The sequence below is a fragment of the Taudactylus pleione genome, unplaced genomic scaffold (assembly GCF_031769625.1).
Source record: "Taudactylus pleione unplaced genomic scaffold, aTauple2 ptg000201l, whole genome shotgun sequence".
In the NCBI taxonomy this organism is placed as follows: domain Eukaryota; kingdom Metazoa; phylum Chordata; class Amphibia; order Anura; family Myobatrachidae; genus Taudactylus; species Taudactylus pleione.
The window spans coordinates 44,093,878-44,238,056 of record NW_028284603.1 but is presented as its reverse complement, the minus strand read 5'-3'; the positions used below and the strand labels follow the sequence as shown (position 1 = coordinate 44,238,056).

General features: G+C 45.7%; 1 protein-coding gene across 1 annotated transcript; it reads right to left on the bottom strand.

Moving 5' to 3' along the window:
* Positions 1 to 26,142: 26,142 nt before the first annotated feature.
* On the bottom strand, positions 26,143 to 89,525 carry SNX5 (sorting nexin 5). The gene is made up of 13 exons (XM_088477351.1): positions 89,271 to 89,525; positions 50,219 to 50,323; positions 49,933 to 50,043; positions 49,415 to 49,536; positions 37,009 to 37,132; positions 35,253 to 35,348; positions 33,700 to 33,805; positions 33,190 to 33,265; positions 31,068 to 31,107; positions 30,871 to 30,957; positions 30,617 to 30,776; positions 28,978 to 29,063; positions 26,143 to 26,487 (listed from the first exon to the last, which is right to left on the bottom strand). The coding sequence occupies exons 1-13, from the start codon at positions 89,307 to 89,309 to the stop codon at positions 26,437 to 26,439; spliced, it is 1,203 nt and encodes a 400-aa protein (XP_088333477.1). The 5' UTR covers positions 89,310 to 89,525; the 3' UTR covers positions 26,143 to 26,436.
* Positions 89,526 to 144,179: the final 54,654 nt, after the last annotated feature.

The window sequence follows — 144,179 nt, the reverse complement described above, 5'->3', positions numbered from 1 at the left end:
TGTCTTTAAAAATCATAAAAACAGCTAAAATCACATAAATGGGCCTGTTTTTGATCCTACAGTATTATTAACCTCAATAACATTTATTTCCACTCATTTCCAGTCAATTTTGATCACCTCACAGCTCACTATATTGTTTTCATCCAGTTTAGGCCCAAAATTTGCACCAAGCTAGTGGCTGACTAAGCTATGCGGCACAAACACGTGGCATTTCAACTGCCAACATGGAACATCAGGAAACATGTTTTTATTATGCAAGAGAGGCCTGAGGGAGTTGGAGTATGCATGTAGTTGAAGGCAGGGACGGGAAGGGTTGATTGGTAGTAAATTTCTTTTCATTTTTTTATTCCAAAGTAAATTTATGAGGGAGAAGGGGAGGGGAGGATGGGAGGTATTTACAACAAAATATTTTACTCATTCACATTTACATCAGTCCTTCCCCCAGAAAAATCCTTGAGCGCCATGCCTGCTGCCGGGAGTGGATTTTTTTTTTATCCCAGCAGAGGACCAGGAAGACTTCTAGTAGTGCTTTCCAAAACAATTGACTGTTAAATAATCCTTTGCAAATCTTCCGTAAATGCATTTCCCAACCTGTACAAGGACATTAAAAAAAAAAAACATAGCTAGTTAGTGGCCTCCAAACTGCCACTTAACCAGCACAGATATGTGGACAAGCGTAACTAAGACCTATGATTTAAAGCCTTACATTGTGTCTTTCTTGAGAATCCTGTGCCTGCTTCTGCATGCTAGGAGTGGATTTTCATTCCAGATGGGGACCAGGAAGAGTGCTTTCCAAAAACAATTGACTGTTAAATAATCCTTTGCAAATCTTCCGTAAAAGCATTTCCCAACCTGTTCAGGGACATTAAAAAAACATAGTAGCCTCAAAGTGCCACTATCCAGCACCGATACAGTATGTGGACAGGGGTAAGATCTATGATTTAAGGCAGGGGTAGCCAACCCTGGTCCTCGAGAGCTACCAGCAGTGCATGTTTTCCAGGTCTCCTCACAGAATCACAACAAGTGTAATAAATAATTAACTCCACCTGTGGATCTTTCCAAATGTGTTGGTGAGTAATGAATACACCTGTGCACCAGCTAGGTGGTCTGGAAAACACGAAGTGCTTTCCAAAAACAAATGACTTAAATAATCCTTTGCATACCTTCTGTAAATGCATTTCCCAACCTGTACAGGGACATAAAAAAAACATAGTTAATGGCCTTCAAACTGCCCTTGTTCCCACTGTCGACTTAACCATATCAGATATGTGAAAAAGCAGAACAGAGCATTAAATGCAACATTTCAGATGTAAGGTTTAAGTCTTACGTTATGTCTTTCTTGGGCGCCATGCCTGCTTGCTGGGAGTGAATTTTCATCCCAGAAGGGATGAAGACATTGTTTTTCTTCCCAATGGACACAGGGCCTGATTCAGACCCGCTCGCGAGCGCTGAGCGCTCGCAAGCGGGTCGATGGTGCCCTAGTGCGCATGCGCACGACGGAGGGAGCTTCGTCATGCGCATGCGTGAGACCCAGGTCTCGCACCAAAGGGGGCGTGCTGTCGATGTTGATTGACAGCACGCCCCCTTTGGTGGGCGTGCCGGAGGCGTGGCTGTCAGAAGGAGGCATTCCCATGGGAACGCCTACCGTCTGGGTCCGGCCCCACTGACATCACTAGTGATGTCAGTGGGAGTGATTTTGGCTCTGATAGAGCCAAAGTCACTTCTGGGCTTGCAGTCACCGAGACCCTACCGCAGGGTCTCGTCGCAAGCCCGATGGTCGCGATGGTCTTGACCATCGCGACCATCATCATGGACGCTCACATAAGCTGCGGGTGGTAACCCACAGCTATGCGAGCGTCCAAGAGGCCGCTCCAAGTTTAGGTAGGAGGGCCCTGATTCAGAGCGAGCGCTCTGGTCAGAGCGTCTTTCTCTACAGATCTGTGGGCCTGATTCAGAGCCAGAGATACATGTAAATAACTACTGGCAGGAAAAAGAGGCAATTTGGGGATATATTTAAGTTTCTAAAAATGAAAAGTGTTCATGTTTCCCATAGCAACCAATCAGATTGCAGCTTTATTTTCTCTGTTGCATTTTAGAAAATGATTGACAGGATCTGATTGGTTGCTATGGGCAACATGAACACTAATACCCCTTTTACACCGGAGCTAAAACCCGGGTTTGTGAAGGGTTAACCCGGGCAGCTCCCTGGTGTAAAAGGGGAGAGAGTTGGATCGCCAGGTCGAGTGACCCGGAAATCCAACCCAGGCGTAGCCCGTGAAACCCTGCTGTGAGAACAGCGCACTCCGGGTCACGCTGACCTGGTGTGCGCTGCTAGCTGGCCGATTGGTCCGGCTTCAGTGGCGCTTGGAGATGACGTCATCTCCAAGCGACCAATTTCACTCCACAAAAGCCGGGTCTATGCAGACCCGACTGTGGTGTGAGCGGCGCTGACTCGGGAATATCCCGAGTCGGCGCCGGCAAAATTCCGGGTCTGATCCGGATAGGAACTTTGTTCCAACTCCGGGTCAGACCCGGAATTTAGGTGGAAAAGGGGTATAACTGTCTTTGCTTTACCTGAGCTGCCCACCTTCCAGTGTGTACTCACTGAGAAAGAGTTTTCAGCATGGGAACCTTGTCAGTGATCAGCCTGAGACTACTTCCACAAAATGTGGAAAAGATGATGTCCATCAAAATGAACTACAAATTCTACGAGAAAGACCTTTACCGTCAATTACGTGCAAAAATTACAGAGGCATCTGTAATGGTGCATTCCAGCGGGGAAAAATTAATATTGTGTGAAGAAGATGATGTATACATCACCCCAGATTATATCATCACCCAAGCCTATATTGTCATCCCATCCTGTGTTGTGTATAAATTACAGCTGCGCTCCCAGTTAGATTGGGCATTCATTGTCCACTTTAGTGATGTGAGCTCCATTTTAGTCCATATAACCACACCCCCTACACATCTTCTGACCTGGGCTACAGGAGGAGCAGCTGCACTCTGGAATATGGTTGCTAGGAGTTGCCCCTCTGACTCACTGAAATTCAGGTAGAGGGGGCCATGGGTAGGCAGTAGGGACACTATAATCAGAGAACGCAGTTTTAGCTGCTTTATTCCATTTTTTAAACCATATCTTCTATTTTCACCTTTGAAAATGTTTATGCAAATCTCAGCAGAGGCGTTTGTGATACCATGGCTAATGCACAAACACAAACACACACACACACACACACACAGAAAAAAAACACATTGATTGATTAATTATTTTTTAGGGGGCACTTGGGAAGTGGAGAGCACCCGAACAAGGCAGCAGCCTCTTGATAAATGACACAGGCAGCACAGCACCCCTGCGCACCTACATTGCTGATAAATGTGGCTAACATGCACACACAAAAAAAAATTGTTTTTATATTTTCACTGGTGGTGTGGCTAACACGCACACACAAAAAATAGTTTTTTGTTTTTTTATGTTCACACTGGGGGTGGGTGAAGTGTACCCCTGAAAACAGGCAGCAGCCCCTTGATAGACAGCACCCTTGCGCTCCTACATTGATGACAGGTGTGGCACCCCTGAAAGAGGCAGCAGCCCCTTGACAAGTGTGGCTAACACGCACGGAAAAAACATTTTTTGGTTTGTTTTTTTCACACTGGGGGGAAGAGCACCCCTGAAAAATACAGACAGCAGCACAGCACCCCTGCACACCTACGTTGCTGACAAGTGTGGCTAACACACACAAAATGTTTACATTTTTTCACACTGGGGGTGAAGAGCACCCCTGAAAGAGGCAGAAGCCCCTTGACAGACAGCAGCACAGCACCCTTGCGCACCTACATTGATGACAGGTGTGGCTAACACGCACAGAGCACCCCTGAAAGAGGTAGTAGCCCCTTGACAGACAGCAGCACAGCACCCTTGCGCACCTACGTTGATGACAGGTGTGGCTAACACGCACATAAATTATTTTTATTTTTTTCCATACTGGGTGTAAAGAGCACCCCTGAAAGAGGCAGCAGCCCCTTGACAGACAGCAGCACAGCAGCCCTGCAATGACAGGTGTGGCTAATACTAACACGCACAGAATTTTATTTTTTGTTTTTCACACTGGGGGTGAAGAGCACCCCTTAAGGACAGAGCACCCCCTGGACAACACAGCAGAACAGCCAGCCCCTATGGACTACAGCCAGCCCCTATGGACAGGACAAAAGCCAGCCAGCCCCTATGGATGGACAGAACCACCTCAGTCACAACAGCCAGCCAGCCCCTATGGACATTAAGCAACACAACTGTAGCCAGCCCTATGCACAGCTCCCAGCTCCTTCCCTCTTCACTCTCCACAGCCGGAATGAAAAATGGCGGCGATAGCGGGACCTTTATAGAATCCAAAACCCGCGAGAATCCGACAGCGGGATGATGATGTTTTGCCTCGTTTTCAGATCCGAGTCAGGTGGGAAAATCCGAGTCGACTCGGATCTGACTCAGATCCCCAAAGTTCGGTTCTCAGGGATTCGAACCCGCTCATCCCTACTTCTATAATGATACAAATGACAACTCTTTCTTTGGTGATACATAAAACATAAAGATCTTGCTTGGTCTTAAAGTAAATCACAGGCTTAGGACAGATTAATATAGTGTAACAAGTTTCACAAATTTATTGAGAAATAAAAATGATCACAGTCTAAAAGCAATGAGCTTATCCAAGTATTCCAGTACCAGCTGGAGATCAGGTGCTGCATAAAACTTAAACAGAGTTAATGTTTCCCCATGAATAGAATCAGCCTTATCAAGGGTACACAACTACAAAAAGACATCAACACAACACAGATGGCTGATCTACGCGTTTCGGAATTGAGAAGTAATGAGACTGCCTCTGTTTTTCTGTCCCATAGGTAGACGTGGCAACGCTATGCTGGTTATTGTGAAGCTCATACATCAATGTGTCTGAACCTGCAGTTGGACTGCTGTAGTCTGTCGATTATAGATATCATTGCCAAAGCTGCAAAGATGTTGCAAAACGACAGAAGGATAACTTTACATGAACTTTCAGCTTTACTTTGCATCTTATTCGAATGGGTTCAGCATATTGGTTCAAAGGAATTGAAAATGTATCATGTGTGTGCCAGGTGGGTGCCCAGAAATCTGACAGAAGAGCAGATGCGACAGTGATTGAATTGTGCAAGAACCCTGTTCGAATGTCAGAGAGGATAACCAATTTCCCGACATCGATTGTGACGTGTGACGAATCGTGGATTCATCATTATGATCCGGAATCTAAACAACAGTCCAGTGGATGGAAACCTTTCCGCTTTTTCCAAGTTTAACACAAAATTCAATCACACATCTCTGACGTAATCTCACAGACACATCTTCCTCATCCGCCATTATGATTCGTACAAAGATCTTCCATTCGCTGTGACCAAACAAAGAATACGATAGTCCAACTACAGTTTCTGACACATGGATGTATGAGCTTCATAATAACCAGCAAAGCGTTGCCACATCTACCTATTGGACAGAAAAACAAAGGCAGTCTCACAGCCCTTGTGTGTGTGTGTGTGTGTATGTATGTATATATTTATATTTAATCAGTATATTTAGTGGTAATATACATGATGATATTTTTTTTTTCTTTCATTTTGCTTCAAGCTACTATTAACGATTTCCAGTTTGGTAAGTGTCATGTGATTACTATCACAGTCATGACATTGTATGTAGTGAGCGGTGAGGCTTTGGAATGTTTTTTTTCTCAGCATGCTGGTTAATAGTACAATCCCTCCTCCCTTACCCATAATGTACATGGATGGGGAGCTCTGACTCAGAGATCAGCCTGCACACACTTTGGGAATAAGTTTGAATGCTGAAATGCAAATGGATTCCAGATGAGCCATCTAAGTCTCCAGAACAGAGGAGAGGAAGAGAAGCGCATCCTAGAAAAACAAGATAAAAAGATTCATGTTAAAGTCATATAAAAAACAGCTTCAATTACACTTGTAGAAAAATGAACTAAAACAATTTTGCATAAATACAACATAAACATAGCAGGGTCCCGGGCAGGCCCAGCGACATGGGTGTACAAAGGGGACTAAGGTACTGGGCCCCAAGCTTCTGAGGGGCCCCTGCCACTCAGTAGACCACCTCACATATAGTTAGTTATCTGTATCTGCATGGATGACGTTATGATTGTCACTGGGGGGCTAAGCTTGAGACAGAGACAATGGTAGCAGGGTGTTCTATTGGACACTGGCCAGTCAATTAGAGCAGAGTGGGCAGTTTCCCTGACAGGAGAGAACAAGTGTTTGCCAAAGAGGAGCTCTGATTCCCGGAGCTGCCCGGTTACAGTCAAAGGACACTAAGTAGGAGCTGCAGCACCAGCAATGGCATAACCAGGGCAGGGTGAGCGGGGCATGTGCCCTGGGCACCGTGGTAGGCCCAGCAGAGGGGGGGCACCGTAAACCCGCAGCCCCCCCTGCACCTCCTTTGCTCCCGGACTAAAAATAGAACAAACAGGCAAGTGTGCCTGCTGGGGGACTGTAGGGGGAGCTGCAGCAGAAGCGCGCAGCCCCTCCCAGGCAGTCTCCCCATTTTCTCTATACTGAGAGCTGCGGGTGCTGCCGGAGGTGACTGTGAAAGGGTCATTCTCTGTCCCCGGCGCTCTCTCTGCTCCGGACCAGCCAGATAAGAGTTTTGTTTTTTTTTATGCAGGAATGGGAGGGGGGTCGGAATGGCGTGGGGGGGCAGACTTCCACGGGGGTGGGTGGGGAAGGGTGACTTTTACCTGGCTGACTGCATTTGTGGTGAATGGTGTGTGTGTATCTGTGTCAGTGTATGTATGTGTCTGTGTGTGTATGTACGTGTCAGTGTGTGTATGTATATGTATACATGTCAGTGTGTGTCTGATGTTGAGAGACAGCGCAGGGGGGATGTGATGGTTTGTTGAGAGTTGACGCTGGGGGGTTATGGTGTGTTGAGAGTTGATGCAGGGGGGGGCAGTGATGGTGTGTCGGGAGATGAACCGGGAGGGCAGTTATGGTGTGCCAAGAAACGAAGCAGGGGGGCAGTGATGGTGTGCTGAGAGATGACGCAGGGGGGGCAGTTATGGTGTGCCAAGAAATGAAGCAGGGGGGGCAGTGATGGTGTGCTGAGAGATGACGCAGGGGGGTGGTGAAGATGTGCTGAGAGAAGACGCAGGGGGGGGCAGTGATGGTGTGCTGAGAGACGATGCAGGGGGGGCAGTGATGGTGTGCTGGGAGACGAAGCAAGGGGGCAGTGATGGTGTGCTGAGAGATGAAGCAGGGGGGCAGTGATGGTGTGCTGAGAGATGACACAGGAGGGGCAGTGATGGTGTGCCGAGAGACGAAGCAGGGGGGTCAGTGATGGTGTGCTGAGAGATGCAGGGGGGGGCGGTGATAGTGTGCTGAAAGACAATGCAGGGGGGTCGGTGATGGTGTGCTGGGACATCGCGGGGGGAGGCGATGGTGTGGCTAAGAAGAGATGACACAGAGAGGGAGATGATGGTGTGGCTAAGAACTGATGCAGTGAGATGATGGTATGGCTGAGAGACGCAGGGGGCAGGAAGTTCCACAGGGGTACGAGTCTGGTTGATCCGCTATAGTATGATGATGACCTTGTTAATACTCCTACACAAACAGGCATCTTCCAGACGATGTGACTTACATGAATAGTGAATACCGACTGAAGATGCCGTCGTCCCAGGGAGGATGTATTTCTTCAGAGGTTCCACATTGTGAGAAACCACCGTAAAGGTAAGGGGCATATGGAACAGAAAGGAATGTTCCCAGACTAACAAGAAATTGGTGGCGTGTCATGTTGGCCCGCCCCATGTTCAGTAGTCACACTCCTTTCATTGTTTGACCATGCCCATTTTTTTGCCGTAAAACGTATTTTGCTACAGGGAGGGGGGCGCAAATCTTAAATTTGCCCTGGGCTCCAAAGACACTAGTTAAGCCACTGAGCACCAGTAAGGAATAGGTTATGTAGATTATAATTACCAGCTCCATGGGTGTTTGCACCTTGGCCCATTAGGAAATACTTTCCAACCTCTGCGCTGAACATTGCAGTGATTATTACGCTAAGGAAGCTTTCTAAGGCACTCATCTGCACCACAGGTAGGACACAGAGACAGGCAGCTGGGGGGATTGAACCTGCCAGACTCTGCTCTCTGTTAGTGGGAGGTGCAGTTGATTGAGTTTAGCTTATATATTATAGATGAGGATCTGCACACCAGCCTTTGAAAAGGGCCTCCCCCCAAAAAAGTGTACCGGGCCCCAAGATTTCTTTTGCTGGGCCTGGTCCCAGGTCCATAATTATTATCCAGTATCATAGTTTATATATAGTTAGTAATACTATAAACTGTCACTTTTATATACAGATACATTTCAAAGATGGTTTCTCTTACAGCGGCTTATTCAGAGTTGCACACAAGTTGACTGCAGTTACACTTCCATTACGTGCACAGAACTAGGGGGGAGATGTATGAATGGGGTATAGGTGTAATTTCGGTAACTGCGCATGTTATGTGCTGCAGTTACCGCTTCCCTACATGTAAAAATGCAGGCAAGTGATCAGATGATAGTAGAAGGCCAGCACCACAGCCGCCCCGGGAAAACCAGCGCCATCGGACACGTGTCTTGTTAGTGGGCTTGGGAGGGATCTTACGATCACTCTTCTGCAGCCTATGAAGAAAGGAGGGGCACTGTAAAGAGAGTAGAGGGGCACTATGAAGGAATATTCCTCAAGCAATTAAGTATTCACCGCCGTAATTCTTGGTGAGTTGGAAATTGTTGATGCATAGGCCCCTAACCCTTATAAATGATGTATAATAAAAAACCTTTTGCAGCACTTTACCTAGTCTTGATAGTCTTTTTGTAATGAAAACCAAGGCCCTGATTCAGAGCCACTCGTAAGCGGCAGCTCGTTCGCTCTGAGCGATGTTTGCCAAATCGTTATACGCATGCGCGACCCAGTCAGTGTGGCCGAAATTCATGTGCTCGCAAAATAGCGAATGCCTGATAATTTGAGTGACAGGTTGAGGCGTATGTGGGTGGTAACAGGGGAAGGTGCTTGAAAACGGGGAGTGGAGATCCGATCGCAGGCGTGCTTAAAGGTCAAAACGGGCGTTTTATGGGTGTGCATATTTAAAACAGCAGCGTCATTGACCACGTCACTGGGTTTTTTTTTAGCCAGAACTGCTCGCAAAATTGTGGTAGCAAAAACCAACCACAAGAATAGCAAGCAGCTCATACCCTGATCGATGTACTCGATTAATCTAATAAATAGCGGACATGACGTAGGATGCGAGCGGCCAGGGGGCGTATTTATCAAATAAACGAGCACATGTTTTGTTCGCTCGTTCAGACATGGAGGTGGCAACAGACCGCAAGGAGCGTACGGTTAATTTGAATAGCCACCCCCTTTTTCTGAACGAGCGAGCGCTAATTGCGAGCGGCTCTGAATGAGGGCCCAAGTGTAACTAGTCAAGGCATCTGTCAATACTGCTAATGCGTGGTAATCCTCTTTGGGTGCAAAAGTTTGAGGGGCTGTGTCTGTTAACAACACATCTGAGGTAACTGGGGACTGGGCTGACCCAGACGATCTGAAAATGAGAGAAGGCAAAGAGTAACTAGACACAACACCTTAAGTTTGATCACAGTCTGCACAGAAATGTAGGCTAAATCTACATCTACTGTGTTCTTTTCAATAAGCAAATAATTAAGCAATTACACTTTGATATTAGAATATCTTTAAATCAAAGCACATTTCGTGAACATGTATTTAACAATAAAGTGAAAGTAAGCCTCTGGCTCCCTATAAATATGTGTCCTCCTTAAACAGCAAATGTAACACTTTTGACGAAAGCATGGTCGGTTCAGGTGAAAGGAAGAAAATGTCATGCTACCGAAATAATGTCATGCATTGACATTGGCAACTTCCCACAAGGATGGATGAGTCAGTGCTCCTTCATGCTTTACACCCGGCTCCCTGGCACGATTCCTTGTCCAGCACACATTCCCCAGAATAAGCTTGAATTTGTCAAATAATTGGATATGATCCAATAATAACAAGAGTCCGTTGGCAAGCCTGGTAAACATGATTCAGAGCCGGTAAGGATGTGGTGCACACAGATTATGAGGCTGCCTCAGAAAATGAAAGCTGAATTTAGTCTTGAGGGGAAAATACAGAGCATGTCAGGAATGCAAAATGTAATGTGGTGAAAAGACCTTTGTGCCCTGACGTCTAAAGCAATAAAATAATAAATGTAATATTTGGTTAGAAAATAATTATTCATATACAAATATGTATACCAAAATGGTTATAATGCCTTCCAGAGACCACAAATAAAAGATGTTATAGATTCTAGTTGTTTCTAAAGTAAATTATTCTCAATTGAAATGTATGTGCAATAAAATCTAATGGAGCAATGTTTTGACACTGCGCATGCTCAGCAATGGGTTAGCAATGGCGGTCACAAAGGAGATTTATTCGTGGGTGTGCTCCAGTGAGACTCTGTGAATTTATTTGCAGCTGCAGAGACCACGGTGGCTTAGAAGAGCTGCTCTGTCTGAGACAACATCGACTTACTCAGAAGTTCTCAGAAGTGTGACCGATGTTTCCGATGTTCCCGCTTTTTTATTGGAGCAGTGGATGTCAGACCGGAGGTCGGCGTATCAATGTACAAGACGGCGGCTGAGCCATTAGCATATATTCACAAGTCCGCTGTGTACTGAATCGTAGTAGTGATGGGATTTGCGTCCATCTCTGAATCAGACCCTATATGCCATGCACAAGCAAATTCTTTATTTCCTTACTCTGCCTCCAGCATTATTGTCCACATTAATCAGTGCTTATCTCACTGACAGTATGAGGAGACAATTGGCAATCATATTTGTAGTTATGACATTATCCCCATGTAACAGGAATAATACTTGCATAGTATCTTCAGAATTTAAAAGATTATTTTAGCAACACATATAGGACATGTAAAACATATAAAAAGGGAAGGGGAATATAAAACCAGTTTCTTAGACCTCCGTCTCATGGTTAGACTCTGTGTTCCAAGACCTTGGCACAATGGAGATTAAGTTTGTCATTAGCACGTATATATATATATATATATATATATATATATATATATAGAGCTGAATTTCCTGTATGGAAGGATGCACTCACTGGTTTTTTTAAAACGTTTTTTAAAGTTTAATCATTTTGTATCATCACAGTGCCACGAAGTAAATCTTGTGATCGTGGTCAGCATGTCCACTCACGGCCAGCAACGCGGGGCCCGCTGCGCTATGGGGAAACAGCCCAGCAACCGCCCCGGCGTAAGGCCAAGCAAGCGGTGCTGAGTATGGGCTGTGAAGCACCGCTGCCAGCGGGAGCCCTGCAAACCCATGACCCCCGCTGTGCTGCACGCTGAAGGGATTAGCCGGGATTAGACCACGATCACAAGATTTACTTCGCTGCACTGTGATGATACAAAATGAATAAACTTTAAAAAACGTTTTAAAAAAACCAGTGAGTGCATCCTTCCATACAGGAAATTCAGCTTTATTTGTGGGACCAGGTCGTCCTTGGAAGCACCCTGAAGATGTCATGTTAAAAGTTGAGAGTGCAGGATTCTTTGGCGATATTTAGATTATTATTGGTGATCAATATACTTTTCCTGACACCCAGCATGAATTCCTATATGTATGTATATGTCTGTGAAAGTGATTAATATGTGATATTTTGTTGACTATGGGCTAACAGTCCAGTTAACTACATCTTATGTATTTATATATTACCGGACTTGTATTATTATTGCGTAGTGCATTGTTAATCTGATTTTGTACTTTGAACTCCTTTGTGTAATATTGCTGGCCAGTCCTGTATTATTCACATCATGGCCTATGGAGGTACGGGTCTATTGGATGAGGGTCTTCTCTCTCAAGCAGAGAGTGGGGCTTTATCATTTACTGATGAGGACATCAGCAAAGTGCTTTTTGATAAACTAGATTTTAGTGCATTGCCAGCAGAAACATCGGCTGATTTATTTTATAGATTATTAAGACTACAGGGGAGAGAGGTTGATCTATTGTTGCATGGTCAGTTCCTCTCGGAATACCATCGCCGTAAACAAATCCCTAGAGGGTTAGAATACACAATGTCCCTACTCTAGGGAGAAATAACCCTGTATTCTGTAGTAGATGGTGTACAATACTTAATAAATGCTCATTAGACTTGTTGGTTCTCGTTATCGAGGAGGTGGGGTGTGAACTACAGAAGGTTAAATCAGAAATAGAACAGGTGAAAATTGTGACTATACCTTCATTGCGTGACGATAAAAGCACGAATTGGCTAGAGAGACTACAAACACAGATTGAGACATATAAGAGGGACCTAACGTCTTTCAAACGAAAGAAGTTAGACACAGTGACATCTGATTATCAGAAACACACTGTGTATCGTTGGTTGCTAGGTGATAATGTACAATCTAGATCTAGATTATCGAAAAACATCACTAGACGTAGACAACCATCATTTATTCCCCTGGAATCCGGATCGTCATATTCCACGTCCGATACCGAGGCCAATTTTGTCACGCAAAAATCTAGTGGTCATTTTTTAGACGTCGGACCCAATCAGGAACAGATTCCCCCCGAGTTCAACATAGAAAGGGTCGGAGACCACACCCGAGGCGGGGTGGCCATAAGGAGACGCCGACGGGGAAGGCGGATATGAATGTCGTCTTCAATCTCTCCAGCAGTAATCTTGATGAAACACAATTACAAGTACTGGCTAAAGGCCTTTCATTTGTGCCAACTTATAGACACAGTGAATTTAAGAGTTCCATTGATCTATATAAATTTGGTAGAACACTTAGATTGAAAGAATTTTTCTCAAATAAGGGCAATGTAATTGATACTAAGAAATGTAAAAGACCATCTACTTTCGATCCACCTTCTAGTAATGCTAGTCTCAAAACGTTTTGTAGGCTTGTCAATCAAGATATTAAATCTATTTCTGTACCTAGGATGTTTAACAACTTGAGTGCCTTGGAGGATAAGGCATTGCAATCTTTGGTGAAAAACCCTAATTTAGTGATTAGACCTGCCGATAAAGGAGGAGCAGTGGTTATACAGGATTGGGTTGACTATGATGCAGAAATTATGTCACAGTTGGCTGATAGTAACACCTATGTCAATGTATCTTTGAGACCTGTGGAGGTGATTAAAAAACAGGTCGATGTTGTACTTAATAATGCCAAGATTCAGGGATGGATTGATGAAGACGAATTAAAATTTCTGACGGTTGATAACCCACGATGCCCAATTATTTATACACTCCCGAAAATACATAAAACAACGTTCAAACCACCAGGCAGGCCGATTATTTCTGCACAAGGGTCGGTCCTACAACCATTAGCTATCTTCATAGATAGGGAATTACAACCCTTAGTACAACGACAGGATGCTTACCTGAGAGACACTAGACATCTGCTACAATTGTTGAGTGGTATACAAGACCTTAATGATTAAGTTTTTCTAGCTACCTTAGACGTTAAGTCACTGTATACTGTCATCCCCAGCTATGAAGGTCTGGAAGCTTTGAGAACAGCCTTAATGACTAGGGAATCTAAGTGTGTTCCTACCGAGTTCTTGATTGATCTTGCGACACTCGTTCTTTCTAAAAACCACTTCCAATATAAAGATAAATTTTATCTTCAAGTATCAGGGACGGCTATGGGGTCAAATTTAGCACCATCATACGCCAATCTGTACATGGCTGGGTATGAAAGAGAACATATTACCTCGGAGTATGGTAACAAGATTAAGTTCTACTGTCGTTTCATAGACGACATCTTTCTGATATGGCAAGGTACGAAGGAAGAATTTATACAGATGGTTATTAAGTTGAATACACTTGATAGTCCAATACGTTTCACGTATGAGATTGACAGCAGATCCATACACTTCTTAGATGTTTCTATTTCCTTATCTGAAGGCAAATTGGCGACTTCATTATTTAGGAAGCCAACTGATAGGAATTTGGCTTTGTCACCTACGAGCCACCATCCGGTAGCATTAAAAGAAAACCTGCCGGTATCACAGTATTTGAGGGTCATGCGGATTAATTCGACATCTGAAATGACGGAGATCCAATTGAAGGAAATGACAACAAGATTTTTAGAAAGGGGCTATCAGGAATCCACTCTTCTTAGATGCCTCCAAAAGTCGAAAATAATCTTTATGACCCCTCCGGATGATAATAGTAGAAAGAAGGACCAACGTTTGGTCTATATTACCACATATGATGGAAAAGCGAGGTATATTCAGAAATCGATAAAAAAACATTGGTCGATCATACAAAGTGATAAATTGTTACCTTTCCAACATATGGCACCCCCTATGATGGCCTATCGAAGAGGTCCCAATCTGCAACAAATGTTAATGAGGCCAACCCTATACCCGAACCAGAAGCGTGAAATTACGGATGTGTTTCAATCTAGGCCAGGTAGTTACTCATGTGGAGGCTGCATAACTTGCACCTCCATGATAGTGGGTCCCTCTTTCCCTCACCCTCATTCGGGTAACAAGATTGCTATCAAGTATAGGCTACATTGTGGATTAGACCATCTAATTTATATCCTTATCTGTCCTTGTGGCCTGTATTATGTGGGTCTTACGACATGTCGTTTTAGGGATAGGATGGCAAACCATCGAGCCTCTATTAGGGCAGCCCTACAGAATGGTAAAAGCGACAAACCGGTAGCCAGACATTTTTTTGAAAAATCGCATCAAGCGGCAGCCCTCAGATGTAAATTGATTGATTGGATTCCTCCAAAAGCGGGTTGTGATAGACTCCTTAGTCTAAAAAGACGGGAGAGCTTTTGGATCCACAAACTAGATACAGTTACACCAAGAGGTTTAAATGAACATAACCCGTGGAATGTATTTTTGTGAGTTGACATAGGAATAATTGCCTTACATCTATAGGACCATAGAGTCAGTGCTTGCAATATTGGATTTGAGAGATGAGTGGGTAATGTGTTTATCTCTCTAAATAATCTTCCCTATAATTATATACATAATAAGTAGTTAATTGGTGCATCTAGCCTTACGGGGTTTTAAAATGTATTATATTATTGGTATTTGTAAATACATGTGTAAAATGAGTGTATTGTATATGAAACACCTAATTTGTATGTTAAATGAACTGTGTTAAAATGTTGTCCTGTTGATTGATACCCCGTTTTTTAGTCCTATCAGGTCCCTATAACGTCCATCATATATATATATATATATATATATATTGGTGCCCTAATAGAGCTAGCTCTGATTCCCATTTGTTTATATCTTTAATTTTGCGTTTTGATATAATGCCAGAGCTGGCCGTTTACAGACCCTGCGTCCACATGCTGTTGCCTAGATACCATGAGTTTGCTTGCGTGTCCGTGTGACACGCGGAAGCGGATCTGATGAATATCCACTTCCGGTCTAGCGGCTTTTTAGCCGCGACTGAGCGCTAGTTATCTCTACAGCGGGGGTCGATTGGAGCCCTGACACGCCAGGACCGGGCCAGTAGTTTGACTTTATTGCAGACGCATCACTGCAGGTAAGCCTGTGTATATACACGTGGCTATCAGTCCCATCTTACACGATATTGATGTGACATGCGTGGTTATTATATCTACAGATTATAATGACTCTTTAAGTCCGGCTACACCCCGTGAGAATATACAGAGGTAATTGAATATTTCTTGGTACCACTACCAGTATTGATTCACACGAGTGGTGGTCTGTATAGCTAGAGTATTAACTCTATGTATGATTGGGAGTTATAGTGATACATTCTATGTATTTAATTTCTGGAGGTTATATCTGCTTGTCTTTTGCTTCAACTGATCACGGGTATGCAGTCTCTTCATAGGTCTTTAAATGGTGTTAGGCCGCATGTTTAGGGTGCACACATGAATTGGTATCTTCATATATTTTGTTCACATATTGGTGATCAATGGTATGGCTGATTAAGCAGGGCGTTTGGGAACCTGATAGACAGATTATTATATCTTTTTCATGTTTCACAGTTACTTGTTATTTTGGTTTACAGTGTCTGTCTTTTATGAGCTTGTCGAATTGAGGTCTTGAGAAAGGTACAAGAGTGTACCGAAACGTCGACCACGATCACAAGATTTACTTTGTTGCACTGTGATGATACAAAATGAATAAACTTTAAAAAACGTTTGACCACGATCACAAGATTTACTTCGTTGCACTGTGATGATACAAAATGAATAAACTTTAAAAAACGTTTTAAAAAAACCAGTGAGTGCATCCTTCCATACAGGAAATTCAGCTTTATTTGTGGGACCAGGTCGTCCTTGGAAGCACCCTGAAGATGTCATGTTAAAAGTTGAGAGTGCAGGATTCTTTGGCGGTATATATATATATATATATATATATATATATATATAAAGGCTGGTAAACACAAAGCCGGTTTTTCGGGCTCTTTGGCAAATCCACAATACATACTGTATGCATGGCTAGGGTTGCGTCACAACAACATTTAACAGCGATATATAATGCATAACACACATTTTATCTTTTGTACTTTCATGGTTTGTGGTGGAAAGGTAACACTTTTTGGGTTGCAGGGTTGTTCACATGAACATCATACTGAAAATTAACACACCTACTTTAAAGTGATCAGAAGTGCTAATGTGTACCCAGAGGCGCAGCATGGAGTCACGGAGCCCAGAGCAAGTGTATGCTATGGAGCCCTCTCCTCCCTAATCATCAGTAGTGCCCCTTATTCACATTATGCCACAGTAGTGCCCACAATCCACCTTAAGCCACACAGCAGTGCCCACAATTCACATTATGCCACACAGTGCCCCTTATACACATTATTGCCCCTTATACATGGTATGCCACAGTCATGCCCACTGTTGGCATATGGCATCAGAGCAGTCAGATGTGACCTCATCAGACTCACCGCTCAGGCCCCCCCCAGTCATGAACACTGCGACTCAGGCTCTCAGCAGCAGTGGCACCACCAGGCCTTCCCTCTGCAGCAATTCACACAGCCGCCATGTTCTCTTCTCGACCTGGGCCGGCTGACGTCAGGGTCAGGACCCATCTCAGAGAAGGCAAAGAGGAGGAGGCCGCTGCTAGTTCTGCCAAACTCCACAGCATGCACACAGGATGCAGGTACAAAGCAGTGTGGAGGAAGGGGACATGCTCAGTGCAGAAAGGAAAGCACTGAGTACCTCATTCAGAGTCGGTCGTAAGCGGCCACTCGGTCGTACGCATCCAATGTTTCCAAACCACGCATGCGTACGGTTAGTTGTGCGCACGAGGCCTTGTGATCCAAAATGCTGTAGATCGTACGGCTTACGAGCAGGAAGTGGCTTCCGAGAGTTGATTGACATGAAGGGCCGTTTGTGGGTCTTGACGGGGTGGGGATCTAAAAACGCAGGCGTTCCTCACTGTTTTCAGGGTGTCTCAGGGGCGTACATAAATTTACTGTTATGACAGACATAGAAGGCCGGAAGTAGGAAAATTGTCACTCTGCGAGCAGGTTAGAGGCCTGGCTGATCGTACAGCTTGAGGTTGGGTATGTGCTCTCTCAAGCCCCAGAGTACAATGACTGATGTTATGTTTGATTTGATGCTTCTATTTTGTGCCACACAATGCAAGCAGCTAATAATCAATTGTTGAAGCTAATAACACTGCTAATTGGCTTGTAATTGATTCAGTTGCGTTAGCATTAGTGAATAATAAGAATAAATAAATTTCATGGGGATGGCTTATTCTATGCGGTTTTTTGTTAATTTTTGGTGTAATTTACACCCAACACAAGCGGCCGCAACCATAAGAAAATTAACATACAGCGACTGACAACGATTGACTTGATCGTTAACTGCTATCACTCATTAGCTAGAGGAGGTGCTTTGTTCATGTATGGGCGTCACTTTGGTTGCGATCGCCCGGCCGTGCGATTGTTTTTTTTTTCAGATTCTCGATCGTTAGGCGTACGACCAAGCGGCCGCTTACGACGGCCTCTGAATGAGGGCCTGAGTGCTGCTGCTATATCTGCTCAGCTGTGACTCAGACTCACAGCTGAGCAGGAGACTGTGGAGCTCCCAGCAGAGTGGCTGGTGTCTGCAGGACAAGCTCTGGTTGCTCTGCCCTCGTTACGCGCCTGAGTGTACCTGTTAACCTATTCAGAGTGGAGGCATCTTAGTTGCATCTGTCTTGCAATCTGAACATTTATGATTATGTAGCATCAGTTCACTAGGAACTAAAAACTTTAAGTGACTTGGAGCGGCATGCATGACGCATTGCCGACGTTAATTAAGCAGGTAAGCATGAAGAGAAACGCAATGGACAGCTCTCTTGGTAAGAACTGAACTTTGAGAGTGAGGCACTTCTGGGTCTATGACCAAGTAGTCCCTCTGGTGTCAAGCACAGAATGACACAATCCCCAGGGGATGCTGGGAGGGATCCATTTGGATCCCTCTCACTTCACATCTGCGAAGAGAAGCCTATAGACTTCCATAGGGTAACATCATCTGAAGATGGCATAACCCACCTCATCCAAGCCCCAGAATGCATCACATTCCAGGTCTTGGTGCATATGAGAAATGTGGTCAAAACTGCATTTTCGGGGGTTTGACCGAATTTTTTACATTGCTGCATCCCGCACTTCGCCACTTTAACCTGCATAGAAATCTGACTTAAAGAGCAATTAATGATTGACTTCAATTGATCAATAAAGTGGCTTTGATATAATTAGAGTCACAGTTACTGCAAGTAGCATTTATGAAGAGGAGCTAAAGATAACCTTCCATAATTATTATAGATCTAATAAAAAATAAATGTGTGGATATAATCATATAAGTGGTCACATGTGAAGGTGCAGTCGCTGTAACTCAAATTTTGTGTCCACTATGATATTACATGGGAGAAAAAAAAAAGTCAAACAAAAAATAAAGAAGCCCTGTAAAGTGCCCAGTCTTATGTGAGGTACAACCGTCAGATTTAATGATGTAGGAAACAACGCACACCAATAATATTGTGCATACTGTACATATCGACCAATCAGGTGCATGATATGTCTGTTCTAAAGAACCTTTTTAAATATGCCAGCCCAGTTTTGATGACGTTTTCGAAGGTTCCTGCTGCCAACATATCAGGCAGCTGTTTGGTCATCCGTACAGACAACAAGATGTCAACAACATATCTGCACGATATATCACATCTGCTGTGCAGCATTTACAATGCAATATATCGGTGAAAGATGCTGTTCAGAGATGTATAGCGTGTACACTGATGTCTGGGATAATATATAATTCATCTGCTGTACGAACAATATATGCCCTAGAGTATACACAGCATGGGATGTAGTTAAGAAACCTACAGCTGGGATCCCGAAACGCGGCCAGAAGACCGGCGCTGGAATCCCGACATGAGTGGAGATGCCGATGCCAGCATCCCGATCGTAAGTATAGTGGGGCGGGTAGCTGTTAGCCATGTGGAGGGGAAGGGTTAGGTTTAGGCACCATGGGGGTAGGGTTAGGCTGCGGGAGGGGGGAGGTTAGGGTACAGCTGTGGACAGGGTTAGGGTTAGGCATCACCAGGGGGAGGTTAGGGTTAGGCACTAAGGGGGGAGGGTTAGGTTTAGGCACTAACAGGGAGGGTTACTGTTAAGATACAGAAAAGGAGGGTTAGGGGGTGAACAGGGCAGGGTTACAGTACTTATTGTTCCCCTGTCAGGATTTTCAGCATCGGGATTTCGCTGTTGATCTATTGGCAAGCGGCATACCCAACCCCACAGTATTAGTTCTATTCCTCCTATATTCAATCAATCATACTGTATGCTGTAAAAGATCACCCTAAAATGTTTAATTGTTGCCATATATCAAAGAATTTTTATTATATAGCAGTTTGGATATGTAATTATTACCAGCAGCGGCTCCTCATGAGGGGGGACTGCCACTGCTAGTCCGGTCGGCCAGGTCCCCGCACCAGTGCAATAGACATCTCTGAAATCTTGCTGTTTCCGACATCACATAGCTTATTACATTTAGGCCATATGGGCTTCAACGAGCAACAATCAGCGCCTGAGCTGCTAATACTCGGCAAAGACCCAAAGTTATGAGGCAACTAATACATTGAATGATTAACATACCAGACTATGCTGGCATTATATAAGTAACTGCTAATAACTAAATAAAACATATCGTCACTCATTCACGGGTCTATTCATCAACACTATAATGGGCCGTTACACATGCAGACATGCTAGTTTCCGCACATTTAAGGTAACGGACCATTCATCATCAGGGGTCCGATAGGATCACCTCATGGTCAGCAAACTCCGAAAACTTAAAGTTTCCGGAGATTGCCACCTTGTTCAGATGCTGCTTGTTCTCATAGCCCCGCTCCTTCCTATGGGAATGAGTTCCGATGATGTGAAGAGGGATCCAAACAGATCACTCTGCCGCCTCCTCACTACCTCCCCAGTGGCTTTGCGCATGCGTGACCTCAGGTCACACATGCGCAAAAGCCAGCAAAGGGGATAGCAAGCAACCCCCTGCACCGTGCAGCCTTTCCCCCCCACTGTTTATTAAACTCTGCAGCGGCCGTACCAGGGCGGGGAGGGGGGCTTACTCACAGACACTGTGATTCCACCCCCGTCCCCCAATGTGTCCAGGACCGGCCGGCCCGTTACGCCAACTACATAGGCACGTAGAACATCAGCTGGCAGAGGGCGCCGTGATTAGCTGTCAGGCCACAATTCAGTCCCTGCGCGGCCACAGACATTAGAGAGAGGATCCCCAGCTGTTCCTTCACCCTACCTGCCGCCCGACCTGGACCCACCAGTGCTGCACTCTGCTTGGCCTGCTGTCTGACCAGGACCCCCCCCAGGACTGCACTCTGCTTATCCTGCCACCCAGCCAGGACCACTCAGGGGATGGGTATGGCACCTGACAATATAATTTCAGCATATATTGGCAAAACATAGTCACACACCATAATCGGGAAAATTTTTATAATATTTAAACAGCTATGATCTTAACCCATGATTTACTTTGTTTTTGGTCACTAATGTACACACACAAAAAGTGGTTTGATAAAATTGAGCTGGTTCTGGGAAATTGTCTAGTGTTGCAAGATTTATACAAATGTTTTTTCAGCTGGGGCAAACTGTTGTCCCAACTACCCAGCGATATGCTGGACCCACTAGTGACAACAGCACAGGATAAAAAATATAAAACCTTCATGTCTTGTGGTCCGTGGCTGGAGATACTGGTTCTAATGCAGGAATCCAGTGATAAAACTAGTGACCAAGACTGGTGGGTTTTGGCAGATAATACTAGCAATGGCCACTACTGGTATATAACCTGATGCAAGGTGGGCCTGGGAATAGTGTATAATCCCAGCACCTCCTTATATATGACCAGGATAATGCCTCTAAACCACCCTGAACATAGAGCATAAAGGTAACAACAAATAATATACCCCATGTGATTCAGCAATGGAATTTTTTGGATGTTGCTAAATACCAGTTAAGATTTTAATAAATTAATCACCAATTTCAGCCATTGCTACAGATGCCGTAATACATCTCTCTATTCTTCTGATTGGTTGAAATGTGCAACCAATTATAAACATGGGCTAAATGTTAAACACATGCACACCTTGTCACATGCTCAGCTGATAATCTATAATAAAAACGTGTTCCTCATTGTACGTTTGGTGGATGAAGATGTAGGGTCACTCGTATGGTGATTTTCACATGACCACACCATGTGCCATTGCCCCACTTTTTCCTACTGGCTACCGCTTAGAGTTTTGCTGTAATGGAGACTGTGGGAGATTGTCATTGAACTCATGTCCATAGGCGCAAAGGGTGCAGCTGCTATGGGGCCCATCTTCCTTGTCAAATTTATGTGTTACTGTATATACATTTTCACCATTTGGTGGTACATAGGGGCCCTTAAAAACTTTTGCTATGGGGCCTTCAAATAGCTAGTTACGCCCCTGGAAGAGGGAATGTGGTCAATGATTTAAATGCTTTCTGTATGTCCCTCCATATTCCCACCCTTGTTGCATTTTTGCTTTGTGGAGGTCTTTAGGGTCACATGTTCATACAGACTACACAGTCTGCTGCTGCCCCTCCATGTTATTTATAGGATGGGAGCATGGAGCTGTGCAAGACCGTAACTAGGGGGTGCTGCTGCCTAGGGTGCAGGGCCTTGGGAGCGGCATTGTCACAGGCTCGTTGCACTTGTATTTGGCATGCAGGGTGCATGGAATGGCACCCGGCAGCCTAGAGACAGGCATTCAGCCTCTCACTAGTAAAGGTGGCAAGCCAGTGCTCAACTTCTCCCTGGCACAGCAGCCCCACCCCCTCAATGCAATATCATGATGTCACATGCTAGGGGGTGGGGCTGATACGGTTCTGAAGCTGTGCTGTGAGGTCAACACATTGCATTTTACCTTCAGTCACTTACATGAAGGAGCAGGAACAAGCTAACTACCTGTCACTAAGTTTGTGAGTGAATCCTCTATGCAAGTGTAATAGCAATTCAATCGCTGTGTGTGTGCAGTGCGGTTTTCGCATGTGTGTGATGGCTAACAATCCCTCCACCTGCATAAACTTCGACATTTGCGTGCGGATCTGAATCATGCCCAAACGGTCTAGTGCAATTGCCTTTTTTCTATGCATTGGATGCATTTGTCACTATTATTATGCTTTATCAATGCTTATACAGTAAAGATATATAAATATCAAGGTCGTAGTGCATTAAGGGTTTGATAGCACAGACAGTACCACCTATCTCGTACTTAGATGCACCTGCTCAGCAGGATTTGGCACTGTAGGAGTCTCTGGAATTCATTTTAAAATATTCTTAACTGTGCTACCCTGCCACTTCCATGTACTAACATTACCAGTTCTGCTCTCTGGCTTACCCGGCATCAGACATACTCCTGCAGATATTTGTGCTGGAACATTGCATACAGGGAGTGGAAACTTGGCAGATACATCATATATACTTATTTAACATGTTAGCATTCATTACTGATTTGGAAGAGGTCATGCACATTTGGCAACCCACCACCAGTTTATAGCAATGCCCAAAAGACTATTGACTGTGAAATTTGATAGGTAATAAAGAAGCTCATCTCCACTTCATGTTAGAATTCACAACTGATCTATTTAGTGTAGGCAAAGTCAGAAATCAGTTTGACTTGGGTCTTTTTGTTATAATTAATCATGTCCTACTCTTTTGTGTGTCCCCAGTTTTAATGGTTATTACGTCTAAAAGGATAGAACAACCTTTAGCCCATCAGGCAACCAGAATGGTCACAGCAGCACAGGTTGCGAGAGACAGTGACCAGCTCACTAGTGGGCATGGCTGGATCTCATAGGTGTATTGTCATGATGTGATTGAGGAGGGGAAGCCACAAACTGGCAGATATGAGAAGGAGCAGAGTTCCTGCTAGCACTGTACAGTGACGTGCATCTCCTGACACACTGATGTAGGGAGAATGAATGAACAAAGTATACATCAGACTCATTTAATATTTTAATAAATAGTGGATATTACTTATTTTCATGAATCTTATGAAGCATGAATCGGTTAATGCCAGGGATTCCACAGTGCTCATATCTTGCCCCACACAATAACGTTATCTTGCTGTGCGTTTCTGTTTCTGTTGCCAGCGTCAGACACAGAAAAGCAACATTCCATTTCTTCAGACCACCTAGGACGACCCCAATTATGTTTTGTGCGGCTGCCAGCCCATTACATACAGAATTACAAACAGCTTCATTATATATTTTTTATAATGATAATTACAACTTGACAGTAAATTATTTATTTAGACTGTATAAAAGACCAAGGCAAATCTTAGCTACATATGCAATAAAAAGTATGAAAAATAGAATTAGATTCTGTTTCATTTCACAGTATTAATACATTTATTTTATATAATTTCCAAGTACTGAGCTACTCTCAGACTGGTTATTACATTCGGCAGGAATGGGATTATTATGCCAGCGGCTGTTTAGCCGCCGGTTCAAATACCGACAAGGCTAGCCCGGCGGGACGGAATCCTGACAGCGGAGGTAAGTAACCCTAACCCTCCCCTCCCCCAACCCTCCCTTAGGGGTGCCTAACCCTACCCTCCCCCCATTAGTGCCTAAACCTAACCCCCACTCCCTAAACCTAACCCTCCTGGGGGGGGGGGATGCCTAACCCTAACCCCCCCATACCCGGGCTAAGTGAATATTTACCCAGTCTGCGACGATCGGGATGGCGGGGGTTGGGGTACCGGCGTCGGTATCTCGATGCCTGTCATGAATCCCTAGCCGACATTCTGTCGTCGGGATTGTAACATAACTACATCCCCATTCGGCATCATATGAAGTTAGCCACACATGCCTCTATTTGGTCATTCAATCTTTGCATATTGGAAAATGAATTCGGTGTGGATGGTAAGTGATTGGAAAGGATTGAATCTGACTTGCGACAGTATTCTGAAAATTGATTGGTCAGATCAGATTGGTAAGTCTTGTAATAGGCACATTTTGAGATAGATGGAATGTGTAGATCATGCATTTAATTAGAGTCCTGCAAGAGCTGATCTCCTTGAAGATATTTAAGGTTCTGAGGATTTCTATGTAAGGGGCAAATGTGATAAATTTGAAGAGTGATAAACTACCAACCAATCAGCTCCTGTCACTTTTCAATCACAGCCTGTAAATAAGTCTTTGAAGTGTTTAAATAGAGATACAGAAAAGTCTTAGCTTCATATAGCTCACATCTTTGTTGAAAGACCATTAGCAGGACACATAAGTCTACCTCTACAATGCCTTCACCGATCCTAATGCCTTTGTTTCCAAGTAAAAAGAAAAACAAGTTAGTGGGTGTACCGGAACAACATCCAGATTGTTCCAAAGAGGAGAAGAGCAGGAATGCCAAACTAGACAACCTAAAAGTGTAATCTACAATGGTTCTGAACTTACAGCTGTTCTGTAGCAATGGAAAATACGCTTGCATGGGCCACGAAGCACTCCTAGTGGTCTACTGAAGACTTGAAGAAGGTCTTATAGACTGCTTAAGCAAAGTAAGAAATCTTTGCTTCATCACACAGGGTTTATATATGCCAACAAGTTGGCAAAAGGATGGTTCATCAGCGTGTGGAGCTTATTTACTAAGCAGTGGCTTGTACAAGCCATCACTTCCCGATGTGTTTAAAAACAAAATGTAAAAGGCCAAATGATGTTAATAGCAAAACACCACAGACAGCGCCATGCAATACTCTTTGGTCTACACCTCGCACCTAGTTGGTCAAGGGTCAACACAGAACACCCCTCTACAGCATTCCGCTGGACAGTCACTTCCCAATTTAACTCTGCTGGATAGTCTCCCCCAACATTTTCTCTACATCACTCTGCTGCACAGTTACCCCCAACATCCCTCTGCTACACAGTCATCCCAGAACTCCCTCTACATCATTCCTCTGGACAGTCACCCCCCCCAACATACATCTACATCACTCTGCTGCACAGTCTCACCCCAATATCCCTCTACACCACTCTGCTGGGCAGTCACCCCCAACCTCTAAATATGTATATTTCCCTACCAGACTGTCTGTCACCTCCAACATTGGAGAAGGGGGGACAACAATATTACACAATACTACTACAACAATAGTGCACTATTGTGTTTTTATCTGTATTTGTATGTAACGAATTGTATTACTGAACCACTTGAAAATCTGGACCACCACAGATAAGAATATTGCCAGCTGGAACCATAAAAAAAACCCCACAAGACTATTTTACTAAGGGGGAACTATGTATAGTGCGCCCTCTATGTGCTATTCTCGCTCTTGGGCCAGCTTCCTGCAGAGCACATTATGCCATTGAATGAGCACAGTGCAATCTGATAGATGGAAGCAGAAGTTAAATGGGCCACAGGGGATTTTTTTTTTTTTTAACGGAGCACGAAATGTACGAGGCACAAAGTAGTAAAGAAATAAAATGACAGAAAATCCAAGTGACGGGTTCTCTTTAAATCCTACCATTTTATTACAAGGTAAAGCAGTATTTTCAAAACAGAGGAATATATCTTTATATACACAATGAAGAAAATGTGTTTAGCTGAAAAAATTGCTCCAAATGAAAAATACTTTGAAAATATCAGCAAAAAACTTTTTACGAAAAGATTAAAGAAAATAGGTAATCTCTAGAATTTTTTTTTTTCTATCTTTACAAAACATATACGAGTAGACGTATATCACGGTAATCTTCTAAGACACAAAGTTAAGATCACATGTAAATATGCAGCGGCTCTGCTCAGGATGGCGGACTTCCGAAGTGCAATTGGTGCTCCTTGATGTCATTGTCTCCTCAGTTTAACTGTTTTTAAAGAGGTCAATGCAGCTTTGTAATAAGGAGATGTTATTCTGTAAAACAAAAGCAGAACACATAGAAAGTATGTCTATGGAATACTAGTAAGAGATTTTATCAATACAGAATTCGCAAAATAAAAAGTAAAACAAATGTAAAGGAGGGGATGTAATGAATTATTCTTTATTGGTGGCTGATAATTCATTAGATTGAGATATATTGGTCCATTCATCATCCTTTAATGGCCTGTTACATATGCCGAAGAGCTAATTTCCGCATATTTTAGGTAACGGGCCATTCATCATCAGGGGTCCGAAAGGACCACCTGATATTCGTCAAACTCTGAAAACTTAACGTTTTCTGAGTTTGCCTGTGAGAACAAACGAGAACAAACGCCATCTTCAGATGGAGCTTCTTGTTGGAGCCCCACTTCTCCCATGGGGAGGAGTTCTGGGGATGCGTAGAAGGATCAACTCGGAGGGATCCCCGAGTTGATCCCTCAGACGCCTCCTTACTGCGTTACCAGGGGCTCTGCCCGTGTAACCTCAGATCACACATGTGCAGAAGCTGGCGAAAGGAGACTACTAATCGCGGGGATCCTTAAATGAGTTTTATACTTTTGGACAACCCATTTTTAATTCTTTTCTTTAACATGCGGCCAGTGGGGTAAATATTGGGTTAATCTCAGAGCCGCCTGTACCCCATCCCATTAGGAGGAGCTAGGACACAATTGCTTTTAATTTTGTTTACTGCAACAGCAATGGGGCAGCTCATCGCTTACAGACCTATCCGTACCTTTTTTTAATAGATATCATTTAAACAGATTTAACAGTTCTGTGAGATATGGCTTTAGGTAATGAATGGGAAAAAGGGTCAATTTAATTAATGAAGGGGTTTGTCCAAAAGTAGACAACGTTCTTAAACAAAGTCCAAATTTTAATACGTATTTGGAAATGATGTGGTCCCATACTTTGACAGAAGAAGATTTCACCTCGGGAGTAACTTTATTTGCACTGGAGTGTAGTGTAAAACGGAGACCTCCACAATGAAGGTCCCAAAATTCAGAGCTGTGGGCAGCTAAACTGCTGTTGGGCTGCCTATTCACTCCCAAATCCTAATACAATAGGAGAGTATTAATGCTGTAACTAGAACCATTGGGGGCCTTCAAATCTAAGTGCCTTAGGGAAGTGAAGCAGTAAGGGCAACTGTGCGCATTGGGGCTTTCTTTGTGAAGGCACTATTTCTTTAGTGGTACCCAAGGCACACACGAGGGGGTTCCTAGGGGAGTATATATTTAGACACAAGCACCACATAATAATAAGGAGATGTCATAACTTCGGCAACGTTTTTCCCAAAAGTTAGAATAAACAGAGTAACTCTGTTTTTATAGAAGACTGAAAACACAGAAAAAAAAAAAAAGATATTATAATGAGATATATATATATATATATATATATATATATATATACATACATACACAGTCACAAAAGGGAGCAGCGGCACTCATTGAAAAAAACACAATTAAAGCAGGGTTGAATGAACCTCTAATGTCACGTCAACGTTTCAATCACATAGATTTTCGTCAGGAAGTACAAAAAACACATACAACACTTACCTATATACAAAGACAAACACCACGAGTGTGGCCGATCAACGTCCACCGGGATCACCTCTGACGTCATCGCTACGCACTGCACAGCGGGCGCGACGCCTGACGTGTCCGTTACTATGGAGACCAGAATCAACAAAGTGATAAGCATAAGCCTTCACCAACAATACATAGACTAATACAGATATGTACAAACGGAGCTGAGCAAAGAAATGAATATACATACATGCAGTACAAAGTAACGGGAATGCATGACATAATTGCAGCAAATTTATCTGGACAAAACAATCAGACTAGACTTTTGTCCAGATAAATTTGCTGCAATTATGTCATGCATTCCCGTTACTTTCTTTGCTCAGCTCCGTTTGTACATATCTGTATTAGTCTATGTATTGTTGGTGAAGGCTTATGCTTATCACTTTGTTGATTCTGGTCTCCATAGTAACGGACACGTCAGGCGTCGCGCCCGCTGTACAGTGCGTAGCGATGACGTCAGAGGTGATCCCGGTGGACGTTGATCGGCAACACTCGTGGTGTTTGTCTTTGTATATTGACGAAAATCTATGTGATTGAAACGTTGAAGTGACATTAGAGGTTCATTCAACCCTGCTTTAATTGTGTTTTTTTCGACGAGTGCCGCTGCTCCCTTTTGTGACTGCATGTTTGTACTTTATGCAGAAGGCACCGACGTCACGTTTGGACTTTGAGTGCCAGGCCCTCGCTAATATATTATTTATATATATATATATATATATATATATATATATATATATATATATATATATATATATATATTAAAAAATTCAATGCACAAAGTAAAGTCTTGGGGTTTCTGTACATAAACTGTTACCCAGCATTGCTACAGTATGTGGAATCACAAGGACCTCAGAGATAACCTGCAGTAGAGAGCTAATGATCACGGAGGCACGACACATACCTTGGCATGCTTGATTTCTAATTCTGTCATCTCCACAAGGTTTTTCCGAAAGGCGGATACTCTTCTTCGTTTGAAGCTTATCAGCTCTGCAAAACAAAAACTATTAATATAAATTTACTTACAGTATAATTCGTCTTTTGTGTCAATTGTAATAATGGATGAACACAAAAGAGGCACAAAGTTGAAGGCCAGGTGCTTTTATACAGACAGTGAACTCGATTAGGCAACTACAACCACCATACATGGACATAAGTATTACTCATTTGGCTTCCCTATGCACAAAATGCATTTATCATAGGAACCATGCAACAAATCAATGAGAATTTGGGCCCTATTTATCAATATTATTTTTACTAAAATAATGTGAAAATGGGTGTTTTCACCCTGACCTTTTAAGTGTGCAACACAGCGGCGTGACATCATATTTCACGTCTCCGCATGTCTTCCATGCTGGACCATCAGGTAGGTTGCGCTGCGCTGTTGAGGGGATGGTTGCTACTGGGGATAGGTGATGATAGAGGAATAGGGGCTAGGTGCTGGGGGCAGAGGGTGACACTGGCTGGGGGCAGAAGGTGACACTGGCTGGGGCAGAGGGTGGTGATGTGGGCTAGAGGAAGATGAAGGGGCAGAGATAGGTGACAGGGACTGGGGACAGAGGAAGGTGATGGGGGGCTGGGGACAGAGGAAGGTGATGGGGGGGCTGGGGACAGAAGGTGATGGGGGGCTGGGGACAGAAGGTGATGGGGGGGCTGGGGACAGAAGGTGATGGGGGGGCTGGGGACAGAAGGTGATGGGGGGGCTGGGGACAGAAGGTGATGGGGGGGCTGGGGACAGAAGGTGATGGGGGGGCTGGGGACAGAAGGTGATGGGGGGGCTGGGGACAGAAGGTGATGGGGGGGCTGGGGACAGAAGGTGATGGGGGGGCTGGGGACAGAAGGTGATGGAGGGGCTGGGGACAGAAGGTGATAGGGGCTGGGGACAGAAGGTGATAGGGGCTGGGGACAGAAGGTGATAGGGGCTGGGGACAGAGGAAGATGATGGGGGTTTCTGGGCTGAGGATGGTGATGAGACTGAATTTGAGGAAGGTGATGAGGGGCTGAGGACTGAGGATGGCTGGCTGCAGACACCATCCCTCCTACCCCTGAGGAATCCACAGCACTGACATTAAGAAGACCTTGGAAGAGACGGCAGACAAGAACTACAGCCTGCATCATCAGTGACAGAGGGACAGTGAGGTAAGTCAGTGTATTTTTACTTTATATAAATGCTGGCATATCTTTCAGTTAACAATATCGTGATTCACATATCACACATGCAGGGGAGGGATGTGCGAGATCGGGGGGTGGTGGTGAGAAAGTGGGGCCCCCAGAGACATCGGTGTACCGGGCCCCGAGATTTCTGTTGCCGGCCCTGCCTGCATGCATTAATTTGATGTATTCAAATATCGCATTGCAATATTGGGCAAATCCCATCCGCATCTGAGGTGCAGATTGTGATAAATAGGCCCCTTTGTGAGCTAGTAACCTCACCTAGGGCAAACCATCATCTCCTGATCTGGAATACACAGAGACACAGCAGTGGAGAAAAAACACATTTAGTCTGTTTTGTTCCTTTTTCTTGCATTATTTTGTTTGCCAACCTTGTTTCCCAGACTCTGAGAGCTTCTCAAACTTCTGGCAGCACTCTTGCTGGTGCAACTCCGCCTGTTTCACATCTTTGCTTTTCAACCTTGCTTTCTCAAGAGCTTTGTTTGAGTTCTCATATTCACCCAGGCTCTTTGTCCTTCTGTGTAACAGGTCCTGTAACACGGTGACGGGAAAAATAAAGTAGTAAATAAAATTTACTTAAGAAACATTTTTCTGCTTTTGGAACACAGGTAAACAAATAATTTACCTTGGCTGCCTCAATATTAAGCATGTAGTATCTTAACAGTTCCGAAAGTTTTAAGTCTTCATCTGACGCAACTCTGGCTTCTACTTTCTGAAAATTATGCCAAAAACATAGAAGCCAATGATAAATACATTCCAATAAAGCGAAAGAAAAAGTAAAGAAAAGAAAAAAAAGACAAAAAAAAACCAAAACACACTTACCCGGAGTTTTTCAAATAACTCTGCTAGTTTTAGTAAATATCTGAAAAGAAAAGTACAAAAAGTACACAAGGTGTTTTTTTTTTGTTTTTTTTAAAGATAATATTAACAGCACTCATGTAAGTGAAACAGTAATGGCTGTTTTGGAATAGATTAGTATGGAGTGCATTGTTATATATCACAGAATACGGTCATACCAATCAACATGTGAGAAGCTGCTGTATTTTATTTAATTATTTATCTAAAAATACAATAAAGTGTGAGGTTCCGATGAGTAGTGCGGCTGCGCATATTGCGGGTAATTACAGGAGAGATAAACCTCACTCGCACCTCTGTCCTTCCCGGAACACCTTGCAAAATTGAATCTAGCCCTTTGTCTGGTAATAATTTATTTTTAAATAGCTATAGTCAAAAAGTTGGAAGAAATTGATATTAAAGCATCGAACAAAGCTTATTGTTACCATTTTTATGTCTTTGGTATTTAGTATATATATTCTATCGTACATATTTTCAATATGCCTAATTACATTATTACAGGAACTGTGCAGATACAGATAAACGTACTATTTGCTCTGCACTGGACTTTGCATTTTCATGTTGCTGACCAAATAGTACAGAGTAATACACAAATAGGTCTACAACAAATTGGTGATGTTTCCATTATATCTATGCTTACAAAATCATCATGGTAAATGGAATAGACAGAAAATGTTAATATATACACAGAAATATACACATACAACTGTGATGCCCAGTCCTGTTACACATATTGGACACATTGTTACATGCAGGCAGAACATGACCTCTACTGGTCAGTGTGTGGCCCATTTCTGACTACACTAAAACAGGCACCAAAGACGTTACACGTAAAATATTGGTGTGGCCAATTTGGATAATGTGTGGCCAGCTTACCGTTACTGACAAAGGAAAACAATCACTTTGGCTAATGATTCCAAAAAGAAAGGGGATAGTGGCAGTAAGGATTTACTTGCAATGTTTGTTAAAGGCTGACATATAAATGGAGTAAAGACTGATTGGGTAACAGAGCAGGAATGTTTACATGACATGTCAGGTGGGGGATGAGGTGATCTGTAATGTTAAGCCAGTAATTTGACTATGTAAAGGTATTAACTTTGCTGATGTTAAATAAGTCAGGGGATGTATGCAAGACCTGAATCTCCAGTAACCAGGCAGATTCCAGGCACAAAGGTTATATGGGGCAAATGACCCTCAGGGCAAAAGAACAGTCCAGAGATTAGAAAGATAAACACAGGGAAATGATCTGAGCCAGTGACACGTATCCTTCATTGATATATAAAGCGCCAGCATAGTTGGAGAATTAAGGAATACACAAATAATTAATAATAATAATATAATAATCATGCACTAATATAGTGATGTGGACCAACATTTTAGGGCTGTGATTAAGGATTTTGTTCAGCAGGCTTGAAGTTAGAGAAAATATAATTTTATGTAAAGAAAATAATTATTATTAATAATAGTAATAACAGTAGTAGTGACAATTCTAAATTATATATATTATATAAGGTGCATAACCGTCTGCAGTGCTTACATGACTTTTACATAGCTGTTATCCCCCTGAAACATCCCCCGTTAAGGACATCCAGTTTTATTAGCGTAGGATTGGCACAAATGCATCCATCATTAACCCCATTCGGAATTTGTCAACAACAAATATGGTTGCCTCCTAAAAAATGAGGACAATGGTGATCTGAAATAAACTACAATCCTTTCTGACCGAAATGCTTTAAATCTGTTTGATCATGTTTAAAAATCCTTTTTTGACGACTCCGAGGTCCACTGGAAAATGTGCTCGACAGGACTCCAAAGATTCCCAAACACACCCACACAAGACACATAGATAAAGTATGATTTAGAAGGCAAAAAGAAAAACCTAAGCAATGTCGCCCTCCTGTGGTGTATCTCAGATGGCACAAATGCCTTTCAGTTCTCAGCCTAATATATTGCACATGCACATAGCATGGTATTGGGAGAATTTATGGGCCTCTGCTGAATGGAATGTGTTTACTCAACAACAGGGAAGTCATAAAAATGACTTCCTACTCCAAATTCTTTTCTTCCTACTGCTGATAATCACACTTACTTTCTAACCGGAGTGTTCTCCTCATCAGCTAGAGATGTCAGTGCAGCCGAAATGTGAATGTAATCATCAGCAACACCTACAAAGAACACAGAAAGCATTAACTATAATATATGTAGTATTATAAAGGTTTTCAAGTTCATAAGGGCTGGTATAAAATGAAGACTGAAGTCAGGATGTTCTGAATGTGCATACTTATACTTTACCAAACACCTTTTAATGTAGACAGCACAAAATGTAATGAATGTAAATGGACCTGTAAAGACACTTTGGGACAAGCACTGACTATACATAAATGTTACTTGCCGAAGCTTGGTGCACGGTTTCTGTGAGAGCACACTATAATTGAACTGTTAAAGACAAAGGGGGCAATTCAATTTGCCACAAAATATTGAGAAAGGGGTTTATGAACCACCAATTCCAGCCCAGCATAGTGGACATTCAGTCCAACTACTTGCAATCCATAAAGTGAATGAGACGATAAATATCGACCAATGCAGCACAAATACACACCTTTGTGGGATCTTGTCATTTTGTCAGCTTTAACACAGGAGTCCTTGATCCTATTGTGGTAATTGACAAGGAACATTTTTTCTTGCTCGAAGAATTCATCAACTTCCTGTGCAAAGTAAAAAAAAAAAGGTATGAAAATGAATGGGCAATGCAAGTTGGTCACTGGGGGGAAAAAAAAAAGGGAACTAAACTTCTTTTTTTAAAGATTTTGTTGTGTTGTTTGTCAATTGAAAGTTAGATAATGGCTGACCTACCCCCCTCCCTCATTAGCCAGATGGAGTACTGGGAAAACTGCACTCTACACTGTATAATGCTGGCAACTCATCTGAGCAATAGGATCAGTGCCCAGGGGGGGGGGTCGGAACAACTTTATGTTGGGGTGGGCATTATATAATTCCCCCTCCCCAACTTACCTGCTGGTAGGCGGCGGGCACATAGGCACCAGAGCAGCAGGAGGAAAGGACTGGAGCGGCTGCCACGTATGGTTAGGGTCTGTGCATTACAATAACAGGCTGCACTGCAGGGAGGTGTAACTTGCCATATTTTAACTTACAGACTGCACATTACACCTCCTCCGTGCAGTGCAGCCTATTGCTATAATGCACAGCCCCTGGCCGTCTATGGCCACCACCCCCTTGCTCCCTCACCCCCCTCCCCAGTTTTGGCACCTATGTCAGTGCCAATAAGGCCACACAGTAGGCTGCAAGTCTGGATCACTTTATTGAGGTCAGTGTCAGTCATCTTCTGACCACAATTATTAGCATGTCCGATATCCAGGGTACACACTTGTTATATCGTTCATTCGACGAACAATCTATGGAGTGCATGGTTGTGTACATCAGATATGTCTGTGAACCACATCGTTCACAGACATATCAGGTCAACCCTGCAACACAGTCGATACAGATATATCTGAAAAAATATATTGTTGTATATGCATGTGTGTACGGGAGACCTGCAGACCGCCCGCCCGTGAACTTGCTTCAGGGACCGCCGACACTGACATCACAACTGGGAGGGCTAATTGAAATAACCACCCAGTTGTGATGTCGGCCATATTGTGCTGCCAATTGGTAAGTGTGTATTACCTTACTATCGGCCGCTCGGACGGCGGATTGGTCTAATGACTGATCTGTCGTTACAGTGGGCATCCAGCTATAATGACTTATTCTACAGTGGTCATTATCTCATTGTGTGGGGTATATATACCCCACACAGAGAGATATTGTGCCAATTGTCTGATAACACAGCATCACTCAGCTTTAGACAGAAAGCATTTTCCAAGAAAGGACTCGGTAAGCCATAAAAAGTTCATGATTTTGTGAAAAGAAAAGGAAAAAAAATGTCTTAAATGTTAGACAGGGAGCAGAGAAAATAACATAATGAAAAAAAGAATAGTAGTAACACAGCAGAAAAAATGGGTTTTATTTTACCATGTTTACTTTTTTTTTTTATCTTTTTAGCCATAGCTCCCTTTAAAATTACACTTTTCATCGTCTATTATTAAAAAAGTATAAAGGTTGGGAAGGACACATGGACAGAACACATCTCACCTTTACTCCAGAAAGAAGAACTTCATCTGCACTTTTCACCATGCTCCGGAAAAATCCACCAAACATCTCTTTGGTATTTTTCCTCCTCACACTTAACTAAATGAAGAGTATACATAGATTAATGGTAACACTTTAAAACAACCTTCAAAATAGTTTATGCACATTGTTCCTAAAATGTTTTAGATCTGGTAAAATGTATGGATTAGCCTTTTTCCTCTAACTACCGGTTCTGCCTTCAAAATGGCACCTTTACCACTGTGTTAGTAACTGGTGCCCTCTAACAATTCTTATTGGAGACGCTTGTATGTGTCATTGTTACTTGTATAGTGTACGATTAGTTTTTTGTAAAGGTACAAATGAACAGCAACCTTGAAGCATGCAATCGCCTTTAATTGGTCCAAGTTATTAAAGATAGCAAATATTTGGTTGGCTCCCATGGTTTTGTACATTTTCAGTTTGTTAGTAATTACTAGTCCTATGTATCTATAGGATTACAGTTCATGGACTTACAACAATTACAAAAAGCTTAAGATATTTGGGGACATTAACCAGGGAAATGTATTTGCAATTTGCATTAATTTATGCAAATGAATAAAAAATTTAATATTACTCTCTTTTCTTTCAGCAATTTATCTCTGATCAAACATGTAATATAGTGGCAGGGTGTGCCTGCAGATTCAAAATCACCCATTGGGGACGAAAACTATAAGGTTTTCGCTAGTTGGAATAGAGGCCAGAGACCTAGACTCCCAATTATAAGAGAGTAATATTTTAGACATTCCCTTATATATTTTAGAGGTTTTATTACACTATTCTTGTATTATCAGTGAAAGCAGAATTTGAATACATTTTTTTGTCTTATTGTTTATTATATTCGGGTTCCAGCATTGCAAATGTAATGGAAAACTTTCATGAGCCACTAGATGTAATGTGCCAGTCATGCATGTGGGGAGTGAAATAGAACAATTACAAATTTGTGTAGGTTGGACGCAGGTCTGGGTGCCCTGACCACCCAAATGACCAGTCCCCCCTGCCCTACACTCCATTGTGCTCTGTAATGAGGTCAGGGGGCGGCGCTATGGCACAGGAGGAGTGAGGGTCCCATTGGATTGGGGGCCTCTGCCACTGGAATCTATTACCAATAGAGGGGTGGGGAGTGACACGACGGGTGGGATATTTACACCGGGTGGAGGGAACAGTTTACAATTGTATTAAAAAATAATAACAAAAAACTACACTTTCTGACTGTTTTCTGGTAAAACATTGTCAGTTAGGTGGTTAATGGTTGAATTGGGGATATTATTTTTCTTCTCCAAGAACCTTCAGTGGTAGAAACTTTCTCACTTTCTGGATTACTTGTGATCATAGGGGTAATATGGAAGCTACTGTACCAGAAAAACCTAAGAATATTGGTTACAACATGGGAGCCCAGGAAAAATAACAGTCACATCCATCATTAAATATTGGAGAACTGGGGAAACTCCAGAACAAACTAATTTTACATTATGTCAAAACTGCATGAGGATTTTGCAATATAAGTCACACACATGCAAAATTTACAGTATCATGAAAAACTGGATTGAAGGACCAAACAAACCGATGAAAGGTTGATACTAATCCTGATCGCAGAGAAAGAAACAAAATGGTTTGCATGATTTTGCAACTACTGTAAAAGTGTAAATGGATAGGTCAGCAAACAAAACAGCTGCCTCAACATCCCAGGCTGACATTCTACACAGGAAGGAAGGGTGCTTACATCTTGGTCGTATTCCAGGAATATATGGAAGTTGTGGTCCTTGCTCAAGATAGGGTGAGAGGAAAGTCTCTGGAGAAAGACTTCGTGGACCGATACAGTCTTCTTAAACACTGCCAGATATTCACTGTCAGGACAAGGAAAATAAAGTCTGTAGAATAACAATAACATGTGCACAATACATTTCATCTGCCGATTGTACCAGGCAATCTTTGCAGCCCATGTCTGTATTGTTTATATAGCAAATAACTGAATTTACAGAAAGGAAATTAAACCAGCCAAGCTGGCAGCACGGCAATGTCACGCTGCATGCATCTGGTCCAACAGCAGTGAGCTCCACTCTGCGTGCCCAAGAAGACTCAATCCCCAGAGATTAATTGTATGCCAAGAAAACCTGGACATATAGATGACCAGTAATGAAAACTACAAACGAATGTACATCTTCCAAAGAAACGTTCCTTGTTCCTTAACTGCCATTAACTAGCAGTTGCTGATTAATATCTAATCTAATATAAGCAATGTAAACTATTTAGAAACTATCCTGCTACAGCGACATCCTCTCCCAATACAGATAAATGCTGCAGGCAGACAGAGTGGTCTGGGCAGGTAACAAAGGCAGGCGTAACCTCCCCCATAGCAGGGTCTGTTGCTTGCAGCTTGGTAAAATGAACGGAACATGTGCATACAGGCTAACAGGCCAGTTTCACTTTATTATTTTCTGTAATTATACAATTTTTAAATATAATTTATAGTTAAATATTGCCCTTTGTAATTTTATACTTTGGCGGCTTAGTAAATAAACCCCTACGTCGAACGGTCGGGAAGCGTGATGATGGGGATGGCACTTTTGCTGGATCTCGAGCCAGAGAGTTACACAGAGGTACTGGCACCCTGAACCAAAAAAGATACCACAGCATTTTGCAGCGCCATGCAATACCATCTTGTCTATTCTTAATTGGTCAAGGGTTCATCCTATAGCAACCTAATGACCCAAAACATGCCTCCAGGCTATGTCAGTACTACCTTAAGCTGGGTACACACTGAGCGATGTGTACCCAGCCGATATGTCGGCCCGACGGGCTGACATATCGGATCCTGGGCACACATCAGAACGAGGTAATGGACGGAACAATACCTCGTTCCATCCTTCATTACCTGCAACGGGGCCGCTTGTGATATCGTCCGGTTGGACGCGCAGCTTGGCCGACAGGACGATGTCGCAAGTGGCCGCAGGAGCGCACATATTGGCCGTACACACTGAACGATGCGGCTGATATGTTGTTTCCAGCCGAATCAAAATGACATATCGTGCTGACAGTCTCAGTGTGTACCCAGCTTTAGAGGAAAACAATAAGGCAGGCTTCTAATCATGGCACGGCCAGCAAAGTCTCCAGTCTTTAACCCCAACTAGCTGGTTTGAGATGAACTGGACAGAAGAGTATAGGCAAAAGCAACCTACAAGTGCAAAACATTTGTGGGAACTTCAACAACAGTGTTGGGAAAATCAAAACATTAGAAAGTGTCATGAGTGTGTTTGACAGTTATACAGTATCTACAAGAAAAGTGGGAGTCAAAAATTAAGTTTAAGTTTTGTAAAACAGAAGGATTTTACCATTTCTTTTATGCTTTAATTTCAGAGTACACTGCGTAAATATCAATAAAAATTGGAAATATGTGGGTGTTCTAAAACTTGTGACAGGCGCTGTGTGTGTGATATCTAATTCCCTACAGCGTGCACTAAGCGGGCAGACTTCCGGACATAGTCTCATTTCTTGTTAGGACAGGAGTGATCCTTCCTGTCAGCACCTGCAGCCAGTTGCACCATTGTGGTGGTTGTAGGGGGCAGAGCAGGTTATGACAGGAGGGAATAGTCCTGACCTAACAGTGCCCCTCTCTGCCCCATCTGGAGAGAGACTGACTGCAGATGGGATGGAAAGGGGGGGGGGGGGGGCAGGGAAGAGATGAGAGACAGGGAGAGAGGTGAAGTGGACAGAGATGATAGACGGGGGGAGTGAGGGTGACAAAGAGAGACAAAGACACAATGGCAGAACCCAATAATCAAGAGGTTGCATTGATGGTTACAATCACAGTTATCTCTATTGTAGTATTATTAGGGCTAATGTGGACGTAGGGCCTGATTCAGAGATTTACGATTCATGCAATCCCAGCTGCGATCTCACGGACCACAACTGCAAAAATATACCAATGACTCCAGAGCTTACCCGAGCATAGGGACACTGAGAGGGGGGTGGAGCGGGCACTAATTACCTTCCTGGAGGGGCCCAGGTCCAGCACTGCCCCCCTCCCCTCCCTCACAGCAGCCCAGCACATGCTGCTGTGTGCTGGGCTGCAGTAGGAGACCGCTCGCAGCCGCAGCAGTCTCCTATCTATGCCAGTGGGGGGGGGGAGCAATCACACTGATGGCGACCCCTCCAGGCTTTGCGGAGGGCTCAGGAGCTCACAGCGCCCCCCTCCCCGCTGCTAAAATTATTTTTTTTAATTATCCTAAGGGTGCATGGCCACGCCTCCTACAATTATGCCACGCCCATTCCACCCAGTCTTGCCAACTGCTGTCAGCCTCTGGGGACGCCTACTGCTGCCTTCTCAAATCCGTCCGACGACGTGCATCAGCGCAAATATCGGGAATATTGACGCAGATCGGGCAGCCACACAGCTTTTGTGTGAAGTCTGCCCTGTCTCAAACATTGCGTCTCTCCTGACATGCAGAGAGCGCTCATGCTGCGAAGGAGATCGCCAAAGGCTAATTTATGCACGCTCACGAAATGGCGTTTGAGTGGTTTCAATGTGTTTGTATAATCACCTCCCCGTTACCTTCTCCAAACGCTGACAGCCTGTCAATCATTTTGCAAGTGAATCCTCTGTGCGAGCGTAATCGCAATACAATTGCTGCACGTTGCAGTGCGGCAATCGCACATGCACAATGGCAATCGTTCGATCTGTATAAATATCGGCATAGCGTAAATCTCGAAATCGGGCCCATTGTTTAGAAAGTGGTGTATGACGGAAATGAAAATGCACAGCCTATCTTCGATTTTTTGTACAGTATTTACCTTGAAATCAAGAATAGGAATATATAGTTTCACTCTATTGCCTTTAAGTCAATACTAAAAGAAGCTAACTTACTTCATGTTGACGGCATTTGTAGCATAACATTATAGGAAACGTAGCCAAGAGTTTGCAAAAAGGCAATTTACCTTCTCTGGTCCAGTAGATGAATTAGTAGTAGCACTAGATTCCTTCATGAAATTATAATTGTGTCACAACTTAGAAGCAGTGCTTTAGGTTAATGACAGGAGAGGTCATATAAACAATATTATTAATAACGCGGAACTAGATGAAAGAAGGTCATCTCTCCCCAATGACCCAGTTACTGCTCGTGACTATAAAATAGAATGTATTCTATATTGGTTTCATGGTAACTTATTGCCAGTATCTTCAAACAACACATCATGTGCTTGCCAATTTCTTTTGGACAAGATTCTTTGTTTCATAAGAAGGGTGGTATGAGAGTATATTTTCTTAATCCTTTTTTGGAATCATAGGAAATATTTCATATTAAATCAGTCAACTAAGATAGATGGAAAGTGAGTGAGAGTACTGTAGGGAAAAAGAACACATTTTAAACTATATTGCAAGATTTTAATTAAAATGTTGCACTTTTCTGAAATGCTCCGATTTGACGGTAAGAGCGGTCTACAGATGTATCACCTGACAATTTGTCTTCTAATGTCAGGCAATTGTTGATTTTCTGCATGCTGCCTTATGGCAAAACATTGCATCAAGTGCGTTTCCAAAATAATATTATAGAAAATAGGCTTTATGTACCTGCCACTGAATCCTTTTCTTTTACATCCTCTTTGGCGGACACTTCTAACCTTTGGGACGTCCCAAAGCTGTCCCTAGGGGAGGATACACTCAGCAAAGATGTGCTAGACAAAAAGCAGTAACCAAAGCCAACTACTTTGGAGGCAGACACTCATACAGTATAGGGAATCTGCCCAGCTAGGGCTCTACACCACAATGTCCAGGAAGCTCTTTCCAACTTGAAAGATTTGGTCACGCACCCTGAACATTAACCAACATCTGTCGAAACACAACATGAGCCCCCACCTTATGCCTGACCATCTGTGGCCCTCCTAAGAGACCAAAAGAACATGGACAACAGAAAAACAAAGTCCAGCAAGGACTCATATCATGAAGAATAAACTTATACAATACATCTTTGCCAATTGGACCAGAAAAAAAAAATAAAATAAAACATATATAAATCTCCAAGATCCGGCACTCACTGGTACACGTAATAGCTGGACCAGGTGCCCTCCTCACTGTAACCTCTGATGCAAGGGTACACTGTCACATAGCCAAACAAACGGCAGCACTCCGGATAACAAAAAATGCTAAGTACTCATAGCTGAATACGTTTCAGCGCTTTTATCAAGCTTATAATACAAAGTGAATGACAATTGCAAACATTAAATGGCTCACCCCATATAGGCCAAACCTCCAGTGTGCCTCGTGTGCGCTGCCAGCCAGCAGTCGCACAGGAAGACACGTCATGTTCAACCCCGTGTGCAACCATGGTGATCACAATACACAATAACAAAACCACTATACTGAATGTACCAATATAAAGATCACAGCGTGTATACACACACTAAACTAAGAGCAGTTGTATGCATAAAACTAATGGTTACAACAGCATGTGGAAAAAATCTTACTCAAATATTGATTGTTACACCGGCAAAACCGTTGTAGTGATTTAAAAAAAAAAAAAAACATACATATGTACTTACTCAATTTGAGCATAAAAACATACCAGATAACAAAAAAATTCAAGACATAAATAGACAAACAATTGACAATATATGGATAGCAGCATATAAAATGAAACAACATTGAAACAATAATATACAAGGTGCCACATAACCTGTGGCATCAACTTCGTGCAACGATTGACTGTATTAACCATCAGAAATTAGACATAGCATCACAGACGAATTTAAAAATCACTAATACAGATACTAGGAAATGGCATGATCGCCAGCCATCAACTATTGCTTATAGGCATACAGATCCATACAACTACACATACAAAGATATGGCTTAACAAGAATCAAAATTAAACGAAACATTGTAGCCCTAAAGTCTCATATAAACCACGAGGGGACAATGTGTCCAATCTCATGATCCAATTGGCTTCACATTGTAGCAATTTTTTACCACGGTCACTGCCTCAGCTCAAGGGAGGCACATGATCGATAATGCGATAACGTAGAGTCGCTATGTTGTGTTTTGCCTCTGCAAAGTGCCTAGCCACTGGCTGTTCTCTAGTGCCAGTGGCAATGGCTGCCCTAAAAGACATCTCTGCCGATCAGGGCTCTGTTTGTGAAGCTCCGATCATCAGCCACAGCCAGTGGAGAGATGGAGACAAAGCTGTGTCTGTCACAATAGGGAAAAAATAAAAAATATGAGATATGGTAAGAACTTACCCTTGTTATCTCTATTTCTACGAAGTCCATAGGGTTCCACAAGATACCTTGGGGTATAGGTGTGACGTCAGTCATTGGGCACCAAAGAGTTAAGCTTTCAGCCTCCCAGGATGCACTAGGTCCCCCTCCTATACCCCGCCCCCGAGCCAAGGCATCTCAGTTAGTTACCAAGCCATAGGCCGGAGGAGGAGAAGGAAGAGAGAGGACAAAGATCTGGACACATACAAGAATCACATTCTCACCAGAGGGAGACGGAAAACCGGTGACCAGAGCAAAGCCCATCTGCAGCACAGGTGCGACAGGGCGGGAGTCCTGTGGAACCCTATGGACTTCGTAGAAATAGAGATAACAAGGGTAATTTCTTACCATATCTCATATTTTCTACTTCAGGGTCCATAGGGTATCCACAGGATACCTTGGGGATGTCCCAAAGCAGTATCCTTTAAGGGTGGGGACGCTCTTGTGCAGAAAGGAGAATCCGCCGCCCGAAGGAAGCATCCTGAGAGGCGAAGGTGTCAAACCTGTAATACCTCACGAAGGTATGGACAGAGGACCACGTAGCAGCCTTGCATATCTGGACTGCAGAGGCACCACGTCGAGCTGCCCACGAAGGACCCACAGACCTAGTGGAATGAGCCTTCACAGAAGGAGGAACCGGCAGGCCTTCATGAAGATAAGCTTCAGAAATAGCCATACGGATCCAGGCTGCCAAAGTTTGCTTTGAAGCAGGCCAACCCTTTTTACGGAAGCCATAGAGGACAAACAAAGCGTCCGACTTCCTAAACGAAGAAGTGCGGTCAACATAAGTCCTTAAGGCCCGCACAACATCCAAAGAGGCCTCACCCACGGAAAGACCCGGTGAGTTAAAGGCCGGAACAACGATTTCCTCGTTAACATGAAACTGGGAAACAACTTTGGGAAGAAACTCGGGCCGAGTGCGGAGCACTGCCCTGTTTCCATGAAAAACCAAGAAAGGGGGTCTACAAGAAAGAGCCCCTAACTCAGAACCACGTCTGGCCGAAGCAATGGCCAGAAGGAAAGCAGTCTTAGCTGTTAGCCATTTAAGATCCACTGAGCACAGTGGTTCAAACGGCGGTCCTTGGAGAGCCCTCAGGACCACAGCCAAATCCCAAGGCGCCACAGGTGGAACAAAGGGCGGCTGAATGCGGACAACACCTTGCATAAAGGTGCGCACATCCGGGATTGTAGCAATCCTACGGTGAAACCAAACAGACAGGGCCGAAACCTGTACCTTCAAAGAAGCAAGGCGAAGCCCATGATCTAGTCCCGCTTGTAGGAAGGCGAGAATCCGAGAGACGAAACTCCCGCGGTGCATAACCTCTCGGTCGACACCACTGGAAGAACGTATGCCACACGCGATGGTATATCCTCGCGGAAGACGGTTTCCGAGTTCGCAACATGGTACGCACCACAGAGCTGGAAAACCCCCGGGACCTCAGCATGGCCGTCTCAACAGCCACGCCGTCAAAGACAGCCGAGTCAGGTCGGGGTGAAGACAAGGACCCTGAGAGAGAAGGTCCGGTCGTAGCGGCAACCGCAGAGGACTGACCACGGACAGACCCTGAAGGTCTGAGAACCAGTGCCGTCTGGGCCACGCGGGAGCTATCAACAGGAGCGTCCCTCCTTCCTGTTTGAATTTCCGGATTACCCGTGGAAGAAGGGAGACCGGAGGGAACAGGTATGCGAACCGGAACGTCCACAGGACGGACAGAGCATCCACCAGAGACGCCCCTTCGTCTCTTGTGCGAGACCCGTACATCGGCAACTTGTTGTTGTGCCGGGACGCCATGAGGTCGATCTCTGGAAGACCCCACCTGTCCACCAGCAGTTGAAAAACGTCCGGGTGCAGGGACCATTCCCCCGGATGAACGTCCTGGCGACTTAGAAAGTCCGCCTCCCAATTTAGCACTCCCGGGATGAAGACCGCTGATATGGCCGGAAGATTGCGCTCCGCCCAAACCAGGATCCGAGAGACCTCTACGAGAGCCGCCCGACTGCGGGTTCCTCCTTGCCTGTTTATGTAGGCCACGGTGGTAGCGTTGTCCGACTGGACCTGTACCGGGTGACCCTGGGAGAACCCGATGTGCCTGATGGAGAGCATTGAAGACCGCACGGATTTCCAAGATATTTATGGGAAGCTCCGCTTCTGTCGGCGTCCACCTGCCCTGTAACAAGTGTGGACCCAAAACCGCTCCCCAGCCCCGAAGACTGGCGTCCGTTGTCAACAGGACCCAATTTGGAACCCAGAACGGACGTCCCTTGTTGAGGTGGGTCGTCTGTAACCACCAAGCAAGGGACAGGCGAACCTCCGGGGTGAGCACAATCGTCTGGGACTTCAGACACTGAGGCAGCCCGTTCCACTTGGACAGGATCAGGTGCTGCAGAGGTCTGGAGTGAAACTGGGCATATTCCACCATGTCGAACACCGACACCATGGAGCCCAGTAACCTCATCGCCGAGTGTAGGGACACCCGGCGGCTGTGCAAAGAATTGCGCACCCTTGACTGTAAAGCAGAGATCTTGTCCTCCGTCACGAAGATCCTTTGCTGTCCCGAGTCCAATAAGGCTCCAAGATGCAGAATCCTCCGAGACGGGATTAGAGTGGACTTCTGCCAGTTGATTAGCCAGCCGTGCCGTTGCAGCAGTGCAATGGTCAGGTCCAAGTGGTGTAACAGGAGCTCTGGAGATCCTGCCATCAATAACAGGTCGTCAAAGTACGGCAACATGCGGACTCCCTGCAGCCGCAGAGAAGCCGCCATGACCGCCATCACCTTGGTGAAAACCCGTGGTGCTGTCGCCAGGCCAAAAGGTAACGCCCGAAACTGGAAGTGGTCGCTGCGGATTGCAAACCTGAGGAACTGTTGATGGCGCAAAAGAATAGGGACATGCAGGTAAGCGTCCTGTATGTCCAATGACACCATGTAGTCCCCAGGTTCCAGCGCCAGAATGATGGACCGTAGGGTCTCCATCCGAAACTTCGGTACCCGCAAAGACCTGTTGAGTGCTTTGAGGTTGAGAATCGGACGATACGACCCATTTGGTTTCTGTACCAAAAAAAGATTTGAATAGAAACCCTGGCCCCTCTGGGAGAATGGAACAGGCACTATAACTCCAGCCTGGAGTATAGTGTGCAATACCTTCCGCAGCTCCGTAGCCTTGTTCCGGTCTGATGGTAGACCCGTGGTGAAGAATCGAGCCGGGGGTCTGTGCCGGAAGGAGAGGGCGTACCCGTGGGAGACCACCTCCAGAACCCAAGTGTCTGTCGTAGTGGTCGACCAACACTGGGCGAACTGCAGCAGGCGGCCTCCCACCCTGGGATCCCCCAAAGGTAGGCCCGGACCGTCAGGCCGCAGGCTTGTCATCTGGCTTGGGGGCCGGACGTCTGGTACTCCATGCCTGCTTCCGGGGCTTGACCGATTTCTTAGGGCCAGCCTGTCGAGGAAACGACTGTGGTTTGGGCCTGCCCTGGGCCCTAGATGACCGAAAGGACGATGGTCCAGAACCAGAAGGAGCAGCGGCCGACGGGAGACAAGCCGATTTGGCTGCCGCCAGCGTGGCCACAATCTTATCCAGATCCGGACCGAAGAGAACTTCTCCGGTAAACGGCAACGCCTCCAGACCCTTTGTGGAATCTGCGTCCGCCTTCCAGGATCGCAGCCACAAGGTGCGACGAGCAGCTACCGCTGCTGAAGAAATTCTAGACACCAGAGTACTAATGTCAAGAGCCGCCTCGTTGATGTAGGTGGCCGAATCACGGAGATTGCCAATCAACTCCGCCTGTTCGGCCGGACAGTCGGAATCAAAAGAAGCCTCTAATGAATCCGCCCAGCGCTCCATCGCTCTGGCAACCCAGCAAATGGCCATAGCCGGCCGTGCTGCCCCCCCCCCCCCCGCAAGGGAATAAGCGGACTTCAGGCAGATCTCCACCTTGCGGTCCGTAGCATCCTTAAGGGAGGACATGGATGGCATCGGCAATGTGGCACTACGGACAAGACGGGTCACGTGAGAATCCACCTGCGAACGGATAAGCCACTGCCAGGCGTCTCTGCGGCTGGTATCTTTTGCCAGGTTGTTTCCACGCCTCCTCTAAATGGTCCACCAACTGACCCGAAAGAGGAAAGACTGTGGCATCGCCCTTCACATCTTTGAAAAAGGCATACTTAGATTTAGCCGCTGGGGGAACTTCGTCCTCAATCACCAAGGCTGTGCGGACCGCCCGAATAAGTCCAGGAATATATACTTTGGACTTAGCATCAGCGTCCTTAGCATGGAGAGGTTCCTGATCGTAAGGATCCAGAATCTCTCCATCATCAGACGTCCCCTCGTCATCCTCATAAGGAGCCGACAGAGACGCCACCGGCCGTTTATGCGGCCGCATCACAGACTCCCCTTGCAACACATCTGACAAGTGCTGTACAGAACTCGTCAGGGAGTTAACCCACGCTAGCTCCTGAGAAACCGGGAACGGGGAAATAGGGAGACTGTGGGGTACCACCAATTGTCGTGGGAAACCCTGCATGGGTGACGACACCACTGACTGCTGGGACAAACCCATCGGTGTAAACGCGGGCTGCGGAGCTAATTGGCCCAGTAAGCGCTTGAGCGAAACAAGCCCAGGGCGGCTCCTGTACCGGTGCAGTAACCGTAAGAGGCCGCGCCATACGCCATAGACAAACACTGCCAGCAGAGGCCCTCCGCGCTACCCTCCCCCTCCGCTAACGGTACTTTACACGTAGTACACTGTAGCCGGAGGGGAAAATCACTTTCAGACATGATGGCACCACGTATGTGACCCCTCTCACCAATTATATATTTAAGAGGCAAGAGACCACCCTGCAGCACCGCACCGCAAGGGCTTAGCAGAAAAAACAGGGACAGTATAAAGCTGACAGTTTAGAAAAAAAGTTACAGGCAGCAGCGCTAGCACAGTCACATACAATGCAGAGAAATAACAATTCCTGCACTAACAGCGCTGATCACTCAACTACACAGACACAGGGCCTGGTAGGACACAGCGCTGCATACACAGACCTGACCACAGCGGAGGAGAGGTATGCGGGGGGACCCAGACCACGATGCTTCCGTCCAGGCTTCCAGCAGCGTTCACCATGCTTCAGAAAAGATGGCCGCCGAGGAGCAGAGAGAAGGCTGGCCTGGGGGAGGAGCGCTGACACAGGGCCAGTCAGCACAGTGCAGAGAGGGCTGTGTGCAGCGGGGGAGGCGCCGACTGTGAGACAGGGAAGGCGCGCTCCCCTGGCATGCATTTAACCCCTGGGACGCCGCAGCGCTACCGCTCTGCTGCGATCCGCTGTCCCTGGGGGTAGTGGAAGCGCAGGTTGGTCGCCTGGCTCCACGCTGCAGCCAGTCCCCAGGGAGCCCCCTGCCTGGGGACTTAGGACCATGTGATCAGCGGGGACCCTCCGCAGGACCCCGCTGCTTACCTCTGTTCCCCTTGAATCCGGCCATGTCCGGAACATCTGGGGTCACCGCTAGCTGTGACCCCAGATGTCCACCAGCATCCCCGGATCAGTACTGGCGTTCTGGTACCGGCGGGGTGTAGGGAAGACAGCATGGACGTCAGGACTGACTGTCCATGCTGTTCATCCAGATGTGCAGCCACAGCTGCATGAAGAAAAAGCTTCAGGGGCTCTTCTAAGTCCCCCTCTAGCAGGTGCCTCCGACTACGGTCGGGCACCAAACGAAACTGGGATGCCTTGGCTCGGGGGCGGGGTATAGGAGGGGGACCTAGTGCATCCTGGGAGGCTGAAAGCTTAACTCTTTGGTGCCCGATGACTGACGTCACACCTATACCCCAAGGTATCCTGTGGATACCCTATGGACCCTGAAGTAGAAAAGGAGATTTTATAATCTCTTTATAAATAATAAAATGGACCCACTGCTAGTAATCAACGTTTCAGAACCTGTAGTTCTTTCATCAGGATACAGTATCCGGTTAAAACAACTAAAGGTTCTGAAACGTTGATTACTAACATCGGGTCCATTTTATTATTTATAAAGACATCCCGAGTGCTAAAATAATATAATACACACACACACACACACACACACACAATGTGATGAACACGGTTTGGCTTAAATCTCCCTATATGCAAAACCACATGTTGGAACACAGTATTAAGTAAAGTGCTAAAGGTTTTGCTGATAAGACATTAATGTAATAAATGAACATTTAACTGAGAAAAGAACAGGGGTGGAATTTAATCACATGAGAATAAGCCATGGTGTAATCAAAGCAATAAATGGAAGTTTCAATTTCTCGGTCAGCAAAATTAATAAACTGCTCATTTACAAATAACATTCATTGCAAATAGAATTGCCATTAAGCATTACATTTCTGCCATAGATTAACATGTAAGGGAACTTTCAAGGCAATATCAGAAAATTGGATGGTGACACTTATTATACAATCTGTGACTAGCTAGTGAGAAAAAAAAAAAAAAGTCTTTGCTATAGTGTAGAAAGGACGTCTTATGGAGTTTCAGTGGGAATACATAGGACCCACAGAACATCTAGCAATAATCAGTTATTTACTTGTGCTCACTTTAATAGTCAGTAAGAGCCATCTTATACTTTTATAGAAGAACAAATGGCCCATACATAAATAGAGGATACAAATATTAAATATACTAGTTAAGGGATAAAATGGTTTAATTGTAGTCAGTCAATACGGCAGAACACCGCCTGTTAAAGGCATTCTGGGCTGAAAAAAGTGTGACCATATTGTGAGAACTATATAATCTTAGCCAAGACAGTCAATCCGATTAGTAGTAATAAAGAGGATAATGGTGTCAGGTATGATTGGATTAGCCTCTATCGCTCTAAGTAAAGGAAAGAAGGCATTCATCTCAGATACGCACGCTTCTAACTCCTGTTTCATTTTGGCAAATTCATCCTTTGTCATGGAGCCCTCTCCTTCCCCCAGCTTCTGCATTTTGTCTCTGGGTCCATCAAAGTCAGGCTTCGCAGGTGCTGGTGGAATCTACAGTAAAAAGAAAAATGAACCACAAGTAAAGATGAGGACACCCTCACTATACAAGTATGACAGGAGGGAAGCATTCTTAAAGGGACATTCCCAAAAGTGGAAATGGAATATATTGTACTATAATTTCCTCCATTTCCAAGTTGCAAGCAATGCGCTAATAGAGGAAACTGCATAGGGGGAAGCCACAGGAAACAGATGCACACATGATGGAACACAGCCTGTGTGGTCCAAAACTGACCAGTGCTATATCCATACTAGCTATATTCAGCCATATATACCAAACCAAATGTGATATGACATAATAAAATGAAGCCTTGGTGGAATTCGCCTACATATTTGCTCCTGGAAGATACATTTTTGGCCAGATATATAACCTGCTTATGGAGGACTCACAATAAAACCAGCGTACTCCTCAGTCTCGGTAAGAGCATCATGTAACCAGATGAAGTCTTCATGCTGACGTATTACAGAGAACTCTGGGCTCTGAAATGTATTCAGTGTAGTCTGAAAGACAGTTTAGAAACATTCCATAAAGAGCAGACCACTGATATACACAATTTTCAAGATAAAAATTTACAGCTGTGCAATGGGAAGAACTTTCTGCACCTATCGGTTAGACAGAACACACTGATTGGCTAGAAGGAACTAAAGAGAAATTCACAGGTCACTCCCAGCTCACCTTTGTATGAACAGTGAACTTGACTTTGTCTCTCTCACTTAGGGCATCTGGAATATCAATCTGCAGAGATGGGTCAGTGTTCAGGTCCACCGATACAGACCGCACCTGAAATCAGAAATGTACTGAATTAGAACACAGAACCACAGTTTCACCATCAAAGCGTGTAACATGGGCAGCACAGATGGTGGATCAATTCCCACTATGGCCGTAACTGTATACAAAACTGAGTTTGTATATTCTCTCTGTGCTTGCATGGGTTTCCTCCGTGTGCTCAGATTTCCTCCCACTCCAAAAATATACCGGTAGGTTAATTGGCTCCCAACAAAAATGAACCCTAGTGTGTATGTATGTGAGCATGGTGGTAGGGAATATAGAGTATAAGCCCCACTGGGGCAGGGACTGATTTGATTGGCTAAATATTCTCTGTAAAGCACTGCGGAATATGTGTGCGCTACATAAATAACTGGTACTAAATAATAACAACAACATACATGAAGTGTTTATCATCAGAAAACTAGTATTCCACACAACCAATCCCAAATCCATACTCCATTTGATTGAAACTGTTTAATAAAGTAGTTAGTGACCATTATTGAGAATATTATGCTAAAGTGTTTTACTACAGAGGCACAAAATCCAATTTTTAATAAATAAAATGAAATGTTAATGATAAAATAGTGTTCATCATTTTTCCACCTGAAAATTATACCTGTGTACTGCAAACCTGACCGGAATTGCTGGTGCTGTCTAGTTATTTTAAACAAAGACCTTCACAGTAAAATAATATATTAAGGATATTCCTTCCAAAACATATTCAAGTATAAAGGATCCCCCAGATGTACTATAGAGGGATCGCAGCAAATATTCACAAATGCTGGCTGCTGTGCTGCCAGACTTACAAAGCTCTGTAATATGAAGCATTCTGGAGCTTGGCCACGATAAGTAATACCATCTCCAGATGGTATGATCCTATATATCGGCAGCACAGATGGTGTAATGGTTAGCATTACTGCCTCACAGCACTGAGGTCGTGGGTTCGATTCCCACCACGGCCCTACCTGTGCGGAGTTTGTATATTCTCCCTGTGCTTGCGTGGGTTTCCCCCGGGTACTCCGGTTTCCTCCCACACTCCAAAAATATACTGGTAGGTTAATTGGCTCCCAACACAAATTAACCCTAGTGTGTATGTGTGTGCGCAAGTGATAGGGAATATAGATTGTAAGCTCCATCGGGGCAGGGACTGATGTGAATGGCCAGCTATTCTCTGTAAAGCGCTGCGGAATATGTGTGCGCTATATAAATAACTGGTAATAATAATAATAATAATATTAGCCAATGGGCTGCTAGTTTGTACAATTTTCGGGAGAGGGATTGTCCAGATCCCTCTCCGCCGGCCACTGGCGACACATACTTGCATGCAGTGTGCGCCGAGGACCTGAACAGGAAGCCATTTCATAGTGTTACGCTATCACACTGCTTCCAACGCTTTGTCAGGACAGGCTCTTAACGGAGCCAGTCTACTGGCAAGAGACAAAAAGTAAATTTGCGGGAAAATTAAAATCCACCACCAGCAGGCAAATGGTAGAAAAAAGACAATTAAACTAAAGATATTTAAAAAAAAAAAAAAAAAGAGAAAGAAAAAAGCAGTAGCATTATGCTATCATGGATGGTGGCTTACCAACCTGGAAAATAGGCCATTGTACTCACATTGTCATCATCATTTCTCTGACTCTTAGCGTGCTGCTGGTGACTTGGGGTCTATTAAAGCACAACTGCAATTACGCACACAATCCGCCATTTGTTGCGTACTGCGCATGCATCGCAGTGCGCTAACTAGCCATTGCGATCGGGACCTCGATCGCAATGACTACACAGACCCAACGCAGAGTGATTGACAGTAAGTGCAGTTTGTGGGTGGTAATGGGGGGGTTGGCGAAATGCAGGCGTGCCAGTGCATTTGAACGCCGTTGCAGGGGGGTGCATAAATTATCCACAGCAATGCCATACACAGCTTGAGTACTCAAAGCGTGCGACGAGGTTAGCAATTCCCAAGTAAGGTCAGAGCTTATGCATGTGTGCGTGAGGCTACAATGGTACTCAATGTTACCGATGGTTTCCTAGTCTTGCTAAGGATTACGGATGTGTGTAAGGTGGGCGTCCTTATGTTGTGCTGCGACAGCATAGCGATCGCAGTGGATTAGCATACTATCGCAGTGAGACTGCGTGCGTAATCGCTATTGCAATCACAGTTGTGATCCGTAATAAATTAGGCCCTTGGTTTTTTATATATAGCTACGCCCTAGCTTCTAATGCAGTGATCTCCAAAACAGTGTGTCTGTATCAGAATACCAGGCTGGCTGCATCACAAGAATTTAGAGATGATACAGGAAATCCATTAAGCACATTTGACAGATTATAAAGTACATTTTAATAGCAAGATAATTCATTTCAGTATTGAAAACATAGTGTGTGTGTGTGTGTGTGTGTGTGTGTGTGTGTGTGTGTGTGTGTGTGTGTGTGTGTGTGTGTGTGTGTGTGTGTGTGTGTGTGTGTGTGTGTGTGTGTGTGTGTGTGTGTGTGTGTGTGTGTGTGTGTTAAGAACTCCACTCAATTTCAAACCAGCAAATTGCAGCAAAACACTCCATAAACTCATTCCATAGAATGCCCAGGTCTTGAACTTCTAAAATGACTCCACATGCTGCAGACACAATCTTTGCCATTACAGCGCTGAATACAATTCAGGATGTTATGAAGGTAGAATAGAACAGAAGTCACATGGAACAAATCATCTGCTACATAAACTATTAACTGTGTTAGGAATATAACTTGCCAGCATATCCTGCAGACTGGGAGGCAGCTACACAAATTGGGATTCAGCAGACACAGGAGAAATCATATCCCAAGATGCATTTTAGCAGATTGTCTGCACTTCTAACCAGCATGACACAAATAAAATAGGGTAAGTGCTGGAACTCAGCTTTATATAGGAGCACTTGGTTCACAATAACTGGAGTCGAAAGGGAAACTTTATAGCCGGCATATCTGCACTATACTGTTTTAGAGCAATGGGGTATGTGTCCACCTCTGCTATCTCCACAGAATGCCCAGTTCATTTAACCAAGATACAATGACCTCAGATACCATGTGCTACCCAGGTTTCACAAAAAGTTCGACTTTACATTGTGCAAGTGGAAAAAGAATCACATTCATTTATCTTTTCTGCCATTTTATTTATTCAGAATGAAAATTCACACAAAAGGACCCTATTTAATCACAATCTACAATTTTAATGTACAAGGGCTCATTGATAAGTAATGAGACTGCCTCTGTTTTTGTCCCATAGGTAGACGTGGCAACACTGTGTAGTTATTGTGCAGCTCATACATCGATGTACATTGATGTGTCTGAACCTGCGGTTGGACTGCCGTAGTCTTCTTTGTTTGGTCACAGCGAGTGGAAGATCTTTGTATGTTTCGTCATGGCAGATGAGGAAGACGTGTCCGAGATTACATCAGAGATGTGCGATTGAATTGTGTGTTAAACTTGGAAAAAGCGTAAATGAAACTCATGAAATGTGACGGCAAGCATATGGTGGAGAAACAATTAGCCGTGCTGCAGTATTTTGGTGGTGGAAGCACTTTCAAAAAGGGTAATACGCGAGTTACTGATGAAGCGCGTTCTGGGAGACCATCCACCACGGTTACAGATGTCAACATTGCCAAAGCTGTGGAGATGTTGCAACATGACAGAAGGTTAACTTTACACAAACTTTCGACTTCACTTGGCATCTCACTTGAACGGGTTCAGCATATTGTGACAAAGGAACTGAAAATGCATCGCATGTGTGCCAGGTGGGTACCCAGAAATGTCACAGAAGAGCAGATGCGACAACGAGTTGAATGGTGCAAGAATACCCGATTTCCTGACATCGATTGTGACGTATCGTGGATTCGTTATTATGATCCGGAATACAAACAACAGTCCAATGTATAGAAACACGCAAATTCGTCTCCGACAAAAAAATTCTGTGTGATTACTTCGCCATGTAAAATCATGTTTCTGCTGTTCTTTGATGTGCACGGTATAATCTTACAGCATTGGGTTGCCCGTTGACAGACAATTCATGGTAACTACTATGCAAACGACCTGAAAACCCATTTGCGTGGAGCCATGAGGAAGAAAAGACCACATTTGCTAAAGAAACAGTGGTTTGTGCTCCAAGACAATATCCGACCACAGGTTGCTGCTGTTGAATTGGAAGCACTGACTTATAATTAATGGGACAGCACTGGAACACTCTCCATATAGCCCGGACTTAGCGTCCTGTGATTTCTGGACATTCCCAACCCTGAAAATACAACTGCGCGGAAAGAAGTTCTCAACAGATGAAATGAAAAATGCCACAGCTGCAACACTAAAAGTGATGTCACAAAACAGTCTACTGCACGTCTTTGAATCGTTGTTGAACACATTCAATAAATTTTTTGCAGTGTAAGGACGCGAATTTGAAAAAGAAAAAAATGTTCAGATCCCGTGGAGTCATCTGAATCAGAATTAAAAAAAAAATCAGTCTCATTACTTTTCTTTTTTTAAATTGTGTTTATTCATGAATTTTTGAAATTACACCCAAAAAAAAGAAAAAATTACAATATCAGCATTATGTGGAGACATGACCAGTGAGAAATAAAAGAGAAAAAATTGCTTAACAGACAAATTGTGACAGATCAGATATAAACAAAGGCTTACAATATAAAATAATAAAAAGCAGAGCTTTTAGGTAAACTGAGACAGTAGCAAAGTGTTATCTCACTTTGAGTACTGACATAATATAAAAAAAAAAACATAATTTAGTAGTAGTGGTGCGGGAACCCGAAGGCGCCATTCAGGCCCACACAACACAAGAACACGAGAATAACAGCTATCATTGCTCTAGAAAAAGGATCAACCCCAGCGTCCATGACCAGACCACATCACTCTAATATCAGCCTGTCAATTTAGGGCAGGCACTAAACAAGGATCACCCTATATAAACTAGCACAATATATACGCTAGTCATAGACTCCCAATACCATTACCTACCACCCCCCAAATCCACCCACCTTATATGACCATACACCAACTCATGGCATATCTGGATCCCCCAACAACCCCCCTAGACTATTCTAACCCTCTACTCACCCAACCACCCTTCCCAAAGAATTAGGGGCAGCAATTCCAGTGTGCCTCAAGGCCATGGTGTATCCAGCCAAGGATGAACAAGGTCACTAGGAAACTCCTGAGAATAAAACCCTAACCTAATTCTAAACAAACAGAATTAGACCCTACGGGTGTGCAGTACAGAATATCATAGAAATGCAAAAACATGCAAGATAGAAGTTCACAGTACAATTAATAGGATCCCGAAAATATAAATGAAGAGTAACCATATCAAAACAAAATGACAAATACATTTAAATCACAACAAAATACAAAAACATAAGCATATATCAGAAACATAAATCAAGGAGGAAGATGGAAGCAGAGCTCTCTACCACAGCCATTGGAACCCGCACTGTAGACATATTTGGTCGCAAGGAGGATGTAATTTCAGCACCTGATCCTCCAACTTCTTTCCTGAGCTAGCAATAGCCTGAAGGATTCTATCCATGATATGCACAGAATAGAGACAGGATTCCAGTCACAGGAAAATCAGGATGACACAGTAAAGCAAGAACCTCAGGAGTATCCAGGAGAAGAAACCGTCCTAACCACAATTGAAACCTTAGGAGACAGACCTGAACGGACACCAGCCACAGTTTCCCAGGAGAACAACAAGCAGGATAGCTCAGAAGTAGATGAGGGGCACAGAGTCCAGAGCACAAACAGCCACCAGAAGACAGCAAGCACCGAGAAGCAATCCACAAACAGGAGCCACCGGACCCCAAGGGGAGTCTAATAGGGAGAACGCCAAACTGAGGAATAACTTCCAAGATGGCCACATGGCACGGGCAAGGACCGAGGGAGACAGTCACAGGACCACCGGCAGCTGGACAGCGGCAGGACCGACGAGACCACACAGCGGCTGGGAAGCCACGATCCCAGAAGACCCTCACAGGCAGCGGAGGAGATAGTCAGAAGGATGCCAAGATGACGCCCCGGCGACCGCAGCAGGAAGAGGCCCCGAGGCAGGACAACCCAGCACGGAGAGACAAACAGCAACCGAAGCTCCACCAAGTCACCCCCAGAGAGCAGAGGAAGATCCAGCTTCATAAAAAGGTAAGCAAAGAAACCATCTGTGGCCGCAGGATATAAAAGCAGGATTTCTAGGCTGGAGTACAGCAAGACTCGCGTCCTACTTCATGCCTATCCAGGCCACGCCAGTCTCATTACTTTTCAATCAGTCTTCATAGATGGGATAAATAATTTTTGCCTAAATTTACAATGTGAATGAATATTACCTGGAAAGTTAGCAAGAAACTCTTGATGGGAGTCAGGTTCCGATAAGAGCCCATCCCGGTGAAGAATTGGAAGCAGAGTGATAATTTACACTATCGCTCTGCTTCCTGGATTAGATTCTCCATGGCTAGTGCACGTGTGAGCCCATCAGTCAGCGTACGAGTCATGGAGGAGGCAATGGAGAGGAATACAGAGGAGCTCTCTTCAGTAAATTAGGCAATAAATTAGCCCATAGTTTAATATAGGCTAACGCCATCTTCATGTAATGTAAGCTGATGGGGTCAATTTCCAAAATGTATATCCGTCAGCATCTTAAATCCTGCAGATCCTGAAGTCAAACAATCATTTGTATTTTTACTTTTATAAAATCTTAATTGCTTGATGCACAAATCCAGATTCACACAAAGTTCTGTATTGCAAACCTCTCAAACTCAACTAGATTTGGAAACAGTTATATTATATAGATCAGGGGTTCCCAACCACGGTCCTCAAGGAACACTAACAGTCCAGGTTTTAAGGATAAAACAGTCCAGGCAACTTAATTAGTACCTCAGTTATTTTGATTAAACCATCTGTGCTTTAGCATGGATATCACCAAAACCAGGACTCTTAGTGTGCCTTGAGGACCGAGGTTGGGAATCACTGATATACCGTAGATACATAGTCGATAAAACAGAATTTTAAAGGAAATTTCACTTTTGACCAAGGAAGCTTCTGACATGCCGTGAGTTACAGTGGTGTCCATGTCTATGCCTGATAGAGATAGTATTGTTTCACCTAAGGAAGAGGAAGTGACCTAATGGACCTGCTAAAAAAGGGGTGAAGCAGATAAAGAGTTGGTGGTTGAAAATTGAAAATTTTTTCCAACTGACACTTGCATTCATATCAGCATGAGGGTTCGGTATACATGTTCAACATTCATATTGCAGACACTGACCATGTCGACATTGTTAGAATGTTGACATACTGGTCTTCTAGTCATTCTGTCCCTAACCTTCCTGGAAATGTCGATATTATGACAAAGTAGACATTTCTGGTGTCAACACTGTCAATATAGACATATCCGTCCTCTATTAACCATGTCACCACGTAGTCTACCTCTTAACTCCCCTTACACTGGCTCACTCCTTATGTCTTCTGTTTGTCTCCCCCTTCCCTTGAGCCTGTAAGCTCCATGTGCAGGGCCTTCCTCCATCCTGTTCTCATCACCTACTTCTCCTGCACACCTGCCACACATCCTCCTTTGGCTCTCTGCCCCTGAACGCCAATCATCTGCGTTTTTGTTTTTTCAGGCGAACTAGACCTGTCATTTGCACCCACGCTGACAGTTGCACACATTGCATCAGTGTCTAGATTTTTTGGGGGGCGAATACCTTCCACAGCTCTCAAGGTAAAGCTGCCAAATCTTACATAGTTACATAGTTATTTAGTATCAAATAAGTAAGCTATTAGACCACATAGCGACAATAAGACAGAGAGAAATCTTAAATCTAAAAATCATTGCTTTGTTTGTCTGTCTGTCTGTCAGGTTATGCATTCAGACACCCCTTCACCAATTGGGATGAAGCCAACACGAGGTGGTCCAGTTGAATCCTGGCCAGGTTTTAGGAGGGTTAGGGTCTCGGTCAGACCTCCCGTTGGTGTACGCTGGGCAGAACTTTGACCCGGGAGCCTGTTCTGGGCCTTTCACTGGATGGCTATGGATGAAAACTTCATAGAGGGGTGGCAATTGGTCGGGGATGCCTAATGAAGTAGTTGGGGACCCGGTCGTACCTCACCGCGGAGTGTGCCAGGCAGAACTTTGACCCAGGTAGCCACTGGATGGATTTGGACGATAACACATAATAAAACTTAATAACTTGAAGATTTAAACTGGGGCAATGGTGGGTACTTCAGCTAGTATTTTAACAAAGGAAAAACTATCATTTCCAGAACAACAGGATACACATTTGCAGTGCAACTACAACAAACACTAGGAGACCATCAGTTTCAACAAAATGATTAATTCCCTCCTAATATGAGGAAAATTTCACATAGAAAAACTTTATGTAATTACAGTAGGTGTTCATTCCGACTAATGGCTTGCTGCTCTTCAATGCTGTGCCCACTTGTTAGCTCCGGAAAGTGTGCACAAAGGTCCTCCCCGTCGCCCTGAATCACAGCAATCATTATAATGGCAGTTAAAAAGTAACATCAGCAAGACAGAGTGTAGCGTTATGCTGCTCTGATAGGAGAAGGTGAGGGACCAGTATGCAGACGGGAAGCTGGTGGACCTAATCTCGACAGCCGGCTTCCCGACTGCTTTATCCTGGCGAGGGTTAAATGACAGAAGTCTAAATCTAGACGCCTGTCATTTGACCGGCGCCCGGCATCCCGATCGAAGTGATGCCGAGCGCAGACAGCCGCTGGGGGGTTTAAGTGTAGGGCTCCCGGGAGGGGACTTAGGGTTAGGCACCCCCCCCCCGGGGGTTAGGGTTAGGCTAGGAGGGGGGGGGGGGGGGTTAGGGTTAGGCACCCCCGGGGACTTCGGTTTAGGCGGCAGGGAACGGGGGGGGTTAGGTTTAGGCACTGGGAGGAAGGTTAGGCACCCCTAAGGAGGGTTAGGGGGGGGGGGGGATTAGGTTAGTGAATACTTACCTTAGGGACGATCAGGATTTTCATCCATGTCGGGCAGCCGCTGTCGGGATTCCAACCGATTTCGAGGGGCCAGAGGATGAGCATTTACATTCAATAGCTTCCTGCTCTGGTTCAGGGATAACATGACACCATAAAGGTGTTATTAAAATTTGTGGAAACTAGAGAACAGTTACAAATCATTAAACATATGATGCTGCTCATATGCACAATACAAAGGTTGGAAAATCCTAGAAGCCAGGTAAGAATGTGCTGAATAAAAGTACTGCGGGTCTTTTGTGCCTTATGTCCATTGAGGTTGCCGGAAGCTTCCCTGCTGACTTATAGTATATTTTTGCAGAAAATTCTAGAATACTATATTATTTTACCACCCCTGTATTACAAGGTATTTAATATGGAACAAGATTTTCTATGATAACTAGTACTGATTGCTCTGCTATAAAACTTCCCACTAACCCTACCACTGCCACAACCTAAACAAATGAGAAGGGCATTCCTGTTAACAAACCAAAATACTACCACTTCGTCCATTACAGTAACTGCAAGAGGAACATATGAGGGGAAATTGGGGGAAAAACTGTATTTTTTACCAGGTGAAAAGTGTTTTTTGTTGGCATATCAGTTAATTTTCAAATTTGGTATCTTGTTTTGACAATGGCATAACTATGTTGTAACGGGGGGGGATGCATTCTGAATGCTGGTGGACAGGATCCCGACATCAATATACCGGACGTCAGAATCTCAACGCCCGTCAGAATGCCGACACAGATATCTAGAAGAGGATCAAGATACCAACCTTCGGCATCCCGACCGATAAGTATCCGGGTTAGCTTTAGGCACCCACCCGGGAGGGTTAGGCTACGGGGAGGGGGGGTAAGGGTTAGCCACCCCCTCCCCGGAAGGGTTAGGTTTAGGGTGCAGGAAGGGGGGTTAGGGTTAGGCACCACTGGGGGGGGGAGGTTAGGGTTAGGCACCGAGGGAGGGTTAGTATACTTACCGGCACCTGTCGGTATTTTAGACATCGGGATGCTGCGATCGGTCTTCTGACCGCCGGCATCCCGTCTACCGGGATTACATATAGATTCCAACAGGAGGACTATGTTCCCCCACTTAATTTCTGTACATCTTCTCTTTAAAACTCTATATAGTTCAAGACAGGAAATAGTGGCGTTCTATAAAAGATAGGAATGGACGAGTTTATGGTCTTGCGTGAAGAAGTTAAAAGAAAACAAGGAAAAAATACACTCGTGTGCAATAATGGATATAGTAAAAGCTGCTGGACTGATCTGCTCATACAAGGCTCATATATCACTTTCCTATTTCAACAATATCTGGATCTAAGGTAAACAACTAGAAACTGCTGAATATGAGGGAATCATGAAAGAAGTTGAGAGCACCAACATCCTATTAGATAAATGTCAGGAAACAGGCTGAAATGAGAGCAAACCATGGATTTACTTAAAGATACAGGACTCGATTCTGAGTCACAGTAATGTGTATGCAACGCCAGACACATGCAGCCAACGGAAAGCTAATGCTACTATACGCACGCTCAGTGGCGCATGGATCTATGACATTGAATCGCACATATGTTCGCAAAGATGCATATGCAGCGGGAGAAGCATGAACAGCATGAAAAGAAATCACTAGACGCAGCCGCATTTGAACTTTCCTGCGACTCAGAATCAGGCCCACAGTCTGCAAAATAACAGTAACAATATCACAGTATTTAGTGGTCACTAACAAATGAATGTAAGGTGGGTGAACAATGCAGATGTACTACGGAGTGTAGGAGCAGGATATTGTGGTTCGTATTTGGGACCTGATTCAGCATGGATCGCAGCTGCGTAATCACACGCAATGAAGCTGCAAAAATATGCTAATATCTGCCACCGCTCAGCCAGCATAGACAAACCCACTACCGCTTTCTCACATTCCGTAATACATCGCAGTCCTACGTATACATCGGTACCATCGGCCCCTCAGCTTAGTTCAAAAGTAGAGCAACATATTCATTTAAAATTTTTAGTTATATTGAACAAAAGCCCCACAGAATATTTCCATATGCTAAAGCTGGGCACACATGGGCCGACATATTGGGCACATGGTCTAATGTGTACAGTCTATTGCGCACTCCCGTGGGTCATTAATCGCATCTTCTGAGCTGCCTACAGTGGGGACCGATCAGAAGATATCTTGAACACCACCATGCTCCTGGATTTGGCCACTAAATGATATCATGCAAATGCACAGTATATCGTTTAGTGTGTACAGCTGATGGACATATCGTGCATTCGGCCACAATCCAGGATCGTGTAGTGTGTACCCAGCATAACCGAAGCTTACGGGGCACCTGCATGTGTGTTACAAAAGATTTTGTGACGGTCGTGAAAATGTCAAAGATGATGAACGTCCCAGAAGGACTTGCACATCAAAAACAAATTAAAATGTGGAAAAAATTAAGAAAAGTATTAAAATTGACAGTTGACTCTGAATGATAGTTTCTTTGTCGATATTTATTATTTCTGCTGTTAGGCAAGTTTTGCATCAAGATCTTAAAATGACAAATGTTGTGCTAAAATGGTTCCAAGGCTTCTCACTGCTGAGCAGAAAGAAAAGTCAAAAGCGAATTTGTACAGTCATTTTGGAACAAATTCAAGAGGATTCCCATTTTTTAGATAAAGTTATTACCGATGATAAAACATGGATCTTTCAGTACGTTCCTGGGACAAAACACCAGTCCATGCACTGGAAAACACCATCACCACCAAGAATGAAGAATGCAAGTCAAAGCAAATCCAAATTCAAAGCCATGGTAATTGTTTTCATTGATAGCAAGGGTGTTACTTTGGAAGACTGGGTTCCAGAAGGCGCAACAGTGAATCAACATTACTACAAAAATGTTCTAGCAACTTTGCAGAAAAAAAATCAGAAGAAAGAGGCCAGAGATGTGGAAACGTGGTGTTGTCATCCTCCGGCAGGACAATGACCCAGCCCACACAGCTCTCTCTGTTAAGCAATTTTGGCAGAGTAACAGATTGCAGAGCTAGAACACCCTCCATACTCACCAGACCTAGCACCATGTGACTTTTCTTTTCCTTAAATTAAAATCTGTACTCAAGGGAACCCATTTTGCATCAGTTACTGAGGTAAAGAAGAAAATGACAGAGCTGTGGAGACAGCTGACAGATAATGAGCTACAGCACGGCTCTGACCAATGGAAAATAAGAATGGAGCGGTGTGTGCATGCAGAAGAGGAGTACATAGAAGAGGAACAGAGATAAAACTTACTTATTATAATTAAACAAATTATAGCTTCAGTCTCGTTATTTATTGCCACTATTCGTGGCAATAATTAAGTATATATCGCCCGAATGTATCAAATATCACATGCAGGGACGGGTTCCAAAAGCAGCCCGTCTCTGATGTGTTCGTAGTGAAGACACCGCATAAGTGGTCTCTTCACTCCCAAGCGCTACTGCATCTATGGGTGACATTAAGCCCATAGGCTACAGCGGCTAACGCTAATCTTCAGGAGACTGCGGTCGGAAATGGAGGGACTGCAGCAGATAGCGGAGATATTCGCTACGGTCCCTCCTTCATACACTGGGGTGATACTTATTGTTTGCAGGTACCCCCTGAATATGGATGTTTTCGGGGGATAGGCCGCAAATATTAATCGATGAATAGGTCCCATGAGCAGTACAATCAGGTTGCAAAATTAAAATGTGAAAACATTAAAACTAATAGCATGCTGTATCCCATAGTAACACGCTTACTGGTAGGTTTCAACAGCATTTTTAAAATTAAAACAAACATTTAACCTATTCAGTGCTAAGAATAAGTGTGCTTTTGTCCTCATCATACACCTCCAAAGTTCTAAGAACGAGTCACACTCTTCCTCAGCAATGCAGATCGTCAGAGGGTGATTCAAAATAAATAACCTTATTAAAAGTCCTTCAATTCTATGTTTCTGCTGGTGAGAGATGGGGAGAGGATGTATGGGGTACAATGGTGTCATTAGCAACCACAGTACAGACATAAAACAGAGGATAGTGGAGTACACCAAAAATCACCCTATCCCACAAATTCTTGTCATCAGGTGTGAGCGGCTAGAAAATAACCCCTGCACTGCAAATATCAATAAGTTGGCTAGAAAAAAAAATGTTGGTGAAACTATCAGAAGCACAACCATGTCCATCACCACATAACTAAAGTGAAGGATGACAGGAAAGCTCAATTTTCTGATTTTCAGAATTTTTACTGAGTAACTGAACAGGAAAATTCTGGGAGGTAGATTCAATTACGTGCTGCACACATAGGAGGTTATTATGATGAGAACCTTGCTTGTTTTTGCTAGTGTTAAATTAGTGTGAAAGGTTCCAATGGACCAACACTAGTTGAATCTATCCCACTTGGCCTAGTGGTGCCGCAAAAAATGTCTGAGACACTAAGGGTGCCATGAACCGGGAAAGTGTGGGAACCACTGGCATAAACAGATTAATGAAAGTGATGAAGTGTGATCGGCACAAAAAATAAAGAATTCCTCAGCGCCAAAAAGGGTTAACTCACTGCAACTTATATACACATAGGATAACTTGAAAAACAAACAAAAAAAAGTCTTAAAAGTCTAAAATACAGACCAGGTGCTTATACTAAGTGGAAATGGAAATAAAGAAATATTCTGTTTAGCAATCCATTTCAGGGGCAGTATGTGCGGACTCATCATTAATATCACCAACAAGGTAAAATAATACATTTAATCAAGGAAAGACAGCTATCTGTAATAACACATCAGTCAGCATTTTAAACAAGTATTACAAGTTGTAAGGAACAAATTTGGCAATAATGAAGGAAATGGACCTATAGCCAACTTCTGTCCATCACTAGAGCGTGAAAGCTAACCTCTAAAGGGGCATATCCACTACGTCTAGCGTTCAGACCTTCAGGTCACCGAGGTGCGGTGCCCGCATTGAACGGCGTTCACTGTAGGAGCCCGACCTCTTATCTCTGAACATGCCGAACCTGATGAGCGTCATCAGGTTGACGGGCATGTACAGTAGATAGTTGGGATCGGCAAGGACCCAGCGTGCATCGCTGGTCCTTGCCGGCTATCCATTACACGATTTTGTGAACAATGCGACCAAAACCTCCAGGTGTTCAGTGAAGGCACCCTCCCTCATCCCTGAACATGCCCAACATGACCGGCATGTTCAGGTGATTATTGATGACGAAAATGACCAGCAGGAGCTCGCATCGCTGGTCGTGTGACATTTTCATGCCCAATTTGTGCACAATGAGCGATTGAACGATAACGATGTCGTTATCATTCAATCGCTCTGTTTAATCGGCAAGTGGATACGCGGCTTTAGTGTGCCTCGAGGACCGAGGTTGGGAAACAATGCTCTAACTTCTATGAGTTACAGCACATTGGCCAAGATTACACCATCTACTATATAAAAGCTAAAATTTGTCCTTCTGTCTTTCTATACAAATCCACAGTTTACAAGCCAAGAACGTGAAAGTTTACATACGAACGTATTAAAACACGACTGAGGCAAATAAAAAAATTTTTTAATCGAAATTACTGTTAATTTTTAATTAATTAAAAACCAAAATTTTTGCTGGACGCTCATTGTGGGGCTTTGCACTCAGTACTTCTGTCTGATGCCTCCAGTGGTGATATTTAAGAACTTTCTTATCTCTACTAAAAAAAAATTTGTTTCTGATAATTCCTTAAGTGGCTGGCAAAAATCACTATCAAGCTACATCATATAGAGCGAGCGAGAGGTGCACTAGGAGGAGAGTGAGAAGCTCACAGGAATTCAAGGATGGATCTATCATCTGAATAATCATTACATCCTGTAGTCTGTCTGACAATAATTATATTGCATAATGTATACTCCTCACATGGCTAGCAACTCCTATTGAGACAATACTATAAACCTGTACCACAGATCTAACATTTTATCCGAGCTTGCTAAACACTAATGAGTTCTAGTTTCGAAAGATCGTTGGTGGTGCAGATCGCACCATGTGTATGCACCATTATGGTGCGTACACACAGTCAGATAAGCTGTCAGATTTGTACGATAACGATCCTATCGTTAAAATCTGACAGCTTCTGGCCCCTGCAAATGACCAAACGATGGTTATCAACCATCGTCCGGACGATGGTCAATATCGACCAGGTTAGCCTGTTTACTATAGCGTCACGGGTAGTTTTAGTCGTAGGTGCCAAACATGCATGTGTTGGATGTTTGATAACGATCATCCAACACAGGTAGGACAATCAGATAACGATCGTTATCTGATCGTCCCGCAGTATGACCGTGGATACGCACCATTAGCCTCATTCTCAGATTTTTGCAGGCACTGTCAAGTTAGTCATGTGAAGGTATCAACCACTTTTGTGTATTTAAAAATACAGTCATCGTACAACAAAAACATCTTTTCAAAAATAATGTTTTCCCTAGTCTGTAGCATTGCCATTGGAACCCAACCCTACAAGATTTTCCGGTTGATAGACTTTTTAGTTACAAATGTGTCCTCAGCATGCCTACGGAGTAAATTTACACTGCTTTTTGCTTTGAATACTATCGCCATTTTAAATTTCCTGGTTAAACACCCTAAGGGTGTTTCCATTACTTTTAACACGAGGGATTATTTGTGGATCAACACGATTATTCATTTTAAAATTGGGTTCTAGGAACAGTAGGTCATCGAGGAAGCACATAATGACGAAACACAAGGCAAATTACTTTTTGATGGCACCCTGCTCCTTTTGTACAAGTACTCCACAGGACATGGGTTTGCAGAGCCAACTGGCAGCATTTCCCTAGCCAACTACAGGCTTAGGGGAGTCATTAGAGCAGATGCACTGGTTTTCCCACTTCTGTTGACATTACAAAATCAAGGTTTAGCTTTGTGCAGCCAGAGTACTGGAGGAATATTATATATATATATATATATATATATATATATATATATATATATATATATACACACACACATACATATACATACATACTTGCCACATGATCCCTTTAATTTAGGACACATGCAGGGGCGTTTTAAGAGAGGAGGGAGCCCATGTGCAGACTCAGTGTGGGGCCCCTCCTCTCTCTGGCGGTCCCGCAGTGCACTGTAGATTCTGGTTTTGTGCCTGAATCTACTGCACAGGTCTCCGGGAAAATGGCGCCCATGTCGTTTTCCCTGGGACACTAGTACTGTGCATGCGCAGGTCACTGGGAAAATTGGCGCCATTTTCCCAGTAATTTTAACTCGACGCTGCAAAACAGCACTACGGAGAGGTAAGTATTAGACTATGGGTGCAGGGAGTGCGGTGTGGGCCCCCCTGGACCCAGGGGCCCGTGTGCCCCGCACACCCTGCACCCATTATAGATACGCCCTTGGACACATGTGAACTACACAAGTTTAGTGGCTGATTAAAACCAGTTAAAATGTAGACAATGGCTTTCCAAATTCGTACTTTAAGGCATCCTGATGTTGCCCATCCACTAGAAGACAGTCTGTGATGTGCCTACACTGAACGAGCAGTCGTTCAGTGTAGGAACATCAATCATCTGCTAACATGCTCAACCTGACGTGATCATCGTCAGGTTGTCCAGCAGGTTTGCCCGAAGATAGATGTCTAAAACGACCTGCAGGATCGCACATCGCTGGTCGTTTTAGACATTTTAGTGAACGATTTGCAAACGATTAACGATTGAGCTATATAGTTATCGTTAAATCGCTCAATTTAATCGCCTAATGGAAGGGCACCTTAACTTTCCAGGTTTAACTTTCCAGGTTTAAAAGGTATCCATGCTTGTGCACGATGGTATAATCAAACTTAATTGAGGTACTAATTAAGTCACCTGTGCTTAAGCATGAATATCCTTAAAATCTGGACTGTTCTAGTGCTTTGAGGACAGAGGCCCTGATTCAGAGCCGGACGCTCTGACAGAGCGCTCGCTCTGAATCAGGGCTGTCCCTCTGAATTTAAGAGCTGCCTCTTAGCCACTCACATAGCAGTGGGTGACCACCCACAGCTATAGCGAGCGGCCAAAATGATGGTCGCGATGGTCAAGACCATCGCGACCATCGGGCTTGCGACGAGACCCTTGTGGTAGGATCTCGTCTGCCGCAAGCCCTGGAGTGCTTTTGGCTCTATCAGAGCCAAAAGCACTCCCACTGACATCACTAGTGATGTCAGTGGGGCCGGCCCCAGACGGTAGGCGTTCCCATGGGAACGCCTCCGTCTGGACAGCCACGCCCACCAAAGGGGGAGTGCTGTCAATCACCATCGACAGCACGCCCCCTTTGGTGCGAGACCCATAACGACGGCTTGGCCGTCGTTATTCGGGTCTCGCGCATGCGCACAACGGAGCCACCTCCGTTGTGCGCATGCTCACTTGGCCAACATCGACCTGCTCGCGAGTGCTCAGCGCTCGCGAGCGGGTCTGAATCAGGCCCAGAGTTTGGGAACCACTGCCTTATTGAATATAATTGTATTAATAGTGTTCATTTTAGCACCATGCACCTGTCACAACCAGTGCAGTTCCTCTTTCCTGCCGGGAGTGTCGCTCTCAGCTCTGGTGCTTCTAGCACACTCAGCTAATGCAATAAACTCCTGAGATACAGACCAGAGCAGAGAGCGACACCCCAGGCAGGAAAGAGGAACTGGATGGGTTGTGACAGGTGCAGGGTGCTAGAATGAACAGTACATTAACACATTTGCATATTTGTTAAAAAAAAAAAACTTATACTAAATTGGGTTTAAATAGCTATTATGGTTAAAGGGATGGAGACCGTGCATTTTAGTTTTGTTTCTAAGAAGGTTACACAGCCACTTTCACTTAGCAAAAGATGATAACAGTCATGAGGTGCATTTTACATCTTCCAAGTGCATTTCAACAGAAATAAGCATTTAGATTGTTGTATATGACAAGTTAATGAGAATACAACTATCTCTCTCTCTGAAAGATTTATGCACTAGATAATGTCCTTTAAATGGTGATGGTACTGTTTTTTTGGTTTTTTTTACTTCTTATTTAAAAATACAAACTATTTGTTAAAGTCTGATCTCTAAGCAGAAATATATAGAAAAATATATTCAGAATCTAGATACATGTAGCAATTATTTATTTAATTCCATTATTATTACATTATTATTAAAACTACATTAGCCTTTCTCCGATAGGATCATCGACAAGAATGGGCATGTGTTTTGCCCCATTGAACGGTACAGATTTGTATAGAAGAAATTACAATCTATTTACAATACTACAAAGGAGAAGTAACTGCTTGTATGCAGAATAGTAATTGGTTAATATGAAACACTTAATATTTGTATGTAATATGCCTTTTTATCGGTCAATTGGCTAATTGTTCCATATCTATTTCCGACATCTGATTGAATGCTTATACTGGTTTAAATCTACTTAAACCTTAAAGATTCCAACCCTTGCCATTCCCATGATGAAGTCCCACCAAGACTAAGGCCCTCATTCAGAGCCGTACGCTCTGAATGAGGGCCGGCCTCCATGAAAATGGAGCGTCATTCTGGACGCTCGTATAGCTGTGGGTCACCACCCACAGGCTATACGAGCGTGCATTTTGATGGCCGCGATGGTCGAGACCATCGCGACCATCGAAATTGCGAGCCGGAGCCTGCGGTTGAGGTTTTCAACCGCAAGCTCCGGAGTGATTTTGGCTCTATCAGAGCCAAAATCACTCCCACTGACATCACTAGTGATGTCAGTGGGCCGGCTTTTGACGGGAGGCGTTCCCGTGGGAACGCACCCGTCAGGGAGGCACGTCCCCGGCACGCCTACCAAAGGGGGCGTGCTGTCAATCAACATTGACAGCACGCCCCCTTTGATCGGACACAACGAGCGAAGGACTTTCCTTCGCTCGTCGCGTCTGGCGCATGCGCACGACGGAGCTCCCTCCGTCATGCGCATGCTCAGTCCAGAACATCGACCCACTTGCGAGCGGACAGCCGCTCGCGAGTGGGTCTGAATCAGGCCCTAAATGCATTGAAGCCTGGGTTGGCATTCTATCTTAGACTTGTCCACATTACAAGCATATGGAGCAAAGAAGTTCTTAAAAGAACCTCCATATCCATATCCCTGGTTATGATTTCAAACATCATCTTCTAAGTCTTTCTTTAGGTCTTTAAAACTGGAGCAGATATATTAAATAATTCTCGGGCAAGGTAAAAATTGTATATTTTAAATTGTACTATGATCTCCCCATTTTCTTCTAGATCTGTACGCTCTATGAAAAAGAAAGTAATTTCAAAGGAGAGCCGCAGACCGCAAAGTATTATTTTTTGCCATTTATACCCTTTAATATTTTTTTTTATGTGTTCCCAGATTACCATAAAATATATCCAAAAAAAGACAAGTACACTATGAAAAAAATATATTTTTTTTCCTCCCTATATATATGGTGTACAAAAAATTGTTTTGATTCAGTAATTCATAAGAAAGGGGATGCAGTCATCACGTCAACATTTACAATATTGACAATCATATCGACACCACAATGTCAACAGCTATGTCAACACTGTTGTAATGTTGACAGGAAACATGTTGACATCTGCAGATTGTCGACATTTTCACAATGTCAACATCTAAAATGGTGACATTCTGCAGTGAGGGGAGGGTTAGGCTGCAGGGTGGGAGGTTAGGGTTAGCCACTAGTGTGATCATTAGGGTTAGCATTACTCACTGTCCGGAACGGACCATCAACTGAGCGCCGGACCCGGAAAACGCAACATGAGCAACTGGACCCGCCAACAAAGTAAAATCACCACTGGACCACCAGGAACAGTTTATCGACATTATAAATCATGTTGACCTTTCATCCCTGATGAGATGATGAATGTCGATATTGCCAATGCCGACATACCAAGCATGTCAACAATACAAACGTGTCAACATTCTCATGTCAACACCATGAATGTTATCAAAATATACCCAACTCATAAGAAACAAAAATATACATAACTAAAGCTAATTTGGGAAAAACAAAAACAATAAAGCTGGCCATACACCAGAACAACTTACCTCCAACCATTCAACTAGTTGGTTGGTTGGAATGAAAATCCGGTAATACATGGGAGCAAATGACAATCAGCCATTTGCTTCCAAACACCAGAAAACACGAAAAAGGTAGTTGAGGCAAGTTGGTTAAATCTGTTTGATGTAATAAAAACCGTGTCTGAACAACAGCTTTCATCTGTTTTCCGGTGTTTTGGTACAAATGGCTGATTGTCATTTGCTTCCATGCATTATTGTATTTTCATTCCAACCAACCAACTAGTGGGATGGTTGAAGGATAGTTGGTCTGGTGTATGGCCAGCTAAGAATCTACTGGTTTATATTTGATAAAAACAAAAAATATAAATAAACTGTTCAGATTATGCAGAAGTAATGTAATACTTGCTGGTCATCTCTTAAGCTGGCCATACACTGTACGACAGGCACTGTGCGATGCGATGGGGGCTACGACGTCCGACATATCGGGTGGTCCCCACACATGGTGCAATTAGGTGGCCGACCTCCTCATATGCTGGCTCCCCCCTCCTCCTGCATAGCGCTGCATGGTATCGCACATTGCATACCCAAATCAACTGAACCTGCAGTAGGATCAGGGGGAGCATGGACGACCATACGGGTGCGCGCTCGGTCCGACATCGGGCCCATACACTGTGCGATATAGCAGCCAAATCGTACCAATCAGTCGGATCGGCTGCTTTATCGCACCATATGTATCTTGTTACTCTAAACAAGATACATACTCTATCACAAAAATCATAAAGCAGTAGAGTTAGTTTTTTTAACGCATAAAGACAATTTTGATTCCATTCCTCATTAATTTATTAGGCAGGAGCCAACTTCTCTTTCATCCAGTCCTCAAACAGGAAATCTTCCAAGTCATTTACTTCATCTGATGATCACAAGAATGGGATTGTGTTACCCTGAATTACTTATCTCCAAGCTGCCTGGTTCTACTGAATTGTGCAGCCTGAGATCTGCTGTGTCACAGCACTAATGCCTTTGACAGATGATGAGAACATCATAAATTTCCCTCTTCTTCCAAGTAGCATTCTATGTACTATTATTATTATTGCAACTACTTGGCCCATTGATGTATTATTTAAAGGAGAAGGAAGCTTCAGGAGTAATGTTATAAAATCCACTTTCTAACTGGCCACAATATACTTTGTTTTCTAAAATGAAATAGACAGGCCATAGGCTATTTTTAATCTCATTTACACCTAGTGTGAGATAGGGTCAATGACTGCATCCTACACAACAAAAAAACAGACTGCAAACTCATCAGGGCAGAAACATTGTGCATATGTTCTTTGTTTATATAGTGGTGTTTCAAAAATAGGTAAGTATACTAACCCTACCCTCCCCCCCCCCCCAACCCTTCCTTGGTGGTGGGTGGTGCCTACCCTAAAACTCACGGAGTGGTGCCTGACCCTAAATCCCCCCAGGGGTGTCTTAACCTAACCCTTCCTTCCCGCACCCTAAACCTAACCCCCCTGGTGGTGCCTAACCCTAACCCCCCTTCCCCTAGCCTAACCCTTCCCCCGCAACTAACAGCTGACCCTCCCTGCTTACCTTCATTCTGGAAGCAGACTGTCAGGATTCTATCATCGGGCTAAAAATAGGCGTTGGTATTTAGACGCCTATCTTTAGTACTAAGGCCCGTATTCAATTAGTAGCGAAAAGCCATAATCAGCGGAAAAAAGTTTTGCGTATTGCTGCTTTTCGCCTGGTCGGAACTTATCTCCAAACTAAATTCCAGCCTGAATTCACCTAAGCGGAAACTCAATGCAATGTAATAGGCGAAAAAGTTTCTCCTAAGAATAGCAGGTGAAAAGTAGTGCAAAATCTTTATTTTGGGGTGCAAACGTGGGGAAATGACCCAGAACCCTTAGCACAGTCCCCCAAAGACCAAATCTTGAAAAAAAATACAAAAAAACCCCTAAGAACACCCCAAAAAAGTACTTTCATTTTTGGGGTGAAAAAAGAAAAAAAAAGTGGGGGGGACAAGCAAAAAAACTAGCGAAATAGACTTCTTGAGGGTCTGCAAGGTTGGGTCATGTGTTTTGGGGATTGCAGGTGCATGTAGCAGGTGCGTTTTTGACGTTTATTTTTAAAAGTTCACTTTAGAAACATTAAAATTAGGGATGTGCAGGCTCGGTTCTACTCGGTTCCGTTCGGTTCTTTTTACCGGATCTTATTGGCTATCCAAAACTCGTGACAGCTGAAACCCAATAAGATCCGGTAAAAAGAACCGAACGGAACCGAGTAGAACCGAGCCTGCACATCCCTAATTAAAATATACTTGCACCCATTTTCAAGTACCCCAAATTTGACTGGATTTATTTTCACCAAAAAATACTGCTTTATGCCATTCTTCACCACTTTTGCAAAGACGCTAATAAGTAGCAATTTAAACTACTTAAGTACCCCTTTTATTAGGGTTATTAGTACACATGTACATTGATTCCATATTAGCGCATCTTTTTTGGGGTACAGACTGATTTCCCCATTTCTGACAGTACTTTCCGCCTGTTCCGCTTTCGCCGTCATTCGCGTGGTTAGGAATTAAATAGGGCGAAAAGCGGGGATGCGCACGAAAAGTTTTTGCCTCTGAAACAGGAGAAGGAGGCGGACAGTCGGACAGGCGAAACCTTTCCGACTTTTCGCCTCTAGTTGAATACGGGCCTAAGTCGGTATTTCAAAGCAAGGATTCCGTCAGACGACATCCCGTGCGTCAGGATTCTAACTACATCCCCATTCGGACACCCCTGCACAGATTGGGATGAAACCAACGCAAGGTGTTCCAGGTAGATCCTGGCCAGGGGATAGGGTCCCAGTTGGACCTCCCATTGGTGTACGCTGGGTAGAACTTTGACCCAGGGAGCCTGTTCTGAGCTTTACACTGGATGAATGTGTATGAAAACTCTACAGAGGGGTGGCAATTGGTCTGGAATGCCTGATGGAGTGGATGGGGTCCTGGTCAGACCTCACAGCTGCATGCGACGAGCAAAACTTTAACCCAGGACGAAAACTTCACAGACTTGTAACATTGTATCCCAGGTGAAGCAACTGCATCTTTAGGGGAATTAAGTTTATTTTAATATTCTGAGTACAGCATAGTTTGAATTAATGCATTTTAACATTTTGTTTACCTGAATCCTCTGTGAGAGCACTACCAGAAGATAGGACGGTGAATACAGGTAACAGGAAATGGTACAAAAAAAAAACCCTGACTTACTGTATAAAGAGAGGCTATAAGGGTGCAGTCATGGGGGAGTCGTGGGAAATGTATTATGGGTATGTATAATTTAAACTTTCCCAATACCCGCCAGGAGTGTTCACCACATTTTTATTAGGAAGGGATCCTGCATGTAGGACCTTGCAACTAAAGGCTAATTGACCAAACGAAGACCTAAATAACAAATCTGCAGAACTACTGAAGGGAAGCTGAAGCTTTCTGTGCCTAGTTTTACTAATGGATACTTGACGCTTGTAGCATTTGTTACATTCCCTGTAATGCGGAGGTTATTGTCCTTTATCCAATGTTTTGTGGCATATAAATGTAACAGAAAGCATCTATTCACGTGAAGATTCTGTTCTGTTTTGGGGTAAGGACAAATCACACTTTAAGTATTAGGATTCAGTCTCATATGTCCTCCTACTTATAGAGTAAGCATGGGCTGCATTCAGTAATTAACTACTGGAATCAGGCAAATCATAGTAGATGACAGGAAAGAGCATACCATCAGCCCAGGGGATCCACCACAACAGGCTGGGTTCGCAGTTAAGCCTGCAGCTGTCCAGATACCTCCCGGCACCTAATTGAAGTACTGTATTTGTATTTTAACCCATCAATGTGATCTCACAAGTTTGTTCCTGTATTCCCAATGACACAAAGGGGTTTATTTACTAAGTGTCGGGTCTGAAAACTTATGTTTATGCCAAAAATGTAAAAGGGCATGCTTTTACTAGGCGTGTATAGCTAGCAAAAGAAGAGGGCTGGGCGCTTCAGTAATAATCTGGTGTTAAGGATCTAAAGCAGCTCACCAGATAGGAAAAGGAACAAAGGAAACTGGTAGCGCTAAAATAACTAAAATGTAGTTTAATATCTCATTAAGATGATAATTAAAAATGATTTAGAACCAATAAACATATAAGAAACCATGACATCTATTAGGTTACCAGGTACCGCTGCCTCATCTTCCTTTGTTATCTGCAAGTTTCTTGTGTCCATTCTATTTATCAATTTTTCATCCGTCACTCATTCATTCACTAGAATAAGACACAAGCACACCTGGTGCACCCCATTGGATTTGTCACTTTTGTCATCCTCACTTGCTTCATTCTTGGGCGCACCAATTTATCGCCGTTCTTTTGGTCTAAGAGTCTAAATACATCTCACTGACGGAGGTATGCCTCCCACTATCACATCATTACACTTATTCAGTTGTTCATTCTTTCCATCTTTCTTCCTTCTTTTTTTCATCAATCACCCTCATCCACACTTTCATTTTATATATTTTTTCCATTAGGTTGTTTGTCGGCATATCTTTCTGATATCCACATTATTTTCACCTTATCAGATTCACATCAATTTTTAGTCTAGTTATACCCCTTTTTATAGGGATATAGATTTATATATTCGATGTCTGTCGGCCTACTATTCTGATATTTGCATGTTTTTTATTATAAGTTACCCAGTTTCCACTTTATTAGATTCATATCAATTTTTAGTCTTGATATGCCTTTTTTATGAGATATATATATTATACACGTATTAGATGTTTCTTATAAATATTCAGGCTTAACACTATTATTCTTTTTTGTATTTGTCAATCCAGTTTCTATCGTCTTGCTATACTATTCTACATTACATTGGTGAGCTCTATATATTTCTATATAACCTTATATATGTTTTTACTTATTAATTTTTATATACTACTCAATTTAATAATCCAGTGTTCTTTTTTGATGTTACTATGCTCTACATACAATTTTTCTATGGATTAATCAGCAGCTCATAGATTTGTTTATTTGTACTTATCAGTTGTAACTATTCACAGCCAGGCTGCATTTGTATCAAGCTGGCTACAACTATTTCCAATTAATCAATTACTATCGCCTATATGAGACTCAATAGAGAGAGGGGGTTTTACCTCTGAAGAAACAGTCGGGCATTTTAGGTTGAGAAACGCATTAGTGTTTACCTGCACATGCTGATGAACCTAGGACATATATATTCATCTCCACTGCGAAACAGCCGATTCCAACGTTACCGCTACACAGCAGAGTTTTTTTTACATTGTGCAGGCACAATTTGTGCAACAGCTGATTGTAATTCATCGCAGAACAGCGGCTCTCCACTCCACGTGCAAAGCACAGCTATCGGCACACACCAATCATCACGGATTCCCTCGTTTGGAAGTCTAGGAGAGGCCTCTCCCAAGTCAGTGCTGCGTTAGCACGAACACTGGCCGACAGTGTGTCCCACCACGAGGGTCTATCCAGCCACAGACATTGGAAACAAAAGGTATACATCCACAGAAGTGGATTGTAAACCAAGACACCATTTCTTACCTGACTCTGGGCATGATTCATACCCGTTCGCAAGCGGGTTGATGGTGGGCTCTGCGCACGTGTAGCGGCCGCACTGCGCGTGCGCAAGCCCTGGTTAGAGAGAAAAATTCCCTCGCTCTGTGGCTCACTACAAAAGGGACGGCTGTCGATGTTGATCGACAGCTCGCTCGTGTTGTAGGCGTGGCAGGCGGGGTGGCTTCACAAACGGAGGAGTTCCCAAGTGAACGCCTGCCGTTTGTGGGCGACCCCACTGACATCACCAGTGGGAGAGCTTCCGGCTCTATTAGAGCCGGAAGCTCTCTGAGGCTTCCGGCCACGAGACCCTACCACAAGGGTCTCGTCGCAAGTCCCGATGGTCGCGATGGTCTTGACCATCACGACCATCATCCTGGCCGCTCGCAATAGCGTTGTAATTCCTACACCGTTCACCCGATTTGGATGTAATTACCCTCAATTTAAATCTGAAAGTCTGCAGTTAAAGCACATCTTGTTTGTTTCATTGAAAATTCTGTCAATGTCCCAATATTTATGCACCTGACGACTGTATTTTCTAGTTCCTGTCCCAAAGGATGTGTTAGAGGTTTATTGGTTCTAAATAATTTTTAATGATCAACTTAAACTACATTTTAGTAAAAGAACTGCCCCTTTAAATTTTCAGCATAAAAACACAATTGGAAGCACCGGATTTTTTTATAAGCTGCACTTAGTAAATAAACCGCATACAGGACATTAACAAGATTGTACAAACTTATTCTAAATGTAACCAATTTCCAATCAGTTCAAGAATCCTATTTAACAGATAAATAACAAAGTAAAGCACAAAAACAAAAAAACAACCAACACCACCTCCTTATTAGCAGGTCCCTCTATATTCTGTCTATTTGTACTAATGTGGAAAGGGGTCCTAGACTGCGCACCCTGAATAAAAAATTTTATATATATATACACACACACACACACACACACACACACACACATACATACACACACACACACACACACACATACTGTGGAGAATATTGTTGCAAACACAAAAGAAAGATTTACAGACGCACAAATCCAACATTACTCATTGTATATAGTAATACATTTTGCAATAGAATTTTCTATTTTATTATTTGCAAAATTCTATTGCAAAATGTATTACTATATAGAATGAGTAATGTTGGAGTTGTGCATCTGTAATTCTTCCTTTTGTGTTTGATTTGTGCTTAGTAAGCAGTGCAGTGCCAGATGAAAAAACTGTATAAATAATATCGAGTCTGGTTTACAAAATGGATGAAGTTAATATCAGATGTACACCAGCATTTCTATAAAACACTGCACTGAGACCAGTTGCAGACAAGTTGTACTTTTAGAAGAGCTTGGGCAGCAGAGTTTTTGCTGAGACAAGAACAAGGTTGTTTTATAGGGGCTGAGAGTGGTGGTGCATGGCAGTAACACAAGTGAAATAACAGGGTGACTGTATAAGAACGTAGAGTTATGTCTTGCAGATCCAAGACACATCAGCATGGGCTGCAGATTACAGTCTCACCCATTTTACAAGAAATTTAAAAATAAACATATCCACCAGCTTGATCAAAAGACCTTTCACCATTAAATACACAACATATGCATGTGTTACTTATGCTGGCCATACACGCTACAATTATCGGGGCGATCCGCCTGATATCGGAGGATCGCCCCGATAATTGTAGCGTGTGGGGGGGCGACCGAGGGTTAAATATTGCTCGGCCGGGCATGCCAGATTGTCCAGCACGCCCATCCGATGCGATATTTCCCGGTAAACTGTCGGCCGCATCGGGCAGTGTATGGCCGACAGACAGACATTTCCTGTGTTCCTTCCTATGGAAGGAACAGGGAAATGTCTCCTCCCCCGGGGGCTGAGCGCGGATGTCGGGCTGATACACTGTGAGAGAAATCTCAGCGTATGCCGGCGACATCTGCGGCTGGCAGCCGGCCAGATAAAATGTCTGTCGGTCTGACAGGGATTTTATCTGGCCGTGTATACCCAGCTTAAAAGCAATTTTTCTGTGTGAACTTACAAATAAAAAGAAAGAAAATGGAAAGTAAAACTAAACCGAAGTAGCCTATAAGATTTTGTATGTGTGCTGCAGATGGAAGGTGCAGTTATGGGGGTTTTGCATAATTCTAAAGAATATTTCATAATATCCCTTCTAGTTTGTCAGTATGCCCATTACACATTATAACTGATATTTTCTTTGTCCATTGCGAGTCGTATTTTCTTACATACATGACTCAACTGCAGCTTATCAATAGCACAGGAACCCTGGGTGGTTACTTGTACATGTTATATCCACAGCATGCATAGCAGTAAGTGCAGCTAGTGTGTTGGCAGTTGATAGGGAGGGTCCTGCATATGCTCTCTCCACTATAAGCTCTCACGAGCAGTACTTTCTTTTCCCTCTTCAACCTTGTATGTACCGGTTATGTTTTATGCAAGACTATCCCATGGCGTCCACAGTTATCCACTCTAGGCAGCTTCGGGTGCGCTGACTATTGCCAATGTGGTTACTTTTTTTTGTGGCATCTTAGGCCGAGTACACATCAGAACGATGTGTATCTCTGCCGAAGGCACGAACAACGGGACGAGATGTCTGTCGGCCGTACAAGATTGTGCTCTATATAGTTCATGGCCGCATTCAGCTGTATGCTGTCAGCCGCCGGCTGTGCTGCACGGAATATGGGACGACCCCAATGTGGGTGGGCAGGAGCGAGTGGTAGTGTGTGTGTCGCTCCATTCCACAGGATCGGAAGACATATACGCTGATGTGTACCCACCCTTCAAATAAAAAAAATACCAATGACGCGCTGGCAATTAACTGATTATCACAGAGTTTATCTGATCTGCAAAATGTGTACCCAGCTTAAATCCTCCGGAACAGGGGCAAGAATTTACAGGGTCTATTTACATAGGAAGTAAGGCAAAGGAAAAAACATTCTACTGTCCACACTTTTTTATAAAGCATTTAAAACATGTTCTCATAGTGCAGCAAAGAACCATTATTCTAGTATTTTTGACTATTTAAGGTCAAGTTATATCAATATGTCTAGTGTATACCCCGGGATGCTCTCCAGATAAAAACATATAAACAATGTCAAAAAGGTTAAAAGGGAAAAGGAAAGTATTAGTGGGGGGACTCAAAACAGTAAAAAAATAAATAAATAAAACTATAACTTATCCTCTAAATGCATAGGATTTCATGCTTATTCACCAACTGCGATTTTATCATTCAAAGTAATAGTATACAACTAGAAAATAATGATATTGTGAACAATCCTCATCTATATAAAATGTTTCAGAACATAATAGAATTATTTAAATGATTTTTCCAGTCTTCACTTGAGAAAAGTTATCTGAATACTAAACATCTACAGCAATACTCCTTGCTCTCTACCTCTATGTACTGTCCTTTGGCTGCAGGAGTCTTGCAGACAATATTTAATATCCAAATAAACCTTGTATCTTATTTAAATTGAATTGATACATTTAGCTTGATTACTTGCATAGATCAATCCACAAGAGAGAAAAAAAGATATTGCATACATTGTAATACAGATGTACTATGTTGAATGATATTGGATTTTAACTCCTAGACGGGTTTAGCCATTTTACACAGCTAAAGCCGGTCTATTTGGGCGCGGCAAGGCATAGGTACCTAAAAACAATTGAACATCGTACCCCGATCCCCGTCAATTTAGATAGATCGGGCGCGAAAAAACAATTGAATCGACCCCATAATCTGGACAAATTTTAAAAATGCAACCTTATTATAATCCTCTCTTAATTATCATTAACTAGGATTAAACTGAAATACAAAAACAACAGAGAAACAACAAAATAAACCAGAAAGCTTTCTCTTTGAAACCCCCCTCCCCATCTTTTTTTTGTTGGAACGGATACAAGTATGTTCCTGAGTGTTTTCCTCTAATAACCTTAGAAGATAAGTCATAGTTTAGTTCCTTCCTTTCCTTGAATTCTTTGGAGTGCCCCAACTAAGATAATACTTTCCCTTTTCTATTCCTCATTGTCAGAATATCAAAATGATCCAAGCAAAAAGAAAAATGAATACTTGTCATAAAGCATGCGTACAGAAGTGCATTCGCTATCTTTTTTAGGACTCTTTAAGAAAGGTGAGAGTATTACACTAAGGGGTATGTTTACTAACGTGCGGGTTTATAGAAGTGGAGGTGTTGCCCATAGCAACCAGATTTTAGCTATTATCTTCTAGAAGGTGCTAGATAAATGATAAATAGAATCTGAGTGGTTGTTATGGGCAACACCTCCACTTCTATAAACCTGCACTTGACATATTTAAATATATCCCTAAGTGTGTATTTGTCAGAAATGCTTCAACCATTTTGGTGGTTTAATTAGATTATAAATGATAGAGCCAGGGGCGTTTTAAGAGAGGAGGGGGCCCGTGTGCAGACTCAGTGCGAGCCCCCTCGCGACTGTGGGTGCAGTAAATTTTGGCTAAGTGTCAGAATCTACTGTGCAAGCGCGGGTCTCCGGGAAAATGGCACCTGCGCTGTTTTCCCGAGGACAGCAGTGCTGCGCATGCGCAATTCCCTGTAAAATGGCCGCCACCAGCACCGGCCCTTATATGAAATGTCGACATGTTCTGGATGGTCAGCGTATTGACCATGCGGATTTCCGTTGCGAAGGAGAGTATACCTGACCCTAAAATTGTAAACTGTCTGTCATCATTCTATTCTCGACATACACAATGTAGATATTAGGCCATGTCGACTTTGTAAACTTATACTCATGTCTGCTATGGGTTTGTTCACATAATATTATTTATTGTGAAGTAAACTACTGTGCAGTGTATCTTTGTATGACCATCGTATGATTATATAAATGTATATCACTTCGCTCAACAAATGCATGCCGTCTCTCCAGTCAACTGATTACTTCCTCCCACTCACGCCTCCAAGATTTTGCCTGTGCTGCTCCCTACCTTTGGAACTCTCTCCCTCTCCACAAGTCTTCAAACGGGCTCTCAAGACCCACTACTTCATCAAGGCCTATCAGCTCTCATCCTAACCCACTACATGCTCTTTCCTCCCTGTCTACCCAATTTGTGTCACGCCTGTTTGTCTGCCCTTCCCCTTTAGAATGTAAGCTCTCACAAGCAGGGCTCTCTTCCCTCATGTGCTTCTCCTTATACCTTATTCTACTCCTTACACCCCATAAGGGCATTTAACACTTGACTGCTGACACCCTGCTGCTTATTCTGAGTGTTATAATCACTAATGCAGCAATGTGTACAGCCATGGCCAAAAGTTTTGAGAATTACACCAGTATTGGTTTTCACAAAGTTTGCTGCTTCAGTGTTTTTAGACCTTTTAGTCAGATGTTACTATGGTATACTGAGGTAAAATTACAAGCATTTCATAAGTGTTAAAAGCTTTTATTGACAATTACATTAAGTTTATGCAAAGAGTCAATATTGCAGTGTTGACCCTTCTTTTTCAAGACCTCTGCAATTCGCCCTGGCATGCTGTCAATCAAATTCTGGGCCACATACTGACTGATGGCCGCCCGATTCACTGCCTAATCAATGCTTGGAGTTTGTCAGAATTTGTGGGGTTTAGTTTGTCCACCCGCCTCTTGAGGATTGACTACAAGTTCTCAATGGAATTAAGGTCTGGGGAGTTTCCTGGCCATGGACTCAAAATTTCGATGTTTTGTTCCCTGAGCCACTTAGTTATCACTTTTTCCTTATGGCAAGGTGCTCCATCATGCCGGAAAAGGCACTGTTCATCAACCAAACTGTTCTTGGATGGTTGGGAGAAGTTGCTCTTGGAGGATGTTTTGGTAGCATTCTTTATTCATGGCTGTGTTCTTAGGAAAAATTGTGAGTGAACCCACTCCCTTGGATGATAAGCAACCCAACACATGAATGGTCTCAGGATGCTTTACTGTTGGCGTGACACAGGACGAAACTTTTGGAGGATTGCCTGGTGTCAAGAAGGGCAGCAAAGAAGCCACTTCTCTCCAGGAAAAACATCAGGGACATACTGATATTCTGCAAAAGGTACAGGGATTGGACTGCTGAGGACTGAGGTAAAGTTATTTTCCCTGGCGAATCCCATTTCAGATTGTTTGGGGCATCTGGAAAAAACACTTGTGCGGAGAAGGAAAGGTGAGCGCTACCATCAATCCTGTGTCATACCAAGCACCATATATTCATCAATATCTTCAGAAATATGGCTCCATCTTTTTGAAGATATTGTCTGAAAAATAGCATTGTGCCAGCCAGAGTAGCCCTTCTTCTGGGGTGATAAGAGTGTGGTGTGAGCCCACTTAATTCGTGGGCCCATGTACACCACACATCCTGCATCAATTACATACACCCCTGAAGAGCACTCATGAGAACTCTAATGAAAAGGTCAACAGCAAGAATCTACTATTCAGCGAAACTTTGCAAAATGTTTAAACATTCCCACAATTTAACCACATTCAACCTCTCCAACTTATCTAATTTATATCCGATATGCTACAAATAGCAAAGGAAAACAAACAGGGCACTAGTGACAGAACAATTACTCAGTTCCTAAAGATGACCCTTTAAAACTATAGTATTACAGCTACATGTTTCAATTGCTTATGCTGGGCACACACTATTATCTGGGCAGATCGCCGAGATAATTGTACTGTGTATGGGCGCGACCAATCCAAAAATACAGATTGTCCAGCATGTCCGTCTGATGTAAAATTTAGCAGACACAGGATGGCTGTATCGGGCAGCTTATGTACTGCCGTGGCTGGCATTTCCCCTGATCCTTCACAGAGGTGGAATGGGGAAAGGTCTCCTCCCTGAGGATGGAGACAGATATTGTGGCCAATAGACTGTGAAATATCTCACAGTGTATGGCCCTGATATCTGCTGGGTGTCAGGCTGCCAGATAAAAAGGTCTGTAGTACGTCTGACACACATTTTATCTGTCAGTGTACGCTAAGCATTGCAATGGGAGGTTGGGAAAATAGGTTTTAAGGTGCGTACACAAGGTACGATTAAAATGGACAATATGAACGATAACGAACGATAACGATTTTTCGGTGCCCAACGACCTGCGGGCACGTATGGTCGATATCGACAATCGCCCATGCATGCAGGCCAACCTGGTCAATATCGACCATACTATGGAGACTCGCGATAGTTGATTGAGGATCACTATAGTCATTGGTGAGTTATTGGTGTGCTGGATGATCGATATCGATCGTCCAGCACACCCCGGAGATCGAACGATATCGTTATCGATCGTCCAGTCTGTACGCACCATTACAAAGATCTTGGGAAATTGACTTCAGCAATATAGAGCCGATATGCTGTTCCAGAATGGAGCATCGCTACTTGCGATGTCAGCCCTACTGTATATGGCCTATTTGTGCGCAGCAGCGACCCCTACTGTATATGACTGATTTGTGCGCGGCAGCGGCACATCGCATTAAATTGAACTCCCCCTCTTAATTGTAAGAAAAATAGTGAACTTGGGCAGTACACCTGCACTCAAAATTTGTCTCTATTGGATTCTATCATGAGTTTTATCTTTTAATTCTCTATATGAAAGAATTTGTGCAGCTCTTCTCAGAAGATTTATAAAGTGTCATGTTTCTTTGTGTAGAAAAGTCATTGTATCTTTTATCAATAATGAACACTGTCCTGTTAAGGTCGCCGCATGTTCTCACATAACCAGTGAGGAAGGGTTATCAAACCACACCTAGCAATATTTTTCTCTGTTAAATACATCAAAGTTGATAGTACCTGACAGAAGAAATTAACATAAAATAACACTTTCACATTATGATATTAAACAGCCAGAAACGTAGACAGACATCCTAAAATACACTTTGTAATGAGAGCAATTTTTCAATAGTCACCTAATCTAAACCACTTGAATTTAGTTTAACTGTTGGCCAACTGAGAGTTTAGGCTTGTAGTACAATATTTTCTAGTACAAAAAAATGCAAAGGGTAAAAGAAGGTATTCCAGTTATGTTTTACAATTTCAAGACAAATGTAAACTTTCTATTCAAAATACATAGGGACCTATTTATCAATAAATATTTGCGGTATATTCACCGAAAACAGATGTATTCCGTGGGATGCCCGGAAATGTTTAGCATCTCCCAGATGTATTATAGAGGGATACATTTACGACAGCAGTCAATTAGGTCTCTATGGGAGATGCAATGTAATCGAATTTACCAAGTTCCGGAACGCAATGCTAACGCCATCTGAAGATGATGTTGTGCTGCTTTGTAGCCTATAGCCCGCACAGGAGTTAAAGATTGTCTCTTCTCTACCATTACATTGCAGGGACGGGTTCCTTTTGGAGACCCTGTCCCTGCATGTGCAATTTGATACATCCCCGCGCTATCATCGCATCCTGCAATTCAATCATGGGAGCCAATATCACGCCCAGATGGCATTGCAAATGAAATTATTGCTAAATGGGCCCTTACAGGACTTGTTTAAGACTTGTCCAATTTGTAATATGTACAGCCTAATTTTAACTGTAAAATAAACAAAGCTTGAAATAATCATGCAATAACTTACAAAAATATACCTGGAATACAATACCAGCAGATGTGTACACATACACCAATTCTCTAATTGTACCTAATAGCAACCTTCTGGCGCACCAGACATTGGGCACGATTCTATTCTATGCGATGTGAATAGCGCTGGGAGTTAGCTCCCGGAGCTATTCAATTGTGCGCGGTGTTTAGCCTGTTTAAGGCGCGATAACGGGCATTCCCCGACCTAACTTCCTGGCGCGATGCTGTTTTCCCGGCGCTAAGGGCAGAAAACAGCCTCGCGCCGGGACTTTTGTCGGATTTCTGCTCTCATCCCCGGGGGGATGCGAGAAGAAATCCTAGTCGGACTTGACAGCGCGGTGTATTGAATAGCTCCGGGAGCTCACTCCCGGCGCTATTCACATCGCATAGAATAGAATTGTGCCCAATGTGACCAAGCGGTGTCATGCAACTTTTTCTTAATGTAGGCATCTTAATCTACTACTTTATAACAATTCTTTTGCAACAAACCTACTAATCCTAAATACACTATTAGCAAATTAAAATGGAAAATTCAGGGAAAGAAAAAAAATAAGTACCCAAACTGGGTAAAAAGGCAAAAAATAGATGTCCGGTACGAGTGGCTAGCGACGTGGATCAGTGGGGCAGATGTATTATACCAGCACTTTATCGTGCCGCTATAACACTTCCTGCATCGCCTCTTTACTAAGGCGAAGCAGGAAGCACTAAGGGGGGTATCCATTTAGCCTCTGTAAATTACCGCGGCTAATTACCTCGCCTGGGGCTCTCTCGGGGCTATCCAATTAGCCCCAAAGTCGGCCTGATGACAGCACTTATCGGGGGTTTTCTTTCGGGACCTGATGTGTCCCGAAAAATAATCCACGATAATTGCCGTTTTTTTACTAAAAAAAAAAGGCGAGAACACATAGGTCCACAAGCTTATCGCCGCTCCTTCTTGTTTACGGGAGAACTATCCTATTATTTCGCCCAAAATAATAGGATAGGGTGAAAAAAAATATTGGCGAAAATCATGGATAATTGTCGAAAAAACAAAATTTTTAGCCAATTGCAAGGATCAATTAGCCCCCGAACAATGTTCGGGGGCTAATTGGATACCACCCTAAAGATGAGATGTATTAACATCTCATCAATCAAAGCAGGGGAGTGAAAACTCCCCCCTCCGGAATCCACTCTAGAGCCCAGAGCACATCAGCCTAGTGCTGATGCGCTGTCTCTCAATCCGGGCCAGCTCCACTGAGCATGCGCGGGCAGTGTCGGACTGGGACATGAAGGGCCCACCAGGAGAATACAACCACAGAGACCCACTAAGGGGCGTGGCCAATAGGTGTGGACATCCAATCTGAGATGAGTGAACCTACTTGGCAGCAGGAGAGGGGGTTATGGGCATATTCAAATTTTATTGAAGAGAGTCCCCACAACCTAGTTGCCACATGGCCTCCACATAAGATTTAATCCGGCTCGATCTATGCTCATTGACACAAAATATTGAATTGAATTGCTGTATTGTTGATCCTTTCCTATATTATATTGTGGGGAGACACACTGGCAGTGTATGTCCCCAAAATATAATACTATGGTTTAACAAAACAGCAATTAAATTCAATAGTTTGTGTCAGCAGGATGTAGTCGGCATGCCAGTATTCTGAATCCTGATGAGTCAGAATGCCGACAACGTCTAACAGTAAGTATAAAGGTTAGGGTTAGTCTGCAAAAGGGGAGCGTTAGGATTAGGCTGAGGGGGGAGGGTTAGGCTGCGGAAGGGTGAATTAGGGTTAGGCTTAGTATTAGAGTAAGGGTTAGCCTAAAAATATTGAATTTCGCCAGCATTTTCACTGTAGGGATCCTGCTGCCCGCATTTTGACCACTAATATTCTGAATGCTGCATGCCGTACCCAACCCGTGTCAGCAAGTATAGACACTGCACAGTGCAGCAGTGTGCTCCAACCTGGGGTCCCCCCCGAGAGAGGAGGACATGGGTGGCCAGCACTGTGGGCCTAATTCAGAGCCGGACGCTATTTGCGAACGGTCGTTCAGAAAAAGGGGCTGGCTATTTAAATTGAGCGCTCGCTCTTTGCGGTCTGTTGACGCCTCTGTCTGAGCGAGCGAAACATGCGCTCGCTATTTTGTAAAGACGCCCCCTGGCCGTTCGCATCATACATCATCTCCGCTATTAGATTAATCGAGTACATCGAAAGGCGTCTGAACTGCTCGCAGTGCTTGTGGTAGGTTTTACTTCCCGCAATCACTGTGAGCAGTTCAGGCTAAAAGACAACCAAGTGACGTGGTCGATGACGCTGCTTTGTTAATTATGCACACCCATTAAACACCCGTTTTGACCGTTTGGCACGCCTGCGTTCGGATCTCCACTTCCCGTTTTCAAGCACCTTCCCCTGTTACCACCCACAAACGCCTCATTCTGTCACTCAAATTAGCAGGCCCTCGCTATTTTGCGAGCGCACGATTTCCGACCGCAATGACTGGTTTTCGCATGCGCATTACGACCCATACGCATGCACAGATGTGCGAATATCGCTCGGAGCGAACGAGCGGCTCTGAATCAGGCCCTGTGTTCACGCTACAAAGTTCAAAAGTTAACTTTTCCCTTTGTGTGCAATGTGTGGAGTGCATACATTTCCAGTCACACATTGCCCCACATTCTGTCCCATAGCAGCCAGTATGCAACGTGAGACGCCATTATGTTTGTGTACTCTCTAGCACCTATCCTGTAATTACTTCCTCCCTGTCACTGCTCCCACATGACTTCCTCCTGCTCACTTTACCTTTATTTTGTTCCTTTTTTCTCAATGCAGGTATATTATATATATATATATATATATATATATATACATATATATATATATACACACACACACACACACACACACACACACATCTCTAGAGAGAGATAGCTGTATATGTTGTACACTCACCAGTGTGCAGCCAGGCAGTGCATTCATCCAGGGCTATCGAGAGAGAAGCAGGTCTGGTACTGGGGGTGTGGCCAAATCCGGGAGACGTAGAAACGCCCCCTCCACACGCAAAAGAAAATTATACTGAGCCCGAGGTTAATAGTGAACTCCAGCCGGGGAGGAGGGTACACCTGACAGATGGGGTCTGGCCACTCGCCCTGTGTCCCCTTATACAGGCTCTGCCCCTACTCCCGCCAGCCCTGTCAGCAGCAGCGCTTCTAATGATGAGAATGACTGCAAGAAGGGATCTCCTGCCGCAACCAGTGCTCAGCCCCTCTCCTGTAACGTCATCACTGATTCCTGAAAATGGAATCAGTGGTCGTATATGGAGCCGGCCGCCCACTGCCCGCAGACTGCAGTTGCCACCGGATCGGCCAACAGCCTGACAAGCAGCTGCACAGACACAGTGACGGTCTGTAAACAACAGCGCTGGTGACATGCTCTAAGCCCAGTCCCCTCTGACAATAGAGGGCATGGCTATATACCACCGAGGCCCACTGGGGAATTCCCCGAAGCCCTGGCAGTCCAGTCCGAGCCTGTGCGCGGGATCTTGCAATCATTACAAGATTCCGCGTGCAGCCCCGGGACCAGCAGCCGTCGCAGCAGGGACAGTGCTGTCCTTGCTGTGTGGTAGGGCATCGCTGAAGCGGTATCAGTGCACATCAATACATCTCTACCATTATGGTTAATCTGCTACTTTATACCAATTCCTTTGCAACAAAGAAATTAATCCTAAGTACGTAGTACACTATTAGCTAATTAAGATGTAACATTCTAGAAAAAGTATGCAAGCACTGAAATCGCTACCTGCGGCATGATGTCTAAGCGGTATACGTTTAGGAAGCCGGCCGGCGCAATGCCGACAGTCGGCTTCCCAACTACTTAATCCCGGCAAGGGTTAAATGACAGGTGTCTAGATTTAGACACCTGTCATTTTACAGACGCCGGGAGACTGGCGCCTGGCATCCCGATCGAAGAGATGCCGGGCACGGACAGCTGTGGGGGGGGAGGGTTAGGTTAGGGCTTCCCGGGGTTGACTTAGGGTTAGGCATCCCCCCCAGGAGGTTAGGGTTAGGCTAGGGGGAGCGAGGGTTAGGGTTAGGCACCCCCCGGGGGGTTTAGGGTTAGGCACTCCCCCCGGGGGAGGTTTAGGTGGCGGGGAAGGGGGGGGTTAGGTTTAGGCACTTAGATGGGGGATTAGGGTTAGGCACGGGGGGGGGGGGGAGGTTAAAGTTAGGCAGCCTAAAGGAGGGTTAGGGTTAGGGGGTAGAATTAGATTAATTTATACTTACCTTTAGGACGATCAGGATTTCCTCCTATGTCGGGCTGACGTCGCCGGGATTTGAACCGCCGGTCATGTGGCCGGCGGTGAATCATACCGAATGCGTCTAAGCCTTGCACCATAAGGATAGGTTTATAAGGACACATCTGTATTATTGTCGTGAAATGCTTTACTCGTATCACACCCTGCTGCAGAAGTTTTAGTTACATCCTTAACTAGTCACATAGTTATAATAGTGATATTAAAAAAAAAAAAAAGTAAAATACTCCTACAGCAAAAAGTGAATTTTTACTTTTCAAAAACACCTTGCAGCAGAGGACAGGACCATGTAAATATAGCTGGTCTGTAACTCCCAGATGGTGTAATGACTAAACTACAGACAATAATGTTACTGCACATATAAGCCATAGGGCTTGGACCAGGAAGTACACAGTACCCAGCACTTCATTGCTGCATACTGGGTGAGCCAGTAATGAGAAGCAGGGATGTACCTTGTAGGAGCCGCTCTCCTCTGCTGTCAGTGAGGCCATGCCGCCGCTACACAGCCCGGTGTCAGTCTCAGACCCCGCCGGGATAACTGGCTGCTGGATACTGGGGACGCGAATCCTGACAAGCAGCGACCGTCTCACAACTCAGCGCAAGCACGCCCACAGTGTCCCAGAACCACGCCCAACGCCTGTATAGTCACGCCCCCATAGAAGCCATTGCACTGCAATCACTTGGCTGGCGGCGTCTGACGGGTCCTATCAGGCGCTTCGCTGCCGCGTCGTCACGCAGTAGTTCCTCAATAATGTAGGCTTCCCCGCTGCAACATGGTCTCCACCCATCTCACAGTTCCTACCGTAGTGCCGTAGCCACGCCCGCTGTAATAAAGTTTACTTTACAGTTACACTGACAACTTTATTGACAAGTGACAACACAACATATCCAAGATGAGAAGCAGAAGCTGTATATAGCATACAAAAATAGCCAGTTTGTTGAAGTTAGAATCCCAGAATAAGTAACTGTTGGGTTTCAGTGGTCATTGGCTTGGGACTCGTAATTCACAGTGCAAATACACATACTGACTTTGGCCCTCATTCAGAGCCGTTTGCTATTTGCGTTCGTTCGTTCAAAAACAAGGGGTGGCTATTCAAATGATCCGTTCGCACATTGCAGTCTGTTCACACCTCTAAGTCTGAACGAGCGAGCAAAACATACGCTCGTTTATTTGATAAAAACGCCCCCTGGCCGCTCGCACCATACGTCATGTCCGCTATTTATTAGATTAATCGAGTACATCGAACAGGATATGAACTGCTCGCTATTCTTGTGGTTGGTTTTTTCAACCGCTATTTTGCGAGCAGTTCTGAGTTAAAAAAAAACAAATGACGTGGTCATTGACGCTGCTATATTAATTATGCACACCCATAAAACGCCCGTTTTGACCTTTAAGCACGCCTGCGTTCTGATCTCCACTCCCCGTTTTCAAGCACCTTCCCCTGTTACCACCCACATACGCCTCTTTCTGTCACTCAAAATAGCAGGCACTCGCTATATTGCGTACAAACGATTTTCAGCCGCACTGACTGGTTCGCGCATGCGTACTAAAAACCGTACGCATGCGCAGATGTGCGAACATCGCTCGGAACGAGCGTACTGCCGCTAGCGAGTGGCTCTGAATGAGGGCCTTTGAGTAGGAGACAAAGCAGCCGCAAGTTTGGAAGTCCACGGCAGCCAGATTCATGCGTATGGTCACATTGTCCAGCGCTGTTTTTAAGACATTAAAGCAACCTTATAATTGCTCAAAATGCCCAGCACTGGCGACATTTGGCAGTCCCTGGCACTGACATGCCCGCAGGCGAAAGTTACCATTCAGGAACGCCTATTTGAATTGCTTGAATTTCCATGCAATTCCGATCTGCACCCCCAAGCGGTAACCATGGGGACGCCTGTGCAGATTTAAAAAATTTGGAGGAGTTGCGCCTGGTGTTTTAAATATGTCCAACTCTGACCATCGGCCTAGTTGGTTGTGGGCGGCTCACAAGCCAGACTTGCCTACCCTCCCGTTTTCCATGGGAGACTCCCGTTTTAAGATGGGAGCTCCCGCTACCCCAGAAAGTGAAGAGAACCTCCCGGTTTCCTCAGGAGGACGACAGGAAAGCACTCCCAATTCTGACACCCTCCTGGCAGATGCAATAGCCAGAAGAAAAAGAGTCTTAGCTATTAACCACTTAAGTTCCACTGTGTCACGACCAGGGTTTCTCCGCATGGTGGTCGAGGGGTATTACCTGTGAGGTCACTGTGGTGGGGGGCGTCTGGCGGTGGTGCTGGTGTGTGGCGAGGGGCATTGGCTGTGCGTGGTTCTGTGCGGGCATGCTGTCACATTGGGCTCCTCCCCCACATACATTTCTGAACTCTCCCTTCAAAGTCCTGCCCGTCCACTTCGCTCAACAAATGCATGCCGCATCTCTTGCCAACTGATTACTTCCTCCCGCTCCCGCCTCCAAGATTTTGCCCGTGCTGCTCCCTAACTTTGGAACTCTCTCCCTCTCCCTATCAGTCTCTCCACCTCACTGCATATCTTCAAACGGGCTCTCAAGACCCACTACTTCATCAAGGCCTTCCAGCTCTCATCCTAACCCACATAATACTCTCTCCTCCCTATCTTCCCCTTCTGTGTCATGCCTGTCTGTCTGCCCCTCGCCTTAGAATTTAAGCTCTCACAAGCAGGGACCTCTTCCCTCATGTGCTTCTCCTTACACTTTCTTCTACTCCTTACTCCTCATAAGGGCACCTAACACGTCTCTGCCAACTCCCTGCTGCTTATTGTAAGTGTTTTAATCACTATTGCAGCAATGTATATAATGTCCTTCACTGTACTGTAAGTTACTTGTTTGTTTGTTTTTTTGTTCACTTATTAGTTTTATGTACTATGTAAGACGCTGCGGAACACTTGTGGCGACACATAAATAAAGGAAAATAATAATAATAATTGGGCTGGTGAGGCCTGGCAGTGCTTCCGTTCCGTTTGACATGGGCACCGCCATCTTGCCTCCGGCCATGTGATTTGCTTGGCCCAATCCTGGTTTGTCACATGCTCTCTCTGGCCAGTCACGGCACAGCACTTGGTATTTAGGGAGGTTCAGAGCCTCACTTCATTGCCAGTGCAACGTGTTTCTCAGCATAGCTGAGAGAGAGTTCCCTGTGCTCACCACCTGTTACCTGTGAAACGCTACCTGTCTGCCTGCTTGTCTGCTCCAAACCCGCTGGACTATCCTGCATCCTCCATTACTTTCCCCTTGCCTGAGTACCTGAGTCCTGCTGTTCACCCTGCACCTTGCCTCCACTGACACTCTGCTGGGTATTTCTTCAGGCCCCCATACATCAGCAATCGATTGTGGCAATTCTGCAATTTGCAATCGATTGTGTATAAAAATCTGCAATGTATGGGCTTCACAGATCGCAGATTGCAACCAAAAAGTGATTGGAATTGTTTAATCAGATTGTCCAACACGTTGGATTTCACAGATCGATTGGGGCTGTAGATTGCTAGTGTATGGACATGATCAGCAGATTTGCAGACCGTTACCATGAAAATGATGGAGCCTTTCAAGATTGCCAGATCTGTGTTTGCTGCAATCGATCTGCAAATCACTGAAAAAGATCTGTAGTGTATGGGCGCAGATTGCCAGATTGGGAAATCCTAAAATCGGGCAATAAATCTTCAAATTGTTCAATTGTGGTTTTCAGATTGCTGATGTATGGGCACCTTTACTCAGTCTGCATTCTTCATTAATCAGTCACCACCTGGACAGTTCCCCTTGTCTGCCACTACCTGGACATTTTCTATTAACCAGTCACTACCTGGACATTTTCCATTGCCTGTCACTAACTGGACTTTTTCCCATTTGCCTCACTATAGCCCCCAAGTGCAGGGCCGGATTAAGGTCTGTGGGGGCCCCTGGGCAACAAACTTGTGGGGGCCCCTTATGCAATGTCCCCAGTAGCAGTTCCCTTTATGCAGTGCCCCCAGTAATGGTCCCCCCTATGCAGTGCACACTGTAGTAATGCCCCTTATATAATGCCCCCAGTAGTGCCCCCAGACCCAGTAGTGGTCCCCCCCTATGCAGTGCCCCCAGTAATGGTCCCCCATATGCAGTGCCCACTGTAGTAATGCCCTTATGCAGTTCCCCCAGAAGTGGTCCCCCTATGCAGTACCCCTTATAAAAAGCCCCCAGTAGTGGTCTCCCTATACAGTGCCCCTTATAAAGTGCCCCCAGACACAGTAGTGGTCCCCTCCTATTGCCCCCAGTAGTAGCCCCCCCTATACAGTGGGGCCAGTAGTTGTCCCCATTATGCATTGACCCTAGAAAACACCCCCCAGTGCCCCCATGAAGTGGCCCCCTATACAGTGCCTCATATAGCGGCCCCCCTATGCAGCGCCCTCTGTAGTGGCCTCCTCCCCTATGCAGTCCCTTGTAGCTGCCCCCCCCATGCAGTGACCTCTGTAGCGGCCCCTCCCCTATGCAGTGTCCCCTGTCGCTGCCCCCCCACCATGCAGTGACCTCTATAGCGGCCCCTTCCCCTATGCAGTGACCTCTGTAGCAGCCCCCTCCCCTATGCAGTGTCCCCTGTAGCTGTCCCCCCATGCAGTGACCGCTGTAGCGGCCCCCTCCCCTATGCAGTGTCCCCTGTAGCTGTCCCCCCATGCAGTGACCGCTGTAGCGGTCCCCTCCCCTATGCAGTGTCCCCTGTAGCTGCCCCCCCATGCAGTGACCGCTGTAGCGGCCCCCTCCCCTATGCAGGGACCTCTTTAGCGGCCCCCTCCCCTATGCAGTCTCCCCTGTTGCTGCCCCCCCATGCGGTGACCTCTGTAGGGGCCCCCTCCCCTATGCAGTGTCCCCTGTAGCTGCCACCCCCCCCTAAGCAGTGTCCCCTGTAGCTGCCCCCTCCCCTATGCACACACAAACAAACAAAAAAAAATCACCACTTACCTGAATTCCCGCTCCTGACGCAGTCGGCGCTTCCCGCTCCGAGTCCCGGCTCTTCCACTGCACTATGGGAGAGACGTCAGCGTCATGACGTCTATCCCCTTATCAGCAGATGGGGGGGGACCCGGAAGTCGGAGCTCATGAGTGAGCTCCGGCTGGCTCCCTCCATTGTGCAGCAGCCAATGAGAGTCTGACTCTCATCGGCTGCTGTAACATACACACAGCTGCCGCCGGCGGCTGTGTGTATGTCACTGTGTAGTGTAGACTGCGCTCACTGTGCGGTCTACACTACACTAGCGGAGGGGTCACTAGCGGTGGGCGCAGACAGCGCACCGCTGCTAGTGGGGGCCCCTCCGGGTGTGGGGGCCCAGGGACGACTGCCCCTGTCGCCCCTCCCTTAATCCGGCCCTGCCCAAGTGCACTTTAGTGCTATACCTGGACTTTCTGTTTTACCACATTCATGTCTGTTAAGCCACTCATTAAAAACTCCACATTTACTTTTAAACCTGCTTCAGTGTCCGCTCCTATTACCACCCCGGGTCCACAACAAAATCAGAACCTCACACACTGACTCTATTGGTTCAAATGGAGGACCCTGGAGGGCCCAAATAACTACTGCCAAATCCCAAGGAGCCACTGGGGGGACAAAGGGAGGTTGAACCCGGAGGACACCCTGGAGGAAGGTGTGGATATCCGGAAGCGGAGCAATTCTACATTGGTACCACACTGACAGTGCAGAGACATGCACTTTTAACGAGGCCAGGCGTAGGCCGAGGTCCAATCCATCTTGAAGGAATGCCAGGATTCTGGAAATTTGAAACACCTGGGGGTCATAAACTCTTGTATGACACCACTGGAAATATGTATGCCACACTCTGTGGTAGATCCCGGCGGAGGCAGGCTTACGCGCTTTAAGCATTGTGTTGATGACCGAGCTAGAGAATCCCTTGGACCTTAGGAGGGATGTCTCAAGAGCCATGCCATCAAAGACAGGCGAAACAGGTCCGGGTAAAGGCAAAGACCCTGAGACAACAGGTCCAGACGTTGAGGCAGCAGGAACGGAGTGTCGATGGAGAGACTCCGAAGATATGAGTACCAATGATGTCTGGGCCAAGCTGGAGCCACCGGCAGGACAGTGCCTCCGTCTTGCTGGAACTTCCGAAGAACCTAAGGAAGCAGGGAGACTGGAGGAAATAGGTACGCTAACCGGAAGGTCCATTTTACTGACAGAGCATCCACCAGGCTTGCTTCGGCATCTCTTGTGCTGGACTCGTACACTGGTAACTTGTGATTGTGTCGGGAGGCCATGAGGTCCACCACTGGGAGACCCCATTTGTCCACTAGGAGTCAAACACCTCATGGTGAAGAGACCATTCTGGATGCACGTCATGACGGCTGAGGGAGTCTGCTTCCCAAATTAGAACTCCCGGAATGTACACCGTCAAAATGGCCGGTAGATGAGATTCTGCCCATGTCAGAATGCGTGACAATTCTGTCATTGCTGCCTGACTTTGAGTGCCTCCTTGATGGTTGATGTACGCCACTGTGGTGGCATTGTCGGACTGAACCTGCACGGGCTTTCCGTGAAGAATGTGCTTTGCCATCATGAGGGCCCTGTACACAGCCCGTGATTCCAATATGTTGATGGGCAGGGATGCCTCTGACCAGTGGCCCTGAAAGGAGTGTGGACCGGTCACTGTGCCCCATCCCCGGAGACTGGCATCAGTTGTTAGGAGTATCCAGTCTGGGATCCAAAAGGGGCAACCCTTCTTAAGATAAGACATCAATAGCCACCAAGGCAGAGACATCCGCACCTCTGAAGAGAGTACCATCGTCTGAGCCCTGATCCGGTGGGGTAATCCATTCCACCTGGAGAGGATCAGCTCCTGCAGTGGCCTGGAATGGAACTGAGCATATTCCACCATGTTGAATGTGGACACCATGGATCCTAGAACCTGCATTACTGAGTGGACTGACACCCGGCGACTGCGGAGACATCTGCGTACTCGCAGCTGTAGCGTTGAGATCTTTCTGGAGTTAGAAAGATTCTCTGCTGGTGAGAATCCAGAAGGGCTCCTAAATGAACCATCCTCTGTGAGGGAATTAGGGAGGATTTCTTTCAATTATCCACCCTGTGACTGCCCTGTAGACAAGCTACTGTCAGTTGCAGGTGGTGGTTGAAGCACTTCTGGAGAACTTGCCAACAAGAGGAGGTTGTCCAGATATGGTAGGATACCCTGACTCCGCAGATGGGCTGCCTTGACAGCCATAATTTTGGTAAATACCCTTGGAGCCGTGGATAGGCCAAAGGGCAGTGCCCGAAACTGGAAGTCTCGTTGCAGTATAGCAAACCGCAGATAACACTGGTGAGAAGGCATTATGGGGACATGTAGGTATGCATCCTGAATGTCCAGTGATACCATGTAATCCCCAGATTCCATAGCCTGTATGATGGATCATAAGGTTTCCATCCTGAACCTGGGCACCCTGAGGAACTTGTTCAGAGATTTGAGGTTGGGGATAGGCCGATGAGACCCATTCGGTTTCTGAACCAGAAAGAGAGTAGAATAATAACCAGTCCCTTGTTGAAATAGTGGAACTGGTACAATTACCCCTGCTTGCAGCAAGGACTGTATGGGTTTCTGGATCTGCAAGGCCTTGGTCTTGTCTGAAGGAGGGCCTGTGCAGAAAAACTGGTGGGGAGGCCTTCGAAGGAATGAGAGGGCGTACCCCTGAGAGACCACTTCTCTTACCCAAGCATCCTTGGTGGTCTGACACCAGCACTGGGCGAACTGAAGAAGTCGGCCTCCCACTCTGGGGTCCCCCAGAGGGAGGACCGCCCCATCAGCCTGTGGGTTTATCCTCCGGTTTGGAGGCCGGGTGTCTCGTGCTCCAGGCCTGTTTCTTAGGCTTGGCAGTCTTCTTGGCAGTGGACTGCCTGGGAAAGGACTTCCCTTTGGATTTTCCTTGGGGATGAAAGGACCTAAAGGAAGATCTTCAAGACTTTGTAGGAGTTCTTGGAGGTAAGAAATGCAGATTTGGATTTGGCCAACGTGTCAACAATCTTGTCCAGGTCTGAACCAAACAAAATCTCCCCATTATAGGATAAGGCCTCCAGGCCTCTCTTAGAATGGCATCCGCGCTCCAATAGCGTAGCCACAGGGAGCGGCGAGCAGACACGGCCGCAGCCAAAACCCTAGATGTCAGTAGACTAGCATCCAGAGTGGCCTCACCGATATATGCAGCCGCATCCCTAATATGGCCGACCAGTGACACCTGATTCTCTGGAACTTCCAAGGAGTCCCCAAGTGCATCGGCCCAACTCTCTATAGCCTCAGCTACCCAGGAGATAGCCATGCCCGGGCGAGCAACAGCTCCTGAAAGAGAGTATATAGATTTTAGGCAAGTTTCCACATTCCTATCCGTAGGATCCTTCAAGGAAGAAATGGAAGGCATAGGTAACGTTGCACTTTTAATTAGCCGTGTAACGTGTGAATCCACAGCAGGGGGTGATTCCCTCCGGAAATGGGTAACAGGAGGTCAAATGTTTTTGAGGTTGATTCAGGCAATTGCCAGGCATCTGCCATGTGATCCACCAAACAGGGGGTGTTTGGATTTAGGGGCTGGCTCATCATCCTCTGTAACCAATACAGATCTGACCGCACACACTAAGGCAGGGATATTAATCCTTGACTTAGGCTCCACCTCTTGCCGAGGGGAGTCGGGGTTAGAGGCATCAGCCACCTCTCCGTCTTCAGAAGACATCTCGGACTCTGATAGCTGGATTGAGATGACAACACAAGATGCTTAGCTGGCCTAATGGGCTTCTCACTCTGCAACATGGTCTGAAGAGCAGTAGAGGTCGCTGCCAGACTCTGTACTGAGGTAGAAAAAACATCCACCCATGGTGGAGGTAAACGCTGTAGTAATCCCACTGTGGGAATGACCACCTGCTGTGGTACAGAAGGGAGTCTGCATAATCAGTGGTAGTCCCTGTGAGGGAGGGACGGGCTGCTGTGGTACTCCCATAGGAGGAAAAACAGCTGGGACCGCCAGGTGGTCCACAATAGAGGCCAGCATCTCTAAAAAGGCCGCCCAAGGGGGCTCCTGTATTGATGTTGGGGGGTTCGAGGTGCATGGCGGGTTATAACAACGCACACATAACCCATCCTGAACCACATCCTCCTCACTGAAAACTGCAAGATTTCGTCATTAGTACAGATTACCCTTGTCAGACATGTCTGCCGGGTAAAATGACGCACAGTATGGTACTGGGTACAAAGTAACCATGAGTATGTATAAATACTAACAGGGAGCAATATACCTGTCCCGTCTTATGCTTAGTTAAGCTGCAGGAACCTGTTGCCTAAATATGGCACAATGCAGTACGCAACAGTTTGTGACAGACCTCACAAATATTGTATTTTATATATATATATATATATATATATATATATATATATATATATATGAGGTCAGGTATTAACCACCCTAACAACACCTCTATTAGGGCAGAATGAGAAAAAGGGTATAGCCATAAGCTGACAGACAGAAGAAAAGAGAAACAGACAGGCAGCGCTAGTACAAGTCACATACAATGCAGGAGAGATGCTGCAAAGTGGCTGTATACTCAACTACACAGACTCAGTGTCTGGTAGGCAATAGTGCTACATACGCTGACCCTGGGGAGAGGTATGCAGGGGGACCGGACCACGCGTTGTCCTGGGAGAACTGCGACTGCACCATGAGAAAATGGCCGCTGGAGACCTCAGAGGGGGCATGTCCGGAGGAGGAGAGCAGTTCAGGGAAGCCAGACCGCAGTGGAAAGGTGCTGAGGGGAGGAACCGCTTAAATAGGGAAGCTGTCTCCCCTGGCCAATTATTAACCCCATGGGACGCTGGTTTCCCACACCAAATTGTCCCTGGTGGTCCAGTGGAGCACTTTGGCCGGAGCCTGCGTCCACACTCAGCAACCTCCAGTCTGTCCCCTTAGACCAGAGGTATCGACTGCCATAACGCACAGGTCACCATGAGCGGTCACCTGTCTTACCTGCCCCTGATGTCCAGGTGCAGTCTGGGTCCTCTCCAGGGGCCCTGGCTAGCGCTGTCCCCCGGAACGCCCACTGAGATCCGCAGATCAGTACTGGCGTTGCGGCACTGGAGGGGTGATGGAGCGGCAGCGCAGACGTCCTACGGACAGTCTGCTGCTGCGTGTTCTATTCTTGTAAAATTTAAATAAAGAAAATAAGCTTTAGGGGCTGCTTAAACAGCCCCCCTGCGAAATGGTGACCCGACTCCGGCCGGGCACCAATGAAACTGAGGTGCCTCTGGCTTGGGGGCGGGGTATATGGAGAGTGGACCCAATGCATCCAGGGAGCTGAAAGCTTTAACTGTGTGGTGCCTGGATTTGTTTCCATCACCTACACCCCAAGGTCTCCCTGTGGAGCCTATGGACCCTGAAGAAGAAATATACTTCTGGCATCACTCATACGCAATGATGAGGCCGGGCACGGCTAGCACAGGAAACTGAACCACTATTCAGAAGTTCCACAATCCGGGCAAAAATAAATAAAGCCAAACACTCAAAAGATACCCTAAAATTAGGTGTGTTTTATTGGTATATGGAATTATCAAACCGGACAGATATATAGCAATAGGATGTAATAGGATGTCTGTACTGTTGTATAGCTTTTGGGAAAGTAGATGCTGCCTGTAATTTAACTTTTCAGTAGAGAAAAATTAAATTTTTGTGCAAACTGCAAATCACAACTCCAGAATCATGGCCAGAGTAAAGAATGAATTGTCTGGATGAAGCAAGCTTTTGTTAGCAGAGAGGATCAGCTCCAGTACCACAATAAAGTACCACAGTAAGCAGACATAAGGACGAAATTGTAAAAAATAGCTGCCGGATCTAATTCCACCAAGAAGGAATACAGCGGGTAACATAAGTATTGAACACATCAACATTTTTCTCAGTAAATATATTTGTAATGGGGCTATTGTAATGATAGTTTCACCAAATGTCAGCAACCACCTATGCAATCCACACTTGCAAAGAAATCAAACCATAGATGTCCATAAAGTAAGTTATGTGTAATAATGTGAAATGACACAGGGAAAAAGTATTGAAGAAAGGGAGGTGCAAAAAGGCATGGAAGCCAAGACACCAGCTGAAATCTATCAGTAATTAGAAAGCAATCCTGCCCCTTGTTAATATAAATTGGTTCAGTCCCAACTGATGGCATATAAAAAGGTGTCTCATTACCAAGGTGTCACACAAGAAACATCTCATGATGGGTAAAAGCAAATAGCTCTCTTAAGACCTTCACAACCTTATTTTTGCAAAACATACTGATGGCATTGGTTACAGAAGGATTTCTAAACTTCTGAATGTTCCAGTGAGCACTGTTGGGGCCATAATCCGGAAGTGGAAAGTACATAATTTCACCATAAACCAGCCACGACCAGGTGCTCCTCGCAAGATGTCTGACAGAGGAGTGAAAAGAATTATCAGAAGAGTTGTCCAAGAGCCAAGGACCACTTGTGGAGAGCTTCAGAAAGACCTGGAATTAGCAGGTACAATTGTTTCAAAGAAAACAATAAGTAATGCACTCAACTGCCATGGCCTGTATGCACACTCACCACGCAAGACTCCACTGCTGAATAAAAAGCATGCTGAAGCTTGTTTAAAGTTTGCTGCACAACATTTGGACAAGCCTGTGAAATACTAGGAGAATATAGTCTGGTCAGACGAGACCAAAATTGAACTCTTTGCCATAATACGCACCATGTTTGGAGGAGAAATGGCACTGCACATCACCCCAAAAATACCATACCAACAGTGAAGTTTGGAGGTGGGTACATCATGGTGTAAGGCTGTTTATGTTAAAGCTCAGAGCAAACAGTCTTGCACAGCCATGAGGGCTGGAGTATCTTGGCTAGATGCAGCCATATAGTGGTGGTGCGGCCTTTGGGCTGGTAGCAACCACTGGGCTGGTTGAGGCCTGTGGGCCAATGAGTGGTGATGCGGCCTTTGGGCCAGTCGCAGCCTCTGGGCTGGTTGAGGCCTGATGGCCAATAAGTTGTGGTGCGGCCTTTGGGCCAGTAGCAGCCCCGGGACTGTAGAAGCCTGTAGGCAAACGAGTTGAGGTGCGGCTTTTGGGCCGGTAGCAGCCTCTGGGCTGGTTGAGGCCTGAGGGCCAATAAGCTGTGATGTGGCCTTTGGGCTGTTAGCAGCATTTGGGCTGGATGCTGCCTTGAGGACAGAATGACGGCAGGAAGATGCTGAGGTGCGCAGTGTCACCGGGATGACACCAGCGGAAGGATGCAGAGTTGCGTACAGAGGACGCTAAGGTGCGCTTAGTGCCGCCACGATGATACCAGCAGTTGTACACAGGGTGCACACACAGGATTCTGAGGTGCGCTTAATGCTGCCCAGATTACACCAGCAGTTGTACACAGGGTGGCATATACGGGACGCTGTGGTGTGCTAAATGTTGCCAAGATGACACCAGCGATATACACAAGGTTGCGTACTCTGATGTGCGGCCTGTGTCGCCGGGTTGACACAAGATGCTGGGTTGCGCACTTGGAACGCTGAGTGTGGGCTGTCCACCTGGATGGCACAAACGACAGCTGGAGCAAATGCAGACAGTGCCGCCTAGATGACACAAACGGCAGTAACAGGGAAGCAGGCTAGGTGTTGGTAACTCGACTGTGAAACAGGAGACCAGGTGAACGCTATCACCGGCATGGAGTGAAGGGCTGGCTGGAATTTAACAGAAACAGGGCCCAACCAGAGCAAGTCTCCCTAATGACAGACCAGTGAGCACCTTAATATCGCTATCAAAATGATTTTCATAGTACCCATATCTCAGCTTAATTAGTTTGGTGAGAGCAGCAGCTCCATAGTATGTGAGATTTATTTATGTATTATTGTGTTAATCTGTTTATGCAGTATAGAATGCTTATTAAATATATTTTACAAGAAGCCAACAGTACACAAATATACATGTACATTATATATATATATATATATATATATATATATATATATATATATATGGCTAAATATGGTACTAAAAATGGCGCCACACTCCCTCGTTGATATCAGTGATCCGGATTTTATATGTAAAATGTTCCTTTCACAATACACCTCCTGTTGTAGCAGTGGCAGCCTTCAACTCTCCAGTAGACTGTTGTTCATAAGGTCATAGGTAATTTATAAAAAACAAAAAGATGAGAGAACAAGCGCCTTATGGTGTAGTAATTGATGGGAATTAATTGTATAAATAGTAAGGTAATCAAATGTGCGTACCCCAAATGTTGTAAGAACAGTCACGTAATCAGTATCTTTTAGACTTCATTCAATAGATCCTTTGGACATGGGGCTCAACCAAAGAGAAAGAGAGAAAAACACTCTCATAGTGTAGTAATTTTTTGAGTTTAATATAGAACAAATAACACACAAACAATATAATTACATTTAAAAAGTTTTTGAAAAGCTTATCTGAGTTGTCCAAACAAAACTGGATTTAGGACATCAGCAGTGTTACCACCCTCAGCGCGTTTCGTCACTCACGCTATACCAGCTGGACTTCGTCAGGAGGATAGAGAATATACTGGCTAATCTGACTTATATACCCACTCCTATGATTAGGCAATTACTCTATATGGTATTTCCGGTTTCCGCCGTTTTAGAGCATTACGCGGCTGCGCGGGATCACGACAGTCTCGCGGCAATATATGCGTTCCAACATTTGTTGTGTTTCCGCGTCTAAGTCTCCCGCGCATGCGCGGGAACTCTCACGGTCACAGTGGGCAATTCACTGGATATGGTATTTTCGGTTCCGCCATTGTGTAGCATTCTGCGGCTGCGCGGGATCACTACAATCTCGCGGCAGTATATGCGTTCCAACATCTGTTGTGTTACCGCATCTAAGTCTGCTGCGCATGCGCGGGAACTTTCACAGTCACAGTGGCTCAATTTCACTACCGCTAGCATGCGGCACTCATATTTCATTCCATACTTACGATCAGCAATGCAACTAGCGGCTATCAATCTACTCCAACCTTTATACAATGTTGTAAAGTTTATACACATTTTTTATATAGCGGACGCCATTTTGTTGTAGACATATTTCTCACCTAGTGTTTTTTCTTCCATATACAAACGCCATTTTTTCATAGTTTGCTACATAGCATATAAATACACCACCATATCATTCTAGGATTCGGGAAATAATCTTATCTCTCCTTTCATCCAAATAAATCAGACATATAAACAATGTTATATCAGAATAATAAATACATAAATACATAGATTATCCATTTAAAAATTATAATAACTACATATATATCTATAAAAATATCTGTAACAGAGGTACCAAACTAAAATTACAAGGCTATAAATATAATAAAAAGTTACTGAATAAAACCTTCCTATGACCTTATGAACAACGGTCTACTGGAGAGTTGAAGGCTGCCACTGCTACAACAGGAGGTGTATTGTGAAAGGAACATTTTACATATAAAATCCGGATCACTGATATCAACGAGGGAGTGTGGCGCCATTTTTAGTACCATATTTAGCCATTTTGTTATAGTTGTTCTCTGACTAATAGGCTGTCTCTCCCTATTGATTCCTTTTTGTGTGTATTCTTACCCTCTTCTTATATAATATAACATGTTTGGGATCAATGCAAGAGGTGATATAAGGTTTGGAGTATGTCAAAGAATTTTTAATGAGGAAGCCAGTGGAACAATTATCCACAAATGGGGATCTGGATGATAATTTTTGGGATATAGAGAGATTATTGAGTAAGGAAATACGTACCTGGTGGGATATTGCTATATTAGAACAATACGTTAAAGTAGGACGCATACCAAGAGGCCTGAGACTTACAAAAAAACCTACCTTTGGTCTGAATAATGATGTGTTTTTGAAGGAATGGGAGAATATACTACATAATAGTGCATTAAAGTTAATGCAACTAATTATATCAGAAAAGAAGAGAGAAATGGGGGTGTTGGAGAAAGAAATTAAAACTAAAGAGTTGATATTAGAAACAAAGAAAAATGATGAGAAGTTTAAAGCTAGTTTTGAGATATTGAATAAAAAACTGGAAAGAGTGGAAACAGAGGTTACACAATTGAAAGAAAGGACATTTCAAAGGGATAAACTGGATTATCAGAATAATATAGTGAATGATTGGAGTAAAAGGGGCCCTTTTGAAACTAAGATTTTTAAAAAACCTTATAGAGAAAAGAAAAGGGAACAGTGGGTTAAGACACAACCCAAACATAGAAATTACCATCTACCAACACCTAAACAGGTTACCTTTACACATCGTAATAGATATTCAGCTCTAAATAGATTAGAGTCGGATGGTGATAGTGATTATCCCTCCCCTGGTTTCACTCCGCACCCTCGGGAGAGGTACAACAAATACCTCTTCAAAGAGGAAGTAGCAAGGGCATCCCCACTAAAACGGAGATTCGAAGAAGAAGAGGAATCAGAGGTGGAAGGAAGAAACCCAAGGGAAAGGAAAAGAAATCAGAAATATTTGTAACAGAGGATGAGCTTAAACGTCAAGGCATTTTTAATTTGTCTATTTATAAACTTACGGAAATAGATGTATCACTTTTGAGTAAAGGATTCTCTTTTGCACCAGTGGCTAAAGCTAATAACTTCCAAATGTTTATGGATCTAAATAAATTTACAAGGAAGTTAACCTTAAAAAGGCATTTCCTTAGAAAAGATACAGCAATCATTAAAAACTATGAAGAGAGGTCCAAATCAGGACTTAAGCCACCATCAAAATTCTTCCCAGTGGAGTCACGAAGTACCCAAATAGAGGCATTTCATGAATTAGTTAAAAGAGACTTATGTAGTGGAAAGAAAAAAGAAAATATTAGATCTAATCTTACAAATTTTGAAAAAGAAGCCTTGAAAAAATTAAAAAATAATGACCAACTTGTCTTTAAACAGGCAGACAAGGGTGGTGGCTTAGTCATCCAGAATAGGGTAGACTACGAAAAGGAAGTCTTTAGGTTACTGGGAGATGCTAATTCCTATAGGAGATTATCTCAAGATCCAACCTCGAATTTTGTGGATGAGTTACGTAAAATACTTGTAGATGCTTTACATAAAAACTTTGTGACGAAAGATGAATATCAGTTTTTAATTAATAATAATCCAGCAATTCCCACATTTTATTGCCTGCCCAAGATTCATAAACAATTAGAGAACCCTCCGGGTAGGCCTATTGTGGCAGGAATAGATTTGGTAACATCAAATTGCTCAGAATATGTTGAGGTTTTCCTAAGTAAGTATGTGAAGACACTTGAATCGTATGTTAAGGATACCACATCGATTCTAGTGAAATTGGAGCAGATAGAGTGGAAAAGTGAATATCAATGGGCAACGATTGATGTACAATCCTTGTATACATCTATACCTCATGATAAGGAAATTAAGAGTTGTAAAGAATTTTTAGATAGTGATATATCTTTGAATTCTATACATAAAGATTTTATATGTATTTTGGTGGAATTTATTCTTAGCCATAATTATTTTAAATTTTTGGAAAGTTTTTTTATCCAAACAGAAGGGACTGCGATGGGCACCGTCTTTGCTCCCAGCTTTGCCAATCTCCATATGGGAAGCTGGGAGCGGAAATATATTTATGGAGACAACCCATTTAAAAAGCATTTGATTCTGTATGCATGTTATATAGACGACATATTGGTGATTTGGAAAGGTAGTGAGAATGATTTTATTGAGTTTATGGATTATATAAAATCCAATGAGTATAATCTGTCATTCACTTATCAATTTAGCCAGGAAGAAATTGAATATTTGGACCTAGTAATTAGCAGTGAGGGTACTAATATTGTGAGTCGGAATTTTATTAAAAAAGTTGATACTAATAGCTACGTACACTATGATAGTAGCCACACATTGGGATGGAGAAATAACATACCATTCTCACAATTTTGCCGAATACGGAGAAATTGTAGTAAGAAAGAAATATTTGAACAACAGGTGGAATTATATTCCGAGAGGTTTCGGGAGAGAAATTATCCTGAAGAAGTTATAAAGAAAGCAGTAACTAGGTCAAGTAATCTGAATCGAGTTGAATTGATGGAATATAGAAATAAAGAAACAGACAATGATAAGATTGTATTTGTTACACAAATTAATCATAGAGAAAAAGAGATTAAAAAGATTTTAAACAAGCATTGGGATATTCTTAAAACTGATAATATATTGGGAGATTTTTTACCTGAAAAACCCACTGTCACTTTTAGGAAGGCTAGGAATTTGAAGAATGTATTAGCACCAAGCACTTTAAAACCTATTAATCAGAATATGAAAACATGGATGCAAAACACCAAAGGATTTTATAAGTGCAATAGTTGCAATATTTGTAAATTTGTTAATGGAGTATCGAAGAATTTTTGTAATTTTAATGATTCTGAAACTTTTAAGATACATACATATATGAATCGCATATCGACATGGGTTATTTATTTGTTTGAATGTCCCTGTCACCTCAAATATATAGGGAAAACGAAAAGGCTTTTGAAAATTCGTATACAGGAACATATTCGAGGAATTAAAAATAAAGTAGATAACCATTCTATACCTCGACACTTTTCTAAATACCATGACTCTGACCCATCTGGTGTGAAGTTTAAAGCTATAGAATATATACAGATGGGTGATAGAGGAGGTGACAGGGAGAAAAAACTCTCCCAAAGAGAAATGTATTGGATTTTTACTTTAAATACTATGGTCCCGAATGGTCTTAATGAATCTTATGAAATCACACCTTTCCTTTAACTGTTGTTCTATATAGAATTTTTATATTGAATGTTTTAAAGGTTTTATGCAGTAACTTTTTATTATATTTATAGCCTTGTAATTTTAGTTTGGTACCTCTGTTACAGATATTTTTATAGATATATATGTAGTTATTATAATTTTTAAATGGATAATCTATGTATTTATGTATTTATTATTCTGATATAACATTGTTTATATGTCTGATTTATTTGGATGAAAGGAGAGATAAGATTGTTTCCCGAATCCTAGAATGATATGGTGGTGTATTTATATGCTATGTAGCAAACTATGACAAAATGGCGTTTGTATATGGAAGAAAAAACACTAGGTGAGAAATATGTCTACAACAAAATGGCGTCCGCTACATAAAAAATGTGTATAAACTTTACAACATTGTATAAAGGTTGGAGTAGATTGATAGCCGCTAGTTGCATTGCTGATCGTAAGTATGGAATGAAATATGAGTGCCGCATGCTAGCGGTAGTGAAATTGAGCCACTGTGACTGTGAAAGTTCCCGCGCATGTGCAGGAGACTTAGATGCGGTAACACAACAGATGTTGGAACGCATATACTGCCGCGAGATTGTAGTGATCCCGCGCAGCCGCAGAATGCTACACAATGGCGGAACCGAAAATACCATATCCAGTGAATTGCCCACTGTGACCGTGAGAGTTCCCGCGCATGCGCGGGAGACTTAGACGCGGAAACACAACAAATGTTGGAACGCATATATTGCCGCGAGACTGTCGTGATCCCGCGCAGCCGCGTAATGCTCTAAAACGGCGGAAACCGGAAATACCATATAGAGTAATTGCCTAATCATAGGAGTGGGTATATAAGTCAGATTAGCCAGTATATTCTCTATCCTCCTGACGAAGTCCAGCTGGTATAGCGTGAGTGATGAAACGCGTTGAGGGTGGTAACACTGCTGATGTCCTAAATCCAGTTTTGTTTGGACAACTCAGATAAGCTTTTCAAAAACTTTTTAAATGTAATTATATTGTTTGTGTGTTATTTGTTCTATATTAAACTCAAAAAATTACTACACTATGAGAGTGTTTTTCTCTCTTTCTCTTTGGTTGAGCCCCATGTCCAAAGGATCTATTGAATGAAGTCTAAAAGATACTGATTACGTGACTGTTCTTACAACATTTGGGGTACGCACATTTGATTACCTTACTATTTATACAATTAATTCCCATCAATTACTACACCATAAGGCGCTTGTTCTCTCATCTTTTTGTTTTTTATATATATATATATATATATATATATTTGTATTTTCTTTCTGAACACATAATCAGGGTCAGGTAGCACAACCCAATCTATCACTTTCAGTGAGTGACTCTCTCACTAGGAGTGTCGTTCCCCTGCTTTCCCCTGCCCCCATCCCACATAATCATTTCCCCCATCCCACATAGTGCTATCCCCTGCCTCCCATTCCACATAGTGCTTTCCCCTGCCTCCATCCCACTTAGTGTTTCACCCATCCTACATATTAATTTCCCCTATCCCACTTAGTGCTTTCCCCTGCCCCCATCCCATATAGTGCTTCCCCCATCCTACATAATCCTTTCCCCGATCCCACATAGTGCTATCCCCTGCCTCCCATTCCAAGTAGTGCTGTCCCTGCCTCCCATTCCACATAGTGCTATCCTTGCCTCCCATTCCACATAGTCCTTTCCTTTCCCCCATCCCACATAGTGCTTCCCCATCCCACAGTGCTTATCCCATTCCCCATAGTGCTTTCCCTGCCCCATTCCACAAAATGCTTATCGCATTCCACATAGTGCTTTCCCTGCCCCCCATTCCACACAGTGCTGATCCCATTCCACATAGTGCTTTCCCTTGCCCCCATTCCACATAGTGCTGATCCCATTCCACATAGTGCTTTCCCTGCCTCCCATTCCACATAGTGCTGATCCCATTCCACATAGTGCTTTCCCTGCCCCCATCCCACATAGTGCTTCCCCTCATCCCACAGTGCTTATCCCATTCCACATAGTGCTTTCCTTGCCCCCTATCCTACACAGTGCTTATCCCATTCCACCTAGTGCTTTCCTTGCCCCTTTCCCACACAGTGCTTATCCCATTCCACATAGTGCTTTCCCTGCCCCCCATTCCACATAATGCTTTCTCTGCCCCCATCCCTCATAGTGCTTCCCCTCATCCCACAGTGCTTATCCCATTCCACATAGTGCTTTCCTTGCCCCCTATCCCACACAGTGCTTATCTCATTCCACATAGTGCTTTCACTGCCCCCCCATTCCACACAGTGCTTATCCCATTCCACATAGTGCTTTTACTGCCCCCCATTCCACACAGTGCTTATCCCATTCCACATAGTGCTTTCCTTGCCCCCTATCCCACACAGTGCTTATCCCATTCCACATAGTGCTTTCACTGCCCCCCCATTCCACACAGTGCTTATCCCATTCCACATAGTGCTTTCACTGCCCCCCATTCCACATAGTGCTTATCGCATTCCACATAGTGCTTTCCCTGTCCCCATTCCACACAGTTCTTATCCCATTCCACATAGTGTCTCCCCATCCCACACAGTGCTTATCCCATTCCACATAGTGCTTTCACTGCCCCCCATTCCACATAGTGCTTATCGCATTCCACATAGTGCTTTCCCTGTCCCCATTCCACACAGTTCTTATCCCATTCCACATAGTGCCTCCCCATCCTACACAGTGCTTATCCCATTCCACATAGTGCTTTCACTGCCCCCCATTCCACATAGTGCTTATTGCATTCCACATAGTGCTTTCCCTGTCCCCATTCCACACAGTTCTTATCCCATTCCACATAGTGCTTTCCCTGCCCTATCCCACATAGTGCCTCCCCATCCCACACAGTGCTTATCCCGTTCCTCATAGTGCTTTCACTGCCCCCCATTCCACATAGTGTTTATCCCATTCCACATAGTTCTTTCCCTATCCCCATTCCACATAGTGCTTTCCCTGCCCCCACATTCCACATAGTGCTTATCCCATCCCACATAGCGCTTTCCCTGCCCCCATCCCACATAGTGCTTCCCCCAATCCCACATAGTTCTTATCCCATTCCACATATTGCTTTCACTGCCCCCCATTCCACATAATGCTTTCCCTGCCCTCCATCCCACACAGTGCTTATCCCATTCCACATAGTGCTTTCCCTGCCCCCCATTCCACATAGTGCTTTCACTGCCCACATTCCACATAGTGCTTATCCCATTCCACATAGTGCTTTCCCTGTCTCCCATTCCACATAGTGCTTTCACTGTACCCCATTCCACATAGTGCTTTCCCTGCCCCTTCTCCCACATAGTGCTCCCTCTCCCCCCCCCCAGGTCCTACCAGGCAGGCTACACTTACGTTTAACAACACTGGCTGGAAAGTGACAGACATCCAGGCCAGGGCTGTCTTCTGGCTCCTCTGAGTCTGCTTCTTCCTTGGTAATGTCTAAATCCCTTTCATGGAGAAGATCCTGACGTCTTTTTCCTCCTGTCCTGTCTGCTGCCGGAGGCTGTGTACAGACTGAGCCCTGGGTGGGGGGGGGGCGGAGTTACCTGATGACTGATGCAGTTCAACTTACAGTAGTTCAGAGATCCGAGGAACGTGCCGGAAATATATTTATGGAGACAACCCATTTAAAAAGCATTTGATTCTGTATGCATGTTATATAGACGACATATTGGTGATTTGGAAAGGTAGTGAGAATGATTTTATTGAGTTTATGGATTATATAAAATCCAATGAGTATAATTTGTCATTCACTTATCAATTTAGCCAGGAAGAAATTGAATATTTGGACCTAGTAATTAGCAGTGAGGGTACTAATATTGTGAGTCGGAATTTTATTAAAAAAGTTGATACTAATAGCTACGTACACTATGATAGTAGCCACACATTGGGATGGAGAAATAACATACCATTCTCACAATTTTGCCGAATACGGAGAAATTGTAGTAAGAAAGAAATATTTGAACAACAGGTGGAATTATATTCCGAGAGGTTTCGGGAGAGAAATTATCCTGAAGAAGTTATAAAGAAAGCAGTAACTAGGTCAAGTAATCTGAATCGAGTTGAATTGATGGAATATAGAAATAAAGAAACAGACAATGATAAGATTGTATTTGTTACACAAATTAATCATAGAGAAAAAGAGATTAAAAAGATTTTAAACAAGCATTGGGATATTCTTAAAACTGATAATATATTGGGAGATTTTTTACCTGAAAAACCCACTGTCACTTTTAGGAAGGCTAGGAATTTGAAGAATGTATTAGCACCAAGCACTTTAAAACCTATTAATCAGAATATGAAAACATGGATGCAAAACACCAAAGGATTTTATAAGTGCAATAGTTGCAATATTTGTAAATTTGTTAATGGAGTATCGAAGAATTTTTGTAATTTTAATGATTCTGAAACTTTTAAGATACATACATATATGAATCGCATATCGACATGGGTTATTTATTTGTTTGAATGTCCCTGTCACCTCAAATATATAGGGAAAACGAAAAGGCTTTTGAAAATTCGTATACAGGAACATATTCGAGGAATTAAAAATAAAGTAGATAACCATTCTATACCTCGACACTTTTCTAAATACCATGACTCTGACCCATCTGGTGTGAAGTTTAAAGCTATAGAATATATACAGATGGGTGATAGAGGAGGTGACAGGGAGAAAAAACTCTCCCAAAGAGAAATGTATTGGATTTTTACTTTAAATACTATGGTCCCGAATGGTCTTAATGAATCTTATGAAATCACACCTTTCCTTTAACTGTTGTTCTATATAGAATTTTTATATTGAATGTTTTAAAGGTTTTATGCAGTAACTTTTTATTATATTTATAGCCTTGTAATTTTAGTTTGGTACCTCTGTTACAGATATTTTTATAGATATATATGTAGTTATTATAATTTTTAAATGGATAATCTATGTATTTATGTATTTATTATTCTGATATAACATTGTTTATATGTCTGATTTATTTGGATGAAAGGAGAGATAAGATTGTTTCCCGAATCCTAGAATGATATGGTGGTGTATTTATATGCTATGTAGCAAACTATGACAAAATGGCGTTTGTATATGGAAGAAAAAACACTAGGTGAGAAATATGTCTACAACAAAATGGCGTCCGCTACATAAAAAATGTGTATAAACTTTACAACATTGTATAAAGGTTGGAGTAGATTGATAGCCGCTAGTTGCATTGCTGATCGTAAGTATGGAATGAAATATGAGTGCCGCATGCTAGCGGTAGTGAAATTGAGCCACTGTGACTGTGAAAGTTCCCGCGCATGTGCAGGAGACTTAGATGCGGTAACACAACAGATGTTGGAACGCATATACTGCCGCGAGATTGTAGTGATCCCGCGCAGCCGCAGAATGCTACACAATGGCGGAACCGAAAATACCATATCCAGTGAATTGCCCACTGTGACCGTGAGAGTTCCCGCGCATGCGCGGGAGACTTAGACGCGGAAACACAACAAATGTTGGAACGCATATATTGCCGCGAGACTGTCGTGATCCCGCGCAGCCGCGTAATGCTCTAAAACGGCGGAAACCGGAAATACCATATAGAGTAATTGCCTAATCATAGGAGTGGGTATATAAGTCAGATTAGCCAGTATATTCTCTATCCTCCTGACGAAGTCCAGCTGGTATAGCGTGAGTGATGAAACGCGTTGAGGGTGGTAACACTGCTGATGTCCTAAATCCAGTTTTGTTTGGACAACTCAGATAAGCTTTTCAAAAACTTTTTAAATGTAATTATATTGTTTGTGTGTTATTTGTTCTATATTAAACTCAAAAAATTACTACACTATGAGAGTGTTTTTCTCTCTTTCTCTTTGGTTGAGCCCCATGTCCAAAGGATCTATTGAATGAAGTCTAAAAGATACTGATTACGTGACTGTTCTTACAACATTTGGGGTACGCACATTTGATTACCTTACTATTTATACAATTAATTCCCATCAATTACTACACCATAAGGCGCTTGTTCTCTCATCTTTTTGTTTTTTATATATATATATATATATATATATATATATATTTGTATTTTCTTTCTGAACACATAATCAGGGTCAGGTAGCACAACCCAATCTATCACTTTCAGTGAGTGACTCTCTCACTAGGAGTGTCGTTCCCCTGCTTTCCCCTGCCCCCATCCCACATAATCATTTCCCCCATCCCACATAGTGCTATCCCCTGCCTCCCATTCCACATAGTGCTTTCCCCTGCCTCCATCCCACTTAGTGTTTCACCCATCCTACATATTAATTTCCCCTATCCCACTTAGTGCTTTCCCCTGCCCCCATCCCATATAGTGCTTCCCCCATCCTACATAATCCTTTCCCCGATCCCACATAGTGCTATCCCCTGCCTCCCATTCCAAGTAGTGCTGTCCCTGCCTCCCATTCCACATAGTGCTATCCTTGCCTCCCATTCCACATAGTCCTTTCCTTGCCCCCATCCCACATAGTGCTTCCCCATCCCACAGTGCTTATCCCATTCCCCATAGTGCTTTCCCTGCCCCATTCCACAAAATGCTTATCCCATTCCACATAGTGCTTTCCCTGCCCCCCATTCCACACAGTGCTGATCCCATTCCACATAGTGCTTTCCCTTGCCCCCATTCCACATAGTGCTGATCCCATTCCACATAGTGCTTTCCCTGCCTCCCATTCCACATAGTGCTGATCCCATTCCACATAGTGCTTTCCCTGCCCCCATCCCACATAGTGCTTCCCCTCATCCCACAGTGCTTATCCCATTCCACATAGTGCTTTCCTTGCCCCCTATCCTACACAGTGCTTATCCCATTCCACCTAGTGCTTTCCTTGCCCCTTTCCCACACAGTGCTTATCCCATTCCACATAGTGCTTTCCCTGCCCCCCATTCCACATAATGCTTTCTCTGCCCCCATCCCTCATAGTGCTTCCCCTCATCCCACAGTGCTTATCCCATTCCACATAGTGCTTTCCTTGCCCCCTATCCCACACAGTGCTTATCTCATTCCACATAGTGCTTTCACTGCCCCCCCATTCCACACAGTGCTTATCCCATTCCACATAGTGCTTTTACTGCCCCCCATTCCACACAGTGCTTATCCCATTCCACATAGTGCTTTCCTTGCCCCCTATCCCACACAGTGCTTATCCCATTCCACATAGTGCTTTCACTGCCCCCCCATTCCACACAGTGCTTATCCCATTCCACATAGTGCTTTCACTGCCCCCCATTCCACATAGTGCTTATCGCATTCCACATAGTGCTTTCCCTGTCCCCATTCCACACAGTTCTTATCCCATTCCACATAGTGTCTCCCCATCCCACACAGTGCTTATCCCATTCCACATAGTGCTTTCACTGCCCCCCATTCCACATAGTGCTTATCGCATTCCACATAGTGCTTTCCCTGTCCCCATTCCACACAGTTCTTATCCCATTCCACATAGTGCCTCCCCATCCCACACAGTGCTTATCCCATTCCACATAGTGCTTTCACTGCCCCCCATTCCACATAGTGCTTATTGCATTCCACATAGTGCTTTCCCTGTCCCCATTCCACACAGTTCTTATCCCATTCCACATAGTGCTTTCCCTGCCCTATCCCACATAGTGCCTCCCCATCCCACACAGTGCTTATCCCGTTCCTCATAGTGCTTTCACTGCCCCCCATTCCACATAGTGTTTATCCCATTCCACATAGTTCTTTCCCTATCCCCATTCCACATAGTGCTTTCCCTGCCCCCACATTCCACATAGTGCTTATCCCATCCCACATAGCGCTTTCCCTGCCCCCATCCCACATAGTGCTTCCCCCAATCCCACATAGTTCTTATCCCATTCCACATATTGCTTTCACTGCCCCCCATTCCACATAATGCTTTCCCTGCCCTCCATCCCACACAGTGCTTATCCCATTCCACATAGTGCTTTCCCTGCCCCCCATTCCACATAGTGCTTTCACTGCCCACATTCCACATAGTGCTTATCCCATTCCACATAGTGCTTTCCCTGTCTCCCATTCCACATAGTGCTTTCACTGTACCCCATTCCACATAGTGCTTTCCCTGCCCCTTCTCCCACATAGTGCTCCCTCTCCCCCCCCCCCAGGTCCTACCAGGCAGGCTACACTTACGTTTAACAACACTGGCTGGAAAGTGACAGACATCCAGGCCAGGGCTGTCTTCTGGCTCCTCTGAGTCTGCTTCTTCCTTGGTAATGTCTAAATCCCTTTCATGGAGAAGATCCTGACGTCTTTTTCCTCCTGTCCTGTCTGCTGCCGGAGGCTGTGTACAGACTGAGCCCTGGGTGGGGGGGGGGGCGGAGTTACCTGATGACTGATGCAGTTCAACTTACAGTAGTTCAGAGATCCGAGGAACGTGCCGGAAATATATTTATGGAGACAACCCATTTAAAAAGCATTTGATTCTGTATGCATGTTATATAGACGACATATTGGTGATTTGGAAAGGTAGTGAGAATGATTTTATTGAGTTTATGGATTATATAAAATCCAATGAGTATAATCTGTCATTCACTTATCAATTTAGCCAGGAAGAAATTGAATATTTGGACCTAGTAATTAGCAGTGAGGGTACTAATATTGTGAGTCGGAATTTTATTAAAAAAGTTGATACTAATAGCTACGTACACTATGATAGTAGCCACACATTGGGATGGAGAAATAACATACCATTCTCACAATTTTGCCGAATACGGAGAAATTGTAGTAAGAAAGAAATATTTGAACAACAGGTGGAATTATATTCCGAGAGGTTTCGGGAGAGAAATTATCCTGAAGAAGTTATAAAGAAAGCAGTAACTAGGTCAAGTAATCTGAATCGAGTTGAATTGATGGAATATAGAAATAAAGAAACAGACAATGATAAGATTGTATTTGTTACACAAATTAATCATAGAGAAAAAGAGATTAAAAAGATTTTAAACAAGCATTGGGATATTCTTAAAACTGATAATATATTGGGAGATTTTTTACCTGAAAAACCCACTGTCACTTTTAGGAAGGCTAGGAATTTGAAGAATGTATTAGCACCAAGCACTTTAAAACCTATTAATCAGAATATGAAAACATGGATGCAAAACACCAAAGGATTTTATAAGTGCAATAGTTGCAATATTTGTAAATTTGTTAATGGAGTATCGAAGAATTTTTGTAATTTTAATGATTCTGAAACTTTTAAGATACATACATATATGAATCGCATATCGACATGGGTTATTTATTTGTTTGAATGTCCCTGTCACCTCAAATATATAGGGAAAACGAAAAGGCTTTTGAAAATTCGTATACAGGAACATAGTCGAGGAATTAAAAATAAAGTAGATAACCATTCTATACCTCGACACTTTTCTAAATACCATGACTCTGACCCATCTGGTGTGAAGTTTAAAGCTATAGAATATATACAGATGGGTGATAGAGGAGGTGACAGGGAGAAAAAACTCTCCCAAAGAGAAATGTATTGGATTTTTACTTTAAATACTATGGTCCCGAATGGTCTTAATGAATCTTATGAAATCACACCTTTCCTTTAACTGTTGTTCTATATAGAATTTTTATATTGAATGTTTTAAAGGTTTTATGCAGTAACTTTTTATTATATTTATAGCCTTGTAATTTTAGTTTGGTACCTCTGTTACAGATATTTTTATAGATATATATGTAGTTATTATAATTTTTAAATGGATAATCTATGTATTTATGTATTTATTATTCTGATATAACATTGTTTATATGTCTGATTTATTTGGATGAAAGGAGAAATAAGATTGTTTCCCGAATCCTAGAATGATATGGTGGTGTATTTATATGCTATGTAGCAAACTATGACAAAATGGCGTTTGTATATGGAAGAAAAAACACTAGGTGAGAAATATGTCTACAACAAAATGGCGTCCGCTACATAAAAAATGTGTATAAACTTTACAACATTGTATAAAGGTTGGAGTAGATTGATAGCCGCTAGTTGCATTGCTGATCGTAAGTATGGAATGAAATATGAGTGCCGCATGCTAGCGGTAGTGAAATTGAGCCACTGTGACTGTGAAAGTTCCCGCGCATGTGCAGGAGACTTAGATGCGGTAACACAACAGATGTTGGAACGCATATACTGCCGCGAGATTGTAGTGATCCCGCGCAGCCGCAGAATGCTACACAATGGCGGAACCGAAAATACCATATCCAGTGAATTGCCCACTGTGACCGTGAGAGTTCCCGCGCATGCGCGGGAGACTTAGACGCGGAAACACAACAAATGTTGGAACGCATATATTGCCGCGAGACTGTCGTGATCCCGCGCAGCCGCGTAATGCTCTAAAACGGCGGAAACCGGAAATACCATATAGAGTAATTGCCTAATCATAGGAGTGGGTATATAAGTCAGATTAGCCAGTATATTCTCTATCCTCCTGACGAAGTCCAGCTGGTATAGCGTGAGTGATGAAACGCGTTGAGGGTGGTAACACTGCTGATGTCCTAAATCCAGTTTTGTTTGGACAACTCAGATAAGCTTTTCAAAAACTTTTTAAATGTAATTATATTGTTTGTGTGTTATTTGTTCTATATTAAACTCAAAAAATTACTACACTATGAGAGTGTTTTTCTCTCTTTCTCTTTGGTTGAGCCCCATGTCCAAAGGATCTATTGAATGAAGTCTAAAAGATACTGATTACGTGACTGTTCTTACAACATTTGGGGTACGCACATTTGATTACCTTACTATTTATACAATTAATTCCCATCAATTACTACACCATAAGGCGCTTGTTCTCTCATCTTTTTGTTTTTTATATATATATATATATATATATTTGTATTTTCTTTCTGAACACATAATCAGGGTCAGGTAGCACAACCCAATCTATCACTTTCAGTGAGTGACTCTCTCACTAGGAGTGTCGTTCCCCTGCTTTCCCCTGCCCCCATCCCACATAATCATTTCCCCCATCCCACATAGTGCTATCCCCTGCCTCCCATTCCACATAGTGCTTTCCCCTGCCTCCATCCCACTTAGTGTTTCACCCATCCTACATATTAATTTCCCCTATCCCACTTAGTGCTTTCCCCTGCCCCCATCCCATATAGTGCTTCCCCCATCCTACATAATCCTTTCCCCGATCCCACATAGTGCTATCCCCTGCCTCCCATTCCAAGTAGTGCTGTCCCTGCCTCCCATTCCACATAGTGCTATCCTTGCCTCCCATTCCACATAGTTCTTTCCTTGCCCCCATCCCACATAGTGCTTCCCCATCCCACAGTGCTTATCCCATTCCCCATAGTGCTTTCCCTGCCCCATTCCACAAAATGCTTATCCCATTCCACATAGTGCTTTCCCTGCCCCCCATTCCACACAGTGCTGATCCCATTCCACATAGTGCTTTCCCTTGCCCCCATTCCACATAGTGCTGATCCCATTCCACATAGTGCTTTCCCTGCCTCCCATTCCACATAGTGCTGATCCCATTCCACATAGTGCTTTCCCTGCCCCCATCCCACATAGTGCTTCCCCTCATCCCACAGTGCTTATCCCATTCCACATAGTGCTTTCCTTGCCCCCTATCCTACACAGTGCTTATCCCATTCCACCTAGTGCTTTCCTTGCCCCTTTCCCACACAGTGCTTATCCCATTCCACATAGTGCTTTCCCTGCCCCCCATTCCACATAATGCTTTCTCTGCCCCCATCCCTCATAGTGCTTCCCCTCATCCCACAGTGCTTATCCCATTCCACATAGTGCTTTCCTTGCCCCCTATCCCACACAGTGCTTATCTCATTCCACATAGTGCTTTCACTGCCCCCCCATTCCACACAGTGCTTATCCCATTCCACATAGTGCTTTTACTGCCCCCCATTCCACACAGTGCTTATCCCATTCCACATAGTGCTTTCCTTGCCCCCTATCCCACACAGTGCTTATCCCATTCCACATAGTGCTTTCACTGCCCCCCCATTCCACACAGTGCTTATCCCATTCCACATAGTGCTTTCACTGCCCCCCATTCCACATAGTGCTTATCGCATTCCACATAGTGCTTTCCCTGTCCCCATTCCACACAGTTCTTATCCCATTCCACATAGTGTCTCCCCATCCCACACAGTGCTTATCCCATTCCACATAGTGCTTTCACTGCCCCCCATTCCACATAGTGCTTATCGCATTCCACATAGTGCTTTCCCTGTCCCCATTCCACACAGTTCTTATCCCATTCCACATAGTGCCTCCCCATCCTACACAGTGCTTATCCCATTCCACATAGTGCTTTCACTGCCCCCCATTCCACATAGTGCTTATTGCATTCCACATAGTGCTTTCCCTGTCCCCATTCCACACAGTTCTTATCCCATTCCACATAGTGCTTTCCCTGCCCTATCCCACATAGTGCCTCCCCATCCCACACAGTGCTTATCCCGTTCCTCATAGTGCTTTCACTGCCCCCCATTCCACATAGTGTTTATCCCATTCCACATAGTTCTTTCCCTATCCCCATTCCACATAGTGCTTTCCCTGCCCCCACATTCCACATAGTGCTTATCCCATCCCACATAGCGCTTTCCCTGCCCCCATCCCACATAGTGCTTCCCCCAATCCCACATAGTTCTTATCCCATTCCACATATTGCTTTCACTGCCCCCCATTCCACATAATGCTTTCCCTGCCCTCCATCCCACACAGTGCTTATCCCATTCCACATAGTGCTTTCCCTGCCCCCCATTCCACATAGTGCTTTCACTGCCCACATTCCACATAGTGCTTATCCCATTCCACATAGTGCTTTCCCTGTCTCCCATTCCACATAGTGCTTTCACTGTACCCCATTCCACATAGTGCTTTCCCTGCCCCTTCTCCCACATAGTGCTCCCTCTCCCCCCCCCCAGGTCCTACCAGGCAGGCTACACTTACGTTTAACAACACTGGCTGGAAAGTGACAGACATCCAGGCCAGGGCTGTCTTCTGGCTCCTCTGAGTCTGCTTCTTCCTTGGTAATGTCTAAATCCCTTTCATGGAGAAGATCCTGACGTCTTTTTCCTCCTGTCCTGTCTGCTGCCGGAGGCTGTGTACAGACTGAGCCCTGGGTGGGGGGGGGGCGGAGTTACCTGATGACTGATGCAGTTCAACTTACAGTAGTTCAGAGATCCGAGGAGTCATCAGGCAGCTCCGCCCCCAGCCCAGTGCTCACTCCTCCTGTCCAATGTCCGGACTGATGTGCTGATGCCGTGCAGTCACTAAAGGGGCAGAGCTGCTCATCAGTGAGACTGCATCAAAGTGACACACCAACACATACCTCCCAACATGTTAGGTTGGGAAAGAGGGACAGGTCGCGCGCCGAGGGCGTGCGCGGCCGAAAAGGAGCATGGCTTTAGGAAAAAGGGGCGTAGTCTACTGAAAACGGGGCTGAGCCTCGCGGCTTCCCCCGTTTTCGTCACTTTGGGGGCGTGCCCAGCACTCTACAAGACGCTGGGCAGCCCCCAGGCTCTCCGTACAGAAGAGAACAGATGCCGTGCGCATGCGCATGGCATCTGTTCTCTTCCTGCACACCCGCTGCAGCGGTTTGTGCTCTCCCAACTTCCCCCCCACCGCGGGACACTGCGGCCCGCAGGCGGGACAGCGGGACAGTCCCAGAAAAACGGGACAGTTGGGAGGTGTGCAAACCCCCGATCACACATCGGGGAGAAGAGGTATCAGCGCACATAACGTGCGCTGATACCGCTTCAGGGCTTCATACATCTCCCCCAATGACTATAAGCAAAGTACAGTAGATAAAATTAAATTAATATATATATATATAAAGTCTCCAGGTCCGGCACTCCAGATAATAAACCAAATCCTGCAGGGGTGCCCTCACATAGGGATAAATAGAAGCATGAAGGTGCAGCACTCCCCTCTCATTAAATCAGGCAGAGACCAAAGGATCAATAGAACGTTTCAGTACTTTTAGTACTATCTTCAACCATGGTTGAAGATAGTACTAAAAGTACTGAAACGTTCTATTGATCCTTTGGTCTCTGCTTGATTTATTGAGAGGGGAGTGCTGCACCTTCATGCTTCTATATATATATATATATATATATATATATATATATATATTTAAAAGGAACAAGGTATTGAAAATAAAAAAAATTGTAGATGAAGGATGTTCATGTTTATAATATAAACATGAACAGTTCATGTTTATATTAAAAACATGAACATCCTTCATCTATTAATTTTTATTCATTTTCAATACCTTGGCCCTCATTCAGAGCCGTACGCTCTGAGCAGAGCGCACGCTCTGAATGAGGGCCGCCCTCCATAATTATGGAACGTCCTCCTGGACGCTCGTATAGCTCTGGGGCACCACCCATACGAGCCTATACGAGCGTGCAGTTTGATGGCCGCGATGGTCTTGACCATCGCGACCATCGCCACTGCGAGCCGGAGCCTGCGGTTGAGTTTTTCAACCGCAAGGCCCGGAGTGATTCTAGTGATGTCAGTGGGCTGGCTTCTGACGGTAGGCGTTCCCGGCACGCCCACCAAAGGGGGCGTGCTGTCAATCAACATCGACAACACGCCCCCTTTGATCAGACACAACGAGCGAAGGAAAGTCCTTCGCTCGTCGCGTCTGGCGCATGCGCATGACGGAGCTCCCGCCGTCGTGCGCATGCGCAGTGCACAACATCGACCCACTTGCGAGCGGACAGCCGCTTGCGAGTGGGTCTGAATCAGGCCCCTTGTCCCTTTTAAATACATGGCTTGACCCTTTACACTATAATTATTACCTGCAATATATCAATCAAAAATCATAAATGCCAGGTGAGTATTATATACACCGCATGGTATGTACACAGCCAGCCCGGGAAAGCAGAGCAAAAAACTCTGCCCTTGCAGTCAGGCAACGGTTGGGGGGGTGGCCGAGCGTCTTTAGTAATAGGTCCCAAACAGCTCTCTGCAGCTTGCCATCAGTAGTGGGGAGGATGGGCGTGGCCGGCCGGAACGTCCCTGCGTCATCACGCTGATGACGCAGACGCTGATGATGCAGGTGGGCAGGCCAGCCCTGTCGGAGCTGCCGGATGCAGGGAGAGGTGCGCGCACAGCGCGGTAAGCTCACCGCTATGTGCGCAAACAAGCACAGCAGCGGTGACAGAGATTTCCCTCCAACCTCCCCCGCCCGCGGGACACTACAGCCTGCGGGCGGGACAGCGGGACAGCTCCCAAAAAACGGGACTGTCCTGCGAAAATCGGGACAGTTGGGAGGTATGCCAACACAGTTACACACAGACAGTCATCCACTGTATTCACACACAGCGCCGCGCGGCTGCGCCACTTACTGTGCAGTACGTTGCTCTCTGGGTCTTGAAGTTGCCGGCCAGGACTCAGGAGTGAGTCATCTTAAGGGGGGGAGGTTGCAGCTGCTTTCTGTGCTTTACAGAGCTGGGCGCCTCGCATCACACTGTAAGCAGCGGGCGCCCAGTGCTGTCAGAGAGAGGGTAATTAGGTGGATGGCCGGAGTTCCGCCCTCAGGGAATTGCGCTCTGTGCTGTGGCACTGGCCGCACCACCCTAGTTATGGCCCTGCTACACTGCATAAGTCTCATTTGCAATTACTTAATAAAGTTGACGACCTTGAAAATAGATCACGTCGCAACAATTTTAGAGTAGTAGGATTACCGGAAACTCTCAAAGGACCGGACCTTGTTAAATTTTTGACCAATACACTCCCTGCTCTTTTGGATGTTGCTGAGGGTTGTAAAGATATTATTGTGGAGAGAGCTCACCGTCTGGGCCCACAAAGAAATACCCCTGACCGCAGACCCCGAGTTGTAATATTTAGATGCCTGAACTTTATTCATAAGGACATCATATGGTCAGCATCTTGCGGCACCGCAATTTAACTTGGGAAGGCCACAGATTATTTGTGTTCCAGGACTTTTCTACAGAAGTCACCAGAGCCCGGAAAGAATTTTCCTCTATCTGCCAAAATTTGATTAAACACGGTTGTCGCTTTGCTCTTTTATTCCTGGCACGTCTGAGATTATATAAAGGTGATACTTATAAAGATTTTAATACTGCTGCGGATGCCGAGGCATACCTACGAGAACTATCTGAGTCCAAAAAGGCTGATGGGCCCTCTTCTCCTGCCTCCTCTGCTGTGGTTTGATCAATCTTGCCTTACTGACACTTATCCCTATTCCGTCTATGACTTGTGATGTTGTTCACTGATATATGTATAGCAGTTGAACTGTACTACTATATTGCTATCCGCTTCATAGTTCTGAGGATATTGTTTACTGAAAGTTATGTTGCTGTTTATTTGGCTGGGCCAGGTTAGGAGTTTGGTAATTGGGAATCTCCTTTTTTTTGGTACTTACCACCAGTGCCTATTAGAAGCCTTTGCTTTGATAATGAAACAGCGTATTCACTGTATTATGCAATTGCCGCTATTTTTTGTAATTGCTGTATTTTTCTTACCCCTTTGTATGTCTCCCTCCTATTGTGTTCCTATTTCCTCCCCTTGTCCATTTATATGTTATTTTTCCTATTTGCTATATCTTTGTGACATATTATGAAAGAAAGAAACTCTGGCTCTGACAGAGCGCTCGCTCTGAATCAGGGCCGTCCTTCTTAATTTTTAGAGCGGCCTCCTGGCCACTCGTATAGCTGTGGGTGACCTCCCACAGCTATAGCGAGCGGCCAGGAAGATGGTCGTGATGGTCAAGACCATCGTGACCATCGGGCTTTCGACGAGACACTTGTGGTAGGGTCTCGTTGCCGCAAGCCCTGGAGTGCTTTCGGCTCAATGAGAGCCGAGAGCTCTCCCACTGACATCACTTGTGATGTCAGTGGGGCCGGCCCCAGACAGTAGGCGTTCCCATGGGAACGCCTCCGTCTGGGCAGCCACACCCCTGGCACGCCCACCAAAGGGGGCGTGCTGTCACTCACCACTGACAGCACGCCCCCTTTGTAGCGAGACCCGGAGCGGCGGCTTGCCCGTTGCGATCTGGGTCTCGCGCATGCGCACGACAGAGCCGCCTCCGTCGTGCGCACGCGCACTGGGCCAACATTGACCCGCTTGCGAGCGCTCGCGAGCGGGTCTGAATCAGGCCCTTTGTCTGTTTGCTGCACTATTTATACCCTTCTCATTTATTTTTAGGCTATTGATATGTCACAGATAAAGTTTGGCACTTGAAATGTTGGGGGGTTTCACTCCCTGATAAAACACAAAAATGTTTTACTATATTTAAATAAGTTACATTTAGAGCTGGTGTGTTTGCAGGAGACACATTTAGTCTCGGCAGAAGTGGTTAAACTTAATATGTTGGGGTGGAAGGTATTGTGTCATCCCTGTACAACTCCAAGTCCAGAGGAGTGGTGATAATAGCCAAGCACTCTCTCCCTATTTCTGTTCTTTCGACTAAGACCGATCCTGAGGGTCGTTATGTCATTATAGAAACTTCAATTTTTGATAACCCCAATGTAATTTGGACCGTTTATGCCCCCTATAGATATGACAAACTGTTTTTGCGTTCTGTACTATCAAGCCTATATGCTATATGCAATGATAGTTTAATTTTCTGTGGGGATTTTAATATGATTGCCTCAAGAGAGATGGATTGTCAGCACCCATCTCGCCGATCTACACACTCACCTAGATTTGGTATATCGTATGTTATGCAGCAGCTCCATTTGACAGATATATGGAGGGCCAAACATCCCACTGACAGGGATTATTCGTGCTTGTCGGCTGCCCATGGCTCCCTCTCATATCTAGACTATATTTTGGTGTCAGCTCTTGGTTCTTTGAGGACCAACCATACAAATGTGATTCGCCCTGCGGATAAGGGCGGGTGGTGGTTGTTCAGAATCATACTGATTATGATGCTGAGATCAGGCGCCAACTCTCAGATGTAAAAATAATCCGATGCCTAGGATTAAGAGATTGATTGATGGTATCATTGATCGAGCAGTCAACTATGGTTGGCTAACTGATAAAATTGACAATTTCTTGAGGGTTGAGCCACCGGTGTGTCCAGTTATCTACACATTGCCAAAGGTCCATTAGACCTTGATCAATCCCCCTGGCAGACCTATTATTTCTGCCAGGGGTTTTCTTTTACAGCCTTTGCCAATGTTTGTGGAAAGCTTCCTTCAGGAACTTCTTCCATTGATTCCCAGTTATCTGCGAGATACAGGGGATTTCCTTGATAAGATTTGACAAATTGATGATTTAACTGATGACGTGTTACTTGTGACCTTGGATATGTCATTCTTGTACACCATTATCCCTCATGCTCATGGTGTGGCCTCTGTAAGGAAGCTAATGAGTGGGGTGAAAATGGGGGAGTCCCCCTATAGACTTCATCTTAGAACTCTTGGCATTGATTTTGGTTCATGATCGTTTCATGTATGATGGGTGCTATTATATACAAGTATCGGGCACCGCAATGGGCTCAAATGTGGCCCCAGCATATGCTGGAATTTTCATGCATGATTATGAGTCTACCCATATTATTCCAAGATATGGAGATCGGATCCTCCGAAAATAGTTTGGATTGTACTGTGCGTTTTACTGGAAGTTGTAGCCGTGATTCCATCAATTTTCTCGATGTTACAGTGGCTCGTGTAGGAACTAAATTGGGTACCACATTATTCCGCAAAGAAATGGATCGCAATTCTCTTTTGTATGCGACTAGTAACCATCCACCGACATTGAAAGACAGTCTACCGGTCTCTCAATTTATGAGACTACTGCGCAATAACACAGACCCAGTGATAGCTGAATGACAACTGCTTGAGATGAAGGAACGGTTCTTGGAGCGTGGTTATAGGAGAAAGACCATTGAGGGGTGCCTCACCAGTGCACGTAGCATGCACGTAAACGAGCACAGAATTGGATGTTGTTCGTTACTCAATATGATGGTGTCTCTAATTCTGTGGTGAAGTTCTTCGTAAACACTGGCCCATTGTGAGGTCTGATTCCAACATGTGCAATTTGCTCCAGGAACCCCCCATGATGGCATTCAGGAGGGGTAAGAACCTGAAGCAATTATTGATGCACGCACCTCAGTAGAGCGCACTAAAGGATCACACTTGGCTTCTGACCCAGAAACCTGGATGCATTAAATGTACTGGGTGCGCTACATGTAGGCAAATGATACCTGATTCAAGCTTCCCTCATCCACACAGTGGCCGCCCAATCCCCATTTGCTATAAATTGCATTGCCGACTGGACTTTGTGATATACCTACTCACGTGCCCTTGTGGGCTTGCATACGTGGAAATTACATCATGCAGTTTTCGTGATAGGATGATCATAGATGTACCATCAGACAAGCATTATCCACTGGGAATTCTGATAAACCGGTTGCCCAGCACTCTGCACTTGATGTCCTCTCCTTAGAGGACATCAAGTATCCTCCTTATGCTGCCGAATCATAAATTGGATTCCACCTCTTGCACGTGGTGGCGATCCCATGCTGCTCTTGAAAACACTAGAGGCTAGATGGATTTTCCGGCTTGGGACAGTAGCGCCACATAGATTGAATGAGTGCAATCCATTGAATTTTTTTTGTGTTAATTCAGGGGTTTTTTTTACTTTTCATTAGATTTTTTTCTTATAGATAATTGTTTTTTTTCATGACCAATACACCTATTTTTATTATTTTTATTAGATTTTTCTTTTCATATTTTTTTTGTCCTTATTATTTATTTGTTTTTGTTGGAGTATATATGTGGATATGTTATTTTGTGTTTTAGGTTGGTTTATATGTTTTCTATGTACCAGGTCCCTATGAATACTTCGGTCTTTATCTATAGTTATCATATTGCCACCTTTTATTTTGCATATTGTACTAAGAGCGGCTACTGCTATGCCCTGCTGTGGCCCATATTGTGTTTTATATTTAATATTATGGCTCCTACCTATGGTTATCATCTCACTCTCTTTTGCTCCACATGCATCACTAATGTGTGGCTACTACTGTGGTACTATTGTGCGTTCCAGCTGGAACGTGGAAGTACTCTGACGTCATTGGTTGCCCTGGTTACTCACCGGCAATCGTCACGTGGTGTGTGTCTCTGCGCACGTGTGCTGATACGGATGATGTGAGTTGTTGCGACGTCTCGAGTCCTGCGTTGATGCAGATGGATGCCAGCTGGTGGGTGTTCGCTGCGGGAGCTGGCGTCTCTAAATGCCGTTCTATGGGTAAGTGATATGTTTTGATGAATTTGAAATTGTTGTGAGGGATGTATGTCATATGCGCTCCATGCTGGGGTGCGCGGTAATGGCTGTTTGGTGCCTTTAGGTGATATACATATATATTATATATACACATATATGTAAATCTGTATATATTGTAGTGAGAGGGGTTGTCTCTGAATTGCCCACATTTCTGTGGGATCAGCTCTCTCCAAGGGAGGCTGTAGTGAAGCCTGTGCATTCTGCATTAGCAGTGGTGGTGTGGAATTCCAGGTTGTCACAATGGGAGAGAAAAAAAGAACTGAACATTCTACAGCTGCAATAGACAGGGGCGCCGAGAGGGGGGGGAGCGGGTACAGATTACCCGGGCCCGGGCTTCCTGAGGGGCCCGGCATGGGCCCGGGTTCGGTGCCGCTCCCCCCTTCTCTCTCTCTCAGCAGCCCAGCACTGCTGCATTTGGAGACTGCTCGTGGCTGCTGAGCAGCAGCCACAGCAGTCTCCTTTGCCTGTGGGGTGGAGCAATCACACTGATCGCACCCCCCCTGGCTTTGCACCGGGCTGAGGGGCTTACAGCGCCCCCCTGCCCGGAGCGCGGCGCTGCATCGAGGAGCTACAAAACCTTTTAATTTTCTTGCTCGAGGGGGCATGGTCATGCCCCCGCGATTAGGCCACGCCCCCTCTGCACCTGGGCCCGCCGTGGCTCTCTACGGTCCTGGCGATAGAATATGGAACTCCATGTTTTGACAGTTACACATGCCCAGCTGCAACTAAGCATCGGAGCACAGGAAGGGTTTAAAACTCCTACACACCTGATGCTCCTTATGCTGGATAAGATAGCCAGGGGGTGGTTGTTAGCATTAGGGTGCCAGGACCTGGAGGGTCCACAGACATTAGCACAACGAGTGCTGAGACTTTTATGCTTTACCAAAAATACCTGCCTGTCTGGAATCCTAATTTTAATACCCCATATTACTATATATATATTAATATATGAATAATAATCCACATCCCACGCTACCCTCCCCTTCTCCCATCCACTTCCCATACTGTGCTTCCCTTCCCCTATCCACATCCCGGACTGCGCACCCCTTCCCCTATCCACATCCCATACTGCGCAACCCTTCCCCTATCCACATCCCATACTGCGCTCCCCTTCACCTATCCACATCCCATATTGCTCTCCCCTTCCCCTATCCACATCCCATACTGCGCTCCCCTTCACCTATCCACATCCCATATTGCTCTCCCCTTCCTCTATCCGCATCCCATACTGCGCTTCCTTTCCCATATCCACATCCCATACTGCTCTCCCCTTCCCCTATCCACATCCCATACTGCTCTCCCCTTCCCCTATCCACATCCCATACTGCGCTTCCCTTCCCATAACCACATCCCATACTGCGCACCCCTTCCCTTTTCCACATCCCATACTGCGCTCCCCTTCCCCTATCCACATCCCATACTGCGCACCCCTTCCCCTATTCACATCTTATACTGCGCACCCCTTCCCCTAATAACATCCCATACTGTGCACCACTTCTCATATCAACATCCCATACTGCAAGCCCCTTCCCCTATCCCACACTACAATCCCCTTCGCCTATCATACACACTGCGCTCCCTTACCCCTATCCCACACTGCGCTCCCCTTCCCCTATCCACATCCCATACTGCGCTCCCCTTCCCCTATCCACATCCTGTATTGCGCTCCCCTTCTCCTATCCACATCCTGTACTGCGCACCCCTTCCCCTATCCACATCCCGTACTGCGCTACCCTTCCTCCATCCACATCCCGTACTGCGCTACCCTTCCCCTATCCACATCCCATACTGAGCACCCCTTCCCCTTTCCACATCCCATACTGCGCATCCCTTCCCCTTGCCACATCCCATACTGCGCTCCCCTTCCCCTATCCACATTCCAAACTGCGCACCACTTCCCCTTTCCACATCCCATACTGCGCTCCCCTTCCCCTATCCACATCCCATACTGAGCTCCCCTTCCCCTATCCACATCCCATACTGCGCTCCCCTTCCCCTATCCACATCCCATACTGCGCTCCCCTTCCCCTATCCACATCCCATACTGCGCACCCCTTCCCCTATCCACATCTTATACTGCGCACTCCTTCCCCTATCCACATGCCATACTGCTCTCCCCTTCCCGTATCAACATCCCATACTGCTCTCCCCTTCCCCTATCCACATCCCATACTGCACACCACTTCCCCTATCCACATCCCATACTGCTCTCCCCTTCCCCTATCCACATCCCATACTGCACACCACTTCCCCTATCCACATCCCATACTGCGCTCCCCTTCCCCTATCCACATCCCATACTGCGCACCCCTTCCCCTATCCACATCCCATACTGCGCTCCCCTTCACCTATCCACATCCCATATTGCTCTCCCCTTCCCCTATCCACATCCCATACTGCACACCCCTTCCTCTATCCGCATCCCATACTGCGCTTCCTTTCCCATATCCACATCCCATACTGCTCTCCCCTTCCCCTATCCACATCCCATACTGCTCTCCCCTTCCCCTATCCACATCCCATACTGCGCTTCCCTTCCCATAACCACATCCCATACTGCGCACCCCTTCCCTTTTCCACATCCCATACTGCGCTCCCCTTCCCCTATCCACATCCCATACTGCGCACCCCTTCCCCTATTCACATCTTATACTGCGCACCCCTTCCCCTAATAACATCCCATACTGTGCACCCCTTCTCATATCAACATCCCATACTGCAAGCCCCTTCCCCTATCCCACACTACAATCCCCTTCGCCTATCATACACACTGCGCTCCCTTACCCCTATCCCACACTGCGCTCCCCTTCCCCTATCCACATCCCATACTGCGCTCCCCTTCCCCTATCCACATCCTGTATTGCGCTCCCCTTCTCCTATCCACATCCTGTACTGCGCACCCCTTCCCCTATCCACATCCCGTACTGCGCTACCCTTCCTCCATCCACATCCCGTACTGCGCTACCCTTCCCCTATCCACATCCCATACTGAGCACCCCTTCCCCTTTCCACATCCCATACTGCGCATCCCTTCCCCTTGCCACATCCCATACTGCGCTCCCCTTCCCCTATCCACATTCCAAACTGCGCACCACTTCCCCTTTCCACATCCCATACTGCGCTCCCCTTCCCCTATCCACATCCCATACTGAGCTCCCCTTCCCCTATCCACATCCCATACTGCGCTCCCCTTCCCCTATCCACAGCCCATACTGTGCTCCCCTTACCCTATCCACATCCCATACTGCGCACCCCTTCCCCTATCCACATCTTATACTGCGCACTCCTTCCCCTATCCACATGCCATACTGCTCTCCCCTTCCCGTATCAACATCCCATACTGCTCTCCCCTTCCCCTATCCACATCCCATACTGCACACCACTTCCCCTATCCACATCCCATACTGCTCTCCCCTTCCCCTATCCACATCCCATACTGCACACCACTTCCCCTATCCACATCCCATACTGCGCTCCCCTTCCCCTATCCACATCCCATACTGCGCACCCCTTCCCCTATCCACATCCCATACTGCGCTCCCCTTCACCTATCCACATCCCATATTGCTCTCCCCTTCACCTATCCACATCCCATACTGCACTCCCCTTCCTCTATCCGCATCCCATACTGCGCTTCCTTTCCCATATCCACATCCCATACTGCTCTCCCCTTCCCCTATCCACATCCCATACTGCTCTCCCCTTCCCCTATCCACATCCCATACTGGGCTTCCCTTCCCATAACCACATCCCATACTGCGCACCCCTTCCCTTTTCCACATCCCATACTGCGCTCCCCTTCCCCTATCCACAACCCATACTGCGCACCCCTTCCCCTTTTCACATCTTATACTGCGCACCCCTTCCCCGAATAACATCCCATACTGTGCACTCCTTCTCATATCAACATCCCATACTGCAAGCCCCTTCCCCTATCCCACACTACAATCCCCTTCGCCTATCATACACACTGCGCTCCCTTACCCCTATCCCACACTGCGCTCCCCTTCCCCTATCCACATCCCATACTGCGCTCCCCTTCCCCTATCCACATCCTGTATTGCGCTCCCCTTCTCCTATCCACATCCTGTACTGCGCACCCCTTCCCCTATCCACATCCCGTACTGCGCTACCCTTCCTCCATCCACATCCCGTACTGCGCTACCCTTCCCCTATCCACATCCCATACTGAGCACCCCTTCCCCTTTCCACATCCCATACTGCGCATCCCTTCCCCTTGCCACATCCCATACTGCGCTCCCCTTCCCCTATCCACATTCCAAACTGCGCACCACTTCCCCTTTCCACATCCCATACTGCGCTCCCCTTCCCCTATCCACATCCCATACTGAGCTCCCCTTCCCCTATCCACATCCCATACTGCGCTCCCCTTCCCCTATCCACATCCCATACTGCGCTCCCCTTACCCTATCTACATCCCATACTGCGCACCCCTTCCCCTATCCACATCTTATACTGCGCACTCCTTCCCCTATCCACATGCCATACTGCTCTCCCCTTCCCGTATCAACATCCCATACTGCTCTCCCCTTCCCCTATCCACATCCCATACTGCACACCACTTCCCCTATCCACATCCCATACTGCTCTCCCCTTCCCCTATCCACATCCCATACTGCACACCACTTCCCCTATCGACATCCCATACTGCGCTCCCCTTCCCCTATCCACATCCCATACTGCGCTCCCCTTCACCTATCCACATCCCATACTGCTCTCCCCTTCCCCTTTCCAGATCCCATACTGCTCTCCCCTTCCCCTATCCACATCCCATACTGTGCACACTTTGCCCTATCCACATCCCATACTGTGCTCCCCTTCCCCTATCCACATCCCATACTGCGCACCCCATCCCCTTTCCACATCCCATACTGCGCTTCCCTTCCCCTATCCACATCCCATACTGCGCTCCCCTTCCCCTATCCACATCCCATACTGCGCTCCCTTCCCCTATCCACATCCCATACTGTGCACCCTATCCACATCCCATACTGCGCTCCCCTTCCCCTATCCACATCCCATACTGCGCTTCCTTTTCTCTATCCACATCCCATACTGCACACCCCTTCACTTATACACATCCCATATTGTGCACCCCTTCCCCTATCCACATCCCATACTGCGCTCCCCTTCCCCTATCCACAACCCATACTGCACACCCCTTCCCCTTTCCACATCCCATACTGCGCTTCCTTTCCCATATCCACATCCCATACTGCTCTCCCCATCCCCTATCCACATCCCATACTGCGCTCCCCTTCCCCTTTCCACATCCCATACTGCGCTTCCTTTCCCATATCCACATCCCATACTGCTCTCCCCTTCCCCTATCCACATCCCATACTGCTCTCCCCTTCCGCTATCCACATCCCATACTGCGCACCGCTTCCCCTTTCCACATCCCATACTGCGCTTCCCTTCCCCTATCCACATCCCATACTGCGCTTCCCTTCCCATAACCACATCCCATACTGCGCACCCCCTTCCCCTATTCACATCTTATACTGCGCTCCCCTTCCCATATCCACATCCCATACTACGCACCCATTCCCCTTTCCACATCCCATACTGCGCTTCCCTTCCCATAACCACATCCCATACTGCCGCCCCTTCCCCTTTCTACATCCCATACTGCGCTCCCCTTCCCCTATCCACATCCCATACTGCACACCCCTTCCACTATTCACATCTTATACTGCGCACCCCTTCCCCTATCCACATCCCATACTGTGCACCCCTTCTCCTATCCACATCCCATACTGCAAGCCCCTTCCCCTATCCCACACTGCAATCCCCTTCCCCTATCCACATCTTATACTGCGCACTCCTTCCCCTATCCACATGCCATACTGCTCTCCCCTTCCCGTATCAACATCCCATACTGCTCTCCCCTTCCCCTATCCACATCCCATACTGCACACCACTTCCCCTATCCACATCCCATACTGCTCTCCCCTTCCCCTATCCACATCCCATACTGCACACCACTTCCCCTATCGACATCCCATACTGCGCTCCCCTTCCCCTATCCACATCCCATACTGCGCTCCCCTTCACCTATCCACATCCCATACTGCTCTCCCCTTCCCCTTTCCAGATCCCATACTGCTCTCCCCTTCCCCTATCCACATCCCATACTGTGCACACTTTGCCCTATCCACATCCCATACTGTGCTCCCCTTCCCCTATCCACATCCCATACTGCGCACCCCATCCCCTTTCCACATCCCATACTGCGCTTCCCTTCCCCTATCCACATCCCATACTGCGCTCCCCTTCCCCTATCCACATCCCATACTGCGCTCCCTTCCCCTATCCACATCCCATACTGTGCACCCTATCCACATCCCATACTGCGCTCCCCTTCCCCTATCCACATCCCATACTGCGCTTCCTTTTCTCTATCCACATCCCATACTGCACACCCCTTCACTTATACACATCCCATATTGTGCACCCCTTCCCCTATCCACATCCCATACTGCGCTCCCCTTCCCCTATCCACAACCCATACTGCACACCCCTTCCCCTTTCCACATCCCATACTGCGCTTCCTTTCCCATATCCACATCCCATACTGCTCTCCCCATCCCCTATCCACATCCCATACTGCGCTCCCCTTCCCCTTTCCACATCCCATACTGCGCTTCCTTTCCCATATCCACATCCCATACTGCTCTCCCCTTCCCCTATCCACATCCCATACTGCTCTCCCCTTCCGCTATCCACATCCCATACTGCGCACCGCTTCCCCTTTCCACATCCCATACTGCGCTTCCCTTCCCCTATCCACATCCCATACTGCGCTTCCCTTCCCATAACCACATCCCATACTGCGCACCCCTTCCCCTATTCACATCTTATACTGCGCTCCCCTTCCCATATCCACATCCCATACTACGCACCCATTCCCCTTTCCACATCCCATACTGCGCTTCCCTTCCCATAACCACATCCCATACTGCCGCCCCTTCCCCTTTCTACATCCCATACTGCGCTCCCCTTCCCCTATCCACATCCCATACTGCACACCCCTTCCACTATTCACATCTTATACTGCGCACCCCTTCCCCTATCCACATCCCATACTGTGCACCCCTTCTCCTATCCACATCCCATACTGCAAGCCCCTTCCCCTATCCCACACTGCAATCCCCTTCCCCTATCCCACACACTGCGCTCCCTTACCCCTATCCCACACTGCGCTCCCCTTCCCCTATCCACATCCCATACTGCGCTCCCCTTCCCCTATCCACATCCCGTATTGCGCTCCCCTTCTCCTATCCACATCCTGTACTGTGCACCCCTTCCCCTATCCACATCCCATACTGCGCTACCCTTCCTCCATCCACATCTCGTACTGCGCTCCCCTTCCCCTATCCACATCCCATACTGCGCACCCCTTCCCCTTTCCAAATCCCATACTGCGCTTCCCTTCCCCTTGCCACATCCCATACTGCGCTACCCTTCCCCTATCCACATCCCAAACTGCGCACCACTTCCCCTTTCCACATCCCATACTGCGCTCCCCTTCCCCTATCCACATCCCATACTGCGCTCCCCTTCCCCTATCCACATCCCATACTGCTCTCCCCTTCCCCTATCCACATCCCATACTGCACACCCCTTCCCCTATCCACATCGTATAATGCGCACCCCTACCCCGTTACACATCCCATACTGCGCTTCCCTTCCCCTATCCACATCCTATTCTGTGCTCCCCTTCCCCTATCCACATCCCATACTGCGCTCCCCTTCCCCTATCCACATCCCATATTGTGCACCCCTTCCCCTATCCACATCCCATACTGCGCTCCCCTTCCCCTATCCACATCCCATACTGCTCTCCCCTTCCCCTTTCCACAACCCATACTGCTCTCCCCTTCACCTTTCCACATCCCATACTACTCTCCCCTTCCCCTATCCACATCCCATGCTGTGCACCCTTTCCCCTATCCACATCCCATACTGCGCTCCCCTTCCCCTATCCATATTCCATACTGCGCAACCTTTCCCCTTTCCACATCCCATACTGCGCTTCCATTCCCCATCCACATCCCATACTGCGCTTCCCTTCCCCTATCCACATCCCATACTGCGCTTCCCTTCCCATAACCACATCCCATACTGTGCACCCCTTCCCCTATTCACATCTTATACTGCGCTCCCCTTCCCCTATCCACATTCCATACTGCGCACCCCTTCCCCTTTCCACATCCCATACTGCGCTTCCCTTCCCCTATCCACATCCTATACTGCGCTTCCCTTCCCATAACCACATCCCATACTGCCGCCCCTTCCCCTTTCCACATCCCATACTGCGCTCCCCTTTCCCTATCCACATCCCATACTGCGCACCCCTTCCCCTATTCACATCTTATACTGCGCACCCCTTCCCCTATCCACATCCCATACTGTGCACCTCTTCTCCTATCCACATCCCATACTGCAAGCCCCTTCCCCTATCCCATACTGCAATCCCCTTCCCCTATCCCACACACTGCGCTCCCTTACCCCTATCCCACACTGCGCTCCCCTTCCCCTTTCCACATCCCATACTGAGCTCCCCTTCCCCTATCCACATCCCGTATTGCGCTCCCCTTCTCCTATCCACCTCCTGTACTGCGCACCCCTTCCCCTATCCACATCCCATACTGCGCTACCCTTCCCCTATCCACATCCCATACTGCGCACCCCTTCCTCTTTCCACATCCCATACTGAGCTTCCCTTCCCCTTGCCACATCCCATACTGCGCTCCTCTTCCCCTATCCAAATCCCATACTGCGCTCCCCTTCCCCTATCCGCATCCCATACTGCCCTCCCCTTCCCCTATCCACATCCCATACTGCGCACCCCTTCCCCTATCCACATCTTATACTGCGCACCCCCTTCCCCTATCCACATCCCATACTGCTCTCCCCTTCCCCTATCAACATCCCATACTGCGCTCCCCTTCCCCTATCCACATCTCATACTACGCTCCCCTTCCCCTATTCAAATCCCGTACTGCGCACCCCTTCCCCTTTACACATCCCATACTGCGCTTCCCTTCCCCTATCCACATCCTATTCTGCGCTCCCCTTCCCCTATCCACATCCCATACTGCGCTCCCCTTCCCCTATCCACATCACAAATTGTGCACCCCTTCCCCTATCCACATCCCATACTGCGCTCCCCTTCCCCTATCCACATCCCACACTGCTCTCCCCTTCCCCTTTCCACATCCCATACTGCTCTCCCCTTCCCCTATCCACATCCCATACTGTGCACCCTTTCCCCTATCCACATCCCATACTGCGCTCCGCATCCCATACTGCGCACCCCTTCCCCTTTCCACACTGCAATTCCCTTCCCCTATCCCACACACTGCGCTCCCTTACCTCTATCCCATACTGCTCTCCCCTTCCACATCCCATACTGCTCTCCCCTTCCGCTATCCACATCCCATACTGTGCACCCTTTCCCCTATCCACATCCCATACTGCGCTCCCCTTCCCCTATCCACATCCCATACTGCGCACCCCTTCCCCTTTCCACATCCCATTCTGCGCTTCCCCATCCACATCCCATACTGCGCTCCCCTTCCCCTATCCACATCCCATACTGCGCTACCCTTCCCCTATCCACATCCTATACTGTGTACCCTATCCACATCCCATTCTGCGCTCCCCTTCCGCTATCCACATCCCATACTGCGCTTCCTTTACTCTATCCACATCCCATACTGCGCACCCCTTCACTTATTCACATCCCATACTACGCACCCCTTCCCCTATCCACATCCCATACTGCGCTCCCCTTCCCCTATCCACATCCCATATTGCGCACCCCTTCCGCTTTCCACATCCCATACTGCGCTTCCCTTCCCCTATCCACATCCCTTACTGCTCTCCCCTTCCCCTATCCACATCCCATACTGCGCACCCATTCCCCTTTCCACATCCCATACTGCGCTTCCCTTCCCCTATCCACATCCCATACTGCGCTTCCCTTCCCATAACCACATCCCATACAGCGCACCCCTTTCCACATCTCATACTGCGCTTCCCTTCGCCTATCCACATCCCATTCTGCGCACCCCTTCTCCTGTTCACATCTTATACTGCGCTCCCCTTCCCCTATCCACATCCCATACTGCGCACCCCTTCCCCTTACCACATCCCATACTGCGCTTCCCTTCCCCTATCCACATCCCATACTGCGCTTCCCGTCCCATAACCACATCCCATACTGCAAGCCCCTTCCCCTTTCCACATCCCATACTGCGCTCCCCTTCCCCTATCCACATCCCATACTGCGCACCCCTTCCCTTATTCACATCTTATACTGCGCACCCCTTCCCCTATCCACATCCCATACTGTGCACCCCTTCCCCTATCCACATGACATTCTGCAAGCCCCTTCCCCTATCCCACACACTGCGCTCCCTTACCCCTATCCCACATTGCAATCCCCTTCCATAATCCACATCCCTACTGCGCTCCCCTTCTCCTATCCACATCCCATACTGCTTTCCCCTTCCCCTATCCACATCCCAAACTGCAAGCCCCTTCCCCTATCCCACACTGCAATCCCCTTCCCCTATCCCACACACTGTGCTCCCTTACCCCTATCCCACACTGCGCTCCCCTTCCCCTATCCACATCCCATTCTGCGCTCCCCTTCCCCTTTCCACATCCCGTATTGCGCTCCCCTTCAACTAACCACATCCCTTACTGCGCATCCCTTCCCCTATCCACATCCCGTACTGCGCTACCCTTCCTCCATCCACATCCAGTACTGCGCTCCCCTTCCTCTATCCACATCCCGTACTGCGCTCCCCTTCCTCCATCCACATCCCGTAGTGCGCTCCCCTTCCCCTATCCACATCCCGTAGTGCGCTCCCCTTCCCCTATCCACATCCCGTACTGCGCACCCCTTCCCCTTTCCACATCCCGTACTGCGCTTCCCTTCCCCTTGCCACATCCCGTACTGCGCACCCCTTCCACTTTCAACATCCCATACTGCACTCCCCTTTCCCTATCCACATCCCATACTGCGCAGCCCTTCCCCTTTCCACATCCCATACTGCGCTCCTCTTCCCCTATCCACATCCCATACTGCGCTCCCCTTCCCCTATCCACATCCCATACTGCGCTCCCCTTCCCCTATCCACATCCCATACTGCTCTCCCCTTCATCTATCCACATCCCATACTGCGCACCCCTTCCCCTATCCACATCCCATACTGCTCTCCCCTTCCCCAATCCACATCCCATACTGCGCACCCCTTCCCCTATCCACATCCCATACTGCGCTCCCCCTCCCCTATCCACATCCCATACTGCGCTCCCCTTCCCCTATCCACATCCCACACTGCGCACCCCTTCCCCTTTCCACATCCCATACTGCGCTTCCCTTCTCCTATCCACATCCCATACTGCTCTCCCCTTCCCCTGTCCAGATCCCATACTGCTCTCCCCTTCCCCTATCCACATCCCATACTGTGCACACTTTCCCCTATCCACATCCCATACTGTGCTCCCCTTCCCCTATCCACATCCCATACTGCGCACCCCATCCCCTTTCCACATCCCATACTGCGCTTCCCTTCCCCTATCCACATCCCATACTGCGCTCCCCTTCCCCTATCCACATCCCATACTGCGCTCCCTTCCCCTATCCACATCCCATACTGTGCACCCTATCCACATCCCATACTGCGCTCCACTTCCCCTATCCACATCCCATACTGCGCTTCCTTTTCTCTATCCACATCCCATACTGCACACCCCTTCACTTATACACATCCCATATTGCGCACCCCTTCCCCTATCCACATCCCATACTGCGCTCCCCTTCCCCTATCCACAACCCATACTGCGCACCCCTTCCCCTTTCCACATCCCATACTGCGCTTCCTTTCCCATATCCACATCCCATACTGCTCTCCCCATCCCCTATCCACATCCCATACTGCGCTCCCCTTCCCCTTTCCACATCCCATACTGCGCTTCCTTTCCCATATCCACATCCCATACTGCTCTCCCCTTCCCCTATCCACATCCCATACTGCTCTCCCCTTCCGCTATCCACATCCCATACTGCGCACCGCTTCCCCTTTCCACATCCCATACTGCGCTTCCCTTCCCCTATCCACATCCCATACTGCGCTTCCCTTCCCATAACCACATCCCATACTGCGCACCCCTTCCCCTATTCACATCTTATACTGCGCTCCCCTTCCCATATCCACATCCCATACTACGCACCCATTCCCTTTTCCACATCGCAAACTGCGCTTCCCTTCCCATAACCACATCCCATATTGCCGCCCCTTCCCCTTTCCACATCCCATACTGCGCTCCCCTTCCCTTATCCACATCCCATACTGCAAGCCCCTTCCCCTATCCCACACTGCAATCCCCTTCCCCTATCCCACACACTGCGCTCCCTTACCCCTATCCCACACTGCGCTCCCCTTCCCCTATCCACATCCCATACTGCGCTCCCCTTCCCCTATTCACATCACGTATTGCGCTCCCCTTCTCCTATCCACATCCTGTACTGCGCACCCCTTCCCTTATCCACATCCCATACTGCGCTACCCTTCCTCCATCCACATCTCGTACTGCGCTCCCCTTCCCCTATCCACATCCCATACTGCGCACCCCTTCCCCTTTCCAAATCCCATACTGCTCTCCCCTTCCGCTATCCACATCCCATACTGCGCACCGCTTCCCCTTTCCACATCCCATACTGCGCACCCCTTCCCCTTTCCACATCCCATTCTGCGCTTCCCCATCCACATCCCATACTGCGCTCCCCTTCCCCTATCCACATCCCATACTGCGCTACCCTTCCCCTATCCACATCCTATACTGTGTACCCTATCCACATCCCATTCTGCGCTCCCCTTCCCCTATCCACATCCCATACTGCGCTTCCTTTACTCTATCCACATCCCATACTGCGCACCCCTTCACTTATTCACATCCCATACTACGCACCCCTTCCCCTATCCACATCCCATACTGCGCTCCCCTTCCCCTATCCACATCCCATACTGCGCACCCCTTCCGCTTTCCACATCCCATACTGCGCTTACTTTCCCCTATCCACATCCCTTACTGCTCTCCCCTTCCCCTATCCACATCCCATACTGCGCACCCATTCCCCTTTCCACATCCCATACTGCGCTTCCCTTCCCCTATCCACATCCCATACTGCGCTTCCCTTCCCATAACCACATCCCATACAGCGCAACCCTTTCCACATCTCATACTGCGCTTCCCTTCGCCTATCCACATCCCATTCTGCGCACCCCTTCTCCTATTCACATCTTATACTGCGCTCCCCTTCCCCTATCCACATCCCATACTGCGCACCCCTTCCCCTTTCCACATCCCATACTGCGCTTCCCTTCCCCTATCCACATCCCATACTGCGCTTCCCGTCCCATAACCACATCCCATACTGCAAGCCCCTTCCCCTTTCCACATCCCATACTGCGCTCCCCTTCCCCTATCCACATCCCATACTGCGCACCCCTTCCCTTATTCACATCTTATACTGCGCACCCCTTCCCCTATCCACATCCCATACTGTGCACCCCTTCCCCTATCCACATGACATTCTGCAAGCCCCTTCCCCTATCCCACACACTGCGCTCCCTTACCCCTATCCCACATTGCAATCCCCTTCCATAATCCACATCCCTACTGCGCTCCCCTTCTCCTATCCACATCCCATACTGCTTTCCCCTTCCCCTATCCACATCCCAAACTGCAAGCCCCTTCCCCTATCCCACACTGCAATCCCCTTCCCCTATCCCACACACTGTGCTCCCTTACCCCTATCCCACACTGCGCTCCCCTTCCCCTATCCACATCCCATTCTGCGCTCCCCTTCCCCTTTCCACATCCCGTATTGCGCTCCCCTTCAACTAACCACATCCCTTACTGCGCATCCCTTCCCCTATCCACATCCCGTACTGCGCTACCCTTCCTCCATCCACATCCAGTACTGCGCTCCCCTTCCTCCATCCACATCCCGTACTGCGCTCCCCTTCCTCCATCCACATCCCGTAGTGCGCTCCCCTTCCCCTATCCACATCCCGTAGTGCGCTCCCCTTCCCCTATCCACATCCCGTACTGCGCACCCCTTCCCCTTTCCACATCCCGTACTGCGCTTCCCTTCCCCTTGCCACATCCCGTACTGCGCACCCCTTCCACTTTCAACATCCCATACTGCACTCCCCTTTCCCTATCCACATCCCATACTGCGCAGCCCATCCCCTTTCCACATCCCATACTGCGCACCCCTTCCCCTTTCCAAATCCCATACTGCTCTCCCCTTCCGCTATCCACATCCCATACTGCGCACCGCTTCCCCTTTCCACATCCCATACTGCGCACCCCTTCCCCTTTCCACATCCCATTCTGCGCTTCCCCATCCACATCCCATACTGCGCTCCCCTTCCCCTATCCACATCCCATACTGCGCTACCCTTCCCCTATCCACATCCTATACTGTGTACCCTATCCACATCCCATTCTGCGCTCCCCTTCCCCTATCCACATCCCATACTGCGCTTCCTTTACTCTATCCACATCCCATACTGCGCACCCCTTCACTTATTCACATCCCATACTACGCACCCCTTCCCCTATCCACATCCCATACTGCGCTCCCCTTCCCCTATCCACATCCCATACTGCGCACCCCTTCCGCTTTCCACATCCCATACTGCGCTTACTTTCCCCTATCCACATCCCTTACTGCTCTCCCCTTCCCCTATCCACATCCCATACTGCGCACCCATTCCCCTTTCCACATCCCATACTGCGCTTCCCTTCCCCTATCCACATCCCATACTGCGCTTCCCTTCCCATAACCACATCCCATACAGCGCAACCCTTTCCACATCTCATACTGCGCTTCCCTTCGCCTATCCACATCCCATTCTGCGCACCCCTTCTCCTATTCACATCTTATACTGCGCTCCCCTTCCCCTATCCACATCCCATACTGCGCACCCCTTCCCCTTTCCACATCCCATACTGCGCTTCCCTTCCCCTATCCACATCCCATACTGCGCTTCCCGTCCCATAACCACATCCCATACTGCAAGCCCCTTCCCCTTTCCACATCCCATACTGCGCTCCCCTTCCCCTATCCACATCCCATACTGCGCACCCCTTCCCTTATTCACATCTTATACTGCGCACCCCTTCCCCTATCCACATCCCATACTGTGCACCCCTTCCCCTATCCACATGACATTCTGCAAGCCCCTTCCCCTATCCCACACACTGCGCTCCCTTACCCCTATCCCACATTGCAATCCCCTTCCATAATCCACATCCCTACTGCGCTCCCCTTCTCCTATCCACATCCCATACTGCTTTCCCCTTCCCCTATCCACATCCCAAACTGCAAGCTCCTTCCCCTATCCCACACTGCAATCCCCTTCCCCTATCCCACACACTGTGCTCCCTTACCCCTATCCCACACTGCGCTCCCCTTCCCCTATCCACATCCCATTCTGCGCTCCCCTTCCCCTTTCCACATCCCGTATTGCGCTCCCCTTCAACTAACCACATCCCTTACTGCGCATCCCTTCCCCTATCCACATCCCGTACTGCGCTACCCTTCCTCCATCCACATCCAGTACTGCGCTCCCCTTCCTCCATCCACATCCCGTACTGCGCTCCCCTTCCTCCATCCACATCCCGTAGTGCGCTCCCCTTCCCCTATCCACATCCCGTAGTGCGCTCCCCTTCCCCTATCCACATCCCGTACTGCGCACCCCTTCCCCTTTCCACATCCCGTACTGCGCTTCCCTTCCCCTTGCCACATCCCGTACTGCGCACCCCTTCCACTTTCAACATCCCATACTGCACTCCCCTTTCCCTATCCACATCCCATACTGCGCAGCCCATCCCCTTTCCACATCCCATACTGCGCTCCTCTTCCCCTATCCACATCCCATACTGCGCTCCCCTTCCCCTATCCACATCCCATACTGCGCTCCCCTTCCCCTATCCACATCCCATACTGCTCTCCCCTTCATCTATCCACATCCCATACTGCGCACCCCTTCCCCTATCCACATCCCATACTGCTCTCCCCTTCCCCAATCCACATCCCATACTGCGCACCCCTTCCCCTATCCACATCCCATACTGCGCTCCCCCTCCCCTATCCACATCCCATACTGCGCTCCCCTTCCCCTATCCACATCCCACACTGCGCACCCCTTCCCCTTTCCACATCCCATACTGCGCTTCCCTTCTCCTATCCACATCCCATACTGCTCTCCCCTTCCCCTTTCCAGATCCCATACTGCTCTCCCCTTCCCCTATCCACATCCCATACTGTGCACACTTTCCCCTATCCACATCCCATACTGTGCTCCCCTTCCCCTATCCACATCCCATACTGCGCACCCCATCCCCTTTCCACATCCCATACTGCGCTTCCCTTCCCCTATCCACATCCCATACTGCGCTCCCCTTCCCCTATCCACATCCCATACTGCGCTCCCTTCCCCTATCCACATCCCATACTGTGCACCCTATCCACATCCCATACTGCGCTCCACTTCCCCTATCCACATCCCATACTGCGCTTCCTTTTCTCTATCCACATCCCATACTGCACACCCCTTCACTTATACACATCCCATATTGCGCACCCCTTCCCCTATCCACATCCCATACTGCGCTCCCCTTCCCCTATCCACAACCCATACTGCGCACCCCTTCCCCTTTCCACATCCCATACTGCGCTTCCTTTCCCATATCCACATCCCATACTGCTCTCCCCATCCCCTATCCACATCCCATACTGCGCTCCCCTTCCCCTTTCCACATCCCATACTGCGCTTCCTTTCCCATATCCACATCCCATACTGCTCTCCCCTTCCCCTATCCACATCCCATACTGCTCTCCCCTTCCGCTATCCACATCCCATACTGCGCACCGCTTCCCCTTTCCACATCCCATACTGCGCTTCCCTTCCCCTATCCACATCCCATACTGCGCTTCCCTTCCCATAACCACATCCCATACTGCGCACCTCTTCCCCTATTCACATCTTATACTGCGCTCCCCTTCCCATATCCACATCCCATACTACGCACCCATTCCCTTTTCCACATCCCATACTGCGCTTCCCTTCCCATAACCACATCCCATATTGCCGCCCCTTCCCCTTTCCACATCCCATACTGCGCTCCCCTTCCCTTATCCACATCCCATACTGCAAGCCCCTTCCCCTATCCCACACTGCAATCCCCTTCCCCTATCCC

Bases quoted from the DNA above. Each gene is read 5' to 3' on its own strand.
- SNX5 (XM_088477351.1), bottom strand. From the start codon at position 89,309: ATGGCCTCACTGACAGCAGAGGAGAGCGGCTCCTACAAG. The intron at 37,133-49,414 runs GTGCGTATCTGA...TTGTCCTGACAG, and splicing joins ATGAAACAGGAGTTAGAAGC to TGAATATCTGGCAGTGTTTA. The intron at 29,064-30,616 runs GTTGGCAAACAA...TTTGTTTTGCAG, and splicing joins CTCAGAGTCTGGGAAACAAG to AGCTGATAAGCTTCAAACGA.